The following is a 144,179-nucleotide window of genomic DNA, read 5'->3' on the forward strand; positions in this document are numbered from 1 at the left end:
AGATGTAGTCAACTTTAGATCCTTCATTGTTTGCATTTATCCCTTATTTTCACTTCTGTTATACATTATTATTCCTTATCTTCACTTTAAAGAGATGGCATCCTTGCCCAAGACCTTGAGAACCAGCAGCATCTCTTTAGTCTACTCTGCTGCTGAGAATTTTGCATTTGTTTGGATCAACAGCCACCACGCACACCTTAACCCCACTCAGTGGTTACCTGTTCTGAGCAGCTTAGTACTGCCCCAGATTAGATATCTGTCTGCTCAGAAGTCTCATCTTCAAAAGTATTCTAATACACCAGCACTGATTCTATCCAGCTTACCAATGCACATATGAAGGGCTTATTTTAATAATGGTACAAGTCCTTTACCTCCACTTTTCTGTCTATAATGCTTCTGACATTAATGGTCCAAAAAACAGAAAGAAAGGTTCATCTCTAGCAAGAAGCCATATGCTTGAATATTTCTGATATCTCAACTGCAGATTTTTCAGCACTCATTTAACTTTAGGACTCTATACCTCAAAATGAACAAAAGTGGACTTGTACCACTATTGAAATAAGCCCTTCACATGGAACTAAGACTGAAATTTAATAAAAACCGTGAGAAAAGCAACACAACTTCGGAACTTTACTACTGATGAGAACTGGCGATCACAATGGAGACAATAAGTCAGAAACTGTACCTCATGTAAGACCTGTCAATCAAAGTCGCCAGTTTCAGCCAGAGTGGAAGGGTATGGTGCTATCTCAACAGAATCCGCACTGGAGAGGGAATATGCAGTTGATCGCTATTCCTTTGGAGAATGGCCAAAAATCCTTCATGTGGAACATGTAAAGTAAAAGAACGAACAATCTTCCACATGGCCTTAAAAAGCCCAAATACCTGCTTTGAATGGTCGCTGCAAGAGATCAATGACCTTACACTTGCCACACTGGATTTGTGAAAGACTGTAACCCATCTCAGTGGATTTTTGTATCCCTCATTTAAATTTTAAACTCCTCTCTTCATTCACATTTTACCCTGGTTTTACAATATCTGTTGGTTTATAAGTCACTACAGAAAATCTATAACCTATGATTATGATACTTTTTGATACGTTTTTAAACTTCAAATTTCTCTTTCTGTCAATATTTTACCCTGTTTGTACAGTTACTGTTCGTCTGTATGCTATCTATCTGTTATTCATGAACCAATATGTGATGTTCATATGAAAAGAGAACATCTTTAGAGATGCACACACACACACACTCTCACACACACACACACACACACACACACACACACACACACACACCAATATCTGCCATAATTGGGAAGTCAATTCTGGGTCTCATGAGCAATTGTTTGGCAAGCAGCTGAACTGGATAATTTTCCAGACAATGACATAATGCTAAGGTGCAGAACAATATTTCACAAAACCATCAGCTACTATGAATTGTCTCCAACAAATAATTATAGAGGGAAAAGTTAAAGATATGAGAGGAAGAGTTAAGAAAGAGAACTGGACTGATGGATTGCGGTCAAGTATGAGACACATTATATAAATGTCATTTCAGTAGCAATGCTGGAATGGCTATTTGGACTTCTAATGTCATTACATGTAGTTCTAAAACATTCTGAATTTTGTAAATAATGAAAAAGTCATCATGCAGACTGGAATAATTACATGTTGTTACTTTACAATTACATTTTATGACATAGCAGCAAGCAAATTTTCCACATTAGCACCGAATCACCCATGTTTCACTATAAATGCCAGTAATATGATATCATCCAAATGCAATATGAATCAGGAGCTTCAATTTTTAAATAGCTCAGGGCATTTGTCATATGAAGGAAATCATTTACATTATAGTCTGAACTGTGCTCTCTCTACCACATCGTCTCCAGGTAGCAGTGTTTGCCCTGTTGTCTGCTAGCATGGGCACCAGATCCAGGTACATGTCTGTAAATCACCCCTGGTATAACAGGGGTGGGTGGGGGAAAGGAGGGTAGAAACGTTGCAACAGCTGGGGTGGGACTAGAGTATTCTGTTGGCGTGATGGGAGTGGATGGGGAAGGGGAGGTGGGTGACCTTGACCTTTGGAGAAATCTGGTAACAATGCAGCCTGTCCCAGAATGCACCCAACCTTCCTACTAACTGTCACTAATTAGTAGTATAAGACTTAAAACAGTTACATCATTCTACTTTTTTAATAAACAAATGAATTATCATGTTTGGTCTGATTTTTCACCACAGTCCAAATGTGGGAGTTTTTTCTGCTGTGTCCTATAATGTTGTAGAATGATTAAAGTGATACTGATATTTAATAAGAAGTTAATCATTAGGAAGGTACTTCAGTGTTGAATATAAATTCATAACAATTAAATTACAGTCAGATGCTGTGTTGAAGAGAGGGTCCTTGTGCAGATATAGAAATGGAGTGGTTTGATGTCCCACGTGATCAGAATTTAATCAGACCTAGTACTGGACATCAGTGTGAAATTCACATGCAGGATATGTGATGTCAGTGCAATGGATTGTAAGGCCCATATGTATGCGACACACTATCTGCTAGGTCATGCTGACAATACTGCTGTGGACAAAACTATGTTGATGACTATGGTCTCCATCAATAGTCACAGATTGTAACTATGATCACAAAACAGCACATGTCTCCACTTCAATGCAGGACAGTCTGGACTGGACGATTCATACCACACATGGATTAAGGGAGTCCCTAACTGATAAATGTATTACTGCTCACTGCATATCAATGTATACAGAAATCAGTACTGGTGCATGGACACCACCACTGGATGTTTGAAGCATGGAAAAAGTAACCTGAACTGATTGGTTGTAATACTTATTAGTACATATCTGTCAGAATATGGGTACATCGCAGCCACCTGAGGTACTGCATTCCATTTGCCAGCAGGGCAGCACTCAGTCTGATACTTAAAGTAATTTCGTCTGCAGTTCATAACATAGAATGAAATAGGGCTCCTGACACATCTACAATCATCTTACATTAGCAAACGATACAGGAATCTTTTGTTTGAGCATGTACAACCGTTTGTTCACCTACCATACCTTGCAGGTGACATGTACCTTCGCCAAGACAATGAATGCATCACACCATCACTCCTGAATTGTGCCAGAATGTTTTGAAATACATTCCATAGACTATAAGGTGTCTGTTTGATCATCCCTCCTAGCCGTCCTTCTATCACCTTACCTCAATCCTGTTGTGCGAAAAATTTGCGCAGTGGACCCAGCTCAAAACAATGTCTGTAGATTGAGGGAGTGGTGAGTGAGTGGCAATGGATCAGTGATTGCACAGCACTTTCAGTTTCTCATGTTACCCATTCCACAACATGTAATCACCTTCAGTTGGAGGAGGCTATGTCACATGCTACTAGGATCTTTAATGGGATTACTCCGAATTGCATGTCCTTTGAAACAAAAAGATGCTCTGTGATCCTCACTGAACAGCAAATTTAGTTCTCACAGAGGCTGTTATATCACCTCAACATACTGACTGTATTAATGAAGTGAAAGGAAAGAGAAATGCATTCATAGATACAGGTAGTCAAACAAATACGTTTCAATGCAGACACAGCCTGTAGACTGAAAAAGTGCAGTGTATCTGCTAAGGAAATTGCGTAAAAGACACTGCTGTGAACTATTCAAGAATACTGCTCCGTTTGTAATCCTTATCCAGTGGACCTTACAACAGGTTTCGTAGAAATTGAGAGATGCACTGCTAGTATCATAGGCGGTTAGTGTAATCCATACACACTATAAGTCAGGTGGCTAGGGAATTTAAAACAGGAATGTTTAATAGCAAGACAATGTTGATCTAACAAAATGCATTTGGACACATTTAAAGAACCAGTATTCACAGTAGAGAGTGTAATAATTCTGTTGCCCCCATGGTACATCTTGTTTAAATAGAAGAAAATGCGAGACATAAAAGTGCATACAAAGGCTTTGCAGTATTTTGTTTCCATTATTCCGTTTATAAGTGGGAAATGACAATGTTATTGTACTACTCATGCTGTGCACTGTAGGGTGCCTTGCAGAGTATGCAGGGTGGTTTCAAAAGTTGTGCAAAAATTGAAGGAGCTGACAGAGGAGCCGAAATACAGCTTTGGAATAGGAACTTATGGTCCTGGAAGTAATCCTGAGCCAGTTGAAGCTTCGGAATATCAGGAACAACAAGGATAATTAATGCACACATGCCATAAATTCACCAAATACAGTATACTGTTTTTGTGTACTTCTTTGTTGGGATATATCAAAAACCTTGTGCACATGTACACGACACCAGTTCCTGACGAACAATCATTTTTCGTCAGGATACTTGCAAAGCCTGATGAGGTCCATGCAATGTGTGGTACACTTGATAGAATGTCTGACAATTTTCTATGAAGACGTTACGCCTGTACTGAATGTGATTGTTAGCAATATGAACACCTTCTGTAACGTTTAACATTGTTGAGTAAACATTACATTATCTTTCATGAATCTGAGGCACATGTGCATATATTGTCTTTGTTGTTCCTGACATTCCAAAGCTGTCGCTGGCTCAGGATTACTTCCAACACCATAAATTCTTATTTTGACTCTTCTCTCACAAGGGGAAGGCCTCAGACACGGCCAACCGATTCGGCTCAGATTTGGCAGGTCGCTTGTGTACAACTTAAAACTAAGGAATCTAAGATATTTTGGGTCAACACCCCCGCATTTTTGAGTAAATCGCCCCTAAAGGTTATGAAGAGCAATCGACTCAAAATAGGAGGGATCGATAGATAATTGTAAATAGAGCATTTTTCGTCACCAGTAATGGGTGCGCAAACGCATACTTTTCCAGAAATCGAGGTAAGAAACTTTTACAACTGCCGTTCTGTAACCACATGGTTAACGCTTCTCATCGACAGCATCGATATCGCCGGCACGGTAGCTCAGCGTGTTCGTTCAGAGGGTTAGCTGCCCTCTGTAATAAAAAAACTGAGTTAATCGATCAACGACGAATTTAAACGGATGTCTTACGACGTCCGACCCGAGCAGATGCAACGAACGAAAGCGAACAAAATGAGATTTAAAAAAAGATATCGCAACGGCCAAGGTAAGTGGCTGGGAATCAGAGAACCCGGGCTCGAATCTCGCACAAACGTAGCGGATGTTCTTTTCGTTTGTATTTTTCTATATCTCAATTGATAGGGATAGTAGGGTCAGTAAGGTAAGTAAATCAATAAGGAATGATAATAATAAAGTAGGGAAATAAATTTCTCAAACCTCTTGGGATAGTCCACAACTAAAATGTTACTCCAGGTCACTTTACAATGGCTCTTCCAGTCACTATTACGTGTCCTCACTTTTCTTCGATCAACTGGATGGGTGGTACTTGTTGTATAAACATACGAAACAAATATACTCACAGCTCCAAGAACATCTAATGAATACAATCTTTCGACAGCTACACTGCTTCCGAAGTGTCGGCGAAAAGCGTTTACCATGTGGGTACAGAAGCGGCAGTTGTAGAAGTTTCTTTCCTCAATTTCTGGAAAAGTTTGGGTCCGCGGACCCCATACCTGATGATGAAAAAGGCTCTATTTACAATTATCTATCGATCCCTCCAATTTTGAGTCGATTGCTCGTCACAACCTTTAGGGGCGATTTTCTCAAAATTGCAGGGGTGTTGACCCAAAATATCTAAGAGTCCTTCGTTTTAGGTTGTACACAAGCGACCTGCCAAATTTGAGCTGAATCAGTTGGCCGTGTCTGAGGCCTTCCACTTGTCAGTTCCTTCAATCTGTATGCAGCTTTTTTAATCACCCTCCATTTGCAGATTTTGCCTTAGAACTGTTTTCATGGCCATTTTCCGGACCATTAACCTTCCCTATCTTACACGAATGTTTTAAATCCAATAGTGATGTGGTAGTCGAATTTCAAGAAGTGATGTCTGCTGAAAAATATGTTGAAGTACATTCAACTTCTGCATGAGTGGCATTGGTTTCTAAAAATCTACAAGTTAAATATATTAATTAGCAGGCGAGACAAGATAGAATTGTCAGAACTGGACCACAATAAATACTTATGCTTTATTAACACTTTTTTCTCAGAAAAAGAAAAAGTATTATGATGCTCCTTTATGACAAATATGTTGTCAATATCTTCAGCATATTCTTTATGCAAAGAATATTGCTTTTATCCAAGAAGGCAGTCTTTGAAAAGAAGGACAAAGTGAAGGAATGGAATCAGCAACGATTTTCTTGCTGGAATAATCTTGGCATTCATCTGAAGAAATTTAGGGAAACCATGGGAAATATGCATCAGGATGCCCACATGGGGACTTGAATGGGTTTAAAATATCACTCTTGAAAGTTCATTGCATTTTGTATCTCTTCTCTTTGTCTTACAAGAGGACCACACATACTCATCATGGATTTAGTCCAAATTCATGACATAAGAGGGGATTAGCCAGAAATGACATTGACAGAAAGTGGGAGCCCCAGATGGCGACGCGTTTAGAAAAAAATAGCATTCTTAGTGTGGGTCGGGCAAGGCATGAACAATTTCTGTCAGTGTATTTTCCAGAAAAGGTTGACACAGTGGAAAGAATAGAGAGCGGGAAGCCGAGGGGAATGGGATCAAGTTCCTATGTCGGAACTCATTTTCTGTTTTCAGGTTTTATATTTCTTACACCCAAACAATCTAAAATAATTCTCGTTATACTTTATTTGTCTCTACTTTCAAGAAAGGCATGAAAAGAAAAGGCAAAGCAAAACTTGCGATTGCAAATAAATCTCCAAGAAAGGTTTGTACTTATAGCATCCACAAGGACTCTGCATACAACTTTTCGAGAAAGTATTGTAATTAAAGAATACAGAATATCATATTCCATTAGTTTAGTTTTGACCTTTGAGCAGCCCTTGGCAGCTGCACATGAACAATAGGTTCCTGGTGCAGGTAAAATCAAACCATTGGCCATTGGGGACAACACTAGCATGTTTCAGCCATTAACTGTGCGGTAATAAAAGTATATAATTTTGTATATGAACCTCTCATCTAAGCTTTACGATCCTTACTTGGAATTTTATTTGCAATCCTATATTTTCCTTTTCGTGAATTTTATGAAAATATTAATAAATGCAATGTACTGAGCACTATAGAGGTTTATCTGCAGTGTAAGTAACGTAAAAATTGAAAATAAGGAAAAAGAAAACAGTTTCCACCTATGTATTCGACCTCACAATGCACAGATTACCATTATGTACTCTTTCTGCTGCGCCAACCACTATCTTGAAACTGCACTAACATCAATATTTCATCCCTCACCTGACCTGCGTCAAAAATGCCATTTTTTCTAAATGCTTGGCCATTTGCAGCTGTCACTTCTTTCGATTTGATTTCTGGTCAAATCTTGCCTATAACATAAATCTGGACAAAATCGGTGATATAGAATTGCTGCTTCCTTTTGTCAGCCTCCTGGCAGCCACACGTAAAAAAGCAGTAGTAGAACATAATAGAAAATATCTTATATTTTTCTCTGAAATGCGAGATTTAAGTGTGACGGAATCAGTACATTTCTGACTATTGAGTGAAATGAGTCAAATGTTTGAGGTTCTGTTCCACAATTTCTACCTAATTGTCAACACTGTTACTCACACACTTATCCTTTCTATTGCACTCAGTTGGAAATACGACATTGCTACAAGAGTGAGAGAACTCAGAACATCTGAATAAGACCATTCACTTTTTATTCTTTCGAAAATTCGATTTGTTATTTTCTGATATGTCTCAAGAATAAAAATCATAGCCCTTGTCAGTGTGCCACTGAAAAGAAGGGGCAGTGCTTTACTTACGAATTTCACAGATCACTGTTTCTCATAACTTTCATCTATTGTATGAGACTACCCTTTCTTTTATTCATCACTATTCGGATTTATCCACATTTTGACGTCAAGGTAAACTGCCAGAGCAGTGTGTCTGTTGACAAGTAATCTCTTTTAGTTCAATAAAACGGTGCTTAAGAAGGTCAAATCAAAGTTTCGGCCCAGAAATGAGTCAAAATGGAAAAAAAATCAAGAAAAAACTGGATTTCTTTGAGAGTTTTTCGCTTATAAATCGGAAACGACGCAGTTTCGTCAAATGTTATTAGTTTTGAAAATAAAGAAGATAAAATTTCACACAACATAGGCCTGTGTGATTTTTTTGTCAGACCAACCGTAAGGCGTGTGCTTCATTGCACATCCATTGCCGAATTCCATCCTTTGGAAGGGTCACGATGTTATTGGAATGGTTGATACTTCATATTTGCCAGGATGTAGGGGAAAGAAGTTTCTGAGATGTCAATGATCTTCCCCATACCCTGACAGGGGGAGGGCCAGTCCTTAGTATTGGTCTCCTACACCAGCAATTGTTTATGAGTTTGGCCTCTTATGGTTGCTTCGAATGTATAGTTCGCGTGAGAAATGTGTTCTATATGATGGTCTACTGGATGATGGGAGAGAAGTGTTGTACTAAGACTCAAAGTTAACTTGAAGAAAATTCTTGAAGAAAGTAGGAAGAGGAACGTTGGGAAGCTGCCTTTCTAAAGGACAAAACTGTGGTTAAGGTTCGTGTACCATGCAGAAAAAAGTTTACTAACGAGAAATTAATTGTTGCGAAGGCTAAGAGAGTTGCAGCCGATGGCAGCTGAAAAGTAACTCGATCTGCTCAATCGGATTTTGATTTCAAAACCAACTATTTTTGGTGTGGGTTGGCATTTGCGCCAATACTTCTGGCTCTGCAAAAAAAGCTCCCAGCTAATCGATGGAGCCTAGTGTATTGTGTGCATAACCTGGGGCTGCAAGAAACTGTTCTGAACCTTGCTGAGAGACACAACAATGAATTAGGACGCTAAATTGTATATCTAATTGGACCAGTTCCTGACTTGGTTACAGTTAATGCCCGGCTCCATATCAAATGCATGAAGGTCCTATATGGCAATCCAAACCATGTGGGGAAAAAAATGAGGCCCATATGCCACTGAAATTGGTGGAGCTATGCATAAAATTTTCAACAACCTCAGTGAAAATGATGAGGAGTGTCAGTTTTCTCTTCTGCAGTTAACAGACCAAATCCTGGTACCAAGTCTGTAAAAGCTCACCCATTGAAGATGTATGTAAGTGATTTAGTGATCGCCTTATCTGTGAAGAAAAACACTGATACAAAATTCTTTTCGATATTGGCATCAGCCAAAAACTCATCCCCAGAGGGAGACCGTCGACATGTGATTGAAACAACAGAAGATATACTTGTTGAAGATATTCGATTGCAGGCTTACTACACAACGGAATATCCTCTGAAAGACCAGTGTCTCACAGAGAACGACGTCCTCGTATCTGATACTGTCCAAAATTTCTTTAATGGTCTAGAGATGAAGAAGAAGAGAGGAAACTTGAATAAATGGAAGACTAAACGTATAGCCATAGCACACAACATGGTGGCAGTTGACAGAACCATCTCTTTCTTTACGCTATTTTGTCGAAAACTGACATGTTGAGAATTGTGGTTGTAATACAAGGTGTCCCACGTAAAACCATTATGCCCCACATACCAGTTAATCATCTGTAGTCGAACTGCATGTGAAGTGCCTGGATGCCGATGGCCACCACTTCCAGCGTTTCTTATAATCAGGTCTTAACGTTACTATTATTCATTCTTTTTTAGTTAGTTCATTGTTCATCTCGGCAGTGAGGTATAACGGTTTTATATGGGACACCTTGTGCTAAAAGGTTTGTAACTGGAAAAGCAACCAGCTACAACTATGGTTTAACAAGGTTTATTTGAATCAAACTATGAGCGGTTTTGGAATTTTCACAGGTCTATCTTCAGATGGTTGTTCACATTTCGTTTTGTTTTCTTGCTGGGTCCTCTTTCTGTATCCGTTATTGGTATGCTGCTCTAGGATAGACAGAAATTTTTTGTTCACTATTTAGTAACGTTTACGATGGATTTATTTCTTATAACTTCTATCAAAACATTTATGAAAAAGTTTTAAATTTATTAAAACGCGAAATGTGGTGAAAACTTACGTGCTATATGCTTTTGGATCACGAAATCACCAAGTGTCTTTGTTGTGAGTTATGAAATTAAGACGTTTGTGATCATGCATTACGCGAGTGCTATTCAGTTCCTTGAAAAACACCTTACGCCAAACCATTCTCTGTTTAGTAGCATTCTGCGTAATATACGGCTGGGAAAGATGACCCCTCGATCGTCTGGGTAACTGCCAGTGCTATTTTGTTTTTACTTTTGATTATAGTTTCCATATTTGTGGAAACTCACATCACAGTGAGATAAACTCTAATAAAACTATTTTTTGCAAAACATATGAGGCGAAACATCGACACAAACAGCGTCCTCCACCTTGTCAAATTTTCGGTCAATCAAAATTCCTGGCAAACACGTCAAACACACTCTGCAAAAACATTAAACACGGTCATGTATTTGGTAAACACAGTAAAGTTTGACACATTTTTTGCCGAGGTACAGTGGCCCTTAAGAAAGTGAGAGGTAGTGTAGCCTAGTCTTTCCTTTGTCCATTTGGATCTCATTACCGTTTCTGTTTTACTAATCATAGTGGGTGGCTATCGTTGTTGATTGTTTCCTGAGCGACAGTAAATGAAATCACAGAAATTATTTAAAGAACACCAGGTCACATCAGTGTACAATGTTAATATCGAAGTTGAACATTACTTCTTGCGTTTTAATAAAGTTGTCCAGAGAAGATTAGAAATTTCATGAAACTATTTTTTTTTTCCGATGAACCTGTCATCGACAGCCAAACCATAGTCACAGATTATAGGCATACGCGTGTTCGTAAATCTATGGATGCAAATGTCAGCTGTGCTGCATGACAACAGTAAGGGGGAGTGTCATGCATGTTTGTATAACTCCGTTTTTTTTCACAACGTTGTTGAATGTTACTCTTTCCTCCTACGCTTGTTAGAATTATCGCAAATCCGTTAATGATAACTGTGTCACAATGACATGATTTTGTACCTTTTATAAGAAGAGTGTTTGAGGTATGTGAGACGAGCGTTTGACAGAGTCAGAAGCGGCGAAGGATATTTTAGTGTGTCGCATGTCGTTGGTGGTGTTATTACGGGAGAGTAGTTGTAGAGAACGCTTCGTTAGCTCCAAAGTGATGGGCAGCAACAGAGGCTTCTCCAAACAGAAGTCATTCAACAATGGTTTTAGGCAGTTTTTTCTTAGTTTATTTTTGTTTGCTGTCATCTCGGTGGTGTTTCTGCTTACTGTCCATTTTCTACCATCAACACAAGAAGGCACCTCACAGGTTTATGATCGCATCTCCTTAGAAAATTTACATTCCCTTCCAGAAGTATCGCTGTCTTCAAATTCTCGAATTTCGGACGCGAGAAATCCCCGCTGCAGCTATTATGACTGTTTCAATGTGTATCGGTGTGGGCATAAGGGAATTAATCGAATTTTGGTGTACTTGTACCCTGTAAAGAAATACGTGGATTCAAAAGGGATACCGATTGGTAGTCAAATTTCGAGAGAATTTTACTTTATTTTGCAAGCGATTTTAGAAAGCAAATATTATACACCAAATCCAGCAGAAGCATGTATTTTTGTTCCAACCATCGACACACTAAACCAGAATCGCTTTAGAACTGTAGAAACATCACAAGCATTGGCGTCCTTGCCCTAGTAAGTAAAACGAAGTGGCGCACTGATTTATTTTATCTTAACGTCTGTAAAATACTAATTTTGTTTCCATGTGTTTATTTTCTTCAGCTGGTATGATGGAGATTACCCCGGAGAAAATCATCTTATATTTAATATGCTGCCAGGTGCAGTACCTGACTATAGCACAGTTGTAGAACTTGCTCTTGGACATGCCATGGTAGCTGGAGCTGGATTTTCATCATGGACATATCGGCCTGGTTTTGATGTATCACTTCCAGTCTACAGCCCACTTGTTGATAAGCTGCAAGCACCTGATGAGCAGAAACAACCAAGGTTGCACATCTTCTTTGTTTATTTATGTATTTATTTTGAGAGAGAGGGAGAGTATATTAGTGCTAGTTATAACTTGTTGAGAATATATTTTACAGAAGTATCCAATAATAGTTGCTTCTGCCTTTTAATATACAACTTGACTCATTCTGTATTGCTGAAGATGAAGATGATGAGATTTAAGGAGCACTTTGTGTGACTGAATGAATCAAATGTAAGAGGCTGTGAACGTTGGGTGATATTGACTAAGTCATAATAGCTGAATCTTATTGAGATTTACAGAGTGAATTAACATGTATTTCTAGCTGAGAAACATGGGCAAACATATTGAGAGTAGTATGGTTTAGAATAATTTGTTGTCTTGGTCAGAAATTCCTCATGGGTTTTTATTAGACACTGTTAATAAATAGGGGTATACTTCTGAATACAAGTTCACAGGCGGTTACTTTCAGTAGACCTAGTTTCCATTCATACTCTCAGGACCATTTTCTCAACATTGTGATTATGTACCATCAAATGTCAAAAAAAAAAAAAAAAAAAAAAAATCATTTCTGCTCGGCAAACCCTAGTCTGTAGAAGAATTTTTAATAAAAAAAACTGGAATGTCTGTAGTATAGAGAATAATAATGATCATTCATTTTTGCTAAGTGTATGAATTTGCTGCTTGTGGTATGAGTAGTGCTTGAGACTAATTTGTTTATCTTTTGTGGATTGAAATGTAACCGCGTGCATGAACAAGTCATATATATAATAGCCTGTAAACTAATTTGTTCTATATAATTTTTATAGAAACTGCCCAAACAGTCCATAGAAAATGGCTCTGAGCGCTATGGGACTCAACTGCTGAGGTCATTAGTCCCCTATAACTTAGAACTAGTTAAACCTAACTAACCTAAGAACATCACAAACATCCATGCCCGAGGCAGGATGCGAACCTGCGACCGTAGCGGTCTTGCGGTTCCAGACTGCAGCGCCTTTAACCGCACGGCCACTTCGGCCGGCAAACAGTCCATAGAAAATGGAATGAACCAGTTGACTCATTCTATCAGAAGTTGTAATAGAACTTAATGTCTCATTCACATATTTACTGAAAGTTTTATGTGGACAAAGAACATATATTGTCTTCTGGCATAATGCTCTTACTTTTATCATACCAATTATCAGTTAATCACCTGGTTTTCATTCGAGAAGCTGGTTAACTGAAGTGTAAAATTACTGTGGGAATTTTCCCTTTCATGTTATGCCAAATGTGTGCTTTTCATGAGTTAGTTCAGACACTGTTATACTACCTACAACACCAGAACGAAGAAATGATTTTGTAGACCAAAGAGGTTTTGCCCAATTTTGTTCATATCATTTCTATTGGATATTTGAAAAACTTTTATCCAATGCACATGATAACTGCATTTAATCTAGTACCAAGTCGGGTGCAGGTAGACAGGTTATATATACTTACCAAGGTTTGATTTATTGGCGGTGATTTCAAGTTTGTGTGGGTCACTGAGATCGGCTTTTACTGGTATTATATAATATGATGGAAAATTTACCAGATCATGAATACTACAGAATGCTACTGCAAAATGGAAGGATTTTTGTTGGATTGTAGGATAAGCAATCTACAGGAAAGAGATGTTCCACTACAAGGAGATGTCATAGTGTTAACTCTTTTCAAAATATTCACCACTGACAACTCCACTCTGCATGGCAGCAGATTTTGCTCTAGTAATCCAAGAAAAGCACATTCATTCTGCAGAAAATGAGATGATCTAATGGTATATTGACCAAAAGAATAACTTCTGCTGCCACTGATACAGAAGGATTAAAGCTTGCGGGAATACGAGTAGTGTGGTACCACATGTTGGATTTGACCCATCACATCATCAAGCAGGCAGGTAACCCTATTTAAAGCTTATACATTACACAGATAAACAGACAAAAACAACATCAAAAATGTTTAGTTATAGAAGTAACATGAAACTGATGGGATAAGAATGGGAAGTGGTGGGTTTTGGGCGGAACAAACTAATATGTGACAGTCCTAATAATGAAGACCTAGAAAAACAAATATGCAAGCAAAAATCAACCAAACAAACACCTCAGCAATAAAAAAAATCACAATTAAAAAAAGAAAAGGGGTATTGAAAATATCACATGACCTGTATAACTCTGAGACCCCAAGAGCATGAAACCCAACTCCAAAATTAGTACTGGAACTTTTATTTTGCGTATATTGTTCAAATGATACCACAACCAGCAGAACTATTATCAAAACCTAACCAGATCAAAATAACTAGAGCACAGTTGGTGACCCCCTGTGGGCCCGGGGGTTAGAATAGGCTCGAGGTATTCCTGCCTGTTGAAAGAGGCAACTAAAAGGAGTCTCACACCTTTTGGCGTTTATGTGATGGTCCCCTGTAGGGTTTGACCTCCATTTTTCAAAATTTTTCGGAAGAGCGAGTCAACTGGGAAAGGGTGCCTTACATGATGCATTGTGTCCATAGTGCATCGAGATCTTTAGCTCACTTTCTCATCGAGGCATTGCAGTCCCGCTCATCCTCCATCTCTTGGGCAAAGACACCTTACTGGGTGCATTTTCCTCCACCCACTATTCAGTGTCGTCTTCTGCACTGACAATGACCATGGAATTATTTGCACCTCATATCTAGCACAGTAGACAGTCCACTGTGGTGGGACTGCCATGCACCCTGTTGGTTGTAGTCCCCTGACTACACAGGGATCGCTCTGCTGATGCCTGTGCCGTCAACTCCCCATGTATGCCAAGGAGTAGATGCCCGTCACCCTGGGGGCATCGGGACTCCCGGCAATGGTCATCCTGCCAGGTGGCCTATGCTGCGGCTTGGTGGGGAGGGCCCCAGGTCAGAATGGGTGGCATCAGGGCAGATGACACGCCATGAAGCGTAGTACGTCATCTCTTGCTGGTGATCCGCTGCCAGCAGTCTGACTTCAGTGCTAAGAAATATGACCCCAAATTTTCCCCCTCCTTGACCACTCCATGGCAGGAATGCCAGGTTAAGGATGGCAGTGAAGCTTCTTCGCCCCAGTACCTCGTATGTGCAAGAGTTGATGGGGAGTCTTTCGTGTCCATGAAGCCTCAGTTTTTTGTGGAGCATGTGGAGGACAAGTTTGGGGAGGTGGAGGGCTTGTCCAAAATGCACTCTGGGTCAGTCTTAATAAAAACAGCATCCTCTGCCCAGTCACGGGCATTACTTGCTTGTGACAAGTTGGGGGATGAAACTTCCTGGCAGATTAAAACTGTGTACTGGACCGAGACTCGAACTCGGGACCTTTGCCTTTCGCCGGCAAGTGCTCTACCAACTGAGCTACCCAAGCACGACTCACGCCCCATCCTCACAGCTTTACTTCTGCCAGTACCTCACCTCCTACCTTCCAAACTTTACAGAAGCTCTCCTGCGAACCTTGCAGAAGTAAAGCTGTGAGGATGGGGCGCGAGTCGTGCTTGGGTAGCTCAATTGGTAGAGCACTTGCCTGCGAAAGGCAAAGGTCCCGAATTTGAGTATCGGTCCGGTACACAGTTTTAATCTGCCAGGAAGTTTCATATCAGCGCACACTCCGCTGCAGAGTGAAATTCTCATTCAAGTTGGGGGATGTTTCTGTTACATCACGCCCCATAGGAACTTAAATATGGTCCAGGGAATTATATTCCACAGGGACCTTCTCTTGCGGTCTGACGAAGAGCTACACACCAATTAAGAGTGGCAAAACATTCATTTTGTCCGGCACGTCCATCGGGGTCCGAGGGATAATTAGGTTGCCACTGGTGCCTTCATCTTGGCCTTCGAGGGTGACACATTGTCCGAGAAGGTCAAGATGATGATCTACCGCTGTGATGGCAAGCCATATACCCCTACCCTGATGTGGTGCTTTACGTGCTAGAAGTTCAGCCATATGTCTTCCCGCTGTACTTCCAGTGGCACATGTTGAGTTTGCGGAAGTTGATCACAACCCAATACTCTGTGCCCCATCTCCCATCTGTATCAACTGCAGAGAGCATCATTCACCTTGCTTGCCAGACTGCTGGATTTTACAGAAAGAGAGGAAAGTCATGGAATATAAGACCCAGGACCAACTGACCTACACTGAGGCTAAGAGGAAATATGAGCGCCTATATCCTGTGGCTGTGACCTCCTCTTATGCCGCCGCTACGACAACCATTATCACCCCATCAGTTCCTTTCTTTCCTGTCGCCTCTCTGAACCAGAAGACTACACCTGCCCCCTCGATGGTGGGGGGGGGGGGCACTTCCCTCCGTGTTGCTCCCTCACCACCTACTTCGGGAGCAACAACCCCCCAACCATCGGGAATATCAGTCCCCACTTCTGGAAGGGGTCCCTTGGGTCATTCCTTTCGCAGGTCTGCTTATGGGAAAGATGACATCCGCCAGTGGCTGAAGAGCCCAAAAGCAGCTGGTGGTAGGGCTTCACACTCATCTTCAGTCCTGGAGACTGAATCAGTGAATTCCTCCCAGCCAGGGAAACCCAAGGAGCAGCAAGAGAAATCCAAAAAGAAGGTCCCCAAGACGAAGGGAATTGTGGTGACACCCACACCTCTGCTACCTACAAGCTCTGCATCTGTGGATGAGGTGGTGATTCTGGTGTCTGCTGAGGACCTAGATCTCACCAGACCCTCAGACACAATGGATATAGACTGCTCAGCGAAAAGTTGGTGGCAGTATGAGACCCTGAGGCATAAACTGCCTCATTGAATGTTCCAAGCCTCCCCAGTCTCATGATGGCGTCATCCTCCAGTAGAACTGCTGTGGTTTTTTCCACCACCTGGCTGAGCTACAGCAGCTGATAAGCTTTACACCTGCTTTCTGCATTGCCCTCCTGGAAACTTGGTTCCCGGCGATGCGGGCCCCTGCCCTCAGCGGCTATAAGGGATACTACAGGAACTGTAGTGACTATAATTGAGTGTCAGATGGAGTTTGCATTTATGTCCTAAACTCTTTTAGTAGTGAACCTGTGCCCTTTCAAACCCCTCTTGAAGCTGTGGCTGTCAGAATAAGGATGACACAGGAAATAACTCTGCAATGTATATCTTCCTCCAGATTGTGCAGTATCCCTGGACGCATTGACTGCACTGATTGATCAACTCCCTAAACCTTTCCTACTTTTGGGAGATTTTAACACCCATAACCCCTTGTGGGGTGGCGCCATGCTTACTGCTCAGGCAGAGATGTCGTAACTTTACTGTCTCAGTTCGACCTCTGCCTCTTAAATACTAGGACCACCACACATTTCAGTGTGGCTCATGGCAGTTACTCGGCCATTTATCTATCAATTTTCAGCCCAGGGCTTCTCCCATCTATCCACTAGAGAGCACATGACGACCTGTGTGGTAGTGACCTGTTCCCCATCTTCCTGTCACTGCCGCGGCATCGGTCCCATGGACACCTGCCCAGATGGGCTTTAAACAAGGCAGACTGGGAAACTTTCACCTCTGCTGTCACTGTTGAATCTCCCCCACATGATATCATTGATGTGATGGTTGAGTAGGTGACTACAACAATCGTTTCTGTGGCAGAAAGCACGATCCCTCTTTCTGTAGGGTGCCCCCAGCAAAATGCAGTTCCTTGGTGGTCGCCGGAAGCTGCTGAAGCAATTAATGAGTGTCAGCGAGCTCTAAAGCGGCATAAGCAACACCCTTCCCTGGAGCACTTCATAGCCTTTAAACGGCTCTATGCATTTGTTCACCAACTTACCAAATGACAGAAGCAGGAGTGTTGGGAGAGAGATGTCTCAACCATTGGGTGCCATACATCACCTTCTCAAGTCTGGGCGAAGATCAAACTTGTTTTCGGGTACCAGACCCCAACAGATGTTAACATAAATGGCATATTATCTACCGACGCAAACGCGAATGCCGAGCACTTTGCTGAACACTATGCTCGAGCCTCTGCATCAGAGAATTACCCCCATACCTTTCACACTCTCAAACAGCGGCTGGAAGGGAAAGTCCTCTTGTTCACTACACACCACAGTGAGTCCTATAACACCCCATTGACAGTGTGGGAGCTCTTCAGTGCCCTCGCACATTGCCCTGACACAGCCCCTGGGCCAGATTGAATTCACAGTCAGATGATTAAACATCTCTCATCTGACTAAAAGTGTTATCTCCTTGTCATCTTCAACCGGATCTGGTGCGATGGCGTCTTTTCATTGCAATGGCGGAAGAGCATCATCATTCCGGTGCTCAAACCCTGTAAAATCCCGCATGATGTGGATAGCTATTGGCCCATAACCCTCACCAACGTTGTTTGTAAGCTGCTGTAACGTATGGTGTGTTGGCGGTTGGTTTGGGTTGGGTCCTGGAGTCACATGGCCTACTGGCTCCATGTCAGGGCAGGTTCCACCAGGGTCGCTCTACCACTGATAATCTTGTGTCCCTCGAGTCTGCCATCTGAACAGCCTTTTCCAGATGCCAACACCTGGTTGTCGTCTTTTTTTATTTACAAAAAGCATATGACACGACTTGGGGACATCATATCCTTGCCACATTGTATGAGTGGGGTCTCCGGGGACCACTCCCGATTTTAATCCAAAATTTCCTGTCGCTTCATACTTTCCATGTCCAAGTTGGTGCCTCCTATAGTTTCCCCCATATCCAGGAGAATGTGTCCTGCAGGACTCTGTATTGAGTGTCTCCCTATTTTTAGTTGCCATTAATGGTCTAGCAGCAGCTGTAGGCCGTTTGTCTCATCTTCTCTGTACTCAGACGACTTCTGCATTTCATACTTCTCCACCAGTACTGGTGTCGCCGAGCATTGCCTGCAGGGAGCTATCCACAAGGCGCAGTTGTGGGCTCTAGCACACAGTTTTCAGTTTTCGGCCACAAAGTTGTGTGTTATGCAGCTGTGTTGGTGTCATACCATTCGTCCAGAACCAGAACTTTACCTTAATGACAACCCATGCTCTGTAGTGGAGACATATCGATTCTTAGGACTGGTTTTCAACACCTGATTGACTTGGCTTCCTCGCCTTCATCAGCTTAAATGGAAGTGCTGGCAGCACTTCAATGCCGTCCACTACCTGAACAACACCAACTGGTGTGCAGATCGCTCTACGCTGCTGCAGCTCTATAGAGCCCTTGTTTAATCTCACTTTGACTATGGGAATCTGGTTTATGGTTCGGCCGTGCCCTGTGTTGCGTTTACTTGACCCAGTGCACCACTGTGGCGTTCGCCTAGTGACAGGTGCTTTTAGGACGAGTCTGGTGACCAGTGTCCTTGTGGAGGCCAGAGTCCCTTCATTGCAGGTTAGGCATGCACAACTGCTGGCCAGTTACGTTGCACACATTCATAGTTCTCCTGTGCATACAAATCACTGTTTCCTTTTCCCACCCACAGCGGTTCATCTCCTGCATCGATGGCCCAGGTCTGGGCTCCCAATTGCAGTTTGTATCCAATCCCTTCTTTCTGAAATGGAGTCCTTGCCTTTACCACCTATACTTGGAGGTCCATTCACGTACACTTCCATCATGTACACCTCAGCTACGGCTTCGCCTGGACCCTTCACATGGCCCTAAGGACTCGGTTAACCCCCGGCTCTCCACTGCCTCTTCCTCTTGATTCTTGACATGTACTGAGGCCACAAAGTGGTTTTCACCAATGTGTCGATGACTGATGCTCACGTTGGCTTTGTGTATGTGCATGGAGGACATATTGAACAGCATTCCTTGCTCGATGGCTGCAGTGTTTTCACTGCCAAGCTGGTGGCTATATCTTGTGCTCTTGATCACATCCGTTCATGCCCTGGGGAGTTGTTTCTTCTGTGTACTGACTCCTTGTGCAGCCTATAAGCTATTTACCAGTGCTACCCTCATTGTCCTTTGGTAGTGACCCTCCAGGAGTCCATCTGTGCCCTGGAAAGGTCCAGGCATTCAATGGTGTTTGTCCGGACCCCAGGTAATGTTGGAATTCCAGGCAATGAACTTGCCGACAGGCTGGCCAAACAGACTATGCGGAAACTGCTTATGGAGATCAGCTTCTCCGCAACTGACCTGTGTTCAGTCCTATGCCACAAGGTTTTGCAGATTTGGGAGATGAAATGGCATAACCTCAGCACACACAAGAAACTGCATCCCATTAAGGAGATTACAAATGTGTGGCAGTCCTCCATGCGGGCCTCTCGCAGGGACTCTGTGGTTTTCTGTTGGCTCCGCATTGGCCAGGCTTAGGTGACAAACGGCTACCTCCTGCACCGAGATGACCCACCTCAGCGTCGGTGCAGTGCCCAGTGAGCTGTCCTTTGGCTGCCCTGCAACGGACTCTTCAGTTACCGGACTTGTTGCCATTAATTTTAGCTGACAACCCCTCATCGGCTAACTTAGTTTTACATTTTATATGTGACGGTGGGTTTTATCATTCTGTATAAGTTTTAGTGCATGTCCTTTGTCCCCTTGTGTTCTCCACAGTAATGCTTTTAATGTGTCGCAGAGTGCCTGGCTTTTCCTTTTTATTCTTGTGGTTGGCCAACCACGGTCATCTGCTCTCTTGTTTTTACTCCTTCTACCTGTTTCTTGTTTCTCTTTGTGGTTTTCTTTTCCTGTTTTGTCCATAGTAGTGTTGGTTGTCCTTCAGTCGTTCTTCTGGTTCTTCCTTGCTCCTGTTATTGTGCTGTACATCTCCATTTTTTGTCTTTCCCTTGTGTAATTATTTTACTGGGAACAAGGGACCAATGACCTCACAGTTTGGTCTCTCCCCCACCCCTTTAAACCACCTCTATGAATATTAAATATGAACCTTCACTATCAACTCAAATTACAAAATCATAAAAAACTTCTCTAACATAAATTTTGTTACCCACATCTTAAAGAAAATTACATAAATAAACAAACACCTTACAGTTCTTAAAATAAAAAAAAAATCTTAATAACATAGTTACCGCCCAAAGTCAGCTGAGCCTCCCCGACACCCCCCCCCACCCCCCCTCCACACACACACATACACACACACTAAAAAACCAAAGCTAAAATTCTCAAACCATGAATCTCTCATAATTTTGTTACGATGACACATGTACTTGTCCCAAAGAAGCAGTGGCTATGGTGAATTCCGTAAATTCGCCATACATCGGGAATTTAATTGTAGCAGCCCTATCATTGGCCATAGCAGCAGCTAACGAATTACAAGTAAGTTTTGTCGGAAGATCCTTACATAGTACCAAACAGGTGGAAAAAAAATTTAATCCATTAACAACACAATGAACTAACAATTCAAAAACTGAAAATCTATCAGTAGCCAGTAACTCATAGCATTAGAACAAGTCACTGACAATCCAATGAAAACAAAAACACAGAGTAACACACAGCATTAAGTTCAATGCCGCAGCACCTTCACTTACAAATAATTTAGAAACAAAAAATATCCCACTCTAGAGCACACCTCTGCGTACTCTAACATGGCCTCTGTAAACACAATCAATTTCAAAGATGCTGTGTCACAATGACCTTACACAATAAAGCACAGGTACATCACAGGTCATTGTGGACAGGTGGTACTGTAAACTTAGCTTTACCCCTTGTTTACTTGGATTGTTTTTCACTCAATTATGTCATACGGCATCATATTTTGGGACATGTCTGTACATTCAGAAAAAATCTTTTAACTCATAAAAGGGTGATCAAAATTATCTGTGGTGTCAGTTGATAAATACCTTGTAGATAAATGTCCATATTTCTCAAGGCTGTCACTCTGCTGTCGCCTAATATATTCTCAATTATGAGATGTGCAGTTAATAAAATGGATACATGAAGGAACTACTGCATTACTGTAATGAATACTGTGAGAAAAATGGGGATTACACTTAAATATTTCTCAGAAATATGAACACTATTCTGTGTGTTACATTCAGTAAGCACCATCAGAAGTAAAAAAAAAAAAAAAAAATAATTTGTGAAAACCTTCAGCTTTTAGTTCTACATTTGGAAGCTTTTTTGCAGTACACTGCTTTTAGTTTCTCACAGTAGATTAGAGTCTCTTTCTTTATTGTGATATTGGACCATACCAGAAATCTTGGTTGTAGGGACATGCTGATTTGTAGTGCAACCATAGGCCTAGCTTAGGTTGAAAGGGGTAATTTATTTGAGAGTTGTGAAGCCAACAAATGTTAATACCACGTAAAGACTGGTAACATATTGACCAGTACAGCAGCCTGATGTTTATGTGCACCCCTCATTGAAAAGCACTGTGCCATATTTAATGCACTTTTCATAATATAAACTAAGACTTGAAGGTAAATTCAGAAAATTTATATGCATGATGCTGAACAAATCTCCAAGTATTTTGATATATATTATGTAGATATATCATAAATAAACTACAAAATACGCAAGAGGAGGATCCACTAAGTAAGTTTTCCCCATATGAATATTCTGTTTTCGTATAAATCATCAATACGAGTACCAACTGAATCATTACTTGACCACGTATCTTTGGATCAGAAATTCCCCCACATGAGTAAATACACTCAAAGACAAAAAGGGATGCACCATGAAGGAATTACCTGAATGGGATGGAAATCAGTAGATGTTATGTACATTTACAGACAAACAAATGATTGCAATTTTAGAAAAAATTGGATGATTTATTCAAGAGAGAGAGCTTTACAAATTGACAAAGTCAGTACTGTGTTGGACCACCTCTGGTTCTTATATGAACAGTAATTCCGCTTAATTTTGATTGATAGTTGTTTCCCTGAGGGGAGCTGTGCAAAGTTCTGTCCAACTGGCATGTTAGATTGTTAAAATCCTGAACTGGTCGGAGAGTACTGCCCATAATGCTCCAAATGTTCTCAATTGGCGGGAGATCCAGCGACCTTGCTGGCCATTGTAGGGTTTGGGAAGCATGAAGACAAGCTGTAGAAACTTTTGCCACGTGCGAGCGGGCATTATCGTGTTGAACTGCAAGCCAGGATGACTTGCCATTAAGAGCAACAAAATTGGGCATAGAATATCATTGACGTACTGCTGTGCTGTAAGGGTTTCGCGAATTACATGTAATAGAGTCCTGCTATGAAATAAAATGATGCCCCAGACCATCGCTCCTTTTTGTCACATTGTATGGCAGGTGATAGGTTGGTAACCCGCCACTATCAGAGGCATCTCCAGAAACTCCTCTGTCATTCATCGGGGCTCAGTTCAAAGTTGGACTCATCACCTAAGACAGTTCTACTCCAGTCAGTGAGATTCCAGGCCAAATGTGTCTGACATCTGTCATCAATCTAGGTCAACCAGTTCCTACTTGACGCTGTGTTTCATTCATTCATCCATTCCTGCTAACATGTCGGACAGTGACATGGCTCCTATTCAAACGTTAGGCAATTCACTGATTTCTCCAACTAGCTTCTCTGAGCCCAAATGCCGAACTCTGTGTATATTGCTCATGCATCTGTCTGCAAGGCATACTTACTGTCCAACTGAGTACACAGAATGAAATTCACAAAGACTTTATGCCCTGGTATCGAGATGCCCCTGTTTAGTATCCTTGGCATCTGCAGAGTAAAATTGCACTTCAGCATCACACATTCATCCATTGGCAGCCAAATTTTACTATTTTGCATTTGCTGTTGATACATGTATGAATCTCAATATGTGGCCAATTTGCATAACTCCTTTGCGGTGTGTGTGTGTGTGTGTGTGTGTGTGTGTGTGTGGGGGGGGGGGGGGGGGGAGGGATGAAAAAGGGTAAAAGGGTATGCGCAGAAGTACTCTTGTACCCTGATATTTGTCCAGATAATATTGCCAGTCAAGTCTATTATCATTATGACCAAGTAAAGTTAGATGTACCTATCTTTAAATGAAATGTCTCGTATCATCATCGAGTTTTTGACCTTTGTGCATTCTGTCCAGTACAGTTCCACCCTCAACATATTTACCTACAGGCTGGAGTAGTTAGCACAAACATTTATTTGTTCAAGTAGAGATTTTTGCATGATGAAGGTAGGGTGAGAACCCTTGCAACTTGTCAATAAGTGCAGTCTTATTCATTGAAGAACATGTGCTCAAGATACTGCCATGTGTTGTTGTTTTTAATATCAGATGATTATATTTCTCTTATTTATGTTTCCTATTGCAGTTGGGTTTTGTTAATTATTTCATCTGTTATAGTTTGTATTGTGAAGTTTGCGACTGATAACCTAAGTGAAAATTTGGAATGTCTGGATCAATTGGAAGCGCATTTATCCACTGTGTTCTTTGGTAGTTACACTATCATCATCAGGTGATGCCTGTGAAAAATAGGTGGATAAAAATCTAGTGATTCATTCAGAAGTTTGAAGATTTTCATGTTTCCATTGAGACATCTGACAAAAACTAGCAGATAGGTTATCTCTTGCACATTATGTCCTGCATGCAGTATGTATGTGATGTTGAAAGGGGGCTGGGGAGGAGGAGTCACACACTATTTCTAGAGTGGCAGTATGTTAGATTTGTTTAAGGTAAGGCAAAATATAATAATCTGCGCAAGGTTTGAAGAGTTGAGGTTTCATACTGAAACAAAGGTGCATAAGGAGGTATAGAGAACTTGCTTAACTGTGGAGGTACAAAGCACTTGTTTAAATATCAGTATGCAATTTCTTACACCATGTTCTTTTGACATCAGAAATAAAAAACCGAATTAAGGTTCATTTGCTACAGGTTGTGGTTAGCCATTTCATCTCAAGTCAATTTGCATCCAGAGTATATGAGAGAGTTATGGAACTTATCACAGGACTTACTTCTATTGGAATCTTGTACTGGAGCTCTTCAAGGCAACTACACTGTGAGGTGCCGAGGAGATGAAGTCTACAACTATCCAGATATTTTACAGGTGAGAGTTGAATTGTTTGTATGTACTTTAGAATTATAGACTGTGAATAATTCTGGAGCCTTCCATGTTGGCTTATATTACTAGGATACTAAAAAAAAGGATGACTGTGTGTGAGTAATAGTCATGTTCATAGAAATGATATGCAGATACGCAAAATTATATTAAAAAAAATAAATTGTTTTTTAAAGGCTGGTCAGAGGTAAGAGAAAAGAAGTCGGAAAATAAGTGTAACAAATTGCAATTTATCATAAGGTATGAGAATTGTTGAAAGTACAGAGCAATACATGAAGAGGGGATTGGCAAGAGTGTAATAGAAGCCTGCATTTGGTATAGATAACTTTAATTCACTTATATAGCTATATTACAACATAATATCTGCCAAACACATAACAATGCATTGATTCTTAAATATGAATAAAAACAATGTAAAACAAACATATTTTCTCTGTAATTCCATCATGTAAAAATGTTAAGACCCTCACAAAATAAATAATGAAGAAAACTGCCATTCTACATGCCATCCAAAAAGCATACATAACTGAATTAATTGCTGCCCCTCCTGACATCCATAACCATCTGTATCTATTTGCCCACTGCTCCCCCCAATGTCCCAAAACCAAAATGGCGCCACCCTCACACTCAAAGCAGTACCTCTTTTTCGACCACATCTGCCCTCCAAACTAAAATAAAGCTATGCTGAAAATAAACCACAACAAATAAACAAAAACAACTTGAATACCGTATTTACTCGAATCTAAGCCGCACTCGAATCTAAGCCGCACCTGAAAAATGAGACTCGAAATAAAGGAAAAAAGAATTCCCGAATCTAAGCCGCACCTGTAATTTTAGACTCGAAATTCAAGGGGAGAGAAAAGTTTTAGGCCGCACCTCCAAATCGAAACAAAGTTGGTCCATTGTAATATGAGACACAATTTAGGTCGAATGAATGACGATACAGCTACAGTAATTTGGTTCGAGTCGTAAGCATAGCAGTTAAGCTTTACCAGGTAGCCATTGCTATGCGTCAGGCGCTCCGTCCGTATTTATTTGGGTACCCTTCCTTTTTCACGTGCTTCATCTGGTTTGAATCGATTGCTTAGTTTGCTTCGATCTGATGATTGCTGTTTTCTTTGTTATAGATGTTTACGTCACTCTTAAGCTGAAAATGCATTACTGTACTGTGTCATGCATTGTTTGTCGCATTCTGATAGTGCGTGTTTACGACCTGTCGCGGCTCGCGGCATGGCTTGCTTTTGTGCGTGCTACCGCCGCTTACAAAAAAAAGGAGAGAGAGGAATCGTCTCATTAGCGAAACAATGGCAAGAGACTGCTATTTGTTGTTACTTACACTGCTGCTTTCTTTGTTAATGATCAACAAGAACCAAATAATAGACTGCGTATGACAGAACATGTTCTGAATGAGAGTTAGGTGAATATTTTTCTCCGTTTGAAAATCTTTGCGGCTGCTTCTTTAGTACATCAAATTCTGCACAGAAATTAGTCATCTTAGGTTTAAAAATCTAGTCAGTTGCCGTGCTTCGTTTCTGACTGTAACGCTATTAGGCATAAGAATAATACGAATATAAACATGGCACGATATGTATATTCTTCCCCCTGTTGTCTCACTCTAGTTTCGTATTTATTAGGCAGACAGGATTTAAATGAGATAGCAGCAAACATGAAAAATACGTGGCAAAATGTTTATATTCGTATTATTCTTATGGTGAAGAGAATACTGCATGTGATTTACATTTCATCAGGTTCCTATTAGGAACCATCTCCTCTCACAGGTAGGAAAAAATTGAGAATGTAGAGTTGGCCATATTGACAAACATCCCAAACAGTCTTGCCAGTCGGATTTTCGTAGTACACTGAAATTCTGCTACAGTCGAAGATGAACAATACGGAATTTGTATTTATTTCGTTGGATAATGTATGAAAATGCAGTGGTCGAAACTCGGGGCAGAGAAAAAAAGCTCGTCTTCCACCTTTTTCTTTAAATTTATTTACTGACGCAGAGGTTTTGGCGCCAGTATTTATCTTTTGTGCCTACAAAGCATGCCTGTGTGGCGCTACATATATTCGACGGCAGAAGTTAGTTGTGGCGGCACCTACCAACATTTTTCAGAACTTCCGGTTGCTTTGCACTCAATTCTAAGCCGCAGCCGGATTTTTGGATTACAAAAAGCGAAAAAAAAGTGCGGCTTAGATTCGAGTAAATACGGTACTTAAAACTCCCCACTCTGTGTGTTGCTGCATATGGACTGACAAATATTATCATCTCAGCACTGTCACATATATCTATTGCTGGCATGCAAAGGAGCTACTTACACCAATTTTATGGCTTTCCTGCATTTTTGACGCTTGCAAAAATCACTCAAAACACAATTATTTTGGAGGGAAGATAATACTCAGCATATCCTGCTTTTCTGCATGTGGGGCCATGGTGAGAAATAATGAATCTGAATTTATTGTTCAGTTTTCGATATTAGTTGAGGTATTACATGTCACATATTTTGCGTGGTCAACATTCCCAAGTTGCACCCTCTGCTGGTAGAGGGCTCCGAATTGTAGCGTGTAACATGGTGGTGTGTAATGTAACTGTGTCAGCCTGTGAGAAACAGTAAGCTGTAAACAAGTTTCTAAGCATAGAAATTATTCCTCCAGTTGAAATCCATAGCAGAATGAAAGCTGTGTATGGTGATGATTGTATCAGCATCAATAATGAAGGAAGCAGTGTTACTAACTTCAACACATTGATATACCTCAGAGTGGATGACCACATGTGGCAACCGATGAGACTTATCAGAATTGAGTTGATGAAATCATCAGAGAAAATTGTCAGATAACATAGACACAGCTCTCAGGTAAGTATGGCATATCACAAGTGTGTGTACAGACCATAATTGCAGAACTCTGGTACAGATAACTGTGTGGATGGTGGGTGTCTCAAATGCTCAGTCCTGACATGAAACAGAGGAGATTGGACATCTGTCAACAATTGTGTTTGTGTTTTGAGTGTGAAGAACAACATTGTGGCATGTGAGGAAAGCTGGGTTCACCATTTTGATCCTGATAATAAGAGAGCATCAATGGATTTCCACCACAGGGGATCACTGACACCAAAAGAGTTCAGGACCATGCCATCACCAGGCAGAGTCATGCTCACAGTGTTCTGGGATGTTCAAGGTATAGTGCATTTGAAATTCATGCCTAAAGGCACCACCATAAACTTTGTAAGGTACCGTTAGATCCTCTGGAAACTGAAAGCAAGAATTTGAAGAGTTAGTCCAAATGTGGTGCATCACAACTTAAAAAATAAAAATTCTGTGAGATGGGATGAAATCCTGCCAAAGTCATCAGAGCAGCTTCAAATATTATAGTACATCCACTGTCTGAAATAATTAATCAATCACTTGAAGAAGGCTACTTTCCATATGTTCTAATATATGCGGAAGTGAAACCGTCATTTGTAAAAGGCTCTAAAGAAGATATGGGAAATCTACATCTACATCTACATGATTACTCTGCAATTCACATTTAAGTGCTTGGCAGAGGGTTCATCGAACCACAATCATACTCACTCTCTACCATTCCACTCCCGAACAGCGCGCGGGAAAAACGAACACCTAAACCTTTCTGTTCGAGCTCTGATTTCTCTTATTTTATTTTGATGATCATCCCTACCTACGTAGGTTGGGCTCAACAAAATATTTTGGCATTCGGAAGAGAAAGTTGGTGACTGAAATTTCGTAAATAGATCTCGCCTCGACGAAAAACGTCTTTGCTTTAATGACTTCCATCCCAACTCGCGTATCATATCTGCCACACTCTCTCCCCTATTACGTGATAATACAAAACGAGCTGCCCTTTTTTGCACCGTTTCATCATTCAATTTTCCTTCTTCTTGTGTTTTCTAAAATGTTTGAAATGATTGTTGTAATCTAAGTTCAAAATTTGTCACGAATTTAATATAATCTCAAAAATATCAATTTGGCTTCCAAAAAGGAAAAAGTACAATTTATGCAATTAATGAATTCATAAATGAAGTTGGTTCCACTGCAGATGAATCACAAGAAGCTGCAGGAATCTTTACTGACTTATTCAAAGTGTTAGATTGTGTGAATCACTCACTATCAGCATATAAAATGCAAAAATACAGAATTATGGGTAGTGCCTTACAGTATATCGAGACAATGCATCAAAAAAGAATTACATGCAAGAAGCTTGAATGGCTTCCAAACGTTATATCGATGTCTGTGATGGAAGAAGCAACTGATTTCACAAGTGTTCTTCATCAGATAGTGAGAGAGTAAGTTCAGAAGGTACTTGGATTGCACGACAAGCAAAAAACCAAGACACTTCAAGAGGTCATAATGAAGGAAGTGGAACAGATTTTGAACCCAGTCTCTCCTCCTTCGTTTCCCTTTAAAACAGTGAAAAGTCAAGACCCAGGCAGAGTTACATTCCTACAATGCCGCATGAGGGACCTGTTTGGGCACCAAGACAGACTGACGTCTGGAGGACCCAGAATAACCAACCAGTATGTTTCCACTGCGGACGACCAGGACATGTGGTGTTCTCTTGTCGAGAAAGGCGGTGGATATTTGATGATGCCTGTGCCAGAAGTCAGCAGACTGATCTTAGCTGACGCCAACTCTGGGATGATGAAGATGAACAACAAGATGTGGGTGTATGACGACGTAGGTCACTATCGCTGCAAGCTAGCTGCTGGAGAGGACGCTCCCCAACACACCGATCAAGGTCTCCATCACCATTTAGAAGCTCCAGCTGATCACGTAGCCGCCGCAACCTGGAAAACTAAAGGGTGCGACCTTCGTTGGAGGTGAGGCCGCCAAAGAGAAAAATCCTCCTCCGTCTATCACTACAAAAATGATAGGAAACTACATCGATATCCTCATGGATGGCCGACCAGCCCAAGCTCTTGTGGGCTCTGGAGCATCATGTTCAGTCATTTCGGAGAAGTACCGTCATCAGTTGCAGAAAACTGTATTTGTCGACAACAAAACGTCTCTGCTGAAGGTGGCTAATGGGAAATATGTAAAACCTACAGGAAGATGTACCATTCGTGTGAGTATAAGTGGCCATACACAGCCCTTAGAATTCATCATCTTACAAGAGTGTAGTCATGACATTCTCTGATGGGACTTTTTGAAAGCTTCTCAGGCAAGTATAGATTGTGGTCGCTCGAAGATTATGCTAGACAAGATGAGATACTGTGGACAGGAAGATGCTCATCCAAGTGTGTGGAGACAATGTGTGCAGGACGAACTGATCATTCCTGCAGTCAGTGCTAGAAAGGTAACTGTCATGTGTCATGCCATGCATCAACCCATGGATCTTGTAGTGGAATGTAAGAGAAGCATACCACTGGAGAATAAATTGGTCATCCCAGCCTCTGTTGTCTTGTTTAAGAACGGATTCGGTGAATTGCGGATAGTTAACTGTTGCTGAGAATTGCAGATCCTTCCAAGACGCATGTGCATAGCAAACGCTGAGCCGTTAATTGCAGAACAGCTGAGCATCATAGAAACCTCCCGTGCCGAGCCTGTTGGCGAAATTAGCACCACCACTACAAGACAAGATCTTCTAGCTCGACTATTGCCAGATCTCACTCAGGAACAACATAAGAAGCTACTTGCCATTCTTAAAGAGTCCTCTGAATGCTTTAATCCACAGCCGAAGAGAAAATTAGACACATCAATGGTGAAGAACCGGATTAGCACTAGAGACCATCAACCAATAAGCCAGAGAGCATACCGTGTGTCAGCAACGGAATGTCGAATAATTCGCGACAAGGTAGAGAAAATGATGAAGAATGACATCATTCAGCCTTCGCAGAGCCCATGGTCATCACCAGTGGTTCTCGTCAGGAAGAAGGATGTGCTGCGAAAAGCTCGGACGACTGACCCTGTACTTGCTCTGCATGATGAGAGAGCACCTACAGAACTACACACAGATGCCAGTGGATATGGGATTGGTGCTGTTTTGGTGCAAATTTCAGATGGAAAAGAGAAGGTTATAGCCTATGCTTCTAGGACACTTACAAAAGGCGAGAGAAACTACTTAACTACAGAAAGAGATTGTCTTGCTGTGATCTGGGCCATGTGCAGATTTCGACGTATCTCTATGGAAGGATATTCACAGTTGTTACAGACCATCATTCACTTTGTCGGTTGACAGGTCTTAAGGATCCAACAGGACGACTCGCCAGGTGGGCACTACGTCTTCAAGCGTATGACATTATCATAGTGTACAAAAGTGGAAGAAAACATCAAGATGCTGACTGCCTCTCAAGAAACCCTGTGCAAGACCATCAAGACTTTGATGAAGATAGTGACTGTCTTGCTGCATTCCAGCATCTCTCTGCTGAGCAGGAAGACACCAAGATATCTCAAATTATGCTTGCCTTAAATCAGTCAGAGGATGAGAAAGGACAATTTAAGTTAGTTAATGGATTGCTTTGCAAGAAAATCTTTGATACATTTGGAAAGAGGTGGCTACCAGTGATCCCTAAACACATGTGCTTAGATGTTCTACAGAAATTCCATGACACACCTGAGGCCAGACATTTAGGATTTATCAAGACATACGATAGAATCCGCAAGAGATTCTTCTGGCCAGGTTTATTTAGTAGTGTCAGTCACTATGTATCCCATTGTTGAGAGTGCCAGAGGAGAAAGGGAGTTCCTCAGAAACCACCTGGCCAACTCATACCAATTCCACCAGCCGAAACGCCTTTCCAGTGTGTTTGGATTGACCACCTCAGACAATTTCCAAAGTCTGCTAATGGCAATATATAGATTACTGGTTGCACTGATTATCTGACACTCTATGCCATTACAAAAGCTGTGAAAACAGCCGAAGCATCCAAGGTAGCCAAATTCATAGTGGAAGACATTGCATTAAAACATGGTGCCCCCAAGGTCATAAATTATGGATCGAGGGAAAGTTTTTCAGTCGAATCTCATTACAGAGAGAAACCATTGATGCTACGTCTCTCATCCCATGACTGCCTACCATCCGCAAACTAACGGGCTTACTGAACACCTTAACAAGTCCTTGGCTGACATGCTGTCAGTTTTCGTCACTGTTGAGCAGAGCAACTGGGATGAGGTGGTACCTTTTGTGACGTTTGCCTACAACACTGCCAAACAAGACACCACAGTATTTACGCCACTTTTCTTGGTGCATGGGCATGAGGCAACTATGGCGATGGACACTATGTTTACATTACACCCTGATGACGTGGACGATGACTACATCGGCCAGGTGTTAACCAGAGCTGAGGAAGCTCGGCAGTTAGCTCAACTCTGCATGCTACAGGCTCAAGAAAACGATCACCGAAGGTACGACGCGAGCCCAGCCTGGTGACATCATCTGGATCTTCACTCCTGTTCGGAATGTTGGTCTCTGTGAGAAGCTCCTCAGGCGCTACTGTGGACCTTATAAGGTTGTAAAACAGTTGTCGGATGTTAATTATATAAAATGGACAAATTGTTACTTATGAAGTTGAAGATTTCGACCCCGGCACAAGACGAAGAAAGATCAGAGATACGGTCCACGTCCTTCTAATGAAGCCCTACAAGGATCCTGCAACCCAGGGTAAATTTGAAGCTCCAGTGACAGGCAACAAGGGGAAAGGTGATGGAGAGCGTAGCGGCAAAAGAAGTTGTAAGAAGATCACCGCCAGGGTGAGCATCAGTCATCGGGAGTCGGAGTATGCAGGACCGACGACTCATTCTCAGACTGGGTGGACGTAACACTGAGACGCTGTTCTCTTAAGGAGGGAGCAATGTCGCAGAAGAAGCTGAGTAGCACCGTGGTGTAGTGGTTATGATACTAAACTGTTGTATGGAGGGTTGTGAGTTCAAACCTCACCTGGACTGTACAATTTTAATTTCTATATTTGGTTTGAATACATTCTAGAAGTATCCACAAATGTCAAGAATCATTGTACTGGAATGTTCTGTAGCTGTATATATATTGTGTGTGTTCTGGCTGGAGGCAGTTCGCTCCACGCTCCTGTATGCGCAAGTGCTGAATAAACCTTTGTTAGGTGACATTAGTGTTTGGCATTCATCTAATTACACCGTCTTCTACGTCACAATATCAAGTGACCCAACAGGAAAATCCTCTGACATGTCTTGTGATTTTTTGGTTATATATTGTTGAGGTTCCTCTTTGTTACTCACTTCATTGATAAGTACTTCTCTCCTTGTCAATGATGGATTGTTTTGTTGTCATTTGTATTACTTGTTAAGTGATTGAGTGGTGTTCATTAAGTAAAGTGAATTGAGATGTCACTATTAATTTATTATAACCTTTCTCTCAAGATATTATTGAGTTATAACAACAAAATCATTCCAAGAGATTTGAATAAAACTTCAGCTTTCATTTATGTTTCAATCTTGAATGATATTCCCTACTTTCAAATTATTGCTCAATATTCATCTGTCATGACCATAAAATTCAGCACACTGCTTGGATTTCTTTTCAATACTTCCTCTGACTGAGTGTTGACAAACCGTATCTGTAGACTTCATTTTTAATTCTGCCTCACTGGCACATGCTGAAAGACAAGAAATCACAAAACCCTTTGTTGAGCTCAAAGACATTTAACTGCATGTTGTCACACATCAGAGTGGTTATGTTTGATCTTGTAATGATAAACATGCAGTAGTGGTAACTTCACATCCTTGGACCTCTTAAGTTTTTGTCCTTATATTTCTCACGCAAAAGACAAAAATCCAAGATAAGAAAGCTGCAACAAAACCCCAACCAAAAACATCCAAATTGTCCAAGAAATATAAAAAATTGTAATAAAGTTCAGCTAACTTTAACATTGTGGTATGTCTATAACTTAACATATTTTGTGCCTAACCCAACTAAATCCTCACCTGCGTCTGTCAATTTTATCAATGTCAGCTAATTTTAGGGTATGGGTGAATGTATCTAGTATTAACAGTAAGTGCCACAGAATGAACCTATCTTCCTAAATGCATTCTACAGTTGCGTAATGCTGAATGTGTTCAGTATTAACGGTGATTCATCACAGAATATCAGCTCAGCTCTACTCACAATCAAATATTGTGTAACAGCTTGGGAAAAAAATACAAATAATATCATCAAGCATAATGATAATTGAACAGTAAACTTATGAAGCTATGTACCATAAAATGAAGGTGAAAAGTGGTGTGAAAACGTTTCATTACATTTTCAGTAGTGCACATAAAATAATGGGCTTATTATCTGTTAAAGAAAATTTTAACTGTAAACTTGACAATTTCTCATGAAGAATGAGCTGTTTGAAGCTACTTAAAATAGGTACACCATGATCACAGACACACAAAAGACAGGAAACATTCCCTAATAGACTATCACAAAAGTTAATGTTGTTGTTGTGGTCTTCAGTCCTGAGACTGGTTTGATGCAGCTCTCCATGCTACTCTATCCTGTGCAAGCTGCTTCATCTCCCAGTACCTACTGAAACCTAAATCCTTTTGAATCTGCTTAGTGTATTCATATCTTGGTCTCCCTGTACGATTTTTACCCTCCACACGTCCTCCAATACTAAATTGGTGATCCCTTGATGCCTCAGAACATGTCCTACCAACCGATCCCTTCTTCTAGCCAAGTTCTGCCACAAACTTCTCTTCTCCCCAATCCTATTCAATACCTCCTCATTAGTTATGTGATCTACCCATCTAATCTTCACATTAATAATATGTGTAAATGTAAATAATTGAATCATAGAAACACACGCGTTTTCTTAACCAGATTAAAATGTATGGTAGGATTTGCAGGCTTTTCTAAACATATTAAAATAGTGTGTCTTTTGAAAATTACTAATATACATGTCCTAAAAATATCACACATTCAAAGAACTTGTCCACATGAAACACACAGAAATAACATAAACACATAGAATACTTTACAGGTTACATCTGTATCTGGAGCACTCGCTTTAAGCACTGTGAAAACACTAATCACACTAAGCTCTACTTTTAGTGAACCACGACTATTTTTGATATTTGATACCGAGATGTCACACACACACCACTAATGAAGTGTGAGGATTGTTTAGAGTAAGAGGGTCAGATTTGTGGGGGCTGGTGCAGGGCTATGACGTGCGTACCTGCTTGACATAGATAGAGGTGTGGCTGCGTCCTTGAATTGCACACTGGCAATGGTATGACGTAACTGGATGAACACTTCAGACAAGGCATAAGTTCAAGTGTGCTCTTGCTGGGTAAGTGGTGGGGATGGCCTCTCTGCAACCGGTAGTGATGCAGCAGTCCCAATGCATGTGCAACAGTGACACACAAGTTGCGCTAATTCAGCACAGGTGGTGTTTATGAGTCAACAACCACATCATGCCAGCACGCTGACAAAGCCAACCGAAACAGACAAATGTTGACGTTAGATACGTAGAAACAAAACACTCGTGCACTGTATGTAAGCAGAGGACACTGTATTCACGTCTCAAGGCAGTTACTAATCGTAACATATGACATGTACACCACACTTAAGAACAGACTGTGTGGTATAACACTTTCCATATTTGAACTCACTGGTAAAATCAGCACCAGTCTTTCCACATTGAAATGAATATAAATACACTACAGCAGTGTGGGAAGTTCTTGAATGTATGATTTTTATGTTTTTTACTCATTGACTCGCTTGTCGTGACGACAATAGGATTTTGCACTCCATATTGTTTGCAAATTCGAATATAATCTGCTCTCGAGAAATTCAGTTGCCCTATCTCTCTAATCCAAAATGGACCAAAGTAATAATGACAACGTTTTCAGGTTTCTTTCTTGCCCTTTGACAACTTGGTATGTGACTTTACCAGGATCTTTCTGACTGCATATACAGGCTGTTACAAAAAGGTACTGCCAAACTTTCAGGAAACATTCCTCACACACAAATAAAGAAAAGATGTTATGTGGACATGTGTCCGGAAACGCTTAATTTCCATGTTAGAGCTCATTTTAGTTTCGTCAGTATCTACTGCTCAATGGAGCACATGTTCTAGCAGCACAGGTAGAGTATCCCGTATGAAATCATGATGATTTCATACGGGATACTCTACCTGTGCTGCTAGAACATGTGCCTTTACAAGTACGACACAACATGTGGTTCATGCACGATGGAGCTCCTGCACATTTCAGTCGAAGTGTTTGTACGCTTCTCAATGACAGATTCGGTGACCGATGGATTGGTAGAGGCAGACCAATTCCATGGCCTCCACGCTCTCCTGGTCTCAACCCTCTTGACATTCATTTATGGGGGCATTTGAAAGCTCTTGTCTACGCAACCCCGGTACCAAATGTAGAGACTCTTCGTGCTCGTAGTGTGGTCGGCTGTGATACAATATGCCATTCTCCAGGGCTGCATCAGTGCATCAGGGATTCCATGCGACGGAGGGTGGATGCATGTATCCTCGCTAACAGAGGACATTTTGAACATTTCCTGTAACAAAGTGTTTGAAGTCACGCTGGTACATTCTGTTGCTGTGTGTTTCCATTCCATGATTAATGTGATTTGAAGAGAAGTAATAAAATGAGCTCTAACATGGAAAGTAAGTGTTTCCGGACACATGTCCACATAACATATTTTCTTTCTTTGTGTGTGAGGAATGTTTCCTGAAAGTTTGGCCGTACCTTTTTGTAACACCCTGTATAATAGGCCACACTAGTGTATCCTGGGCATGTTTGTGTTTAGCTGCTTTCTGTTTATAGTATCCAACACTTTTTTCTAAAGCTCTTCTTGTACAAGTTCTATTGTGTGTGGAAACTGAAGGTGTGTAAAAACTCTGCTTGGTTTTCTTCCAAATAACACAGTGCTTGGTGGCAAACCAGAATGGTATAGGTTATTGATTACATTTTCAAAATTGGATAATTTTCAGCCTAATTTTTATTTTTTAAAATTTTTCCGCAGTGTGTTGTACAAAGCCATACAAGTACACAAATTGCACACTCAGTTGCATTGGTGCCAAGATAGTAAGCAGAGATTAGAGTTTGTTTGACCATATTGCCTTCTAAAGTCATTTTCCATTCATGTGATTGGAACTGTGAGGCATTGTCTATCAAGATACTGTCTAGCGTAATAGTAGGCATGAACTAATCCTCTGTTACTTGTTTGATCATTAGCCAACTGATGGCTATTCGCAATGGATAGAACTGGACATATTTTAGAGAACCTCTAAGATTACTAGTACTTGTGTAAAGTTTCCTTTAGCATTTGATAGTGGGCTGAAAAGATGCAATGCTACTAATTGTCCTGATTTGTCAGGTCTCTATGATATGTTAATCCCTTGCGTCGCGTAGTTGTGAATTTTGTTTTCTGACAGAATTCATACATTTTCAGCACTGCATGTACCCTATGAGCCATGCTATTAAAGCTCACATGTTCTTCCCACTTCAGTGTACATTTTTTTTGGGTCCAAAGTGTGTGTAAATCATGTTTACGTATTTAATCATATCATCCACTGCAGTACTGGGTATATACAACCACCAGTGAATGGAATTCACATGTGCCTTCTAGGACATCGTGATGCTTACAGTAATAGGTTTGGATCATCACACTTATCTTTGATCATCTCAAAGACCTTGTCTGCTTCCTGTTTGACAATAATGTTGCTCAGTAACTTCTTAATGTCTTTCCCACATGTTACACCCTCCTTTTTTCTCCGTCGAGTGTGCTGTATGTTTTTCTCATATTTTTTGGATAATTGTGACAGTACATCAGGAATAATATTATCTCCCCCTGATATGTATTTAATTTGAAAGTCATATTTTTCAAGTGTGATTGCCCACCTTGTCAGACAATTGTTTGTCAGTTTACATTTCATTAAGAATGATAATGCTTTGAGATCTGTGCGCACAGTGACATGTCTTACAAGGAGGCAGAATTGAAACGTATCAATACCTCAAATGATGGTCAGCACTTCTGTCTCAGTATTGGTGCATTTTCTTTCCCACCAGGAAATGTTTGCCGGTGAAGGCAGTAATGAGATGCTCACTTAAACCATCAGCCTCATACAGGTAGGTGGGAACGAGTGGCGAACTTGCTACTAGATAAAACTATTGTATTAAATCTGAGTGGTGTAGAATAGGTGCTTATAACGAGTCAAAATTAAGATTTTCAAAAGATTTTGCTGTTGTTCTCCCTAGGTCAATACTGCTTCTTGCAATTAAATGCTGAAGATCATTGGCTCACTGTCTGTTAGCCTAGGGGCAGAATACTACTTCATAATGTTCAGTCACTTAAATCTAATACCTGCTAGGTTGAACATAGGTGCTGCTACAAAATTGTGTATTTAACTACTCACGATTAAGTTTTAATAAAATAATTTCTCTTTCCACGAATCTGTCACTAAACTGTTGAGTAATGACCGACACAAGGTGTTATGCTGGATCGATAAAATGCCTCGAGCTCCCAGTAGTGGATAGTAAATAAGTTAATAAATTAACTCAAAAACACCAGACTGTGTTCACAGCTATAAAATTACTGAATTATCCTCACCAATAAGCTGACTAATCGACACAATAATACGCCGTCCTAAATACCGATTAGTTAAGAAATTTAATTAAAGTCCCCACAACTCTATCTGAGAAAAAGTCCAACACTGTACAAAAGAATCACAGTCTGAAAAGTGCCGGAATACTTCTAAGACCGACGGAATGCCAAATATTTCAAAAACCTAATACCTGCCACTGTACCACTGCAAATACCCGTGCAGATGTCCCAAACTGTGTTTGCTGCCTTCCTGTAATAAGTGATCGTGTATCAGTTTTCATTCAAAAGTTATGCTGATTTTAATTAATTTTTCAGTTAAAACGTCTCCCACAGCTTAATTATTAAAATGATTGAACATGTGAGTAGGTCTGTCAATGCTTATTATTTTTGGTGTGATGAATACTTTTAAAAGTTATAAATTACTTAGTGAATTACTGTTATTCAGAGCTATTTGTCTCTTAACTGCTCTCATATAACATTTCCAGATTATACGTGTGTACCACTGGATTTGTAATCAAATTCTCTTTCGTCTGACACCGTGTACCCTCCCGTACTCGGCACGGTTTGCACTGCACACATGCAAAAAAAGTACAGTGCAATTTGAAAGTCTTAGTGGCTGCCAGAGTTTGATGTCACGTGCAGCTCGTGAAAAACCCACAAGGAGCCAGCCCACCTCTGCTGGAAGTGAATCACTTAGCTGGCACAGCTGCTGGCCAGCCAGTGACATGAACTCTGACTGAACTCTCTGTACGCATGTCACTCAAATACTACACTCGACCAAACAGGCCATCAGTACACAGATGTGACTTGGTGTGTAACGATACCTCTACTTAACTTAGCTCTTCACTCAGTGAATGAGGTAAGTTAAGTAGCACCAATATTGATTATATTCACCAGAGAAGAATTGTGAAATTTCAAAAACTGAAAAAATAAAATTGTAACGTTTTGTTTGTTGGCAAGATCAATGTGTGCAGTGTGTGCTCGGTGTCTCGAAAGTAACGTATGTAAATTTTGCACGTGTAGCACTTTGTAAACTAATGGAACGACAAGTTCTCGTACCAAAAATAAGGTGATAAATAAAAATTGAACCTGAGTGTATCTGTTTGCAAATGGTAATGTAACTTTTGTATGCAAAAATAACACATTTTAATAAATGAACACTGTATTAAATTTAGGACTTGATGCCTGTGCTCCACGTGAGCTGATAAGAAATTTGTTAAAGTAATTTTTTTATCACTGTGTGTTCTTTTCAAGTTTTTTAAAAAAATAGTCTTTAGTGTTACTCCTCAACTTGTTTGCAACTGACAATGTATATAATATCCAGAATGAAATTTTCACTCTGCAGCGGAGTGTGCACCGATCTGAAACTTCCTGGCAGATTAAAACTGTGTGCTAGACTGAGACTCAAACACGGGACCTTTGCCTTTCATGGGCAAGTGCTCTACCGTGTATATAATACGATTGGAGCACTTAATACATTTGAAGCATTTGATATCGTGAACAACTCACTGTGAAAAGTGTTCGTGTGATCTTTCTTGCAGTGACGACAGTCTCGGTGCGACCTATGCTGCTGTGATGTTGTCACACTCTGCCAGCCAGACCGTACTCCGTCAAACAGACAATTGTTGAAACCCGTTGAGCCATAGATAAAATAATCTAACCCTGACCCTCGTAGGTGAGGCTACGGAAACCCATTCTAAGCAGTCCGAACTCGTGCAGCAGAAAATTCGTTGTGAGAAAGTAACAGACACTAGTGCATCTGGATTGCTGAAAACGAGGCACACAATTTTGGTTTTTGTGCTTTCAATGTTGTGATCTGTGTTTTCACTATGAAAGAACACCAAAAACAACATTGGTCATGTAAGGAACTTCATTTCACTGTGAATGATGCCCTTGAAATGCAAACAGATGGTTGAAACAGACCATCAGTTGTCCTTTTAGATAAATCAAATAAAACAAACTTAACTAGCACATAATAAAACAGCAAATAAAGTTCAAACCCACCTCTGCAAACCAAAATCAATTAAGAAAATTTTAAAAGGTTTACAAACAGTAAATGAACATACAAAAAAATTAAATACAGTCTTCAAAATGTTAATCTCTATCTATACAGAAATAATATAAATGTCCAACAATGGAAAATCCAGGATCGAATGTAACAGTATTATGAGAAGGAAAGTTGCTACTCACCATATAGTGTGGAGATGCTGAGTTGCAGACAGGCACAACAAAAAGACATTTACAAGTAAAGATTTTGGCCATTGGCCTTCGTCAACAATAGACACATACACGCGTGCATGCACTCAGCGCCCCCCCCCCCCCCCCCCCCCCCCCACATAAATACACATACACACAACCGCCATCTCAGGCAACTAGAACCACACTACAAGCAGCAGCACTGGTGCATGATGGGAGTGGCAACTGGGTGGGGGTAAGGAGGGGTTTGGAGTGGGGAGGGGGAGGGATAGTATGGTGGGGGTAGTGGGCAGTGAAGTGCTGCAGGTTAGACGGAGGGCAGGACAAGGGGGGGGGGGGGCAAAGAAATGGAAAAGGAGAGAAATAAAGAGACTGGGTGTGGTGGTGGAATGACGACTGTGGAGTGACAAAATGGGAACAGAGAAGGGGCTGGATGGGTGAGTGTACAGTGACTAATGAAGGTTGAGACTAGGAGGGTTATGGGAATGTAGGATGTATAGCAGGGAAAGTTCCCACCTGCAAAATTCAGGAAAGCTGGTGTTGGTGGGAAAGATCCATATGGCACAGGCTGTGAAGCAGTCATTGAAATGAAGGATACCATGTTTGGCAGCATGTTCAGCAACAGTGTGGTCCACTTGTTTCTTGGCCACAGATTGTCAGTGGCCACTCATGCGGACATACAGCTTGTTGGTTGTCATGCTTACATAGAATGCAGCACAGTGGTTGCAGCTTAGCTTGGAGACCACATGACTGGTTTCACAGGTAGCCCTGCCTTTGATGGGATAGGTGATGTTAGTGACTGGACTGGAGTAGGTGGTGGTGGTGGTGGTGGTGGTGGTGGTGGTGGTGGGGGGGGGGGGGGATGTATGGAACAGGTCTTGCATCTAGGTCTATTGCAGGGGTATGAGCCATGAGGTAAGGGATTGGGAGCAGGGGTTGTGTAAGGATGGTTGAGTATATTGTGTAGGTTCGGTGGACACCAGAATATCACTGTGGGCAGTTTGGGAAGGATAGTGGGTGGGACATTTCTCATTTCAGGGCACGATGAGAGGAAATCAGAACCCTGGTAGAGAATGTAATTCTGTTGTTCCAGTCCTGGGTGGTACCGAGTTACGAGGGGAATGCTGCTCTATGGCTGGATGGTGGGACTTTGGGAGGTGATGGGAGACTGGAAAGATGAGACCCTGCCCACTATCCTTCCCACCCCTCCCACAGTGGTATTCCACTGTCCACCAACCAACACACTGTCCTCACCCATCCAGCCTCTTCTCTGTTCCCATTCCAGCACTACACAGCTGTCATTCCACCACCACACCCAGTCTTTTTATTTCTCTCCTTTCCCATTTCTTTGCCCCCCTCCCCACCCCTCCCCTGCCCTCCGTCTAACCTGCAGCACTTCACTGTCCACCACCCCCACCCCTATGCCTCCCCCTCCCAACCCCAGTTGTCTCGCTGCACCCACCCAGTTGCCACTCCCATCATGCACAAGTGCTGCTGCTTGCAGTGTGGTTTCAGTTGCCTGAGACTGCAGTCGTTTGTGTTTGTGTGTGTTTGTGTGTGTGTGTGTGTGTGTGTGTGTGTGTGTGTGTGTGTGTGTAGATGAAGGCCAATGGCTGAAAGCTTTAATTGTGGAAGTCTTTTTGTTGTGCCTATCTGAGACTCAGCATCTCTGCTATATGGTGAGTAGCAACTTTCCTTCTCATAATATTAATATAAATGTCCATCATGCAAACATATCATAGGCTATTGCTCCTTACTTGATATACAACCTCACTTCTGTTATATTCCTTAGTCAAACCTTTGATATTGTCCACATTTCCTTAATTCACATCTGTGAATCTAAGCACATCTGTGTCACTCACACTGTTATCTATACATAAACGTGCCGCCATTTTATCTCCAGCAAGTGAGTTTTTAACTTTCACATGCTTTCTGTTTGCTCCAGCATTCAGTTTAATGAAGCTTTGGTCAAAACAGGTGTTGCACACAATTTGGCTAGGAAACCTGTTCCCACCAAAATATTTGTACACAAGTGAGGCTCAATGAGAAATCCATGTACATAAATTATACCATGAATTTTAACTTCGAAGATGACTTTGTATTTGATTGGCCCACTGTAGTTCCCAGTAGCTGTTTTAATTTTCACACTGGACTCAGAATACATTAGTGTCCTAATCTTTAACATTATATAAAACAGATTCCGAGGCACAACATATATAGCTCTCAGAATTGACAAGGCAATGTGCAACTACATCATTAGTAATAACATTTTTGAGGGGCTGAACTTCCTCCACACATTGGCTGTTTCAGCCAATGAATCTCTTTCAATCCCCTCAAAACTATCTACAGAGTATTCACCTAAGATACCTTAGGAGGTTCAACATCTTACCATTACAAAATATTTCATCAGAAGCAGCCCAGAATGCAGTCTGACTCTTGCTCAAACTGTGCAGCTTCCTTGCAATGCTAAATTTCTCTGTTACCAGTGTTTGTGGTGACAACAAACTAATCATTCTGGCCTGTGTGACATAATCATTTGGTTCAAAATTGCACTCTTCCTTACTGTGCCAATCAAAATATAGATCCCTGACAGCAGTTTGTTGTTCATTGTCAACAGTGACGAACATTCTCACCTTGTCCCACCAATCTTACTATTTAAATCACCTCCAAGTTGATCAGACCCCAGTATGCCACTCATTGTGCCTGTATCAGAATTTACTACAGGCTCCTGCTTATCAGTGAATGGAGTGTTTGTACACACGAGGCTTACTGTGAGCCCGACTTTTAATTAAGCTGCGACAGGTTCAGTTTCTTGCATGCTAGGTGCATAAATTACTTCTGGAATTACCTCAGCTCATTCCTCACAAACATTAATATTGCTTTAGCCATCTTCTGCCAAACACAATACTACACTCTGATCATTCGGCAGTGGTGTTGCCAAACTGATACAGTCTTCCCCACAAGCTTCTTGATGAAACAAATAATTTAAATTAGGATCAATAGAAGCATCATTCGCTCTCCATTTCCTTCTCTGACTTTGTTAATGCTGCCATCAGCCTCCCCACAACTCAATGTTTCTGAGTGCAGCCTCCATGTGAAACACTCCAGCATCCCTTAAATCACTATTACTTAAACTATAATTTTCATAACCTCCTTCAATCCTGGATTCATCACCAAGTCACATTTCCCTCCCTTCACGAACCACAGTAGGGAGAACATTTACTTTTCTGGCTACTGTTGCTGCTGATTCCCTATTAGATGGTCTTTGCTGCCTCATCTATTGTCAGCCGGTCTATCCCAATTAAACTGATTTCCACGGTTGTTCAGATTATGCTGTAGGCTTTTAACATTACACTAGTGTGCTTCCTATCAGTGTTTTGTACTTCATGCCGAGTTCTGTCTCTTTTAGTGTTTGCAAAGCTTCTTTCACTACCTGTGCCCTTATTGCGATAACTCATGGCATCACCTATTCTTCCATGGGGCTGTCAATTACATCCAACTGAAGTGGTCAGATAGCTGTCTCTTAAGAGTAGAGATTTCCACAAGAGTGCCCGATGGTTTATCTAGATGCACTGACTTTTGCAGCTCTGCTTCACAAAATTCGTGCAAGCTACCCTTATTACTGTAGCTTGGACTATTGAGGAAAGCATTCTACAGTTGTATCTGCTTCCTAACATCCCAGTACTTGCTGACAGCACCTGCATTCTGGTTCGCTCATGTTTCTGCATTTTCGTCTTGCTGCCATTTAACGAACTTCACTTTCACCTCATCAGTCATTCCTTCTATGAAGCAATCTTTGCACGAGGCTAAGAAATCAACCACATGGTACTTATTTTCTCTGTTGAATGTTTAATTTTAGGGCTCACCTTAAGCTGCATAGCCACTGTCTCCCCTCTATTCATAGCTACATTACTCAGTGTGGCCCTGGCAGACTCGGTTTCTTTTGTCCTGACCTCAGCTCCCTTCTTTTGTCCCAGTCTCACCTTATCTACACTATCTTCAGTATGAATTCAGTTGCTTTAACCTGCTCTGTGAACTCCGTCTGCACAGCATCCATCCTCTCCTTCAAATCCTTCTCTACCACACTAATCTGGTGTGTCAGATTCTTACCCACCTCACCTACTTTCTCACTAATCCCCAATAAAAGCCTTTGAGTCATGTCATTTTCAGTTTTAATATGATTTCCGATTCCCTCATTTTGGCTCTCTACTTCCTCTAATCCTCCCAACTTCTCCATAATAAACTACATCTGTGTGAGAAAAGGCCCACCAGCTACAAATTCACAAATGTTCCCCCCAGATTTACAACTAATCCCCATATTGCTCCCTAACTGTTTAGGCCCACTTTGACTCGGGGACTTCTTTATTCCATCAAGCATTACTAACAAACTGTGATGACAAGGCAAACCTGAATGCTGCTTTATAAATTAAAGTATGATATTTTTGAACAGTGCTCATATATTAGTGATCTACGATTAAACATGACAATTGTTAAAAAAAATCTTATTTCCAGATGACACAGGTGTTATTTTGAAAAACATGGAATGGAATGAAAGTGCTATAACTAATAAGATAGCCGCCATCTTCTGCATAAGACTTTCAGAGAATGGATTAAGACTCAACTGCAAAAGAAAAATAAATTAAATAAATAAATAAATGCATACATCCAATTTGTGCTAATGGAACTTTTGTAAAACCAAAGTTTTGTTGTACCAAGATGGCCCAAAAGTCAGTGAAGCCAACTGTTTTAAGTTCTTAGGACTGATGGCAGATGAAAAGCTTTGTTGGAAATATAAGTTTCTGGCAGATGCTAGACAATGAGATTAGTGAGATCCCCAAACTACTGGTAGGTGACTTCAGTGTTCAACTGGGGAAAGAACGACAATACCAAGACATACTGGGGCCTTACACAACACATAGACGAAGAAATGCTGATGGCAAACGCTTACTTGAACTGTGTGGGTTGTATCAGTTGAAGACCATGTCCACAGTATTCCCTAGAAAGGCAAGATACCAGACCACTTGGCAGTCACCAAACGCTGCTGTTGGATCGTTTCAAATTGATAATGTTGCAATCAGTGTAAAGAGTAGGAAAGAGATCATGAATGTCAGAGTATGCAAATGGAATGATGACACTGGCCATTTCTTCACACAAATAAAGACCAGACTACTACCTAATCGAAAGGTACCTCCTACCAGCATTCCACCAAGGATTGATTCCCAGTTCTTTACAGAGAATAAAGAATGCTTTAAAACTGACATCATGCAAAATGAAATGAAAGACTGGAACCAACTGTGGTCCAGTGTAAGCGAGGCTACCAATAACTGTGGGCAAACTCGAAGGAAACAATGTCATAGATGGTGGAATTCTGAATGTGACCTTGCAGTTGATGACTGTGCCACAGCCTGGGGGAAGTAGAACTCGACTAAATGACAAGAAGACTGGGAGAATTTCACCATGGTGCAGAAACTGACAAGCAAGACCATCAGGCATGTGAAGAGATCTTACCATTGATCAAGACTGGTAAAGTTGGATGAAGAATTTAAAATGTACAACACCAGAAACTTTTATCAGGCTTTCAAAAAGGAACTCTCAGGGTATAAACCACAATGCCTTCACTTTAAGAATATGGCCAGGGGCTGGTCACTAACAACCGCGAAACGTGGGACTTTTGGTAAACCATTTTGAACAATTGCTTAATTGTGAACAGCCCACGGAAAGACTGCCTGTTGAAGATCCTCAAGATACACCTACCATCTAACCCACCAACTATACAGCAAGTTGCTAATGCCATCAACCATCTTAGGGACTGCAAGGCACCCGAGGAAGGTGACGACATTGCATAAGATGTGAAAGCAGGTGGAAATATGATCACAGAGGCCCTGGTCGACTGTTGGGAGACTGGCAGGACCCCTGATCACTGGAAATCAGCTGCTATACACCCTTTACATAAGAAAGGCGATCACAGTGATGCCAACAACTACTGGGGAATTTCCTGCTGCCAATAGGATACAAGGTGCTCTCCAAGATTGTACTGGACAATGTAGAAAGTCAATGTGATCAATCAGTTGGTGAATATCAAGGAGGATTTCAATGTGGAAGTTCCTGTACTGAGCAGATCTTCAATCTGAAAACTATTCACCAATTAAAACAAAAGAAGAGTATGAACATCATTGTGGTTTTTGTCGACTTTACAAAAGCTTATGATTCCATCGATCACCAAACATTCTTCTTAGTACTCCAAGAACAAGGAGTGGATTACAACACACGCACCCACGCACCCACCCACCCACACACACACACACACACACACACACACACACACCCTCATCTGTTCCTCATCAAACAGACTCTCACAGATACAACCTCTAAGGTGAAGCTCAAAGGAGAAGTATCTCAGAGTTTCAACATTAAAATGGGAGTACGACAGTGTGATGGACTATCACCCATTCTGTTTAGGTGCTTGATAAAGTCATCAAAACCTGGGAATGTACGTTGAGGAATCTAGGAATCAAACCAGTTACCATTGGAGCCGGAACCTGAAGAATCAAGATAAGGTGCCTTGCTTTCACAGATGACATTGCAATCCTAACCAACAACTCTAAGGATGCTGCCATTGCTGTCCAAACCCTACATGAGAGAGCTGTGAAGTCAGGGTTACAAATATCATATGACAATTACCTTGAGAACTGGCACTCCAGTAACACCCCTTTGACAACTATACATGGAACCATTGGGAGGGTCAATCGGCTTTTGTTATCTTGGTGAATGGGTACACCTCAATGGTAGAGACAGCACCTCTACCTTAAAAAGGCATAACAAACTCAGCGCAGCATACCATCTGTTCCACAATCTGTACAACATGAAGTGCATTTTGAAGAATGCTAAGGTCTGTCATTACAGAACTGCTGTCAGACCACAGTTTCTGTATGCCACAGAGACCCTCTTGATGAATAGAAAAGGCATGATGGATGATCTGGAGAAAGCTGAAAGACATATTCTCAGAAAAATTCATGGCTCGAGATTGCTCCCAGATGAAACCTACCAATTGAAGTCTAATTCTGAACTGTGACAACGGTTAGAATCGGCCCACACCAGTATGTGACGTAGGAGGCTCAAGTTCTATGGGCACCTACAATGAATGAACGACAATAGGCTTACCAAGATCTTCTCATTGGTTAAAAGCTACAAGACTGGAAGCCTGTGGCTTAATGAAGTACTGAAGGACTTGAATTCGGCTGGGATCTCTGAGGTAGGAGATTGTTCCAAATTTTGTGCTATGGTAGAGTTTTGGACCCCACCACCTAGAGTCCCTAAACATTGGAAGTCCCTTTCACAGGAGAGGAATGAGAAATTATCAGCAGGGCTCAAGAGATATTGGGAACAGAAGAGAGCATTGAAGAAGAACTAGTCATAAGCTCTCCTTAGTAGGCTTATATAATTGAAAAAATGTTCAAGGTGTTGTGAAGAAGCTGAATGCTTCACCATAAGAATAATCTTCACTGTCTCTGACACAGCAACATGAAGCAAACTGTTAGCCACCAATCTTCTGTGGCAGATGGACTGTAATTGATAGAAAGGACACAGTAGTTCGTTACAGGAATTATTATGACATAACTGTTTATACAAACTTACCACTTGAGCCAAAACTTCATTGTCATGCATGAGTTGGGCAGATAAATGACTTCACTGTTTCCCAGACCTGTATCTCATTGAAAACATGTTGCCTTTTCCTTATCAATGGTTGGGTCTTGTCCCATGGGTAATTGGGATAGGGTATTGGCATTTTTGTGGTTCCCTCTTGGCGTGTAGTGTTGGATGCTCAATAGAAAGCCTGTTTCCTTCAGCTTTAGAACTGTTTTTAAAAAACGTTTCCTGTTGGCCAAATAGCGCTAGGTGCAGCTTGTGATCTTTTATGATGTGGACCTTTGTGCCATATAGATTACAATGAAATTTTTGTGGTGTATGCTATAACTGTCACAACTTTTTTGATCTGATAATAATTCCTGCCACTGCTGTCTTTGAAGCAAAAGAATTGGCTTGTGCAGAAAAATCTTGATTTTTATGGACTGGGGCTGCAAATAAACAATACTGAGACATATCAGCTGTTACAAAATTGTTAAGTCTTTTGTGGCCACTTATTGATGAATTACCTGTTGGCTTTTGTCTTTGGTTTTTCATCAAACAAACATCAACAGAAGAACCCGAGAGGGAAGCCAGCAGGCAATATCAGCAGTTACTATCAGCATATACCAGGAGTGTATATACACCCAGAAAAGGTGCTAATGACAAATTCATAGTGTTATTGCCTGTGCATAACAGTGTGTGGTGTTTATTACACTGAAAGTACACTCTACGATTAATGCAGAATACGAAGTCTGAAAACCAGCCAGGCTGTCATAGTTTAACAATTTCTGTAGTCAGTAGATCCCATACCCACTCGTGAAGTTTATCAACAGCACCAAGAATCCATTACATAATCCTGTCATCATCCGTCATATGCAGTAATCTGAGGTCCAAAGTAGTTTTACATTAAAACTGTGATCAGACAGGTGCTGGCTGCATTGTGTGCTCTACCTCCTGGATCTCCTTTTACATTTGCTAATCAACAGGTCTTCCAACATCGCATATTCAGGCACTCTATAAATTGGTGACCACACAAACTTGTTGCTCAAGTGTTTTAGTACCTATGTTAGAGCTGCTGTTATGTTTGTGAGAAGCAGGACATCATATGCTGGTGATCTTGCAACCTGTTAGCCCTGACTTACCTTTATCAGAACTGTGCTGCCTTTGCATGATATGAGAACAAGCAAAACTTTGCTTCAGTTTATGGAACACTTTCTTATATGCATCTGAGCACAGTTATCTCTGGTACTACTGTAATATCCCTCAGTCAACCAGGTGGGTTAAAAAATTTAAAAAAAGGAAATGGATAGGTTGAAGTTGGATACAGTGAAATTCAGTTGCAGGAGGAACAGGTCCTATGGTCAAATGAGTGCAGGGTTATACATACAAAATCAAATAGGGGTAAAGCAGGAGTAGGTCTAATAATGAATAAGAAAGTAGGAATGCAGGTAAGTTGCTTCAAACGGCATAGTGAGTGCATTATCGTATCTCAGACAGACATGAAGCCAAAACCCACCACTGTAGTACAAGTTCATATTCCAACGAGCTCCACAGGTGCTGAAGTGATTGAAAACATGTATGATGAGATAAAGGAAATTATTGAATTATGATGGGGGACTGGAATTTGGTAGTAGGGAAAGGAAGAGAATGAAAAATAGTAGGTGAATATAGCCTGGAGGAAAGGAATGAAAGGGGAAGTGCCAGGAAGAATTTTGCTCAGAGCATAACTTAATCACTAACACTTTGTTTAAGAATCATGAAAGAAGGCAGTGTGTATGGAAGAGACCTGGAGACTCCGGAAGGTTTCAGATTGATTATATAATGGTAAGACAGAGATTTCAGAACTAGATGTTAACCTGTAAAATATTTCCAGGGGTAGCTGTGGACTCTGACCACAATTTATTGGATTTAAGTATAGATTAAAAATAAAAAAATTGCAAAAGGGTAGAAAATTAAGGAGATGGGACATGAATAAGTTGAAAGAGCCATAGATTGTTAAGAATTTCAGAGGAAGCATCAGACAAAGATTGACTGTAAAAGGGGAAAAGAATGCAGCAGATGATGAATGGGTTGTTTTGTGAGAGAAAATAGTGAAGACAACAGAGGATAAAATAGGTAAATAGATGAGGCCTAATAGAAATCCTTGGTATCACAGGAGATGGTGAGTTTAATTGATGAAGGGAGAAAATATAAAAATGCAGCAAATGAAGCAAGTGATAGGGAATGTAAACATGAGAGTATCAGAAAATGCAAAATGGCTAAGCAGAAATTGCTAGAGGACAAATGTAAGGACATAGGATATATTTCTAGGGGAAAGATAGATACTATCTCTAGGAAAGTAAGAGAGATGTTTGGAGAAAAGAAAAGCACCTGTATGAATATCAAGAGGTCAGATGGAAATTCAGTACCAAGCAAAGAAGGGAAAGGTGAAAGGAATATATAGGGGGGTTGCACAACAGAAATGATCTTGAAGGCAACAATATAGAAAGGGAAGAAGACATAGATAAAGATGAGATGTGAGACACGATACTGCGAGAACAACTTGACAGCACTGAAAGATCTAAGTCAAAACAAGGCCCCAGGAGTAGACGACATTAGGTTTAAGCTACTGATAGCCTTGGCAGACATGAAAAAACTCTTCCATCTGATGAGCAAGATGTACGAGACAGGCGAAATACCCTCAGACTTCAAGAAGAATATAATACTTCAAATTCCAAAGAAAGCAGGTGCTGGCAGGTGTGAAAATTACCGAACTACACTCCTGGAAATGGAAAAAAGAACACATTGACACCGGTGTGTCAGACCCACCATACTTGCTCCGGACACTGCGAGAGGGCTGTACAAGCAATGATCACACGCACGGCACAGCGGACACACCAGGAACCGCGGTGTTGGCTGTCGAATGGCACTAGCTGCGCAGCATTTGTGCACCGCCGCCGTCAGTGTCAGCCAGTTTGCCGTGGCATATGGAGCTCCATCGCAGTCTTTAACACTGGTAGCATGCCGTGACAGCATGGACGTGAACCGTATGTGCAGTTGACGGACTTTGAGCGAGGGCGTATAGTGGGCATGCGGGAGGCCGGGTGGACGTACCGCCGAATTGCTCAACACGTGGGGCGTGAGGTCTCCACAGTACATCGATGTTGTCGCCAGTGGTCGGCGGAAGGTGCACGTGCCCGTCGACCTGGGACCGGACCACAGCGACGCACGGATGCACGCCAAGACCGTAGGATCCTACGCAGTGCCGTAGGGGACCGCACCGCCACTTCCCAGCAAATTAGGGACACTGTTGCTCCTGGGGTATCGGCGAGGACCATTCGCAACCGTCTCCATGAAGCTGGGCTACGGTCCCGCACACCGTTAGGCCGTCTTCCGCTCACGCCCCAACATCGTGCAGCCCGCCTCCAGTGGTGTCGCGACAGGCGTGAATGGAGGCACGAATGGAGATGTGTCGTCTTCAGCGATGAGAGTCGCTTCTGCCTTGGTGCCAATGATGGTCGTATGCGTGTTTGGCGCCGTGCAGGTGAGCGCCACAATCAGGACTGCATACGACCGAGGCACACAGGGCCAACACCCGGCATCATGGTGTGGGGAGCGATCTCCTACACTGGCCGTACACCACTGGTGATCGTCGAGGGGACACTGAATAGTGCACGGTACATCCAAACTGTCATCGAACCCATCGTTCTACCATTCCTAGACTGGCAAGGGAACTTGCTGTTCCAACAGGATAATGCACGTCCGCATGTATCCCGTGCCACCCAACGTGCTCTAGAAGGTGTAAGTCAACTACCCTGGCCAGCAAGATCTCCGGATCTGTCCCCCATTGAGCATGTTTGGGACTGGATGAAGCGTCGTCTCACGCGGTCTGCACGTCCAGCACGAACGCTGGTCCAACTGAGGCGCCAGGTGGAAATGGCATGGCAAGCCGTTCCACAGGACTACATCCAGCATCTCTACGATCGTCTCCATGGGATAATAGCAGCCTGCATTGTTGCGAAAGGTGGATATACACTGTAATAGTGCCGACATTGTGCATGCTCTGTTGCCTGTGTCTATGTGCCTGTGGTTCTGTCAGTGTGATCATGTGTTGTATCTGACCCCAGGAATGTGTCAATAAAGTTTCCCCTTCCTGGGACAATGAATTCACGGTGTTCTTATTTCAATTTCCAGGAGTGTATCAGTTTAATAAGTCATGGTTGCAAAATAGTAACATGAAATATCTATAGAAGAATGGAAAAACTGGTTGAAGCTGACCTCAGGGAATATCAGTTTTGATGCTGAAGAAACATAGTAACGTGTGAAGCAGTACTGACCATGAGACTTCTCTTAGGAGACAGGTTAAGGAAGGGCAAACCTAAATTTATAGCTTTTGTGCATTTGGAGAAAACTTTTAACAGTGTCAACAGGAATACACTATTTGATATTCTGAAAGTAACAGGGAGAAAATACAGGAAATGAAAGATTATATACAACTTATACAGAAACCAGACAGCAGTTATAAGAGTTGACAGACTTGAAGGGAAGCAGTGATTGAGAAGGGAGTGAGGCAGGGTTGTAACCTATCCCTTATGTTGTCGAATCTATACATTGAGCAAGCAGTAAAGGAAACCAAAGAAAAATGTGGAGTAGAAATTAAAATTCAAGGAGAAGAAATCAAAACTTTGAGGTTTGCCAATGACATTTTAATTCTGTCAGAGACAGAAAAAGACTTGGAAGAATAGCTGAATGGAATGGACAGTGTCTTGAAAGGGTAATGGGATATAGTAGAATGAAACCAGGTGGTGCTGAAGGAATTAGATTAGGAAATGAGACACTGAGAGTAGTGGATGAGTTTCGCTATTTGGGCAGTGAAACAACTGATGATGGCTGAAGCAGAGGGGATATAAAATTTAGACTAGCAATGGCAAGAAAAGCATTTCTGAAGAAGAGAATTTTGTTAGCACTGAATATAGATTTAAATGTTAGGAAGTCTTTTCTGATGGTATTTGTCTGGGTGTAGCCTTATGTGGAAGTAAGATGTGGATCATAAACAGTTCAGATAAGAAATGAATAGAGGCTTTCAGGAAGGGGTGCTACTGAAGAATGCTGAAGATCAGATGGGTAGATCACGCAACCCATGAGGAAGTGCTGAACAGAATTGAGGAGAAAAGAAATTTGTGGCATAACTTGACTAAAAGAGGGGATAGATTGATAGGGCACATACTGAGACAGCAAGGGATCACAATTTTAATATTGGAGACTAGTGTTGGGGGTAAAAATTGCAGGAGGAGACAAAGAGAGAAATACAATAAGCAAGTTCGAAAGGATGTGGGTGTCAGCAGTTCTTCTAATGAGTAAATTTGAGCTTCTGACTATTGGTGCCCTTTGGTTATCTGCAGTGTTATCATAGGATGCCATAAGGAAATAGACAAGGTGATCATTTGGCAGGAGATGGAATTGCGACTGAGAGTTGTAATACACTTTATTTCATACAGAGAAGAAGGAAAATTGAAGTTTATACAGTTTCATATATTCTTCTTGCAAATGTATATGTGTTATCTCAGGATATTATTACATTTTTAATCAGGAAATAAATATTTTTTATGTGTGTTAAAACTGAGCTCAGATAGACAATCAAGAAGAAGCTAAAGGTAACTTGTGTGTGGAAGTCATGTGCCATTGGTGGAAGAATTCAGAAATATATTTTTCGGTATTTGGGAAGAAATTACATGGTAAAAATGTATTGAAAATTAGGTTTCCCTGATGTTTTTGTGGTGTAATGAATGTGCACCTCCCAAATTGTATCCTTTTCTCACAATCAAGGTGCTTCACGTAGAAATGAGATATAAGAATAATTTTGTATTGCCATTCTGGAGATGTGAGTGAAGTACAAGGGACTCATTGCTGCATATATCATTGTACTGAGACATATTAGGGTAATTTGACTGGTGCTTCTTATAAAACATAAAGTGTCATAGCGTTATTAATTTGTAAATGGGTTTTGGCTCTACAATGATTTTTAGTAATGTAGAAGTAGGTGCCAGTGTATTAATTTATGGTGGCTTCACAAAGAATGGCAGAACTCATATATAAGTACTACCCCAGAACCGAAAAACCACATAGTTCCATATGGAAACAAAGAAGAAATTGGTGCATGCATCTTATTGGTTAATATGATTATAACAACATACTGTTCTGTGTTTAATATTTTATGAGACTACTGTGACTATTCGTTAAACTTAAAATAGATCACCAGTATCTTTAGTATATAAAAAAGTATCTAAAGTGAAATAGATTCCTCATCCTATGTCACATTTGAGGAAGTGACACAACTCCAAGACTATGGAGGCCAGTTTGCAATTCCCTCATTCCCTATTCAGCTGGAGCAACTCAGAAGGCCCATTTGACATGACATGAATGTTCTGCTTCTTGAAAATCTTTTCTGTGGCTGGCACTAACACTGTGAGTTGCTCCAAGTATCTTTCAAAAATTGGTGATATGCATGCAATGCCAGTTGGTGGTGCAGGTACTTTTATAAGCCAAAAGTTATGTTCATAACCAACTGGGTTTTGTGACACACTGTCTAGCAGCAACTTTAAATGTGTATCAGTGCAGGATATCTTTGAAAAATGTTTTCCTGCTGTTAATTTTGACAGTTCTTCTAGTGTGGGAATTAGATATTAATTTACTATGAACTGAGCACCTTGTTTAGGCTTCAGGTCTGCACATAATGAAGAGATCCATTCATCTTCTTGATAACAGCTAATGGTGTAGCCCAATCACTTGCAGTTCTGGGGTAGATGACACCCAGAATCAAGACAGTCTAGCTCTTCTCTAATAGAGCACACTGGACTCGCATTCGGGAGGACGACGGTTCAATCCCGTCTCCAACCATCCTGATTTAGGTTTTCCGTGATTTCCCTAAATCGTTTCAGGCAAATGCCGGGATGGTTCCTTTGAAAGGGCACGGCCGATTTCCTTCCCGATCCTTCCGTAACCCGAGCTTGCGCTCCGTCTCTAATGACCTCGTTGTCGACGGGACGTTAAACACTAACCACCAACCACCTCTTCTCTAATAGATTGCTTAACTGTGACTGGTATCAGACATACCCTTCAGAACTTACGTGCTGGTGTAGGCTTCAAGGTGGGTGATACGTACCATGAAATAGTCAGCACACACCATCCAGGTGTAAATGACAATTCAAAGTTTTTTGCAATTCATAAAGTGTGTTTAAAAGAGTATCTTGTTCAATCAGATTGTCTGAAGCTTCAAAATTAAACTGAACATTGTAAAAGCATCAAGACATTTGTCACTTCAGTTTATGCCACCATTTATATGGAGATTTAATTAAATACTGCTTGTCTCTTGCTTTGACTTTTAACATGCCCATAATCCATGCTTTGCTTGCTATGAGATAGTAAATGATTGATTGTGGGTGGGTGAACAACTGATTCTGTAATTGGTTTCCATGTAAATCAAGAAACTGCAGCACTCGTATTGTCAACTTAAAAGGACCTCGGGTGTGTATTTATTGTGATCTTTACTGAAATTTTGTAATATTTGTTTGAGCCTGGATAGCACTGTTTTTGTAACATGTTAAGGTTAATTTTGAGAGCTCAGTCTTAGTAACATGCCTTCTGTTGTGCTATAGTGGTGTGCACATAAGAAGGTGGGTGGTGGGGTGATTCGCACCTGGGTGCAGGTACCAAACGTGCTCCAGCCAATAGCGTCATTCTACTACATCTGTCTGCAGCATACACTTCAGGTGCACATAGAACTTTTACTGTGTATTTTCATGATGGTTTAGGTATGATGAGGCTCACAGAGTGATAGGATAAGACACTGTTAGTGAAAGATCCATTGATCTGATGGGGTTTTCAAGCTTAGAGTTACCCTTAGCAATATTTTAGAGAAGTAGGCTCCAATCTCATTGGGGGTGGGGGGGGGGGGTTGGGGGGGGGAGGGGGAGGGAGTGAGGGGGAGGGGGATGAGGGGGGGGGAGGGAGAGAAAATGCTGAGAGTGTATATATAGCATTACAAAAGAAATGCTAGACTGATTTTTATGAAGAGTTCTAAAGCCTGACTGTGACTAAGACAGAACAAAAGATAAAAAAAATCATTTTGTGGAGTACTCTAAATATTCAGATGAAATGAAAGCAGTGTTAAGGTCAGTTCTGAATTGGTTGTGGGGAATTATCATAAAAAGATAGATTTGTGATACACTAAAGCCACAGATATAGAAGCATGTCTGGTGTTGTTTGAGGGGTCCTGCATCTATTCTGGTTATTCTTATGGTAGGTATTCTATATTGTCATCTGAATTGGTTGTTAGGTTGAAAAGTCTTTTAACTTGTTTCTTTGCAGCCCTTAAAATGACTAGCATAGTATTCTGACTGTCTTATAAGAAGACAAGGTGTTACATTTTTGGTTTGGGAAAGAGATGGCATTTAAGGCAAAGAAATTTTGTTTTTATATTGCTGCACAATAGTATGACTTGTGAATTTGATCTGATTTAATATTATTATTTATAAAGCTCTTTAAAGAGTTTCTCTCTCTCTCTCTCTCTCTCTCTCTCTCTCTCTCTCTCTCTCTCTCTCTCTCTCTCTCTCTCTGTGTGTGTGTGTGTGTGTGTGTGTGTGTGTGTGTGTGTGTGTGTGTGTGTGTGTGTGTGTGTGTAAGGTTACACTGACAAACTTCGAGGGGATGTAGAAATTGTGTGTGTGTGTGTGTGTGTGTGTGTGTGTGTGTGTGTGTGTGTGTGTAAGGTTACACTGACAAAGTTCGAGGGGATGTAGAAATGAGGATAAGAACCCGTGTCCAGAAACGTCATTGAACAATGCTATGGAACATTGAAGTTATAGGCGTTGGTGCGTGTAATCTATATGTATGAATATAATAGAGGGAAACATTCCACGTGGGAAAAATATATCTAAAAAGAAAGATGATGAGACTTACCAAACAAAAGCGCCGGCAGGTCGATAGACACACAAACAATGTGTTGTTTGTGTGTGTATGTTTGTGTTTGTTTGTGTGTCTATCGACCTGCCAGCGCTTTTGTTTGGTAAGTCTCATCATCTTTCTTTTTAGATATATAATCTATATGTATGTGTACACAGGGTGGTTCCATGATGGTGTTACAAACTTTCAGGAATAATGGAGAAGGATTAATGTGTCACTTTGACGTAAGAGACCCTGGTCTTGAAAGGAACTAGTTGAAAATTATAAGTGATACCTCTGACAGTAGAATACATGTACCAGCACTGTTGTTGCTAATATTGTAGGGTGGGAAACTTTCAGACCAAAACAAGAAAAAAATGTCCAGTAGCCTGTAAAATGCGTACCTTAAGTCCTGTAAGTACTTGTTCATCTTTGTTGCTGTGAAATATATCTCCTTTATTAAACAATTGCTCTTAGCTGTTAAGGTATGCATTTTAAAACCCTTGTATACTAGACTTTTTCCCTTCTTTTGGTGCATACTACCACTTCCGAAAGTTGGGTACCCTACAAAGCAAAAACAGTATCTGTACATGTATTCCACTGCCAGAGGTATCAGAACAATTTCTGTTAGAACCTTTGACTTGTTCTTTCCTTGACCAGGGTCTCTTATCTCAAAGTGATGCATTTATACTTCTCCATCATCCCTGAAAGTTCGTATCATCATCACAGAATCACTCATTATATACATACATATACAGTCACCGTCTCTATAGCTTCGACACTCCGAAGCGTCATTGGATAACATTTCTGGACACAGGTTCCTATCCTCATTTTGTTTGTCTAGACACCATCTGCATCCCCTTGAAGTTTGTGGTGTAATTTTGAAACACCCTGTATATATGTAATGTGTGTGTGCATTTTCTAAATGGATACACTTTAATACCATACTGTCATATTTTTATTCTGTTTTGGTCAGTTTACTGGCGATATAAACTCATTAGGAGTTACAGGTGATTTGTAATGAACATGCTCTTCAATTTTCAAAAGTTATGAAATAGATTGCTGAATTTGATGTACCTGTCCTGATCTGGAGTGTGATGCACGTAAAGGACATCCCAGAACTCCAGTCACAGATGAAAATGTAGAGTGCAAGTCCTGTTAGAATTAAATAATTGACGATTAAAGGATATAAAATAACCTGCACCATAGGTATATCAGAAGAAAGACTGTGGTACATTTTTCATGGATAATTAATTGTAAAATAGGTTATCGCAAGGAAGAATGCTAAATATGTTGAATATTGACCAAAGTCAGAAATTAAAACTTATTTATCAGCACTGTCTGGACAGTTTAGATAGGGATCAGACTGGGTTTGGAGCCAATTTGTTAATGTAGAGGAGGCATGACTCACCCATTCATACTAGAAATGAAGTAACAATTAAAGAAATGGATGAGAACTAGTGCACAAAAAAAGCAAAGCCCCTTTTGTCTGTCAGAATGACTGTGACCAGCATTTCTGGGATCCGAATGCGATTTCGTCTTACTGACTATGTTGCAAAGGATAAAACAGTAACTGTCAAATTTTACATAATATTCTGTGCAAACTAGATGAACAAATAGGTAAGAAGAGGCTGAGACTGCAAAAAGAGAAAATAAAATCTTTGTATATTAGGACAGTGCACTGACCTATGGTGGGAAAATTGAGGAGTATTTGAAGCATGACTTCTTGGAACATCTACACTGTTCATCAGATTTTGATACATCTGATATCCACTTATGTCCACATTAAAAACAATGAGACTGGAAAATATTTTGAGTCCAGTGAAGAGCTCATGGCAGCTGTAGGTGGATGTTTTGCAGACCTTTCAGAATCACACTTCAGAGGTGGCATGTACTTAATGTAGCATTGACCTAATAGGATAGTACACGGTAAAATAGTACATTTATGACCTAAAGAGTACAGTTCTTTTACTACCAAACAGAGAACTTTTCATCCTATCCCTTTAAGACTCTTCTGCTCAACCCCAAGTGATAGATTAGAAATAATCTAATTTACAGAATCACAGTGTCCATTTTAGTCTAAGTGACTGTCTGCTGTCATCCTCAAGACATCAAAACAATGCCATATAAGTGCAGAAAGACTTTTGCACCTCAGTTTCATGATTGTTTCATCTTTTGACCATGCTATGAATCAATGCTGATTTGACTTTTTGTTACTAGGTACGAATTAGTTGTATCTATACAAATATACTGTTACAGCAATCTAAATTCTGTTTGGTGATACGTGGTGCAAGACTAGGACAACCAACCCTCCTGGAGGCAATGGCAGCGGGTTGTGTTCCGGTGATTTGTGCAGATTCACTTATCATGCCCTTCGGTGATGTTCTGGACTGGAAGAGGTAAACTCAGAAACTTTTTTGTGTGTGTTCTTTGTTTGTGTTCTTTGTTATTTTGAAAATCTCTCAGTATCACTTTCTTTGGTGGTAGTTCACAGTACTGAATATAAATTGGCAAAAAGTGTTTTGATTAAACAAAAGTGTAATCAACAAAGCTGGCACCACATCTATGATAAACAAATTAATCATAGAACAGCTGTAAGCCACTAGTCAAAACACTTCTGCTGAATTATAGGTCCCCATATATTGTGGACAGATCACATGAATCCATCACATGTGGTATTACCAGCAATCGGTGGCTCACTTTAACATGCCAGACATGAGCAGTTTGTCAAGCAGTTTAAATCAGTATTACAAACACTACTGATATGAAAAATGAACTGCAGTGTTTACCAGCAGTTACACTTAATTTCTGTACCCTCACAAATACATGCAAAAAGCAATTTAAAATAAATGAGAATTATGATTTATTAGACTTGTTTTGAAATTTCTTTCTTGTGAACTGTAGGTTACTTTAAAGAATACATTAAATTTTTCAGTGATGCCAAGTAGATTGTGCAATCTTTTCAGTGTCCTAGTACAATTTTTTTCCATTTATTAGACTTAAATTCCTGTTTTACAGTGGTCTTACAGTTTAATTGCATGTATTTACACAATTTGGTTGAAGTCTCGATATGCCTATATAGATGTTGTTAATAACAACACTACTAATTATCATAACTCTTGTTATAAAGTTATGATGGGGAGTTGGATCGTATGAAAAAATAAGAGACTTGAGTATAGCTGTGAAGTAGACTTGTCCTGAACATTTAAACTAAAATGCCCTCTTAACATTACAGTACATATGTCATTCTATTTAGAAGTTAAAAACATTAATAATGAATGTAATTATTTCATAATTAACTCAAAATCGTCAGATGGAGCCTATTGTATTGTGACTATTACTGTAAATGTCCCATCAATTCTACTTCTATTGCACAAACTTCAAAATGGTAATCACTACATAACTGGAGGTTGTATTTTGTATTACTTCATAATATAAATGGCAATTCTAGCCTCCATTTCACTTCTCAGAGTCATTCAGGGTCCCTGAATAACTATAAATTCTAATGTAAAGTTCTTACTCAATGTGGGAAAAATGAAACAAAACTACAGACATGAGCCACAGCCATATTACCACACATAGCTGCCAACAAGCCAGGCAGCCATATTGCAAGCACAAATCACATGTGATCCTCCAGATTGCTTGGGATTTCAAAATGACCTGTGACCGATTGCTGTGATTTGCACACACATGTGCGATCAGTCACACACGTGACAGATTACTGTGAACTGTCACTCATGTGTAGGGACCTTAAGTGCATTTGAGAGATTTCAGAAGTTTTATGTAATGGAGTTCAGAATGCTATATAGTTTTCTCCTGTGAAGATAACCTCAGTGATTGAGTTTTACTGACCTGATTATCTGATTTTCACATATAATAGCATTGGATTATGGGAGGGAACTGAATATTGTTATATGAAATTGCTGACTAACTGCTATTTAGATTTAAGCTTTACCCAAATGACTGTTCATTTTCTGAAGAAAATAATACCAAACACAACAATTTCATAGTGATAGGTAGTAAGAAACATTTCGCTGTCAAGAATTGAATGGAGAAAATTCAGTGGTGTTCCATACACATACAGGATGTAATTCAGCCTAAAGGTAAAAAAATAATGACTTCTAGCATAATATTTTTGTCTCGGTATGTACCAGTGTCAAACCTTATGACAAATTAAAACTGGGTGTGCAATGTCAACTCAAACCTGGACCTTTTCCCTTCTCTGAGGATGAGCCTGTCACCCAGAAACTGCAGTCCAGCAAGGTATTCAGGAAAACTTCTGATGGCTTAGTAAAACAGAAGAGGGGTGCTGACAGATGGAAGCTGTGAGGCAGCTAACAAGTGGTGCTTGGATGGCTCAAACAAGAATGTTGCTTCTTAAGACCTCGTATTTGAATAAACATTCCAAAATCCACCAAACTGTTAAACAGATGAAAGGCGACCAGTCCTGGTGTGATACATTCACAGACTTCCACAAGGAGGGGAGAGGGGGTGTGTGTTTTTGACATTGATTCCTATCCCTAATTTTCATCCAGTTTTGCCTTCCTGACCAACCCTGTCAGTCAAACAAATTAGCAACAACGGGCACTGTATGTACTTGAGCGTTGTCCTGCAAAATGATGGTCAGGTCTTGCAGAAAGTGTCATCACTTCTGTTTCTAAGCTGGTTGTAGGTTGTGTTCCAAAAATGAACAGCTTAGAGACAGAAGTCTCCTACATTTCAGTCACTGTGGCTAGTGATTATACGAGGTGTTAAAAATTTTTCCACGTTTTTCACCAAAACAAGCCAAAAATAACCAGTACACATGAGCTCTAAAATGCCTACCTTAAGAGCTATGGGCACTTGTTCATCTTCACTACCGTGAAACACATCTCTTCTACCACAAGCTCTTTGGAATCATGAATGAGCTACAGAATGCAATAAACTAATGAGGACACATTCCTCTATTATTGTCCATAGATACAGCATGTAATAAACATCTTTTAATGTTGTTACTGTGAACCATATTCATAGTTCTGGATTAAGTGCAGTGCATACATGAATTCTAATGGAACCAGTTTCTGTTTTGATAAAATTGTGAGGTGCTTGTATATTGTAGTTTTGCCTTTGCTCTTACCAGTATAATGGGAGGCTATTAGTCCCCATGGGAACTTGCAGTCATGCGCTCTGTGGTTGTTTCTATTTGCCACACTGTAACAGAAGATTGAGTCTGCCATTTTCTGTGTGGAGTAATAGGCTCCCACTATGCTGGTAAGTGCAAAGACAAAACTACAATGTAAAAGCATCTCACCAACTTGTGGTTTCTTTTTTTTTAAAAAAAAAAGAAATATGTTCCGTTACAACTAATGTATATGCTACACTTACCCCAGAACCATGAATTCAATTTATGGGAACAACACTAAAAGGTGTTTACTGTATGATTTATTCATCAACAATAACAGAGGAATGTGTCCTCATTTGTTTACTGCAGTCTGTAGGTCATTCACAGTAGCAAAGAGCTTGCAGTAGAAGAGAGGTGTGTTTCACAGCAGTGAAGATGTAAAAATGCTCATAGCTCTTAAGGTATGGGATTTAGAACCCATGTTTACTGGACATTTTTTCTTGCATTGATCCATACAACCACCTCTCAAAACATGGAATACTTTTAACATGCTGTATGTTTTGCAAATGTAACTTCAAAAATTGCAGGCAGTGCAGAGTATCTGTGCAGTCAAAGTAGGTTGTTATCAAAGGTTATTCATTCATTCATTCATTATCTTAATTGATTGTCCAGTATGAAAAATAAGGAAAGATTTCACCTTAGTTAAGCTGTACATCTTCCTAGCATGTCTCCAGTTTGCTGTTAGTGACGTGATGTCTTCTGTGTACTGAAGTTTTATTTAAAGCAAATCAGCTTTTTCTCATGAGAAATTCCAGGGTAGTCCCAGGTTGAGGTTTTAGTAGGGGTAGTTATGTTTTTAAGTATTGCAAAACTTGACATCTTCATGGGCTGTGGACTTTCTGACATAATTTTATTTCAAAGTTAGTCATCTGTGATGCATTATAACACTTAAACTGATAATTTTGAAATTTAACTGCAGCACTTGATGAGTAACTTCGTGTTTATCCTGAACAATGTGGTCCATCAAATAGTCTTTTGGTAAAATATTGTACAGTGCTGCTTTTCATTGTGAGCTGCAAGAAGTTGCCAAGTATCTAAGAAATTACTTTAAATTCTTATGGCAGTTGGTTGACACTGTCTATTTAGGCACAGCCAGACAGGTATCTGACAGTCAGGTATCTGAAAATGAAATAAAAACATGCTGTTTCTTGTTATTTTACACTGCAATGACTGTTGTTTGATTTCAGTTATTTCTTGGACTTCCTGATTTTGTGACATGATTTGACTGAAATCTCTGGATCCCTTACCTCTGTTTTCTAATCCAGAATTTGTGTGTTCCAGAGCTGCTGTAATTATTACTGAAGCTGATCTTGGCAGGCTTACTGAAATACTGTCCAGTGTGTCAGATGAACGGTTGGAAGACCTGCGCGCTCAAGGCCATTGGCTTTACCATCGTTACTTTTCAACACTGAAAGCTATTACATTAACAGCACTGGACATAATAAATGATCGGGTATTCCCTCAGTATGCCCGAACGTATGATGATTGGAATATGGCACCAAATCCTGTAAGATATAAATAACTGAATGTTCAGGTTGTTGTAATTTCCACAGATAAATGCTATACACATCTACAAGAACATTCTTTTTCTTACAGCTTTCAACGAAATCTCCTTTGTTCCTGCAGTTGACTGCACCTCGCTCACAAGGTTTCACAGCAGTAGTACTAACATATGACAGGGTAGAGTCTCTCTTTACATTGATACAGAAACTTGTGAAGGCACCAAGCTTAAATAAAGTTCTAGTTGTATGGAACAATCAACGTAAATATCCACCACATCGTAAGTTACTGTGTAGCCTTGATACTACAATCTTGTACCTGCAACATATTTGTAAAAGTAATGATTTTGTGATATTATTATTATTATTATTATTATTATTATTATTATTATTATTATTGCTTTCAGCATCAATGTGGCCCAAAATAAATAAGCCTTTGAAGGTTATTCAGACTAAAGAAAACAAACTATCCAATCGGTTCTATCCATATGAAGAAATAGAAACTGAAGCCATACTGACAATAGATGATGATATTGTAATGCTTACTGCAGATGAACTGGAGTTTGGATATGAGGTATGCTATCAACATTCCAAAGGAACACAAACTTTTGTGTTTTAAGATATAAAATGTTATAGCATTTCACAATTTCAAAAACTGAAGTAGTTGATGAGAGACATGACTTCAATGCTTATTTTGTTTATAAAATACTTAGATGTACTGACAGTTATTCTTCCTGCATACCATTTGGAAATGGAACAGGAGGGAGGGAAATGTTAGTGATACACAGTTTACTGCATATGTCATAAAATGACTTACAAAGAATCCTACATGCAAAACATGAAAATGCCATAAGGATAGCAGTTAGTCAAAATATATATGTTACCTGCAGCTATAAAACAGCTAATTAGACACTAACATCCAAAAGATGATACTATTAATTTTCTTATCATGACAAAACTTGACCACTTTCACCTCAAAATCAACAATGTGTGCACAAACACAGACAAACTAAAGACCGTACTTGATCCCACATTCCAGAGGAGACAGAAGGCACTTGATATTGAGCATGTGCAAAGCTTGTGCAAGATAACTTGGTCCCTGTGCAGAAACACATTATCATTCTCAGCGCTGGACAAGTGCACTTCTCTGTTGTTGTTGTTGCTGTTGTTGTTGTTCTTCTTCTTCTCCTCCTCCTCCTCCTCCTCCTCCTCATGCCTTTACAACCCTACATGATTCTTACCCTCTTCAACAAGGTTCCTCCATTGTGCCCTCTCCTGTGCAGTTCTCTGCCATCCTTTAACTATGAGAGATTCATAGCCTCCTCTGTACCATATGTCCACTTCTTTTGTGACCTTCCTCTCTGTCTTCTTTTACCTGGCCTCCATTCAAAAACAGTTTTAGGTGTTTGTCCATTAACCATCCTACGGCCATGTACAAGCTGAGCTATTCTCCTACTTTTTATTGTTCTTACGATGTCAGCTCCTTGTATGAGATGATCCAGCTCAGCATTAATTCTAGATCTCCAGAAATCATTGTTATCCTGAACTACCCCATAGATCTTGTGCAGAACTGTGTGTTCATATACCCTGTGATGCTGGTCATCGGTACTTGTTGGTTTCCATGATTCACATCATGACCTTATAAACTTGAAGTTTCAGTTGCCTGTTTAATAACATAGAGGCTAAGAATTTCTTAAAAGTGTGGAAGCATCTATTACCACTTAGGATGTGCTATTTTGTTTCAGGTGACATGGATTTTGTCCTATTAATATTAGATCATTGATAGTCAAAGTTCTTGCTCAAAATCGAAACCAGCTGCTGATAGTTTATCCAAGTTATGATTTTCCTTCCTGATGAGATTTGTGTACTTAGTCTTCATTTCATTAATAGCAAGGCCTCTAGGTAGTGTGGCTTCTTTCGGCTCACATATTGTTGTCTCTAATGAAACTCCTCTTCTTCTACTAATAATTGCTTCATCATCAGTGTATGCACACATCTGGGTTGATGTAACCAGATATTTGAAGCTTCTAAATGGCTGCCTCAAGAGTCAGATTAAGAAGTATTGTTGAGAGGGTGTCCCCTTGTGCGACTCCTTTACTAATGCTAAACCATTTACTGAGTTCTCTATTCACTTGCACTGCAGCCTTGGGACCAGCCAATGTTGCTTGGATAAGTGAAACACTCTTAGATGGTATACCAAGCTGCAGCAAATCATTTGGCATTTCTGCCCTAGCCTCTTCATCTATTTGCCTCGGCACAAGTATATGATTTGTTGTTGACCTATTAGGCTGAAATCGACCCTGATATTCTCCCAGAATTTCATCTGCATATGGAACTAGCCTGTAGATAATACTACAGAGAATATTATAGGTTATATTCAGCAGGATACTTACTCGGTAATTTGAACAAGAAGTCTTGTCTCCTTTCATATGGATTGGTTGAAGTACCCCTACAGTCCACTCTTTTGGGATTATTTCCTGATTCCATATCAACTTGATAAGATTGTGGATTTGTTTACGGAGACTAATTCCCCCATTTTCAACAATTCTGCAATTGTTCAATCAGTTCCTGGTGCTTTGTAAGTTTTCAAGACAGTGCACTATCTTCTGTACCTCTTCTAATCTGGGTTCTTCTATCTCTGGATCTGCAGTGTATTAGAGTGGCTGTATATTCCTGGTAGGACTGCCCTCCAGAATCCCGTTGACGTATTCTTTCCATCTATCCAGAACATCTTGTTTATCTGTCAGCATACTTGGGTTTCTTCTGCAATTTTCTTAGAAAGCTTTCTGCTCTCGTTCTTTGATAGTGCTCTTTTGTCTCCTCTATCTTTCTCCTTATGGCTTCCCTTTTTTCCTCCTATGTACCCTTGCTGCCTCTATTCTCTTTTCATAAGATAGTGCCTTATTTGATCTTGTATTTTGCTGTAATACTTCAGTCGTGCTTTATTTTTCTGTTCCACAGCCTGTCTACATTCATCATCATACCAGTTTTCATTTCTAAGTCTTCTTGGCCCCCAATACTTCATGTGCTGTTGTAAGACTGGTATTTTTAATAGAGTGCCATTCTTTGACCATATAGTCCTCACCATCTTTTGTTTGTAACTCCTGTCTCAATTTATTCTGATACTTTTGAACAGTAAATGTATCATTCAGTATTCCATTTCTCTACTCTGGCACTATTTTCTTTGGTAGCCATAACAAGTTTCTGCCTCATTTTGGCTCTTACTACATAATAGTCAGAATCAGAATTAGCTTCTCAGAAAGTGCGCATACTTTCCATATCAGGTGCCACCTCTTTGATACCAGTATATGGTCTGTTTGATTTTCTTCATTTGTTTCTGGTATTTTCCAGATCCCTTTGTAGATATTTTCCTTGGGAAACAGGTAATTACTGCCCGTAACTTGTTTGCAAATGCTAACTGGGCAACCCTTGTACTGTTATTACTAGTTCCATCACGTAAACTTTCCCTACGAGACACACTTCTGAAAGCCTCTTCGTTGCTGTTTGCCATAATAGTCACCGAGGACTCTTTTGGAGTCTATTCTATCACAAACATCAGGCAGCTGATCATAGAAATCATCTACCACACCTTCATCTGAGTCTTCTGTTGGTGCATGTGCATTCATGAAGGTCACATTGTGGAATTTACATTTGATATGCAGAGTACATACTCTTTCATTATGTGGAATGAAAGCAATAACAGATCTGTATGTATCTTTGGAGACTATAAACCAAACTCCATGCTCTCCCTGTCTTTTGTCTTTTTGTGATTAATATAGGAAGAATTTATGCATATGAATCTCACCCCTTCTCTGCCACTTGATTTCCTGAAGTGCAACAACTTCCACTCCATACCTTAGTCTCTCTTCTCCAATACTATTCGTAGCCCCTATATACACCAGTGTATGCACATTCCATGTTCCAAATTTAAGCACTGGTGTATCCATATCTACATCTACATCTACATAAATACTCTGCAAGCAACCGTACGGTCCAAGGTGGAGGGTACCATGTACCAGTACTTGTCATTTCCCTTCCTGTTCCACTCTATTTGAGAGTGAGAGAACAACAACTGTGTATATGACTCTGTGTGAGTCCTAATTTCTTGTATCTTATCTTCGTTATCCTTATACACAATGTATGTTGGTGGCAGAACAATCATTTGGCAGTCAGCTTCAAATGCTGGTGTTCTAAATTTTCTCAATAGTGTTTCTTGAAAAGAATGTTGCCTTCCCTCCAGGGACTCCCATCTGAGTTCCTGTAGTACTTCTGTAGCACCTGTATGTTGTTCGAACCTACCGATAACAAGTCTAGCTACCCGCCTCTGAATTGCTTTGATGTCTTCCTTCAATGTGACCTGGTGTGGATCCCAAACACTTGCCCAGTACTCAAGACTAGGTCACACCACCGTCCTATATGTGGTCTCTTTTGCAGATGAACCACTCTTTCCTAAAATTCTCCCAATAAACCGAAGTCAACCATTCGCCTTCTGTACCACAGTTCTCACATACTCGTTCACCTCATATCATTTTGCAACTTTATGCCCAGGTATTTAAACGACTTGACTGTGTCAAGCAGGACACTAGTAATACTGTATCTGAACATTAAAGGTTTGATTTTCCTGCTCATCTGCATTAACTTAAATTTTTGTACATTTAGAGCTACCTGCCATTCATCACACCAACTGGAAATTTTGTCTAAGTCATCTTGTATCTTTATAATAGAAGGAAACATTCCACGTAGGAAAAATATACCTAAAAACAAAGATGATGTGACTTACCAAATGAAAGTGCTGGCAGGTCGACAGACACACAAACGAACACAAACATACACACAAAATTCAAGCTTTCGCAACAAACTGTTGCCTCATCAGGAAAGAGGGAAGGAGAGGGAAAGACGAAAGGATGTGGGTTTTAAGGGAGAGGGTAAGGTGTCATTCCAGTCCCGGGAGCGGAAAGACTTACCTTAGGGGGAAAAAAGGACGGGTATACACTCGCGCGCACACACACACACATACCCATCCACACATATACAGACACAAGCAGACATATCATATCTTGTATCTTCTTACAGTCACTCAACTTTGACACCTTACCATAAACCATGGCATCATCAGCAAACAACAGCAGATTGCTACCCACCCTATCTGCCAAATCATTTGTGTGTGTAGAAAACAGCTGCAATCCTATCACCCTTCCGTGGGGCATTCCTGGTGATACCCTTGTCTCTGATTAATACTCACCGTCAAGGACAGCATATTGGGTTCTATTATTTAAGAAGTCTTCGTGCCACTCACATACCTTTGAACTTACTCCATATTCTCGTATCTTCATTGGCAGTCTGCAAAGGGGCATTGTGTCAAATGCTTTCCGGAACTCTAGGGATATGGAGTCTACCTGTTGCCCTTCATCCATAGTTCTCTGTATATCATGTAAGAAAAGGTAAAGCTGAGTTTTGCAGGAGCGATGCTTTCTAAAACCATGTTGATTTGTAGACATAAGCTTCTCAGTGTAAGAAAGCTTGTTATATTCAAACTGAGAATATGTTCAAGAATTCTGCAACAAAGAGAAGCCAGGAATATTGGTCTGTAATTTTGCAGACCCGTTCTTTTACCCTTTTTATATACTGGAGTCGCCTGCACTTTTTTTCCAGACTCTTTGGACTCTGTGCTGGGGGAGAGATTCATGATAAATGCAAGCTAAATAAGGAGCCAATGCCATAGAGTACTCTTTGTAAAATCAAACTGGTATTCCATCCGGACGTGATGATTTATTTGCTTTCAAATCTTTCAGTTGTTTCTCTACACCAGGTATGCTTATTACTCCCATACAGGAGTCTGTATGGTATGTTTGTACGATTCTCCTGTGCGAATGATTTCTTGAATAAGAAATTTAAAACTTTGGCTTTCATTTTGCTGTCTTCAGCTGCCACACCAGACTGGTCAACAAGGGACTGAATGGAAGCCTTAGACCCACTTAGCTATTTTACATACAACCAGAATTTTCTTGGATTCTCTGTCAGATCTTTTGCTAAGATGTGACAGTGATAGTTATTATTATTCTTCTTCTTGCATACATATTTTCACACACATATGAATCTCTACTAACCTTTGCTTGTCGTTGAGAACAGATTCCCTTTTGAACCAAGAGTGGTACAGCCTCTGCTTCCTCAGCATTCACCGAATTTTGTTAGCAAACCATGGTGGGTCTTTTCCATCCTTTATCCACTTACTAAGGACATAGCTCTCCAGACCACGATTTACAATCTGCTTAGACTTTGCCCATAATTCCCGTACATCCATCTTACTGCAACTAAGTGATGCCAATTCACTGTCTAAGTGAGATGATAATAACTGCTTATCTGCTCTGTCTTGCAGTAACATTCTCCTACCCTTCTTCACTGACTTATTAACTTTCATAATCATATTTGCTGTAACTACATCATGATCGCTGATCCCCGATTCTATACTGACATTGTCAAAAAGGTCCGGCCTCTTTGTAGCTACAAGGTCTAAGATGTTTCCATTGCATGTGGGCTGTTGAGCTAGCTGCTCAAAACAATTTTCAGAAAATGTGTTCAAAACTATTGCGCATGACTGACTGTCTGTACCCATCACATTGAATCTACAGACATCTCAGTCTATATGCGGCAGGTTAAAGTCACCTCCAACTAGTATTGCATGATATGGGTATTTACGCACTGTTGACCATAGACTTTCCTTGAATGACTTTAGAACTGTCACAGCAGACTCGGGTGGCCGTTAGAAACATCCAACAATTCACTTTGTTTCACGTACACCTGTTCTACGTGACCAGATGACTTCAGTGTCACACTCAACATTTGACCTCAATAGAGACAATATTTTTGTCACTGCAATGAACACTCCCCCTCCTATGGCTTCTAATCTGTCTGTCCAATATATATTCCACAGCTTGCTAAATATCTCAGAGCTTTCCTCTTCTGGTTCAGCCAGCCCTGAGGCCCAAGAATAATTTGAGTGTGGGAACTTTCCTGGAGGGCAGTAAATTTGGGAACTTTATTATGAATACTTTGACAGTTTACTGATAAAATTTTGGTTGTTTAAGTGTCTTTATTCTGAATGCTGTTTGACTTCCCTTTCTACATATCAACTGGCGAATGTCCACTAGAGAACTTCAGACTACTGCCTATCTTAAAACACTCTCACGTGCAATCCACTAGCACTCTGCTACCTGAGTAGCTGCTTCCTTTGTATAGTGCACCCATGACGTATCAAGGGGAATCCTGCAAATCCCCACATGATGATACAAGTCTAGAAATCTGCAGCCAAGACCTCACAGAGTCGACAGAGCCTTTGATTGAGGCCCTCCTCTCTGCTCCAAACCAAAGGACCCCAACAAGCTCTGGGAATATGCTGCAAATTGCAAGGTCTGCTTGCACTCTGTGCGAGATTAGCAGTCATCGCCATCTCTGCCAGTCGCCTGTACAAACTTAGGATCACTTCAGAACACACACGAAAGGCGTTGTTGGTGCCGAGCCACAATGTGCAAACAACTGCACCCTGCATGCTCGACAGCCACAGGCAAGACCGTTTCCACATCTCAGATGAAGCCCCATGACAGACATACTGAGTGCATATTGGCTTTCTTTCCAGCCCTGAATGCTATCTGCCTAAGGGGCTCCATAACATACGTAACATGAGAGCTCCCAATAACTAGTAAACCCCTCCTCCCATGTGCTACTCGGACACAGCTGAAAGAGCAGCCACCTGTCCACTCACAGGGTGAATGGGCAAGACCAGGCAGCTGGTCTCCACATTGGCCCTCTGCCTCGAGTGATGCAAATGCACCACTCCCCCCCCCCCCCCCCCCCCACTCACCCTGCTGTAAAGGCAGATCCACAGCATCGGGTGCATTAGGAGGTGCCTTGGAAGCAGAGCCCATGGGTAAAACAAGCAACACTTGAGGTGCTCCATGCAATGTGCCAGATTCTCCACCATCGCTACACCACAAGGCAGCAGCCTCAAGGTGACTGACTGCAGCCAAAAGCACATTCGGCTGTTCGCAAACTGAGGCTACTGCACACGACACGCACACATCCTATCCATCCTAGCAAGATTAACTGAAGAAGTGAACTATAAAAGCAGACAATCCTAGATATGTAACTTGCTATGCTCCTGATTTGTCACCAATGGACTCTGACACATTAATGAGCTATGCAGCTGGCTTTTCAGTGAGCAACTATTGTGCTACAGACTGAATGAATTTATACATACAAAAATGCAAGATTAAACCTCTTAAACAGAAAAAAACATGCACAAAATTTAATAAGTATACCATGTGGAAACACAGGTAAAGATAAACATTTAACTTGCTGCTCTGTAGATGTATATCAGCCAAGAGCTGGAGCCTGTTCCTTGACACAGTTTGCCTTCGGAATCCAACACTCCTTGTTACATTATTCATGAAGATAGGCTTTTTACAAATCAGAGGTATCAACCCTGTGCTCATCCCCCAACCATCAGGACCAGGCTTTCATTTCGGGGTTAGCTCCCATAGATGGGTTTGATGACCTAACATATTTGAGCCCCCTCGCCCTATGGGGAGGGACACACTTCTTCTAGCTCCTCTGGTGGGGCCAGTTTGGTTTGGGAGATACTACCAGCAGCCACACTACCATCGGCCAAGCCCCCACTTCGTCAGAGCTCACAAGCCTCCCTGCCCAGAATATAAGGTGCCTTTAACAAGGTGGTATCCCCTGGGGAGGAGTACATGCCTGACGCTCATTGGAAAATAGTGGTGGAGCAGTGAGACGACATCAAGTTTTGTATTAAATTAGGCAAATTCGCCTGTGAAACATTTGATATAATGAAAAGTGTTTGTGGTAATGATTGTTTAAGCAGTCCAAATGTTTTTAGGTGGTTTGCTCTATTTTGTGATGGCAGGGAGGACATTAAGAACACACCACAAGCATTAAAGCCGTGGGCAAGTCACAGCAATGAAAATGTGCAAAAACCTGCTGAAATAATTGCACCAGATAGATGTGTTTCTGCATCACCCATTAAGGGGCTGTCAGGAGTATTGAAAACTTTTGTGCACAGAATTTTGTCTGAGGATTTGGGCAAAAAGAGAGATCACGTGTGGTTTGCACTGCATGCACTTTCAGGCAATTAAAAACTGAGACATGGTGTTTCTAATATGAGCCTCTTACAAAGTGGCAGAGTGCAGCATGGTTGAGTCCACAGAATCCGAAACCAAAGAAAGTGTGCTTGTGGGAGAGTCATGTGAAGACAATCGTAACAGTTTTCTACAATTCCAAAGGAATTATTCACAGAGAATTTGTACCAGAAGGGCAAACAGTTAAATGTGAGTTTTATTTCATCATTCTCCATCATTTGTGGACGAGAATTTGTCGAATTTGACCTGAATACTGAGAGGTGGGTTCCTGGTTGCTCCTCTACGACAGTGCCCCAGCCCACAAAGTGAATATCATACACTAGTATTTGTCCAGCAGATGGATTGTAGTCCTGCATCACTCACTGTATTTACTGGGTTTGGCATCAGCTGACTACTGGTTGTCCCCCAAATTGAATTTGACAGAGAAACGACTTTGTTACAACGCTGTTAAGAAAATCTAAGAAAATTGTGCTGCAGTACTAGATGCAATTCCATACAAGGACTGGAGTGATTCTTTCAAAATACTTTTTAAATAATTTCAGCTTTGTATTGATTTAGGAGGAGACTATTTTGGATAAGTACAGTGATTTTGTGAATTCTGTTGTATATCATAGTGTCATTTGTCAGCTTCATGATGAACTGTCTATCATTTCATTAATGCTCATAGTTACTGTGATATTTTGACATTTCTACATCTACATCTACATTTATACTCTGCAAGCCACCCAACGGTGTGTGGCGGAGGGCACTTTACGTGCCACTGTCATTACCTCCCTTTCCTGTTCCAGTCGCGTATGGTTCGCGGGAAGAACGACTGTCTGAAAGCCTCCGTGCGCGCTCTAATTTCTCTAATTTTACATTCGTGATCTGCTCGGGAGGTATAAGTAGGGGGAAGCAATATATTCGATACCTCATCCAGAAACGAACCCTCTCAAAACCTGGCGAGCAAGCTACACCGCGATGCAGAGCGCCTCTCTTGCAGAGTCTGCCACTTGAGTTTGTTAAACATCTCTGTAACGCTATCACGGTTACCAAATAACCCTGTGACGAAACGCGCCGCTCTTCTTTGGATCTTCTCTATCTCCTCCGTCAACCCGATCTGGTACGGATCCCACACTGATGAGCAATACTCAAGTATAGGTCGAACGAGTGTTTTGTAAGCCACCTCCTTTGTTGATGGACTACATTTTCTAAGGACTCTCCCAATGAATCTCAACCTGGTACCCGCCTTACCAACAATTAATTTTATGAAGGAAAAGAAGAGTAAAGGTGCTGTGACAGAACAATCTTTGTGATTCTTGAACTATTTGTCATTTTTTGTAGTGCCAAGAGCTAATGATCCTGAATTGTCAAACTTGTTTACAAGGTGGATGTTGCATGTAGGTGAGAGATCCTGGTTTTAACTTGACAAGCAGCTGTACACAAGAGAGACTGCTATTGTATGCAAGGATTGGTCAGTGAAAACCATATCTGGCAGTCAGTAATGTGTCTTGTTTCTCACTATGGTTTTCTGTTTTGTTTATAAGCAGTATACTATATGTTAATGAAATTCTGAATTCATTCCAAAATTGGAGTAGAACAGTGTTCCATCATCCATTTTTTCCTAATGAACTGTGATCATTTCTGCAGTCAAATTTTTGAGGTAGGAAGATGAGCTGGTGCTGGAAGTTTCATTTAGCACTCAGGCCCATGACTTGTGTAATTTCAATCCTCCTCCTTTTCTGTTAAAGTTGTTTTTGTGCTTTTAAATTTCTGTGGCATCTCTGTATATCCTTGCATACTAAAGAATGGACCTTGACAAACTTTTACTATTAGAGAAACAAATTTGGTGGTTCTGTGGTCTTGGTCCCAGTGCACAATCTGTTGCTTCTGATTATCGAACGTGGTGTTACTAATCTAGTTGCAGACTGAAATTTCTTGGTAGCACCATAATGTCTCTTGCTGAAACCTGTTTGGGGTTTTTAACTAACTAGGGGCCCGCACCTACTTGTCATCACTGATTTCACCGCAATATGTGATATATACAGGGCTTGGCCAGAAATGAAAGTGACAGATGTGGGAGCTCCAGATGGCCAAGTGTTAAAAAAAAAAAAATAGCATTTTTGGCACAGGTTGGGTGTGGCATCAGCCTTATACGTTAGTGTGGTTTTCATGCAGTGGCTGGTGCAGCAGGAAGAGTGTAGATTGCTAATCTGAGGGTTGTGGTGTCAAATCCCTATGTGGAAGCTCTCTCTTTTATTTTATTTCCCATTTTGACTTTTTACATTACTTGCACTGGGAAGAACCCTTCTGGAAAACTATTACCAATAGTCTAAATATGGGTACAAGAGCATACTGGTTCTTTTGGATCAAGTATTCAAAAGATGGTGGAGTAGTATGTGTAAAAATCTGGGGAACTTACAACCACCATATTCAAAAATTATTTGACTGATATGATGCAGCCATACATGCAGGAGAATAGATTTCTTCTATTAATTGACTTGTGGGGAAGACAAGCAAATTCACAATTATACAATGAGATTTTTCAAGATTAAGAAAGAGTGCCATCATGCAGTATTAAAGTGGCTCCCGCAAATGCACTGTGCTAGTGCAACCCTGCAATGTCTATTTTTATCATCAGGCAAAGAATTTGATGAAACAGCTTCAGAATTACTAGTATGTCACCAAGAGAGAAAATAAACTACATTCTGAGAAAACTGTATCAAAATACATTCCACTGTACATCACCAGCTATCCTCAACAATAGTTTGCAAAATGATGTATTATGTGTGGTTTGCTGCCAAACTGTGTGATGAGAGTCAACCTTTTATGAATGTAAACTAAGTTTGTTTTTGTGTAGAAACAATGAAACAACCCTGTAATTGTAAAAATACATCATTTATTATTTTTGCAAGATGCTGAGAAAATTGCTGGTTTTCCTGTTTTTACAATGAATATCACCCCAGCAAACGTAAATCATCAACAGTAAAATAACGAAGTATGTAATTTTATATACCAAGTTTGTTAGAACTTCAAGTTTAACACATATATTTGAGAATGACACAACAACACATGTAAGTCACTGAGTAAGTTGACAAGTAAGACATGTGTACACGTTAGCATTCGAATGAGCACTGAGTCCCAGTCTAGCGGCCGCTGCACGGCTGGCTGCTTAGGTGGCACAGCTGCTGCATGGCTGGCAGACAGCGCCGCACGTAGAGCGCGTAATTGCGCGGCGGCACTTTCAATGATCGGCGAGTCACAACACTTTTCCCCCCCTTTGAAATTGTTGCACTGATCTTGATGGAGGTGCCCTGGAGATGGCTAATGTCCATAGGCGCTGTTTGACTCACCATAAAGTCTCGAGGAGGAGGCTTCCCGTACGGACGGAAGTGTCCCTGATGATAACGGGTCGAGATGACAGGAGACGTAGGGGTCGAATCTGCTGGGGCCCCATGCACCAATCTGCCCGTTGCGGCAAGTCCAGTTGATATGACAGGAGACATGGGCGATGTGTCGGCGTCCGTTGGAGGAGGAGGCGAGTAGATTTGCTCTGACAGAGGATGGTCCTCCGGTTCCTGCAAGGGCACGTCTTCTGGTGGCGTCCGTTCTGGTGCTGGCATCGCGATGACGGTGAGAGGGCTGCGTTGTGAGTATTGAGAGATGCCAAGATCCCGAGCGTCAGGTAGAGCCAAAGGTGGTGTGGCAACATTCGGAACAGACGTTGCAGGCACCCGAGGCCGAAGCTGGTCCGAATGATGCACTGCAACACCCGTGTCCATCTGGATTTCATACAGGCGTCTGCCACGGTGTCTTAAGATGTGACTCGTGCTCCATTTTGGCCGCCTGCCATATCCTCGTACCCAGACGAGTTCGTCGGCGGTGAACCGGCCAAGTGAAGGCACCTGCGGCCGTGAGGTGGGAGGCCGCAGAAGGTGAAGTAGCGTGCGGGGCTGTCGGCCATGTAAGATCTCAGCCGGGCTGTGGTCGCCCATGGGGGTGAAATGGTAAGACGCCAGAAACTGGAGAAGCGCATCATCAGCAGCAGAAGAAGTCAGAAGTTTCCACATCTGAGCCTTAAATGTGCGGACCAGTCGTTCAGCCTCACCGTTGGATTGTGGATGGAACGGCGGGGCCGTGACATGCGTAACGCCGTGACGAGCACAAAAATCCGCAAATTCGGAAGAGGCAAATTGCGGACCATTATCAGTAACAAGAGTAGAGGGGAGGCCTTCCAAAAAAAAAATGCGGGCGAGAGCACTGGTGGTTGCTGCGGTGGTAGGTGATGTGCAACGAACAATGAAAGGAAAGTTAGAATACGTGTCAATTACGAGGAGCCAATAAGTACCTAAAAAGGGTCTCGCAAAGTCAGCATGAATGAGCTCCCAGGGCTTCTCAGGCGAAGGCCATGGTGACAAAGATGACTTCGGGGCAGCGGCCTGTGACGCACAAGGGCCGCAGGCAGCGACCATGTGTGCTATTTCATAGTCGTTGCCATGCCAGTACACATGACGGTGCACCAGGGATTTTGTGCGAGACACACCCCAGTGCCCTTGGTGAAGGAGGCGCAAGACCGAAGCACGCAAATACGCAGGTACCACAACACGCAGCGAAGCATTGTCAGTGGAGAGGAGGATAACACTATCCCTAGCCGTGAGGCGGTAGCGCAAAGTGTAGTAGTTCCGCAACGCATCAGAAGTCTTAGCGGACGGGCGATCTGGCCAACCCTTCTGAGTACAGCATAAAACCCGGGAGAGGGTAGGGTCAGAACCCGTAGCAGCCGCCAGCCTGTCCCCCGTCATGGGGAACCCGTCCACAACCCGCTGCTCGGCAACATCCAAGTGGAAACACAAAAGTTCGTCCTTATCGAATGCCTGATCAGGACCCATGGGAAGGCGAGACAGAGCATCAGCATTCGCATGTTGAGCTGTTGGCCGGAAATGAATCTCATAATTGAAACGGGACAAGTAAAGAACCCAACGCTGGAGGCGGTGTGCAGCCTTGTCGGAGCCATAGAGAAAAACACCAAACTTATGAAGAGCATAAATGATGGCCAAAGCTTCTTTCTTAATTTGAGAATACTTTTGTTGGGCATCCGTGAGCGTTTTGGAGGCATAAGCAATGGATTGTTCCGAACCGTCAGAAAAACGGTGCGCAAGGACTGCACTGACCCCGTATTGAGAGGCGTCTGTGGCAAGATGATGATGATGTTGGCCAGCTCGATAAGTAGCCAGGCACGGGGACTGTTTCAGCATAGTCTTCAACTTCTGGAAAGCCACTTCACATGATGGGGACCAGTGAAAAGGCACGTTTTTATGCAACAGGCGATGCAACGGCTGAGCCACCGAAGCCGCAGATGGTAAAAACTTGTGATAGTGTTCTATTTTCCCCAAGAAGGCCTGGAGTTCCTTAACAGATGTAGGGCGAGGAAGGGCATCGATCGCAGCGACAGTTTGTTGAAGCGGACGAATACCATCCCGAGAGAGTTGAAACCCCAAGTACGTGATAGATGCCTGAAAAAATTGTGATTTCTGAAGATTACACTTAAGATCAGCAGTCTGTAAGACATGAAAAAGTGTGCAGAGATTTTGAAGATGTTCTTCAGTGGTGGAGCCAGTGACAACAATGTCGTCCATGTAATTGATACACCAAGGGACAGGGAGCAATAATTGTTCCAAGAATCGCTGAAAGAGAGCAGGGGCGCTAGCAACCCCGAATGGCAAGTGTTGGTATTGATAGAGACCGAAAGGCGTGTTAAGGACCAGAAACTGCCGGGAAGCAGTGTCGAGAGGAAGTTGATGATAAGCTCCTGACAGGTCAATTTTAGAAAAATACTGGCCTCCAGCAAGTTTAGTGAACAGTTCTTCAGGACGGGGCATAGGGTAAGTGTCGATGAGGCATTGAGCATTTACAGTGGCTTTGAAATTGCCACAGAGACGAATATCACCATTTGGCTTAGCAACTACAATGACAGGAGAGGACCACTCACTGGAAGTGACAGGAAGCAAGACCCCTGAAGCAGTGAGACGATCCAACTCCCATTTTACCCGATCACGAGGGGCCACAGGAATGGGCCGAGCCCGAAAACACTTTGGCCGAGCAGTGGGTTTGAGCGTGATATGAGCTTCAAAGTCGTTTGCACGGCCTAACCCAGGAGAAAAAAGGGATGAAAATGTCGTCGACAAGGAATCCAGTTGAGCATAAGGAATAGCATCAGAGACAATATTGACAGAGTCATCTATGGAGAACCCAAACACGCGAAAGGCATCGAAACCAAAAAGATTTTCTGCGTTGCTCTGGTCGACCACAAATGTGGGAACAGTGCGAACGATGGATTTGTAAGATACCTCAGCATTAAACTGTCCCAAGAGAGAAATCTTCTGTTTATTGTACGTCCATAATTGCCGAGTGACAGGGGACAGGAGTGGAGAACCCAGCTGAAGATACGTCTGAGAATTAATTATAGTGGCAGCAGAACCGGTATCCACTTGCATGCGAACATCTCGACCAAGGATTTGGACAGTGAGGAATAACTTCCCTGAAAGGGAAGAAGTGCAATTGACAGACAACACAGAATCAGAATCAGCATCATGTTCATGAACATCATGTATGCAGTCGGATTTGCAAACGGAAGACACATGACCTTTCTTTTTGCAGTTGTGACACACAACCCAACGTTGGGGACAATCCTCGCGTGAATGTTTCGCAAAACACCGCGGACATGAAGGAAGTTGCTGGGGGTTTTGCTGCAGTTTCTTAGCGGGTTGTTTACGGCTAGGCCGAGACTGCGCGTGGGAGCGCACTGCGGCCACGTCGGCCGGCGGGGACGCGCCGCACGCGTCGTCAACAGCGCACAGAGGTTGTATTTCCCCGACATCACCCCACGCCTCTATTTGCGCCCCAGCGGCGCGAGAAATTTCAAAAGACTGCACAATGGAGAGAACTTCATCTAGAGTTGGATTCGCCAACTGAAGGGCACGTTGCCGAACTTCTTTGTCGGGCGCCGACCGGATAATAGCATCCCGTACCATGGAATCAGCATAGGATTCTTAGTGAACGTCAGTAACAAATTGACACTTTCGACTGAGGCCGTGATGTTCAGTAGCCCAAGTGCGATAGGATTGATTTGGTTGTTTTTGACAACGATAAAAGGCAACATGAGAGGCTACCACATGTGTTTGCTTTTGAAAATAGTTTAACAGAAGTGAGCACATTTCAGCAAAGGACAAAGACACAGGATCCTTCAAAGGAGCCAATTGCGACAACAACCGATACATTTGAGGTGAAATCCAGGAAAGGAACAGAGACTTACATGGTTGTTCGTCCGTGACATGAAATGCCAAGAAGTACTGTCGAAGACGTTTTTCATAATCAGACCAGTCTTCCACCGTCTCGTCGTAAGGAGGAAAAGGAGGTATAGCCAACGACGAGAAATGCCCTGAGTTTGACGCCGCGACGAAATCGCGAATCGCTGCTGTTAGAAGCGTTTGCTGTTCAAGGAGATTTTGCAATAGTTGCTCGACAGTAGCCATGGAACCCTGTGAGTCAACGGTGAAAAGGAAAAATCCCATCCTCGTCGCCAATTGTTAGAACTTCAAGTTTAACACATATATTTTGGAATGACACAACACATATAAGTCACAGAGTAAGTTGACAAGTAAGACAAGTGTACACGTTAGCATTCGAATGAGCACTGAGTCCCAGTCTAGCGGCCGCTGCTCAGCTGGCCGCTTAGGTGGCGCAGCTGCTGCATGGCTGGCAGACAGCGCCGCACGTAGAGGACGCGCGTATTTGCGCGGTGGCACTTTGAATGATCGGCGAGTCACAACAAAGTTCTTATGTATACCTGTCTGGAAATTTGTTTCCAATACCAAATTTTTCTTTGCCATTTCTTTTGATGCCTTTTATAAAAATATTAAACACTAGCCTTTTATAAAAATATTAAACACTATTTTGGCTTACTTGCAATGTAAATAATGTAAAAACTGAAAGTAAAAAAAGTTTCTGGACTGGAATCCAACCCAGTAACCCTCACATTACCATTCTATACTCTTTCTGCTGTGCCAGTCACTGCCTGGGGAACTGTGCAAACATAAATCGCTGATGCCTCACCAGTGCCATGCCATCTAAGCATTTGGCCATCAGGAGCTCTTACTTCTCTGCCACTTCCATTTCTGTTCAAGCCCTTCATATACTTTAAATTTGGATGAAATCAGTGATGACGAGTAGGTGCGGTCGCAAAGTTGAAAAATAAGACACACCACCATTGATTTGACATTGAGTTGTTAGCACATTTATTGTTGTCCACACATACACACACACATCTTGGCAGTGATCAGCTTCTTCTATCAATACATTTTATTATTTACAAATGAGAGGTTAGAACATCCTCACTTCACAATCATTGTCACTGGCGACTTATGTAGTAAACTGTTCCATAACTAATTCAGCACTAATGTTTGTATACACATTAGCCTTCCACAGACCATAGATCGTAAGTGTAAGAAATAACCAAAAGACTCTATAAAGTTGTTTACTAACATTTATTCTGATGCTCACTTTGATAAAGAAATGTTGATCTAGTGATTACCAGGCACGACTTCTACATTGAGGTGTTAATAAAGTGAATTGTATAATGAGTTTTGTTACCAAATACACATTCCATCATAAAGATGTTACTCAAATAATAGCTAAGTGCAGACTTCAGTATGTAGCTGTTATTGTGGTTAAAGCTAGCCGCAGATTCGATAGCTAATACCAGACTGATTGTGGCATTGTCAGCCGGTCCTATAGTCAGCCATATGGATAATTAAATAAATTGGTTATTACTGTTTACTTTATAATAGTGGAAGGTTCAAATTTGTTAATGTTATCACTCTATTGAATCCATACTTATTTTGTGTCACTATATGCTAGATATGTATGAAAGTATTAAAGTTCAAAGTACTATCTGAGTAACACACTGTATATTTATGCAGTGGTTTACCGAATTTCATGTAAAATTCTCAGGTTCTTAATTTTCCTGATTTATTTACATCCTTAATTAGTGGCTTATTTGAATAACAAAATGCACTGTCTGATTTAGAAAAATTAGGGCAACAAAAGTATAACTTGAAATTTGGGAACTACACCCTCTTAAAAGTTCAAATAATGAAAGTAATTTTACATGGGTCAAAACTTTTAGTGCAAATAATTTATTAGTTAACAAGTTTCTAGGAAAAATAAACTGGTTGCAGGAAAGAGTTAAATTAAGGCTATCCAATGAGCTAGACCTTTCTTTAATAAACATTTATTAGTTCACCACATTAATTGGTGTAAGAACAACTTTAATTACAAATTTATCTTAAAGGAAAACGTTTTATGGAAAATTAACTTTGTCATTGGGATTATCAGCACTCAAATAATCTAGTAAACTACAAATTCAGAATGTCAAAATTCCTATCTAAGCTGTAATTTTTATAAAATACAGCTTAGATAGGAATTTTGACATTTTAAATAAACTAGGTACATCTACTGTCAGTCTAGTAATCAAAAGAAAAAACTAGTTATCTGAAACAGTAGAACAGTAGTACATAGAGTAACTCCATCTTGCTACATTTCATAGTCTTGCGCAGATAACAATTGTGTTTGCATTTTTTGAACTGGGTGTTAATGCTTCCTTTTGTAGTTCCTGTGTACACCTGATCACATATGCAAGGGGTTTTGTATACTCCTGCTGTGGAAAATGGTGAGAGTAGGTACTTTCCAGTGTTCAAATATTCACAAACATTTTTTAAAGTTTAAACACTGTGCCTGTACTGTGGCTACTTAGCACTCTGCTGATGCAATCTGTGTGTTTTTATGAATGCGAGGAGACCTTTCCCTGTAGCTTGTTCTGTTTTGCGAGAAGATCCTGATATTTTAATATGTAGTGCCCTATAAATCTCCTCTTTCTCAGGGTAGCTATTTCTTCTAAATATAATTGTTAAATGATCTAACCCTTCTTCCATGTACTGTGACTCACCGATTCTTTTACCCTTGTTCACCTACACTTTAATCACCTTCAGCCAAGGCAATTTGCTGTATGTGTTTATGGAAAATAGTGGTGGATTCAAAATAACTGTGAGACTTCCGATGAGTGGAAGGATGTTTTAATAAGCTTTATGCACCCACATACCCCAGCAATCTGATTTTACTGTCCATCAATGAGTGAAGAGTCCTGGATTCTGTGACAACACATTATTACAGTTATAATTCAAGTAGCATGAAGGAAACATAAGCTTATGACCCCTAAAATATACCTCTTATAGCTTAGTTCTCTGACACTTAGAGAAATGTATCATTAGGCTTGGGATCTTGTGTAAAGAAACACTTATCAGGCTTGGAACTTGTGGTAAAGAAACCCACCAGTGACTGCTGTTACACAGCTATCGAATGTGGCACCTATGGTGATGGGGACGCTGGTTTCCTTACTTTAAGAGAGACCAGCAGTGGTTAAGCCACCTTGAACCATAGCAACACATTTACAGAATTTTTCATTAGTTCATATAAACCCCAAACGATGCAAACACAAAATGTCCTGTACTTTAAACTGGAATTAAACTAGCATGTCAATAGCATTGCATAATAAGAAGACATACTCCAAATTTTTTATAATGTGAATCCTTTCCAAAAAAAAAAAGGTCAGGTAGGTTGCTATGAATTTCCCCAGAACTTATGTAGTGTGACATTGATGTAACACTTAAGGCAGTTTGAACGATGTGTGTTGTGGCTGTTATGCAAAAATTTTGCTATCACAATGTGTAGTGCCTTGGTAATGCACAGTTAAATTTTGAAATTTATAACCATTTTTGTTCTGTAGTTACCATAGCAGTAAGACAGGCTGAAATATGTCATGATGAGTCGTGACAAAAGACATCCCTTATTTTGAAGTTTTTTTGAGTTTGTTCTGACTCACTCATTTCCTAGTCATCAGGACTTTTGGTATTACCTTCCCTAGAGAGTACTAAACAACTATAAGATGTAATAAAAGATGTCAGATGTGAGTACCTGCAGAATATGGGTGTATTTTAAATGAGCCTCCACCTCTTCATTTTTAGGGCCTTATATGCATGCATTGCAAAACCAAATTTTTTTTAGATGGTTTAGAATGGTCTTTCTGATAAAATGGTTTAAATGAGTTTGCAGAAGATTCTTTTATGTAAAAGTTGGCTAAAAATAGCCATTTTTGGCGTTTTTGCAAAAATTGTCAACATTGCTCTCTTTTTTGTAAACTATTGGAAACCAGTAGGAGAATGAAATTCTATATTCTGAAACATTGTACTGGTAAATTGTTATGTGCGTAATTTTGGGTTTATCCTGCTATCATTTCTGGAGATATAAACAAGTAAACTTCACATTTTTCAGCCAACTTTGTTTCAAATTATCCATATGAAAATTACTCAAGAAATCTTTTTTTATTATTTCACTTAAGAGAGAGTAAAATGTTACACAAGATGACTTAGTTATGTTTCTTTCAAGAAAATGTTTCCATAGATAGTGTTAACAAATTACTATACAGCTGGAAGTATGATATTGGTCGAAGTAAAATTTTGTTTATATTCATTTGGGACATGTGCAAATGTCCACACAGAATTTCAGAAAAAAATCTGTGATAGTCATGTGGGAACCTCTAGACCACTTGGCATGCAATGACCCTGGTTTAAAATAGTTAAAAAAGCCACTTAACTTAATAGGTTGTGATATATCTGGAGCACAATTAATATGATTCCTGCTGTACTGATGTACTGATATTTCATTGTATTATAAAGGTACCACATACTGATTTCAGTGTAAACTTAAATGTCATTGAATACAGTTACATATTAAAGACACACAAATGTTTTTTTTTATCTAGTACACTAGACACTCATTGCCTTTTCAAGTGCTTTATTACCTTCTGAAATTCTCCTTAATGGCTGTAAATTTATTTGCTAAAAATTTTTGCAAGTCCCTTGTCTATATATGAGTTTCCCAGAATTGAACCATGTGTTTACAGAAATCATGCCGAGATGTCTTGAGTTTATTGGATGAAATTGCTGGTGTTTAGAATTCCAGCATGTCAGAGTACTAGAGCTAGGAATAGGAATTTAATTTGTGAAAACTGTTTTTGTTTGTTTGTAGCATTTTAGATTGGTTACATGTTTAATTTGGCAAGGATGAGAGGTGTATTGCTTGTGACCTTGCTGAAGGAACCACCATGTCATTTTAAGAGAAATATGATTAGGGTGTTAGAAGCTGCTTCCATTTGAGAGTAAATTCAGTGATTTTTCACTGATCTACCTCATTCATCAGAAAAAAATATGTAAAATGTGACTTTATGGTGCAGTCCCAAGGCAATAATCACAAAGGTCAGTGTTTGTTTGCTGAATTTTTCTGTTGCTTAATATTACTTCCACTTTTACCTCTATTTCGGGTACATTAAAATCCCAAAGCACTCTGTTACTATTTCACATAAATTAGTAGGTCACTCCATCACTGGGGCAGAGTGTTGATTCACAGATCAGAGAAAGACGAGAGTGCTCGCTACAATAGCTCCATGGCTCACAAAGCTCTCTGGTGACGAAATTAACCTTTGATTTTATGACTTGATTTGTTAAATTCTCAAAGCCCTATACCAACAATTCCACATTGGGTAAGACAGTATCTGTCTGTGTTGTGTCACTTATTGGAAAAGTTTCTTGATGTCTTTTGGGGAAATGCACTGCCTCTGTTGGGTAAATGTGGCACCATGTTTGTTGATGACAGCTGGTAATCAGGTGAATAAGCCGAAGTGAAATAATGTTAGACAAACTGATAGTTTGGAATGTGTGCATGGTAAGCAAAACAGAGTCCGATATTCACATGTTCTCACAAATAAGTGCTGCAACAAGGAGCTGACAATAATTTTACTTTTGTGTCTGGGCAGTACTGAAAAAAGGTTGTTACTTGTCGAGTATCACAATCCTAAGTTCATGCTTCTAAATGTAACTAGCTGTGAACTAGATTAACATGTATGTAATCACTGATTTGACAAACAGAAGAGAGCCTTGTGTAAAAGAATGAATTACTATTGGTTGATGTGCTTGCCTTCCTTTTCACTTTCACTAGCTGACTGTGGTACACTTTTAGATCGTGCTCTGTATTAATGTTTGTGGTGTTGAGTCATCTAATGCAACAGCATACACATCTTGCCGTGACTGATCATTCTATACACACAAAACCCTGCCAGCAGGTGAATTTGATCTCATTGATCTTCAAAGTTTTGCTCAATTCAGACCTCTCGTCATCACTTGTTGTGAAGTGTCTGCAAACTATAATGTCACATAATCACAACTGTTTCCTGTTGCATGGCGCCTGGAATTTATATGGTCTCTAGTTCAATTCTTGCTATTTCTGCAAATGTTTCTATGCATTTTTTTATAGTCTTAGACACAAATGTCAGACTTATGTAGGCTTTTGTATGTATTTGCTGTAACAGTGATGTACATCAAATCTTTACATATACTGTGTAATTTTGTGGAAAAAAATGGGATTGATTTTACTCATCACAGGTGTGGCGAGAATTTCCAGACCGTATTGTTGGGTTTCCTTCACGAACCCATGTTTGGGACAATGTGACACAACACTGGAAATATGAATCAGAGTGGACCAATCATATATCTATGGTTCTGACTGGTGCTGCATTCCACCACAAGGTGAGAAAAAACATTTAAAAAGAACCAATATAGTGGCTATGCCAACCCTGTTTCTTATTTTTCTTGTGTGAAAAGAATTAATTATTGTTGGGGACTGTTTATACAAAAAATATATAATCTAATTATTGTTTCCTGTGATAATTAAAATTGTTGTGAAATATATTGTAAGTAAAAGTTATATTGGGGTAAATTAGTTATTGCTGAAATCTAGGTATTTTGTAGACAACATACAAATTTTAGATTATTTTTTAAATGTATACATTCTCTTTTATGAAGGTGAGATAAAAGCAAAGTAACATATTTAAGGAATAGAAACTGGAGGAATGGAAATTCAGATATTTGTCAAGTAAATTTTTTGATTTTGCAAGTTGTTCTGTAATTCTCGAAAAGAATAACTACACTAATATTAGTTTTAATTTCTACTCAACATTTTTTTTTCTTTTTCAAGGTTTTGCTGTTTTCTTGTGATCAATAATTACTTAATATTGCAAATCTTCATGATTCCAATTTACTTGGTATTTTTTGAGAGTTTGGGAGAAGGTAGTCTTATTTATCAGGCAAATGAACATTCACTATTTGTTAAGCTTCATGGTAGTGACCTACATATACATAGCAAGCTATTGTTCAGTGCATAGATGAAGGCTGGCCAATGACTTCTCTATGACTATAGCTCTGGACATTCTATTGAAATGCTGTGTGTTACAGGGAGTGGGAATCTTGCCTCGGCCACTTTGCTTGCAAGCATGGTAAAAGCCTGCTGCACTCAAATTCTAGTATGCTTGCCCAGATGATGCAAGACTCTCTCTCAATCTATATTTCCCTAGCTTCTTGTGGGAACAATTTGGGTGTCAGTAACACATCCCCTCTCCTCCTTCCCCCTCAAAAAAATTCCTGTTAATTTGGGTGAGCTATTGGATAGCAAAAATGCCCAGTCAACAAAGAGAACATGCCCAATCAACAAAGAGAACCTAAGATGATGGTCCTCTTGGTTAGGCATCATCAACATTAAAAATTACTTCCCATAATATAATGCACCCAAATGATTCAAGTGCACCATTAAAAAAGGATAAGTTGTATTTGAAAGTTATTACATACAGAAAGGGTTGCAACTAGTGCCAGCTTCAAAGTTAATTGGTTCTTATGAGTGATATGTCATTAGGAAAATAAAATAAAACAAGACATGGCAAATTATAAGAGTAATTTGACTGTATCTATGAACCATAGCATGAGTTAGAGATTGTCACAATGTAACTTCACGGCTATCATTTGTTCTGTAGTTTTTGGTGTATTTTTGTATAATAATATAAGGGATGCACAAATGAAAATGAGACAGATGGAAAAAAAAGGAAGTAAACTGTTTATTATTTTAAAAGTAACCTCCTTAACTGTTAATACACTTATCCCACAGTAAGACAAGACAGTCGATGCTTTCATTGAAAGATGTTTGTAGTTGCCTATGGAATCATCATTGTACCCAGGCATGCACCTCTTCGCCCAAAGCAAACTGATGGCCACAAATGTCGTTCTTCAGGGCTCCAAAAATACAGAAATCACATGGGGAGAGATTGCGAGCGTATGAAGGATATGTAAGGACCTCCCAGTGAGACTTCTGCATCATAGTCAAAATGGCATTATTCTGTTGCAGGGTAATGCTTGCCTACATGTTGCCAAGATTGTATTGAGTATGCTGCAGACGTTTCACTGGGAAGCCCTTACACAGTCTCCACACAGTCCTGATCTCTCCCCATGTGATTTCAAAATTTTTTGAGTCCTGAAGAAAGACGTTCATGGCCATTGATTTGCTTCAGATGAAGGGGTGCACATCTGAATGCAATCCTGGTTCTGTAGGCAACAGCAAGCATTTTTCCATGAAGGCACTAACAGTTATGGAAATTATGCCCCTTATACATAATATAAATGCGACATTGGTCCATGACACTAACACTGACTGTTCTTTCCAACAGTACTGGAGTTACCTGTATACTACTGCAATGCCAGGTCATATTAAGGAATGGGTGGACGAACACATGAACTGTGAAGATATAGCGATGAACTTCCTTGTTGCAAATATCACCAGCAAGGCTCCAATAAAGGTACAGTTAGCTGCTTTCTTCTTTTAAGATACACAGAACAACCACAGCAAAAGAATCAGCATGACTTGTGTTGTTATTTTAAAATTCAAACTTGTTCATGATTACTTGCAGTATATTCCCTTTGTACTACATCTACATTTACATGCCTACTCTGAAAATCACATTTAAGTGCCTGGCAGAGGATTCCTCAACCCACCTTCACAATAATTCTCTATTATTCCACTCTCGAACAGCATGTGAAAGAAAATGAACACCTATATCTTTCTCCATAAGATCTAATTTCCCTTATTTTATTGTGATGATCATACCTCCCTGTGTAAGCTGGCATCAACAAAATATTTTTGCATTTGCATTTAGAGGAGGAAGTTGGTGATTGAAATTTCGTAAGAAGATCCAGCTGCAACAAGAAATGCCATTGTTCTTATGATGTCCACCTCAAATCCTGTATCATGTCCATGACACTCTCTCCCCTATTTCTTGATAACAAAAAAGTCTGCCCTTGTTTTAACTTTCTCAGTGTAATCCTATCTTGTAAGGATCCCCCACTGTGCAGCTGTACTCCAAAAGAGGACACACAAGGGTAGTGTAAGCAGTCCCATAATATTTTTTGTGTGTTCTTTCCAACTTAAGTTGTTCGTAATTGTTATTCGTAGCTATTTATTTGAATTTATGGCTTTTCGATTTGACTGATTTAGGGTGTAATTGTAGCTTGACGGATTCCTTTGAGCACTTACGTGCGTGGCCTTACACTTCTCATTATTTAGGGTCAATTGCCAATTTTTGCACCATGCAGATACCTTATCTAAATTGTTTTGCAATTGGTTTTGATCTTCTGATGACTTTACTAGATGATAAACGATACCATCATCTGCAAAAGACCTAAGACAGCTGCTTGGATTGTCTCCTAAATCATCTGTATAGATAAGGAGCAGCAGAGGCCCTATAACACTACCTTGGGGAGTGCCAGAAATCACTTCCGTTTTACTCAGAGACTTTCCGTCAATTACTACAAACTGTGACCTCTCTGACAGGAAATCAAGCATCCAGACACATAACTGAGTTGATTACAAGCTACTTATGAGCTGCAGTGTCAAAAGACTTCTGGAAATACAGAATCAGTTTGAAATTCCGTGTCAATAGCCTTCAACACTTTCTGTAAGTAAAGAGTTTGTTGTTTTTCTCAAGAATGATGTTTTCTAAATACGTGTCGACTGTGTGTCAATAGACTGTTCTCATCGAGATAATTCATAATGTTTGAAGACAATATACACTCCTGGAAATTGAAATAAGAACACCGTGAATTCATTGTCCCAGGAAGGGGAAACTTTATTGACACATTCCTGGGGTCAGATACATCACATGATCACACTGACAGAACCACAGGCACATAGACACAGGCAACAGAGCATGCACAATGTCGGAACTAGTACAGTGTATATCCACCTTTCGCAGCAATGCAGGCTGCTATTCTCCCATGGAGACGATTGTAGAGATGCTGGATGTAGTCCTGTGGAACGGCTTGCCATGCCATTTCCACCTGGCGCCTCAGTTGGACCAGCGTTCGTGCTGGACGTGCAGACCGCGTGAGACGACGCTTCATCCAGTCCCAAACATGCTCAATGGGGGACAGATCCGGAGATCTTGCTGGCCAGGGTAGTTGACTTACACCTTCTAGAGCACGTTGGGTGGCACGGGATACATGCGGACGTGCATTGTCCTGTTGGAACAGCAAGTTCCCTTGCCGGTCTAGGAATGGTAGAACGATGGGTTCGATGATGGTTTGGATGTACCGTGCACTATTCAGTGTCCCCTCGACGATCACCAGTGGTGTACGGCCAGTGTAGGAGATCGCTCCACACCATGATGCCGGGTGTTGGCCCTGTGTGCCTCGGTCGTATGCAGTCCTGATTGTGGCACTCACCTGCATGGTGCCAAACACGCATACGACCATCATTGGCACCAAGGCAGAAGCGACTCTCATCGCTGAAGACGACACGTCTCCATTCGTCCCTCCATTCACGGCTGTCGCGACACCACTGGAGGCGGGCTGCACGATGTTGGGGCGTGAGCGGAAGATGGCCTAACGGTGTGCGGGACCGTAGCCCAGCTTCATGGAGACGGTTGCGAATGGGCCTCGCCGATACCCCAGGAGCAACAGTGTCCCTAATTTGCTGGGAAGTGGTGGTGCGGTCCCCTACGGCACTGCGTAGGCTCCTACGGTCTTGGCGTGCATCCGTGCGTCGCTGCGGTCCGGTCCCAGGTCGACGGGCACGTGCACCTTCCGCCGACCACTGGCGACAACATCGATGTACTGTGGAGACCTCACGCCCCACGTGTTGAGCAATTCGGCGGTACGTCCACCCGGCCTCCCGCATGCCCACTATACGCCCTCACTCAAAGTCCGTCAACTGCACATACGGTTCACGTCCACACTGTCACGGCATGCTACCAGTGTTAAAGACTGCGATGGAGCTCCGTATGTCACGGCAAACTGGCTGACACTGACGGCGGCGGTGCACAAATGCTGCGCAGCTAGTGCCATTCGACGGCCAACACCGCGGTTCCTGGTGTGTCCGCTGTGCCGTGCGTGTGATCATTGCTTGTACAGCCCTCTCGCAGTGTCCGGAGCAAGTATGGTGGGTCTGACACACCGGTGTCAATCTGTTCTTTTTTCCATTTCCAGGAGTGTATGTTCCACAATCCTGCTGCATATCGATGTTAATAATATGGGCTTGTAATTTAGTGGATTACTCCTGTTGCCTTTCATGAATGTTGGTGTGACCTGTGCAACTCTCCAGTCTTTGGGTACAGATCTTTTGTCGATCGAGCTGTTGTATATGATTGTTAATTACAGAGCTACTGCATCAGCATACTCCGAAAGGAACCTAATTTGTATACAGTCTGGACCAGGAGACTTGCTTTTATTAAGTGTTTTAAGTTGCTTAACTACTCCGAGGATATCTACTTCTAAGTTACTCATGTTGGCAGCTGTTCTTGATTTGAATTGTGAAATATGTACTTCATCTTCTTTGGTGAAGTAATTTCGGATGGCTGTGTTTAGTAACTTTGCTTTAGCAGCATCGTCATAGCATTCCATTGCTTGTGTCTTGCTGTTAGCATACTTTACATATGACCTGAATCTCTTTGGATTTTTTGCCAAGTTTTGAGACGAAGTTTTTCTGTAGAAACTACTATGAGCATGTCGCATTGAAATCCACACTAAATTTTGAGCTTCTGTTAAAGATAGCCAATCCTGGGAATTTTTCATTCATTTAAATTTGGCACGCTTTTTTCATTTTTTCTGCAGCACTGTTCTGACTTGTTTTGTTTACCACGGGGGATCAGATCAATTGTTTGTTAATTTATTTGGTACAAATCTTTAAGTTGCTGTCCATACTATTTTTTTTGAATTCAAGCCTCATCTGGTCTACACTTACATCGTTAATTTGGAAGATTGTCTCTCAGGAATGCATCAACTGAATTTTTATCTGTGTTTTTGAATAGATATATTTTTTGTGGATTTGGGAGTCATGGTACTCACTCTTGCTATGACAACCCTGTGTTGACTAATCCCTGTATCTGGTTTGACACTCATTACTAGCTCAGGATTATTTGTTGTTAAGAGGGCTAGTGTGTTGTCACAACCGTTTACTATTCAAATGGGCTCATGAACTAATTGCTCAAAATAATTTTCAGAGAATGTGTTTAGCACAATTACTGATGATCTTTTACGCATACCTCCTGGTTTAAACATGTATTTTTGCCAACATATTTAGGGTAAAATTGAAGTCACCGCCAACTACAAGTGTATGAGCCAGGTGCGTGTTTGAAATTGCTCTCAAGGTTTCTTTGAACCTTTCAGCAATTGTATCATCTGAGCTGGGAGGTCAGTAAAAGGATCCAGTTATTATTTTATTCTGGTTGTCAAGAATAACCTCTAACCATACTAAGTCACAGGAACTATCTACTTCAGTTTTTCTGCGAGATAAACTACTACTAACAGCAACAAACACGCCAACACTAAACTCATTGATGCTTCATTGTAGGATGCTTGCTGAGTACCAATAATGGAATCTTGGAAAAACTGATACTTGTGTTTCGGATTAATGTTATGCCTTGAAACAAGGTATCACAGAACTTTCATGAAGGAGGTGGATAATATTTTTTCGAGTTGTGTTTCTGTTTATACTCCTCAACAGTGTCCTGCGTGGGGTCTGGCTTTGGCAGCACATGTAGTGACTCGTGTCATGTTTCTGCTTTTGTTCTACAGACATGGCATGTCTCCAAGATTCACCAATGTAGCTGATACTAGTAAAGCAATGTCAAGGCAGATGCTAAGTACAGGACACTTCTAGTCATTTCCAGCTATCATAGTATGATAGATATGGTAATGCAAAGCCATTTGTTAGAGAAAAAGAATTATGACTGTGGACTTCCCCAAGTGTGGATGCAGTGCACGTTAGTGGGAGTGTATGCTTCAACAAATGATACTGATAGCAAAACCAAAGATGGGTTTGCTGATGAATTGACAATTGTCCTGGAAAAGATAATGCCTCAAAAGGGAATAATCAGTATGGGAGATTTTAATGCAAGAATAGGTACAGAGGTAGATGATGAGATAGTAGGAACATGTGGAGAAAATGTCATAAATGATTATGGCGAAAGATTGGTAAACACATGTGCTGCATTGAATTTGAAAATTTTAAATGGTTTCTTTCAGATAAGTGGATACATAAATACACATGACAGTCATTCAAGAGATTTGAGAACAGTTGTTGTTTGTATAACACAAAACAAAAATTCTACACTTAGTGTGATTGATGTAAGGGTACACAGAGGCCTAGAATATGGCTCTGACCACTTCCTGCTTAGAGCAAAGATTGTCATGCCGCCATGAAGGAAAAGGGTTCCTCAGGAAGGTAGTGCTCATATTAAAATCCTGGATGCTGTCAAATATAATATAATATAAATAGTCTCAGACTCGAGACTAAAATTTCTTAATAAACTGAGACTAGCTAGTAAGCTGCGAAGTTTTTATGAATGCAGAAATTCTGTAGAGAAATACCAAAATATAAAAAGATGCATTCACAACGTAGCGTATGAAGTGAAGTGCTTGGTCAACAAAGCAGATTAACAAAACAAAGCCCAGAGTGGTGTATGGAGAACATATTTGAAAAGACGAAAATGGAGAAGAAAATGTGTAACAATTGGCTGCGGATGATAGACCTGGAGGCTAGAATAAATAATGTGGATATAAGACAATGAAGAGGAAAAGAAAATATTGATGGGATAAATTAGGTGTGAGAAGAAAGACATGTGAAGATAGACAGATGTATGGGGGGTACACAGGTGCAGAAGCCTGGAAAACAGTGAGGAACTGACAGAGAGATGTGAAAGAAGGGACAGATATAACAAAATCAGAATTTTATTGTCTTGTGCTGTACATATGTGAATCATTGATTTAAAGTACAGGAGACTCATCAGAATAAATGATGTGACAGAGATACATACAATGTGTCAAAAAAATCAATCTTAATTTTAAAAAATAATTCAAAATTTATTACCGTGCAAGGAAATCTTCATCATCTAAAAGTTTCATTAGTGAATGACAACATTTTTGCACTAGGCTGGTGCGTAATTTTATCTTCATAAATCTAGTTCCATACTGTGAAAGTTTTTCATTTTTAATTTATTATAAATTTTCATTGCCATTTACTGAGGAGTCTGGGAGTATAGTTGTAGTCTACGAGACAGCAACATGAAATTATCTCGTTTCATGTGTCATACATGTGTTGAAAATGGTTTTCAATAAATAATTTTGGAATGGTACAGATAAAGACAAACAGTTCATAAATGTAAATATGTGGAATAGTGAAAATTTTTAGTTCCGTGAATAAAAGTTGGCATAACTGTCTAGGTTTAATATTACACATACGAGGTGCATTCAAGTTCTAAGGCCACTGATTTCTTTTCTCCGGACTGGAAAGAGATAGAAACATGCGCATTGTTTTAAAATGAGGCCGCATTCATTGTCAATATGTCCCAGAGGTGGCAGCACCGTACGGCAGATGGAATTTTACCGCCAGCGGCGAGAAAGAGAACTGTTTTAAATACTTACAATGGCGACGTTTTCCTTACTTGAACAGCGTACAATCATTCGTTTTCTGAATTTGCGTGGTGTGAAACCAATTGAAATTCATCGACAGTTGAAGGAGACATGTGGTGATGGAGTTATGGATGTGTCGAAAGTGCGTTCGTGGGTTTAATGAAGGCAGAACATCGTGTGACAACAAACTGAAACAACCTCGGGTTCACACAAGCCGGTCTGACGACACGATCGAGAAAGTGGAGAGAATTGTTTTGGGGGATCGCCAAATGACTGTTGAACAGATCGCCTCCAGAGTTGGCATTTCTGTGGGTTCTGTGCACACAATCCTGCATGACGACCTGAAAATGCGAAAAGTGTCATCCAGGTGGGTGCCACGAATGCTGACGGACGACCACATGGCTGCCCGTGTGGCATGTTGCCAAGCAATGTTGACGCGCAACGACAGCACGAATGGGACTTTCTTTTCGTCGGTTGTGACAATGGATGAGACGTGGATGCCATTTTTCAATCCAAAAACAAAGCGCCAGTCAGCTCAATGGAAGCACACTGATTCACCGCCACCAAAAAAATTTCGGGTAACCACCAGTGCTGAAAAAATGATGGTGTCCATGTTGTGGGACAGCGAGGGCGTAATCCTTACCCATTGCGTTCCAAAGGGCACTACGGTAACAGGTGCATCCTACGAAAATGTTTTGAAGAACAAATTCCTTCCTGCACTGCAACGAAAACGTCCGGGAAGGGCTGTGCGTGTGCTGTTTCACCAAGACAACACACCTGCACATCGAGCTAACGTTACGCAACAGTGTCTTCGTGATAACAACTTTGAAGTGACTCCTCATGCTCCCTACTCACCTGACCTGGCTCCTAGTGACTTTTGGCTTTTTCCAACAATGAAAGACACTCTCCGTGACCGCACATTCACCAGCTGTGCTGCTATTGCCTCAGCGATTTTCCAGTGGTCAAAACAGACTCCTAAAGAAGCCTTCGCCGCTGCCATGGAATCATGGCGTCAGCGTTGTGAAAAATGTGTACGTCTGCAGGGGTTTACGTCGAGAAGTAACGCGAGTTTCATCGATTTCGGGTGAGTAGTTAATTAGAAAAAAAAAATCGGAGGCCTTAGAACTTGAATGCACCTCGTATTTCTAATAATTATCAGGAGAAACAAAACTGTCATTCTATGGATCAGTGTGTGGAGTGTCAGATCCCCTAATCGGGCAGGTAGCTTAGAAAATTTAAAAGGGCAATAGATAGGTTAAAGTTGTAGTGGTAATTAGTAAAGTTTAGTGGCAGGAGGAGCAGGACTTCTGGTCAGGTGGATACAGGGTCATAAATACAAAATAAAATAGTTTTTTTTTTTATCGTATGGCTAGGGTCCTCCATCGGGCAAGCTGTTTGCTGGGTGCCGGTCTTTCAATTTGATGCCACTTTGGCGACCTGCAGTCGATGAGGATTATAGGATGATGAAGATGATGATGAGGACAGCACAACACCGAGTCCCTGGGCGGAGAAAATTCCCTTCCCAGCCGGGAATCGAACCTGGGCCCAGAGGATTGACAATCCGTCACGCTGACAATTCAGCTACTGGGGGCAGACAAAATAGGGGTAATGCATGAATATGTTTAATAATGAATAAGAAAATAGGAATGCTGATAAGCTACTGTGAACAGCATAGTGAACACATTATCGTAGCCAAGATCGACACAAAACCCACACCCTCCACAGTAATACAAGTTTCTGTACCAGCTAGCTCTGTAGATGATGAAGAGATTGAAGAAATGTATGGTGAGATAAATGAAATTATTCAGATAGTTAAGGGAGATGAAAATGTGACAGTCATGGGCGATTTGAATTCGGTAGTAGGAAAAGGAAGAGAAGGAAAAATAGTAGCTGAATATGATTTGTGGGAAAGGAATAAAAGAGGAAACCACCTGGTAGAACTTTGCACAGAGCATGTTGTAATCGTAGCTAACACTTGGTTCAAGAATGTTGTAAGAAGGTTGTATATGTGGAAGACCTGGAGACACCAGAAGGTTTCAGATTGATTATATAATGGTAAGAAAGAGATTTCGGATCCAGATATGAACCTGTAAGAAATTTCCAGGGGTGGATGTGGACTCTGAGTGCAATTTATTATTTGCGAACTATAGATTAAAATTGAAGAAATTGCAAAAATGTAGGAAATTAAGGAGATAGGACCTGGATAAACTGAAGTAACCAGTTTAAGAGGGAATATTGGACAACGATTGACAAGAACATGGGAAATGACTACTGTAGAAGGAAAATGGGTAGCTTTGAGAGATGATATAGTGAAGGCAGAGGAACAAATAGGTAAAAAGATGAGAGCTAGTGGAAATCCTCTGGTAAACAAGAGATATTGAATTTAACTGATGAAAGGAGAAAGTATAAAAATGCAGTAAATGAAGTAGGTGAAAGGGAATACAAATGTCTAAGAAATGAGATTGACAGGAAGTGAAAATTGGCTAAGCAGGAATGGTTAGAGGACAAATATAAGGATTTAGAAGCATATATCACTAAAGGAAATATAGATACTGCCTACAGGAAAAGTAAAGAGAACTTAGGAGAAAAGAGAACGACCTGTATGAATGTCAAGAAGTCAGATGGAAAACCAGTCCTAAGGAAAAAAGGGAAAGCTGAAAAGTGGAAGTAGTGTATAGGGGGTCTGTACAAGGAAGATGTACTTGAGGGCAATATTATAGAAATGGAAGAGGATGTAGATGAAGATGAAATGGGAGATGTGATTCTGCGTTAAGAATTTGACAGAGAACTGAAAGACCTAAGCCGAAACAAGGCTCTGGAAGCAGACGACATTCCATTAGAACTACTGATAGCCTTGGGAGAACAAGTCATGACAAAACTCTTCCATCTGGGAGCAAAATGTATGAGACAAGCAAAATTTCCTCAGATTTCAAGAATAATATTATAATTCCAATTCCAAACAAAGCAGGTGTTGACAGATGTGAATATTACTGAACTATCAGTTCAATAAGTCATGGTTGCAAAATACTAACATGAATTCTTTATAGAAGGATGGAAAAACTGGTACAAGCCAACCTTAGGAAGAGCAGTTTTAATTCCCAAGAAAAGTAGGAACATGCGAGGCAGTACTGACCCTACGACTTCTCATTAAAGATAGGTTAAGAAAAGGCAAACCTACATTTATAGTGTTTGAAGACTTGGAGAAAGCTTTTGAAATTGTTGACTGGGATACGTTCTTTGAAATTCTGGGGTAGGAGATGTAAAATACTAGGACCAAAAGGCTATTTACAACATGTACAGAAACCAGGTGGCAGTTATAATAATCAAGGAGGCATGAAAGGGAAGCAGTGGTTGGGAAGGGAGTGAGACAGGGCTGTAGCCTGTTGCAATGTTATTCAATATGTACATTGAGCAAGTAGTAAAGGAAACCAAAGAAAAATTTGTAGTAGTAATTAAAGTCCAGTGAGAAGAAATCAAAACTTTGAGGTTTGCCAATGACATTTTAATTTTGTCAGAGACAGCAAAGGACTTGGAAGAATAGTTGAATGGAATGGACAGTGTCTTTAAAGGAGGATATGAAATGAACAGCCAGCCGGTGTGGCCGAGCGGTTCTGGAACCACACGACCGCTGCGGTCGCAGGTTCAAATCCTGCCGCAGGCATGGATGTGTGTGATGTCCTTAGGTTAGTTAGGTTTAAGTAGTTCTATGTTCTAGGGGACTGATGACCTCAGATGTTAAGTCCCATAGTGCTCAGAGCCATTTGAACCATTTTTTGAAATGAACATCAACAAAAGCAAAATAAGGGTAATGGAATGTAGTGAATTAAATCAGGTGGTGATGAAGGAATTAGATAAGGAAATGAGACATTGAGAGTAGTGGAAGTAAAATTACTGATGATGGCTGAAGTAGAGAGGATATAAAATGTACTGACAATGACAAGAAAAGTGTTTGTGAAGAAGAGAAATTTGTTGACATAGAGTATAGATTTCAGTGTCAGAAAGTCTTTTCTGAAAGTATTAGTATAGAGTGTAGCCATGTTTGGATGTGAAATGTGGACAATAATCGATTTAGACAAGAAGAGAAGAGAAGCTTTTGAAGTGTGGTGCTACAGAAGAATGCTGAAGATTAAATGGGTAGAGCATGTAACTAAGGGGGAGGTATTGAATACAGTTTGGAAGCAAAGAAATATGTGGCACAACCTGATTAGAAGAAGGAATTGGTTGGTATGGCACATTCTGAGACCTCGAGGGATCACCAGTTTAATACTGGAAGGAAGTGTGGGAGGTAAAAATAGTAGAGGGAAACCAGGAGTGAATGCAGTAAGCAGATTCAGACAGATGTAGGTTACAAGTAGTTGCATGAAACCAGTCTTCGGACTGAAGACCCCAGCAACAAAAAGAATAACAACAACGCTTTTAAAATAATAATATTCTGTTTACACTACTTGCATTCCCCGAAAAGATTTATTCTGTATGTTTCAATAGATTCATAATAGCTATGGCAAAAAACTTTCCTAGTGTCCATGTGAATGCAAGACTGTTTAGCTTGTTTGGCCAAGTAGCTTATATGAGAAGACCAGGAATTTTTTTCTAGAAATATCCCCAGGAGTTTGACAGTTTCTGCTCCCCGAAGTTCCTAATTTTTATGGGTAGTTGGGAAGTCACTTGATTTTGTTTAGTTTTAAACTGTATAAAAGTTTTTTATATTTAATTTTAATAAATTTACATCAAACCAATGCTCTAAACCATTTAGGGTGTCAGTGACTCTTTAAGGAATGTGTTCTGTGGTCTCAATTTCACTAAGTGTGGATGTGTTGTCTGCAAATAAAACTGCATGGCATGTTATATTTTGAGGTAAATAATTTACATAAAATAAAAACTGCATTGATTCTGAGATGGAACATTATGGGACTCCCTGTACAGTGATTTTTCCATTATTGGCATTAGAGAATCATTTCAAGATACTGCTTATGGAAGAGAGAACCAGATGTAAGGCCATACGTATGGATTTCAAGAATAATTGTCTGTGTGAAATGTAGACCCATTAACTACAGCGGAAGTAGGAAGATTTGTTAAAGTAATGGAAAATCTCCTGGATCAGGTAGCATACCAATAGAATTACTGTAGCATGGGCTGAAGGTTTTTGAGAATGTTTGAGTAAATTGTTTAATGCATGCATGTTAGAGGGAGAAAAAGGGCCCAAAGAAAGAAATTTGCAATATCTAAGTCCAGTTTAAAAGAAAGGTAGTAAGAAGGTGTTCGGAAATTATCACCTACTCTGTTGGTAGTTTGTATGGTCAAGTTCTAAAGGGAGGGATAGATAGGATGTTGAGGGACATTGAGGAGGAAATGAATTCTAGAAGGGAAGATCTTGTAATGACAACATTTTTATTTTGAGACAACTAATGCCAAACAGACTGGAAAGGAAACTGAGTAGCCACTGAGTGTCCATAGACTCAGTGCCACTGAAAAAACTGTTTTAGGTCTTAAGGGGGAGTGGGCCTACAAGACAAATGCTAGAAGTATACAGGGTGTTACAAAAAGGTATGGCCAAACTTTCAGGAAACATTCCTCACACACAAATAAAGAAAAAATGTTATGTGGACATGTGTCCGGAAATGCTTAATTTCCGTGTTAGAGCTCATTTTAGTTTTGTCAGTATGTACTGTACTTTCTCGATTCACCGCCAGTTGGCCCAATTGAAGGAAGGTAATGTTGACTTCGGTGCTTGTATTGACATGCGACTCATTGCTCTACAGTACTAGCATCAACAGGTTAGTGTTCATCATGAACGTGGTTTTGCAGTCAGTGCAATGTTTACAAATGCGGAGTTGGCAGATGCCCATTTGATGTATGGATTAGCACGGGGCAATAGCCGTGGCGCGATACGTTTGTATTGAGACAGATTTCCAGAATGAAGGTGTCCCGACAGGAAGACGTTTGAAGCAATTGATCGGCATCTTAGGAAGCACAGAACATTCCAGCCTATGACTCGCGACTGGGGAAGACCTAGAACGACGAGGACACCTGCAATGGATGAGGCAATTCTTCGTGCAGTTGACGATAACCCTAATGTCAGCATCAGAGAAGTTGCTGCTGTACAAGCTAACGTTGACCACGTCACTGTATGGAGAGTGCTACGGGAGAACCAGTTGTTTCTGTACCATGTACAGAGTGCAGGCACTATCAGCAGCTGATTGGCCTCAACAGGTACACTTCTGCGAATGGTTCATCCAACAATATGTCAATCCTCATTTCAGTGCAAATGTTCTCTTTACGGATGAGGCTTCATTCCAACGTGATCAAATTGTAAATTTTCACAATCAACATGTGTGGGCTGACGAGAATCCGCACGCAATTGTGCAATCACGTCATCAACACAGATTTTCCGTGAATATTTGGGCAGGCATTGTTGGTGGTGTCTTGATTGGGCCCCATGTTCTTCCACCTACACTCAAGGGAGCATGTTATCATGATTTCATACGGGATACTCTACCTGTGCTGCTAGAGCACGTGCCTTTACAAGTACGACACTACATGTGGTTCATGCACGATGGAGCTCCTGCACATTTCAGTCGAAGTGTCTGTACGCTTCTCAACAACAGATTCGGTGACCGACGGATTGGTAGAGGCGGACCAATTCCGTGACTTCCACACTCTCCTGACCTCAACCCTCTTGACTTTCATTTATGGGGGCATTTGAAAGCTCTTGTCTACGCAACCCCGGTACCAAATGTAGAGACTCTTCGTGCACGTGTTGTGGATGGCTGTGATACAATAAGCCATTCTCCAGGGCTGCATCAGCGCATCCGTGTGACGGAGGGTGGATGCACGTATCCTCACTAATGGAGGACATTTTGAACATTTCCTGTAACAAAGTGTTTGAAGTCGTGCTGGTACATTCTGTTGCTGTGTGTTTCCATTCCACAATTAATGTGATTTGAAGAGAAGTAATAAAATGAGCTCTAACATGGAAAGTAAGCATTTCCAGACACATGTCCACATAACATATTTTCTTTCTTTGTGTGTGAGGAATGTTTCCTGAAAGTTTGGTCATACCTTTTTGTAACACCCTGTATTCGAGCTATATAAGTTTGCAGACCATTTGAGCAAATTGGGGAGTAAAATTTTGTCACAGCATTTCAAAATTACAAAAAGAAGTAATGGAGGGATGCTGCTTGCCTCCAACATTGTTTAAAATATACATCCAGAAGGCCTCAGACTTCTAGAGTAGGAAATGTGCAGTTTTTGGCATTCAGATAACAAAGGATCTATGTATGTACACTTTTGTTCTTCATAGATTATCAGGTAGTGGTGGCTAGTGAGGAGGCTGATTTATGCTAAGAAAATTATTAGAAGAATATGATACGTGGGGACTGAAAATAAATTTTGAAAATACTGAACAACTGTGCAGTGGAGAAAGTGTACAAAACATAATTGTGGATGGTCAGTACTTCAAGACACACAAAAAATTTAAATTTTATGAGTAGCCCATGAAAAAACAGCAATCCAGGATCTAAACCCTCTGTTACAGTCTTCTCAGATAAGTTGGAAAGTGAAGAGGATGACGTATAAAAGCATCACAGAGTCAATAAAAAAGAAATTAAGAATTGTAGAAAGATCACGTAGAATATCTCCACGAGACCACGTAATGAATACGAGAGTTGGGAAAAGGCGCAGACTTGAGACAGCTCACAGATAAAATATGAGAATGGCAGATCACCTGTTACGCTTGTACAATGTGATTGACCGGTGCCCAAAAATGATCTCCCCCTAGAGAAGAAGGAGAAGAGGAAGACTGAAGGTTGCCTCCTTACAAGAGGTAAGGGAGGTCGTGAGAAAAAGAGAAAGAGGAGAAGACTAGGAAGCACGGGGAGATTGAAACCGAGGGCAACAGATATGTGGGATGCACGACAGCTCTAGAAATCTCACAGGAGAGAGAGGGGAGCAGGCAAGGGCAGAAAGAAGTGTGGTGTTGCAGGTACGGTTGGGGAAGGATGGCTGATGGCACCGAAGGAGGCAGCAAGTGTACGAATATAAATGTGGAGAGGAAGAGGTGGCAGCTATATGGGGTAGGAATGTGGCACGCGGTATGGGCACGGGTACTGGCACCGGTGAGTTCGTGCAGCAGTGACGCGGAGAAGTGGATTGGGAGGGGGTGACGGAACAGAGGAATGGGAAACTGTAGCGAAGATGGTGTGGGGATGAGTGAAGTTAGGGTCCTGGTGCTGTGTGGAGGTGGGTGTATGGCAAGGGGCTAGCAAAAATTGTGACTTTTCACAATTAATACCAGATAAGGTGTGGAAGCCCATTTGAGAAATTAAGACAGGGACAGAACCCAGCCGTGATGGTGTTTCAGTAGTAATTGTTAAAACTGAGTCAAATAGAGATGGAACGTAAAAAACATTTGTAGGATGTGCACAGCTAAAGGAAATTGCCTGAAACTGAAACTATGAAGGAGACAAACAACACACACAGAACTACAGACCTATCTGCTTCCTCTTCATAATGTTAAGATTATTAACTAAAATCATCAAGAGATGCATTAAAAAATTGGATTTTGATCCTTTGAACATGCTACAAATTGTAAATAAAATTAAAGAACTGAGCAATGAATATGAATTACCTCTTTGAATTGGATTAATAGATTTTGAGAATGTTTTGACTCGATTTTGAGAAAACTTGGTAGTAACAGACCTTGAGGTATGAGATACTCATTTGACCTATGTTATTAAACCGAATGATATTTACACCAATGCTACATCTTCCATTAGACTTCATGTGGTGACTGAAAAATTCAGAACTGAAAGAATAGTCAAGCAAAGGTGATTCATATCATCAAGGTGATTCTCTGCACCCCTAGAGGAAGTCTTCAAATTCGTAGACTGGGAAATTGGAGGAAAAATGAGTGTTAATGGAACGTACCTGAACCTCTTTCATTTTGCTTTGACATTATACTGTTTGCCTCTAATACAGATAATCTTCAACATGTAAAGGACGAACTTAATAAGGTATGAAAAGTTTCCTGGCAGATTAAAACTGTGTGCCGGACCGAGACTCTAACTCGGGACCTTTGCCTTTCGTGGACAGGTGCTCTACCGACTGAGCTATCTGAGCACGACTCACGCCCTGTCCTCACAGCTTTACTTCCGCAAGTACCTCGTCTCCTACCTCCCAAACTTTACAGAAGCTCTCCTGCGAAGGAGAGTTTTAATCTGCCAGGAAAGTTTCATTTCGGCGCACACTCTGCTTCAGAGTGAAAATCTCATTCTTAATAGGGTATGTTTGAAAGTAAGCCTGAAAATGTCATAGTAAGACTAAATTAATCATTAATCAACTCATTGAAAAGAAAATTCTACGCAATACCAGTAAGATTGTAGAGAAAGTAAATGGATTTTTGTATGTAGGGGAGTTGAAGGGAACTGGATGTTCACAAAAAAAGTAAACAGTAGAGTAAAAGTGACCAGGAGTGCTTTTAAAACTAAACTTCCAGTATGTCTGAAATGTAAAGTTGGCAGTTGTGTGGATTCCCAGTTTTGATCTATCACAATGAAGTTGGGACTTCTAATATTAAAAACTATTAAAAATTGAAGATTGCTGAGTATGATTTATTGTATGCTGGAAGTAATTAGAAAAGACATGAAAACAAACAAATGGATCATTAAACAGGCTGAAGTGGAAGATTGAATAATGACTGAAATTCATCAGGTTACCTTCCATTAGGAACTTGGGTGCACTCAACAACTGTGATATGACTTTCAGATGATAGAGCACAGCAATCAATTGCCCATTTCTTGCAGGTTTTATTTGGCAAATCTAGATATCGCCTAGTGCCTAGCTTGAACATACTGTGACAGAAGCCCGAACAACAAGGGACTTGACATACTATAACATGCATTGATAATTGCTAGGCACTAGCTGAAATCTTGATTTGCCAAGTCAAACCTGCAAGAAAAGGATGACTGATTGCTGTGCTCTATCATCTACCTCTACATCTACATCATTCTTTGCAAGCCACCTAATGGTGTGTGGCGGAGGGTACTTTCGTTACCACTATCTGATCCCTCCAACCCTGTTCCATTCGCGAATAGTGTGAGGGAAGAAAGAGTGTCGGTAAGCCTCTGTATTGGCTCTAATTTCTCAAATTTTCTACTCGTGGTCAATACGCGAGATGTGTGGGAGGGGAAGTAATATGTTGTCAGACTTATCCTGAAAAGTGCTGTCCCAAAATTTCAATAGTAAATCTCTCCGTGATGCACTACACGTCTCTTGTAATGTCTGCCAATGGAGTTTGTTTACCATCTCTGTAACACTCTCTCACCAGCTAAACGATCCTGTGATGAAACGCTCCACTCTTTGTTGGATCTTCTCTATCTCCTGTATCAGTCCTACCTGATAGGGATCCCAGACAGATGAAAAATATTCAAGAATTGAGCGAACAAGCGCCTTATAAGCCACTTATTTTGTGGACGAGTTACATTTCCTTAAGATTCTTCCAATGAATCTGAGTCTGGTATCTGCTTTTCCTACTATCTGTTTTACGTGGTCATTCCACTTGAGGTCATTGTGGATAGTTATGCCTTGATACTTTATGGCAGATGCTGTCTCCAGCTACTTGTAATCAATAGTGTAGCTGTACAGTAGTGGATTTCTTTCCCTATGTATGTGCAATATATTACATTTATTTACATTCAGGGTCAACTGCCAGAGCCTGCACCATTCATAAATTCTCTGCAGATCGTTCTGCAAACTGCGTTGTCTGTGAATAGCCTTAAAGAGCATCCAATGCAAATCTAAAATCTGCTCTGATACTCCATAAGCTCGTATTTTTTTCATTAAACAGCAATGTGGGACAGTGTCAAATGCCTTACTGAAATTGAGGAACATTGCATCAACCTGAGTGCCGTTGTCTACTGCGCTGTGGATTTCATCGAGGAACAGAGCGAGCCGAGTTTCGCAGGATCTCTGTTTGTGAAATCTGTGGTGATTTTCATAGAGGAGATGTTCATTTTCCAAGCACATCATAATTCTTGAGCATAAAACATGTTCCATAATTCTACAACAGATTGACATCAACGATATGGGTCTGTAATTGTTTGGATCTGTCTTACAGCCTTACTTAAAAATGGGAATGAACTGTGCTTTTTTCCAATCATTAGGTACCTGTCATTGCTCAAGCGATCTACCGTAAATTACTGCTAGAAGGGAAGCAAGTTTTCCTCATAATCTTTATAGAATCTTATAGGTATCTCATATGGTCTGATGCTTTTCCTCTACTAAGCAATTGTAGCTGCTTTTCAGCTCCACGATCGGTTATCTCAATATCTGCCATTTCAATGTTTGTATGAAGATTGAAAGGAGGGACTGTGTTATGATCTTCTGCAGTGAAACAACTTCGGAAGACCAAATTCAGTATTTCAGCCTTCTCTCCGTTAGCTTCCATTTCGTTGTTGGTGTGGTCACTGAGAGATTGAATAGATGATTTTCACCCACTTACTGGTTTTACATACAACCAAAATCTCTTAGGGCTTTTACTCAATTCCGTTGACAACATCTTGCTTTCAAAATCATTGAACACTTCTCTCATTCCTCTCCTTACGTTCACTTTCACTTCGTTCAGCTTTTGTTTGTCAGCTAGGTTTTTACTTCTCAGGAATCTGAGATGAAGTGCTCTTTGTTTATGTGGCGCTTTTCGAACATGGCTATTAAACCGTGGTGGATCTTTCCCATCCCTTAAAACCTTACTCGGAACTACTTATCGAGGGCATATTGAATGGTGACTTTGAATTTTTTCCATTTGTTCTCCTCATCTTCATCCTCATCACTGAATATTTGATGCTGACTGCTGAGATATTCTGAAATTTATATCCTGTCGCCCTTGCTGAGCAAATATATCTTCCTACCTTTCTTAACTTTCCTTTTAGCACCCATTGTTATAGATGCTGTCACAGTCTTATGATCACTGATACGTTACTCTGCGTAACTGATTTGATAAGTTCAGGTCTGTTTGTTGCCAGGAGGTCTCAGGTGTTACCCTCGTGAGTTGGTTCTGTAACTATCTGCTCAAAGTCATTTTTGGACAAGACATTTAGAACAATGCCACATGAATCCCTGTCTCTGGTACCAATTTTGGTGGCATAACACTCATAATCTATACCTAGCAAGTTGAAGTCACCTCCTATTACAACAGCACGATCAGGAAAATTACTAATGCTATTCTGCAAGTTCTCTCTGAAGCACTCTACAGCTACAGGTCCTGACCCAGGTGGTGTATAAAAGCATCCGATCACCAATTTTGACCGTTCTTTGATGCTCAGTTTCACCCAAATTAATTCACATTCAGAATCCGTGATAATCTTGCTAGATTTTATTGAGTTTTTACTGCAATAAACACACTGCCACCTTTGGTGACTAACCTATCCTTACGACAAACATTCCGATCGTAACTTAGGATTTGGTTGTCATTGATGTCTGGTTTCGACCAGCTTTCTTTTCCCAATACTATCTGTGCATTATAACCTTCAGTAAGTGATACTAATTCTGGGACCTTTCCTTGGATGCTCCTGCAGTTAACTAAATTCATATTAATCTTTTCTATCTCTGATTTGCGAGTAACCGAGACTCTCTGAGGTCACTGTGGCTGATTTAACAGGCAAATTGTCTTTGATCCCAAGGAAGGGATTATCTAACCTAAAAAAGCCCCACGTACACTCCACTATCATAGTAGGTGCTTCATGTGAGTAGTGCTCACCTGGGAACCCTGAAATTTGGCACCCAATAGCAGAAGTCAAGAAATTCACATCCGATACCACTGCTGAGTTATCTGAGCCTCTGGTTTAGACCTTCCACTCTGCTCCAAACCAGAGGACTGTGGTATGATGCTACAAATTGACAGCTTAGCATACACCTCGCATCTGTTGCTAATTGCATTCACCAAATGAACCGGCTGCCGAAAGGAGCCAAGGATGGCCTCAGAACACGAGCAGCAGATGTCATTCACGCAGACGTGTGCCACTACATGCAGCCGAGTGCACCCATTGTGCTCGATTGCTGCTGGCAGGTCATCCTCCACGTGACAAATGAGACCGCCTTGCCTGCTATCTCCCTGAGGGGCTCCATCACCCACCTAACATTGGAGCACCCAATGACAAGCATACCCACCCTATATACTTGTCCAGACTGGGCAGGAAAATCGACCGCTGACCTAACGGGAGAAGCATCCCGTGCTGGCTTGGAGTTATCGTCAGCACTGGGTAGCACCTCGTATCTGTTGCTAAGACATAGGGAGCCAGCTGAACGGCCTGCTCCCTCTTTCACCTACCGTCTAGTGACACGCGAACCCACCACTGTCTGCCACCCGCTCTGGAGCGAAGACGGACCGGTCAGATGTTGGGTATCAGAAGCCGCTGCAACATCCGGGTCACCAGGGGATTCCAGTGGCACCGAAGGTGTTGCAGGTCTCGTCACTGGCGCCCCGATGTCACTGCAACTTTGAGCATTTGCTAGAAGCTTGTCAATGATAGCCGACACAGCTTCCAGCTGTTTACAGACATCAGTCAACTCTCCTTGTGTCTGCTCACAACAAGCACAGTCCCTAGCCATATCGTACTGTGTATAAAATAGATATAATGTATCAAATGGCACTACTGAGTTTGAAATGTATACAAAATATACCAAAGGAGAGTAAAGTAACAGTAAAAATTGCTGTGCAGATTTGTCACTGTACTCTGAGACTCCAAGCTATTAAACGGAAATAAATTGCTCTACTGGAGTTGATGTATTTACAGATACCTGTTATTAGAAACCCTGTTTATCAAGAAGTTACTGCACTAGATAAATATTCAAACCAGAATGCACTGATCTGTACTGTATGTTGTCTATTAACACAAAATTAAAACCTAGTTGCATGAAGGAGTTTCTGGCAATGGGAAAATTTACACTAGGGAGCCACCCTACACAAGGATATTCACAAGACTTACAAAAAACAAAAGCTTTGATTAATTTTCTAACCACTAGTCTACACAGTAAAATATACACATATAGTTCACTTCTTTCCAGAAGAAAGTGAAAAAAAACAAAGACTAAATTAAAATGTTTATCAGACAACTGCTGCTGCTACACTGAGTATGGAGCCTGTAGTCCATCAACAAAGGAGGTGGCTTACAAAACACTCGTTCGACCTATACTTGAGTATTGCTCATCAGTGTGGGATCCGTACCAGATCGGGTTGACGGAGGAGATAGAGAAGATTCAAAGAAGAGCGGCGCGTTTCGTCACAGGGTTATTTGGTAACCGTGATAGCGTTATGGAGATGTTTAACAAACTCAAGTGGCAGACTCTGCAAGAGAGGCGCTCTGCACCGCGGTGTAGCTTGCTCGCCAGGTTTCGAGAGGGTGCGTTTCTGGATGAGGTATTGAATATATTGCTTCCCCCTACTTATACCTCCCGAGGAGATCACGAATGTAAAATTAGAGAGATTAGAGCGCGCACAGAGGCCTTCAGACAGTCGTTCTTCCCGCGAACCATACGCGACTGGAACAGGAAAGGGAGGTAATGACAGTGGCACGTAAAGTGCCCTCCGCCACACACCGTTGGGTGGCTTGCGGAGTATAAATGTAGATGTAGATGTAGATGTAGTCAATGGTCACTTACTCAACTGAGTCACAGGACGGGTGACGTAGCGGGCTGGCGGTGGGAAAATGTACACCAGGAAGGTGCCCTACACAAGGATATTCAGAAGACTTACGCAGAAACAAAAACTATGATTAGTTTTCTAACCACTAGTCTACAAAGTAAAATATGCACATATAGTTCACTTTCTTGCAGAAGAAAGTGATAAAAACAAAGACTAAATTAATTTGCTGTTTATCAGACAACTGCTGCTGCTGGTGGCACTGCAGTGCATTCTCTTGTCTTGGTGGCTTCCGCTATATTGAAATCATTTGAAAGACTGAAATTCAGATGGGAGCAGCATGTAGGCAAATGGATGATACCTGATGGAAGTTCTTTGTTGTATTTTGAAAGAGAAATAAAGACTGAAATGACATCCTCATGAATGGAGATATATAACATTAGAAAATATGCAGTAATAACATGTGAATACTTATTGCTAAAGACTGTAAAAATATGCTTAAGTCTGGAGGTGGTATTATCTAGGAGTGGATTCCAAGCTGCTGTTGATAAATACTAATAAGCAATATGAGATGGGATGAACATTTTAGGTCAGTGATACGAAAGGTAAATGGAAGACTTCAGTTTGTTAGGGCGGCTCTGGAAAATTGCAGCGTATCACTAGAGGATGCCACAATTGCCAATTCTGGAGTACTCCTTCAGTCTTTGGAGTCATTATTAAGTAACAGGAGATGTCAAAGGAAATCAGACAAACACTGGTTGTTACTGACTTATAAGATGATCATTTGTGTGCCCTAATCGACCCACAGGATCACGTTGGAGTTCATGCCCTTTCGGAACTGTAACATTTCGTGCCACACTCTCATGATGTGAGGATTGTGACACTCTGCTAAGTTTCAGGCAATAAACTTCAGAGACCTAAGGCTTTGTAGTTTTGTATAATGTAATGCACTGTAAAAACTCTTGCTAGCATTTTCTACATGTCACATATTCATCACATAAACCCTTGTCTTTCCCACAAATACCGTCCATAACAGCTCACGTATAACTGTGGCAAAGTAGATTACAGATTTTTCATAACTAATAAGAAATGATTTGTGTCATTTTCAAAACAGAATTCCTTTTAGGAACAAATCCATGCTTCAGAATGAAGGAATGGCCACCAAAGCCAAAAAGTACATTGACTGAACTGCCTTACTCAACTGAGCTCTCTCTCTCTCTCTCTCTCTCTCTCTCTCTCTGTGTGTGTGTGTGTGTGTGTGTGTGTGTGTGTGTGTGTGTGTGTGTGTGTGTGTGTGTGCACAAGACTAAAGAAAGAAATAAAACATAGTCATAACTGTCTTGTCTTGATGTCCATTACTAACAGCACAACACTGAAATGTTAAAATTTCAGAAACTATGTGCTGCTTCAGTTTTTTTTAAGGATTATACAAAGAAAGGCATTGATGATGGACATGTTAAGCAGTAGTACAGCTTTGTACATGAAGTTGTAGTACTTAGTAGTAGTTGTTAGTAGTCGTAGAACTGAATCTAATGAGTATTTCATTATAGGTACTGCAAAAACTTTCAGCATCAAAATATTTCTTATTTGGTTTTAGAAACTTGAAGAGATGGCACTAGAATAATAAAAGACACATAGCAGGTTGTTCACCTGTAATGTTTAAGAAGAAATGCAGTTGTTACATCCAAATATATGTTTCTTAACATTAACTCACTGGTTAACAGTTCATCCTAATGTATTTCTGTGAGAGGAAAGTAACATGTTTAAAGCCAATAATTTTCAAATCAATATGCTGCATTTTAAAGCTCTTGGAGTGATAATTTATGACCATGGTGATATTTAAAGTGTGTTTCATTCTGTTTTCAAATCTAATTTTGATTTTTCTGTATCCTGTAATTTTTTTGTACAAATCATGTCTGAAGTTCTAGCTGGAATCCCATTTTTTCTAATGGGATTTTTTAAAATTACATTATAAATAAATTGTATTGTGTACCTTATGTAGAATCATTGTACACTACATTAGAGTACACAATGGTACATGTTCACTTAAAATGCTAATAATTATTATGAAAACACAACATATGTATGAGAATTTAATTGCCCTTCACTGATTTCAGTGCGAAAAGTTCTTTCTGACATGGAGGAAATTTCTGTTTCTTGATTGTCTTCTTGCACTAATGTCATATCTCTTGAGCATAAAACAATAGTTAACCATCATGTTTGCATTCCATCTTCACTGGCATCACTTCTCCATCACCTTGATGTCCTAGTGGAACCATTCTCCTTGTTTTTGACCAACATCGCCAAGGTTTGCAGGGAAAAAATCAAATTGGGGCTATAGAAAGTGCATCTTAATTTCATCAAACTCTGCAACATTATGTTAACCATGGTATTATAATTTGGATGTTTGTTGTTGCTCAGAAAGTTGGCCTCTACTTCTGTAAATGAAACCCTAGCCCTTTGTCCACTGGATCTGTTGTATTTTCAAACAAATTGTCTTTCATTAAATTTCTGATCTGTGACCCCACAAAGATCCCTTCTGTAAGTTTCTCATAAGACACAGTTGGAAATCTTGTTATCAAGTCAACACCTTTTGGAAGTGCTTTTGTGAACTGTTTCATTAGTCCAAGCTTAATGTGAAGAGGAGGTAGTAGTTTCTTGCTTGGTTGAACAGTTGATTCATTTATTATATTATGTGAACCGGGTTGTAGGGTTTATCTTTCAGGCCAGCTAGTTGCTTTCCAATGCTTGCCTTTGGCTTGGTTGTTCCACTCACAAATGAAACATGGCATATTTGTGTAGCTGGATTGTTGACAGGGCAACATGTCAGCTACTTTCAAATCCCCACATATTGTCCAAGGATGTTTTTCATAGTTCACTTATCCCAACTCAGCTTTGAGATTTACAAATGTCCTCTTATGGTATACTGAGCCCAACATATTTCTGTTATGTAAAAGTCCACATTTCAGACTGTTCTGATGAGTCTATAAACAACCTCCACTGACTTGGATCATAAGTAAATTCAATAAACTTAGAATATTACACAAAAAACCATATGATCTTCTTTAAAGAATTTTATTTATTTCTTTTCTGTGTTTCTGTACTGAGAGAATAGTAATCAAGAAGGTGGTTTTGCTCTGTCTTAACCCAAGTAGTTCAGTGACATATTTTGTCAGATTCAAGTCACAAGTTAAATCATTCAGTTTGTTTTGACTAAATAATTCTGGTGCAGAATCTTCTTTCAGCTTTTAATCATCGCTATCATTGCATTCATTGTCTAAGCTGCACCCCCACTGCAAATCTTAAAGAATGGAAGATAGAATTGAATAGGGAGATATTCACTATGCATAACTGATTGTAAGGTGAAAAGTTAAGATATTTTATATGATTCTTACTTTTTATGGTATGACCTTCAGTGTTAACCATAAAAAAATAAAAAAAATGCACAAGATTTTGCGGCTCCCTCCAAACCGTGGGAATTGCAAAAGGCATTAATTCTGCACAGTCTGTATCCCTCAACATATGTCTGCATACCTTGTGTGGTGCCCAACTTTTGTCTTGATCACCAAGCCTTATACCAAGTAGTAATAGACATTTATCACAAAACTGTTAATGTCCTATCTTTGCTTAGCAATTACATAGCTACTACAAATATGAGATAATACTTTTGGGTTATTCAAACATTTGAGGGAACTCATTTTTAAGAAACAGTAAAACTACATACAGCAGCACAAATATAACCTCACAACACTATAGCTCATAGTTGACATGCTAAAGATTACCACCTAACAGCCAGATGGGTTTGAGAAGTGTGGTCAACTACTCCATCTTACTAAAATAAATTTCGCGTACTTGCAATCAAATTTCTGTCTGTGGAACTTAGGTTTAAACAAAAGTGAGTTTACTTGATTTGTGAAAAATGTGATGGAAAAAAAACTAGTAGCAGATTTGAAATGAGTACAAAAAAGTATTTCAGGAACAGTGAAAATTACACAAACATAAAAAAAAAACATGTTGCATAGTGTAATTGTAGCTTTTTGTTTTGGTTAAGTGTTGATACTGCAAATGGTATAGTCAAGCTCATGATCTAATGCTTCTTAAAACTTTCATTTGTCCATAATTTCAAAGTACATGATAATTGGGAACCTTTGTTCTTTCAGGTTACGCCAAGAAAGAAGTTTAAATGTCCAGAATGCACGAATACAGAAATGCTGTCAGCTGATCTCAATCATATGATGGAAAGATCACAGTGCATTGATAGATTTGCTGCAGTGTATGGAACAATGCCTCTTCAGACAGTTGAATTTAGAGCTGATCCTGTTTTATACAAGGACAATTTCCCTGAGAAACTAAAAAGATTCAATGACATTGGTAGTTTATAAGTGATTTTGTACATGTAGCCACACCATTAATTTTGAGGACTAGTGTAGTGCCTGTAGAACCAGTGATTAGATTATGTAAAATCCGCATACACTAATAATGTACTGTTGTGTTTGGAAGGAACGTGGTACATTTCAGAAATATTTTTGTATAAAGAAAAAGGTCAAAAGTGTGTGAGTGAGTGAGCAACATTTTATACTCTTTTGTTTAAATTTTATTCATGTGTTGTGCCATAGAATTTTATTTATTAAAAGTTTCATTATAACAGTTTTATTATTATTGATAATTTCTCTATTGTTTTTGTGATTTTTACGTGTTTTCCTGCTCTACATTTTTTGTGCTTTAGATAAAAAAAAAAAAAAAACAGGGAAAGCAGTATGATGTATTGGTTAGTCCAATAAATTACCATCCAGACGAAAACTGTACGTTTGGATTCTGTTTATTGCAACAACAGTAATAGATTGTAAGTACAATGTGTGTCTGAAAATGCGGTGAATCATATCGAAACAAAAACAGAAGATACGAACTAAATCTTTATTCACTTTCAGACTTATCCTTATAGATTGCACACCTTTGACACTGTGTCTACACTAACAGAAAACTGCAGGTGCAAATTCTTTTGGAATCAATACAAAAGTTGTGGTCTAACATCTTCATGTGCGCATAAAAATAAGGAAAAAAAAATCTGGATAATGTGGCAGTGATTGTTATATATGGTACTGTGGATGGGAAATTGATAGCATCAGGTTTCATCCCTGGAGATGGTTTGGCAAAAAAATATATCTTGATCACATGGATCAGCAGCAGTTGCTCTCTGCTTGTCTGTGATTTTGTTTTACATATATAAAGAACAGACATTTGCTTACCCAAATCCTTGTGAGTAATGACCTTGACACTGTCGTTAATTAATCTCAATCCTTCCTATATCAATATTGGAGACAATTGCACCTACATGTGTCACACTTACATAATGTTGTTTCAGTTTGTTTTTTGTCAGTCGATTTGAATGCGACATGCATAAAAGTTCTTCCTTTCCATGTTTAAGATAAATAAACTGCTGATAAACACTTTTACTTGCAGCTTCTGTTCCATACACTTGTGGTGACAAGTGCCAATTTTTGCAATTTGAAACAAAACTTTATTCACCATTGTTCCACTTAATTACTTAACAAGTTTTCACACTCACTTATTGTTACTGACTGGAGCAGAAAATACCACTTTGTTTATATTCGGGGCTACACAGGGACATGAAATCACTTGGAGCCAGGTCTGGATTGCATGGCAGGTGTTCCAGGAATTTGAATCCCAACTCATTTATTGCTTTGACCATCCGATTGGGAGAATGTGACTGAGTGTTATCTTGCTGCAGGATGACACCTTTTCAGTTTTCTGTGACTTTTGGGTCTGATTTCAGGTTTTAGTTTAGTTCACAACACATCACAGTAGTTCTCACTGTTCACAGTTTCACCTCTTGGGGTGAACGAACAGCTACACCACCTTCCATGTCCCAGAATAGTATTAGCATCATCTTACCAGCTGATGGTTGATGTTTAAATTTCTTAACTTCTGGTGATGAAGGGTGTTTCCAAGCCATGCTTGCACTTTCCAGTTTGTGATGATGCACCTACATTTTGTTTACAGTAATGATTTGCTATAAAAATTCATCTGTCTCATGATGATAATGGGCCAAGTGTTTGCAAGAGATGTCATCCTTTCCAACTTATGCTGTGCTGACAATTCTTTTCATACCCACCTTGTGCACAGTTTCTGAAAATTTAGCCTGTTATGTAAGATGGAATATGCTGGACCATAACAGATATGTAAAGTATTGGTGATTTTGTCCAATGTGATTTATCTGTTTTCCATCACCGTACCCTCAACAACTTCCAAATTGTCCTCAGTTGTTGACGTTGGCTGCCTGACCAGTCTTTCCTCATCACACAGAGAAGTTCTTTCCTGTTTGAAGTGCTCTATCCATTTGTAAGATCTTGCTTTGTGATAAACAGCTGTCACCATACTGTGCTTGCATTTGATAAAAAATTTCCGCAGGTGTAACATCATCTGCAAACAAAAAGCAAGTCACTGCCCTCATTTCCTCCCTTGTGCAGATCAACAGTGTAGATGCCATGTTTCACGGACTGCTCCAATACTATGATTAATGTGGAAGAAGGTTGACACATTTTATAGAACTGTTGCAGACGACAATACTTCAGCCCTGGATATTGGCAGTGTTACCGAGCCCTATGGCAAGAAATTGCAAAAGTCCCTTTGTTTTTGATTTCCCCCATAGATAGCCTTTTCATTAGAGATGAAAGAAGGTTCACAGTAATAGCAAAGAACTAAAATAATTACTACTTGTCACAGCAAAAAGTTATATGTCATTGCTTGCTTGATACCCAAGTGTTGCTCATGCAGTCTTGCAACAGCAGACAGAGCTGTAGAATTTGTAGTTTTCCATCCATTCCAGTTTCTTTCACCCTTCACCTGACCTCTGCAGCATAATTATTGGCCAGTAAGGGCATAGTTAGTAAAATATACTAATGCCGGATTAACTGGAGCGTTTGATACAGCATCACCAACTTAACTGAGGTGTTACCTTTCAGCCTAATCTAAACCTCGAGCTACATGACTGATCAGTATGTCACCGCAACCTACATTCTAAAATCTAATGAACACACACAAGAAATATTGTTATTGTTTTGTTCTCTTTCTGTATGTGCACGTATGATGTCCATAATGCATAAAGGTGTGGAATTTGCACCGCTGATAGAAATGATACTGTGCCCACAGTGGTGATCACCCATGACTAGTCAGTCATGGCAGGTGGAAGCCTTCATTCGGTCTGTGTGGTATGCTTAAATTTGCATGGCTTGCAGAAGACAGGGATCTGGAGGTTTTAGTACCAGACTGCCATAAATGTTCAACAGGTTTTTTTTTTCTTCCCGGAAATAGCAGTTCCATAAATACACTTTATTTGTATTTTTTTATCGTATTTCATTCTGTGTGGCTGGTTTTGTCATTGCAGTGCCTTCCTCAAGCACACTTGTGTAAAAGTAATACATAAAGAGTCGGTCTCAGCATAAAGATACAAATCTGGGGGAATTGCATTGTAACAGCAGCATTATACTGCCATTAATTTATGTAGTACACAACAGGACGTTAATCACTAAGAGGTAACATAATATGCAAGCAAACAGAAGGAAGAGAACACATCAACTTTGTGTACGTGTAATTGATATCCAGGTCCACTTTCACTGACGCAAGTAAATGAGGCACAGCTGCTCTGCTTAAATAAAGTAAGTGATCATTTCTAATGATAGTGCTTGTGATAGTAAATAACCAATATATAAGGTGCATCTGAAAAGTTTGGTGAATGGTCTCATAAAATAAAGAAAACAAGAGTTACAAAGAAAATGCCCTTCTGGCCTTCAAAGTGATCACCATTAGGTACAAAACACCTCTGACATCAGTTGTACAGCTGTTGGAAGGTATCAGTAAACACTTCTTGTGGAATTGCTTAATACACCAATGCAACACATTCTTGGATATCGACATCATTAAAGGAGATGAGACCTGGTGCTACCGATATGATACAGAGTCTGCACTACAGTCCGTAGCATGGTATTTGTCATCTTCCCCGCTTCTCATAAAAAGTCAGCTGACAAAATCCAAGATTAAGATAATGTTGATCATATTTTCCAATATGGGGCATGATCTGGCTTTAGTTTCTACCCAAGGGAGGTGGGGAAGACGTTGAACACCATGCCATCAAATATTGCTTGGTCTCCGGATAATATTGGTAGCAACATGTCTTATCTGTGTGAACATCCAACAAAACGTGACAACTGTGCTTTGAGTGGTTCCACAAGAAACATTTGCTGGCAGTTTGTAACAGCTTTACAACTGATGTTGGAAATGTGTTGTAGCTAAGGATTATTACTTTAAAGGCCAGTAAAGGGATTTGGTTTGTAACTCTTGTTTCCTTTATTTTCTGAGACCATTCACCAAACTTTTCAAACACACCTCGTCTCTAGTGTGGATACTGAGTAACTGCAGTAAAAGATCTAAAATTGACAGACAATTAGAGTTCTTGGAAAAAAAGAGTGAGGGACACCCTTTAGTTTGAAGGGTTGCAGACAGATATGTAACTTAAGGAGCAAATGGGATTCTAGCTTGATTATGTCAGAGCAGTTATATAGGTGCAAGGCAAACAAGACAGTTAGCAAATACTTTAGCAGAATAGGGTGAGTAATAGTAAAACACATCAATGAAGCTATCTGGAAAAATTGCATGGAACAGAAAATCAGTTGCAGGTATGGTGAAATCTACCAAACTATCAACATGCTACTTGACATTGTTATTGAATAAAATTTAGACAAAGTTTGCATAGATAATGCCATATAGAGACAAAACAGCAAGCTGTCTCATGCTGAAACACTGTCACAGATGAAGTTAGTTTTAACATCCTACATGCTCAGATTCTCAAGCATAAAACATAAAATGATATGTAATAATATCATAACAGTATGGTACTGCAAACATATGAGAGCATTCGTGATAAAATTAAGTATAAGTAAAAAAAAAACAAAACAAAAAAAAAATAGACAAGTCATAATAACACATAGTAAGAGTCCTGATATGATGTAGACATATGCCACACAAACTGTCTCTCTTTGTGTGTGTGAGGCATTGGTTAAGCCATAGTTCCATCAATATTGAGGCATACATTCCAACGAGATGTTATGCTCTATATTGTGAGAGACAATATTATCTGTTAAAACAGATATATAAGTGATAATAATCACAACAGGCTACAGCAATCCACTCACCCCATCGCTGCCCCACACTGAACCAAGGGCTATTGTGCGGTCCAGCCCCCAGTGTTATACTGTCTGTACAGATCTTTTCCTATGGTGCTACATGAAGTCAGTGTGAAAAATCCCAGTAGAATTGAAAGAGAAGCTGGTTGTTAGGATCCTAGCTGCCTGTCTCATTGTGAAGCAAATAACAGGGATGTTTGAGTGTGTGCATCAAAATTTTATGAGCCATTTATTGGGGCTGCTATGAACAGCTGCTATGAAATTAAGTTGCTGTTAGGTATAAGTTGTTATGCCAGTAAAAGAAACTGAATATTCATTTCCAACCATTAGTTTCTTATCTGAAAATGATCAGTTTAGGATCCTCCACCAGCAGTAGATTTTTGGCCCTGGATGTTTGGGGCACGCTAGTATGTGATCTGTATGTCTTTTGCGCTGAATTTATTTACTTAAAATAGTACATGGAAAGAAATTAAATAATTGCTGGAAAATTATTTGTCTGTAGAAAAGCTGGGACATTAATTCTTTGTGTTACACAACTAGACACTATAGAATTAAGATTTACCTACATTGGTACGAGGGTGTGCTGAAAAGTAATGCCTCCAAATTTTTTACGTGAAAAGTCTTCAAGCTTGTAAAATAAAATTAACTTTATTAACATTATACATTGTGATATTGTGTATCGATACCACCCCACGAGTGTCATAGCAACAGAATTGCAAGTTTCCATCTGAAAGCGATAGCAGCTGTGCAGGATGTGGTAGACCCAATCATACCCACCCTCTGAACCAAGCAAGCCTCCAGCAGCTCGATATCTCGAGTGCCCCCTGCCACTGCAATATGGGACGGTTGGCAGCAGCAATTTGCCCCAATCGCATGCAGAATCACTTCTCTATGGCAGCTACACAGACACTGCCTGGTTGCTGCTCTGCCTTCGTTGTTTGTGCTTCAGTACAGAGAGACTCTTTCTTGTGGACATTGTGATAGATGACCTCTGTTTCTTGCTTCATTTTGTGTAATGAGTCTTCATTTGATTGGAGAAATATGACATAAGTAAATCTTCTGTTTGTTGTGTTAACTTGTTCACTAATTATTTCTACCCCTGTCCAGCTTTCCTATGGTGACAATTGCTGCACCATTCTGTAGCCCACCTCTCCTTACAGTTGTGTATGAAGCCATATACAACATCTTTATTCTTCACGTCTACATATTTATGTCTCAACATAGCCACTCTATCAACAAACACGTTTCTCCCAGCTAGAGACTAATGTGTTGATGCCATCACTATAGAATGTTTCACTTTGTTGACGGAGCCGTTAATCTCATCTCTGCTTGCAATATTTCATCACTATAAAAGCGAAGCCCTTGAAAGTTTTCCTTAAGTTTCGATAACAAAGGAAAATTGAATGGGGCTGTATGGGGAAATGGGAGGTGATCAATGACAGTGAGCACGAACAACTCAACGTTGCACATTACTGATGTTGATACAATCATCACTGTACACAACTTTCATTTTTCTATGGATTTCAATTAGAGGCATGTTTTTAGCTGTTAGAAACTCAATTATGGCATGCTGTTCCTCATGCACTGACATAATTACATTACTCACCACCATGTTACATGCTGCAATTGGGAGCCCTCTAGTGGCAGAGGGTTGCAACTTATGTCAGCAAAACGGGAAAGTTGACTGAGTAAGATGCATGACATGTAATATCTCAATTGATATTGAGAACAGAATAAACATTACGGAGGCATTACTTTTCAGCATGTCCCGATAATATTTTTAGGTATGAAAGAATAGGATAGTCTGGCATGGAAACAGATATTTGAAATCTTCTGGAATGGAAGGTTGAAATATACCTACAATGACAAATATGTTCTTGTTAGACATAATGCATCAATGATAGGACAATTACTGAGAAACAGTATGTCATCAGTATAGTTCATCTTCCATTTTGTGCAAAGAACAGGAAAAATTATGAAGGGAAAGTTCAGAAAGTGAGTGAAATAGCAAAAGGAGAGGCTGACAGTATCAAGCTTTATCTATGCTATTGGTGTTCTGATTGAAATATTATTATTAAGGCACATAACAAGTAATTTTATACAAGGTTGAAGAAGAAAGTAAAGCAGAATTAGAATAACAAGAATATGTGGATCTGCTACACTCCAAAATATGAATCGGCTGATATTCAGAGTGCAACAGTTGCTGTACGTAGGAAGTATCTACACCTAAATCTCTACTGTGCAAACCACAGTCTATGTGTAGGGCATGACAGAGGTTATGTCCCATTGTACCAGTTATTAGTCTTTCTTCCCATTTAATTTATGTACGGTGCACGGAAAGTGCCTTCGTGTGTGCTGCAATTAATTGAATCTTTTCCTCGTGATTCCCAAGGGACTGATATGTAGGGTGTTGTAGCATATTCCTAGAGTTGTCATTTAAAGCTATTTCTTGAAATTTTGTAAGTAGGCTTTCTTGGGATATTTTATGTCTATCTTCAAGAGTCTGCCAGTGTAGTTGCTTCAGCATCTCTGTAACACTCTCCCAGAAGTTAAACAAACCTGTGACCATACATGCCACCCACCTCTGTATATGTTCAATATCCCCTATTCCTGCTATTTGTTATGAGTCCCACACACTTGAGCAGTATTCTAGGATGGCGTGCACAAGTGATTTGTAAGCAATCTTCATTTTATACTAATTGCATCCTCCAGTATTCTACCAATAAACTGAAGACTACCACCTGCTTTACCCATGATGATGATGTTTGTTTTGTGGGGCGCTCAACTGCGTGGTTGTCAGCGCCCACTGCTTTACCCATGACTGAGTCTCTGTGATCACTCCATTTCATATCTTTATGTGGTGTTACATCCTGTTATTTGCATGAGTTTACAGATTCCATCTGTGACTCACTGATATTATAGTAATAGGACATTATGCCTTTTTGTTCTGTCAAGTGTGCAATTTTATATTTCTGAAAATTTAAAGCAAACTGCTAAGCTCTGCATTGCTTTGGAATTTTATAATGATCTGTCTGAATATTTATGCAGCTTGTTTCAGACAGTACTTCATTATAAATAACTGCACCGTATGTGAAAAGTCTGAGATTAAAACAACATAAGACAGACAAAGCAGGAAATACAGATTGCAATTGCTGACCCACTTTGTTAATAACATCGTTGACTTGTTTCACATCTCGGAATCTTCTCTTCGTGATGGGAACTTGTTGAATGTACAAGTGAATTTATGGATGAATTGAGAGAGCACTAAAAGATAATACAAAAAGTATTCTTGAAAATAATGGGTAAACATTTGTTGTATTTTGGATGATGGCTGTACTGAGTTGACCTATATAGAGGTGAGGAAACTGCCACATGACTGCAACAAATAACACATTACATCTGACTGTTGAGAGAATGATCTTATAAAAAAATAGTAGCACAAGTATGTGTTATTCATATGCTGTCATATACATCTAGTTCTCACAAGAGATATTACGTTATGGATGTACTGTTTTAAATTTGTTGCAATTTGAAAAAAACTGTTCATTGACTTATGACAATACTCTCTTTCAGAAATCAACTGTCACATTAGAACCATTTAATACTTTGTATCTGAAGAAGTGATACTGGTATGTTGACTTGTACAATAAATGAGAGAGACTAACAAGCTGCATTATCTTGTGCATTGTGCAGTTTATGACTGCATTGATGCATATGAATGTGGAAATGAGAGTGATGGTGAAATGCAGCATGTAGTGTAATTTGACTGAAAATACCAAATTCATCACACCTTCAAAATAATTCTCCATTGAAAATTATTGTATGTTGACTGCAAAATATTCCTTGAGAACTATTGTGAACTGTCATATTTAAACAAAAATGTCTGCATGTACATTGATAATTAAACATGTGTCCCCAGACACTGCCAAAACTTCCTACCCTCAAGCTGTGGAAAATGCAGTATGTATATTTTTTGGCAACTAGAACTGAGCAGCATTTTTGGTTGTGATGGTGGTGTTATAGGTCTACTGTGAGAACACTTTCATTACAACATATTATGTAATCAAGCAGTGAAAGAAAGTGGGGTGATGATTTTGTCTATTTGCTTTTGGCTCACAGAATTACAGCATTTTCTGAGCAGAAAACCTAAGACAATGGCAAAAGAAACCTCCATATGGACCATCTATAACCATACTCTATAAATCATCTACACACTGTGCTTCTTATACACGGTGGATTTTCTTATATTCTTCTCTGTGAGTTATCGTTGTCTAATGTTATGTTCACAGTTTCAGTGAGAATTGCACAGAGGGTGCTGAAGAATTCTAAAACTGTGCCTATGTGATCCTTCCAACTCATATCTTCATTCACTGGCACTTAATCAATCAAAGTTTGACAAGGATTACGACAGTTTTACGTTTTGTGAAGTGCACTATAGCTCTTCGTCTCACTTTCCACAGGCATTTAGTTTCCCCCACATGGATCCTCCACCATCTTATCAAATTCCTAAGAGAAAATTCAGAACATTGCTGAGGATCATGAGGTTTCAGTTGCTGTGCCATATGGATCTTGTGCGGATACCAGTGTAAAATTGACTGCAAAACTTTCTGTACTATTGACCGTGGGATAGACAATTCTCATAACACTTCACGAGCATCAGCACTACCTGGGACACGTTGCTGCATGACCAGTTACAACAACAGCAACCTTGTCAATAGCTTCCACCATTTAATGACATCGAGTCTCTCCTCGAACCTTTCAGTAGGTGATATTCTCTCAATGCAGCTCTGTAACTGCTAACATTAACATAAAACACTTTCAGTAACAGTGCACCATCTCTCTTCTTGAGCTGGCCGAAGTGGCCACGCAGTTCTGGCGCTGCAGTCTGGAACCGCGAGACCGCTACGGTCGCAGGTTCGAATCCTGCCTCGGGCATGGATGTGTGTGATGTCCTTAGGTTAGTTAGGTTTAACTAGTTCTAAGTTCTAGGGGACTAATGACCTCAGAAGTTGAGTTCCATAGTGCTCAGAGCCATTTGAACCATCTCTTCTTGATAGCTACAGAGTTCACTCATATTATGGCTTGTTAAACAGTGTAGAGGGTACAGTGCCAGATTTCCGTCTGGTGGTCAAAATGGGAACTAATTTTTTACCAGAGAAAATCGGTGCCACATTAACGCTTTAGCATACCTATGACGTTTTGCTGCCATATGATAATTACAGACTGCACTGGCCTATGTGAGCAACTGCACTCTAATTATAACCACCTGGTATACAGCGTGATCCGACAAGTTGTGATTTTGACTCTTTTCAAATTATGTAAGGCGTGGAGTGCACTGATGGCCCAATTAAGCATTTAATCTGTGCCAGGTGAAAAGTGTAGTTCAAGCCAGAGGTGATTCTGTGATTTTTTCAGACCTTGACTAGGTCCCACTGATTGTAGTTACAATGTACATTAACCAGAATGTTTATTTCAACATTCACAGTGACCAACTGTTGCCCTATTTTCTACAACTTCACGATGAGTGTGCTTTGGATACTCCCACCTCGAAATGTGACAACAGCCACGTTTACAGGTCGGTACTCGTATGCTCCTCGTTTGAAATATACTGACATCTTCCCATTGTACCCGCCTCAGGTTTAGTGGCCTTAAAAAATTGAACACAAATCGAGCACGAAAACAGGAAGAAGATGTACTGAACAGTGAAAAAGAGAAGCAGTGGGTAGCCCACCGGACTCACATTGGGGAGGATGACGGTCGAAACCCACGTGCGACCATCCAGATTTAGGGTTTCCACGATTTCCCTAAATCGCTCCAGGTAAATGCCAGGACGGTTCCTTTGAAAGGGCACGGCCAACTTCCTTCCCTAATCCGACGGTACGGATGACCTTGCTGTTTGGTCCCCTGCTCCCAAATCGGCTGGCCAGCCAGAAGCGACATCAAACCGGTGAACAATCCGAGCTCCTGACGTGCAACATCGAGAGAATTTGAATAGCCTCGTCGTCACTATTATGTGGTCACAGTGCCGTACTGTGAAAGCGGTGATACGCGTTCAAATCTTTCTCGTGCCACATTTTGTTTTTTTTTTTTTCTGTGGGAGGTCTATGTGGCATCTCACCTGCTCTCACTATTCATCACATTTACTTACAACAGTAATATGTTCTCACCACACGACTCATATTCTGTAACCAGTGTACCGTACGACAGTTGCCGAGACTACAGAAAGAGAACAGACACGTCAATGCCTGGACGGAAGTTTCATAATTTTGTGAAAAAGAAATAGGGCACGAGGGAGATTCTAACGCAGATCTCCCACTTTGCGTCCCGACACGGTGACCGCGCAGCCACGGCAGCATACCAGTTGCAGTTCACTTAATGTCGCACACCTTGAGCTTGGACCGTTCACCGTTTCCATTTCACTTGTTTTTTCACAGTTCAGTACACCTCCTTCCTGTTTTCGTGCTTGATCTGTGTTCAGTTTTTGATGGGCTATCCACTGGGCCATTTTATCACTACATCTAAGATGGAGTATTTCCATTGTGAGCCAACCTACTGCACCTCGACTAGCCCGCTAAGTCACTGGACCTTAATCGTATAGGATTATTTCCAACAGTGAGTGAAATGTCACCATCAACATCCCCCACAATTTAATAGCTCTAGGGTATGTAGTCATCAGCTGGGTGTGGCGTCCCTGTAGAAACTTTTAGACTGTCTTCCTGGCCGAACTGAGGTCGTTATCAAGCCTCAAGTCTGTGTTACATGGTATTAGCATGATGTTTCCTGGGGGTGACTAAATTATATCCGTTGTGATTACAATTTAATGATGAACAGCCTAATCGTACTTTCTTCACACAATTCCGAAATTGCATATGTATTCGTGGAAACCATCTCTGGTAATCTTGCTTCTCAAAGTGATATACGGGAAGCAACTTTACGAGAGACGGTAGAAGGCGGATAGAGATTCTGCGCAAAATACGGTGTGTCAATATCGCATTTCATTCGAGAAAGAACTTACGCACCGAGAAGAACATCAGTCTGGTAATAAAGAAGAGAGTCATGAAAGTACTTATTTGAAGCACGGTCCTATGTGAGTGTCAAAATTACGGTAAAAAGAATATTAAACTGAACTTGAGAGATGGAGTTACCAATGAAGACATGCTGAGAAGACTACAGAAAACCATATGTCTTTGGAAGTAAATCTACATCTACGAGATAACTCTGCAATTCACACTTAAGTGTTTGGCAGAGTGTTCGTGGAACTGCTTTCAGACTATTTCTCGACCGTTACACTCTCGAACAGCTCGGCGGAAAAATGAGCACCTCAACCTTCCCGCGAGTGCCGTCTTCCCACCAATATTTTCTACATAAAGAAATAAACATTTAAGACATAACAGTATCATAGGAAGAACAGCAGATGGCGCTATTGAGAAAAAAGAATCGCCGGTACGACCACGGATGTCTTACATGAGGCAAATTGCAAGTGATGTGGGGTTTGCTACACGTGTGGGAATGAAGAGGAAAACAGGCAGATCACTGAGATGGTGTACTGCTGCATGTGTCAGAGATGGAGAGAGAGAGAGAGAGAGAGAGAGAGAGAGAGAGACAGACAGAGACAGAGAAAGAGCGCTTTGTGTTGTTGACCAGTCGTCCATGATAACGTTCTACTTCTAGCCTGTTATGATGCTCTCGACCATCAAGCAAACCAGGAAAAATATCTCCCAAAAACTTTTTTAAAATATTAATGTGGAACTGAGATGAAACCTTTTCGGTAGTCTAGTAACATCAACCGTACCATGCTACTTTCATCCACAGCCCTTAGAATCTCAATTAGTTAGGTGTTTCGTGGGCCACTTTGTTCCATACATCGCAATGACGTGGAATGAATCGGGTGTGAAGTGGGCGAGTTTGCTTTAAGGCGCTGACCTGGTAGCCAGCGCGGGCGCCGCTACCCGAGAATTATTTAAAAGGGTCCGCGGAGGAGATATAATTAGGGAATTTACTGCTTTCGATGAAAGCAAATCAGGCCCGACAGGAACAAATACGGAAGAGTTTCCAGAAGCGTAACACGATATTGTTTTGAAGGCGACGGACCACGTGACGGGGGACAGTCCTGCCGCCTCCCTCCAGTTACAATGCCCCACCATGTGTCGAAACTCCATTTCCTGAAATAACAACGCCACTGGCTGCGATTCCCTGCGCGGTGTCACTGAACTGCTCGCCGCTGGAGCCGCCTGCCTCTCGTCTAGAGTTACGGTCAGAGTACCGAGGCAACTGGTAGTTGAAGCGCCGTACCGCGACTACCAACAGGGCCAGGGGATCAAACGGCAATCGTTTTGTGTGTACTCGGTGTTCACAAATCAAATATCAGTTCCACGAAATAGTTCGATGCAACTCTTCAAAATTTTTGGGCAAATCGACTTTGAAGTTTTCCGACCGTCTTTAAAACGTTAAATCGAGGTCGATTTTTCTCGACAGGCTGTGTGGAAGAACGCTCGACTGCCACGTATGGGTTTTAGGTTCGATTCCTGGCTGTCGCAAATATTTAAACAGATATGCATATTCTACTATAGCCCGAATAAAATTTCACGCGTAGGGGTTTGTTTCCTCCAGTCAGAGCGCTCAACGCCACACCCGAACCTTTCGCGGCTGCCAAACAAACACACCAACTGGTGAGTTCACTTACCAATCCCTTGTCCGGTATTCTTTCTCGATGTGTTTGGATCCTGTATTCGTGGGTCGGGCATTTTTATTTCGTATTTCATCACACTTTATAACCGTACCCAAAACAACACACGTGGGCGCTGATGATCTCGATGTTGAGCGCCCATAAACCCCAACACACACACACACACACACACACACACACACAACACACGTAAATACCGTAAAACGAGCTAACGAAATACAACCGTTCCATGTATAGCACTAATTAAACACTACTGGATACTTCCGCACAAGACGCGATTCGGCGTCACATATACGGTTATCATAATCGTAGAGATCGGCTTACATTAGATAAGCTTCGCAAAACATCGCGTGAAGCCGGATCTTTGAAGGCTGCAATTCCACAGCCATAAATCTAACAACTGAACTCTGTGTTGTAGCGTAGCGTCGTAGTAGCGTTATGACCTACCCTGTTGAAGCTCGTAGGTCCCAATACCTTCACATCGAGCGAATTTTTTTCTAAGTCTAATAAAAAGTTTTTAATATTTTAATTCAATTAATTGGTTTAAATGATTTTTTTTAATTTCTAGTCCTATGCCGCGTCATTTTCATCATCGCACTGACTTTTTTATTTGCTGTTATTTTTCTTCGTATCACTTTTTTTCGTCTGGAACCTGCCTGTGTCGTCGATAATCTGCAACCGAGTGTCAAACGGGACTGACTGTTCGTGGATTGGTAACGCGGCAGCTCGAGTAGCCAGAGTGAGGATAGGTACAGGTATCCACTAACGGCGAGAAATTAATGTTAGCTTTTAGGGCTGAAACTAAATTTCTCTGTCTTAAGTTTGCTCGTAGAGGTTAGCTTTAATAGCCGTGAACAAAGCGATCGCGATTTTAGGTCTGCCGCAGACTGTCGACCGCCGTTTCCTGGGGTACGTGGCACATCACGAGGTTGGGTTAGCTTAGAACATTAGTTTAAATTCAGGGCCGTAAAACGAGTCATTGGTCACTTAAAATGAACTGTCGCCTGTCGACATTTGCGACATACCTCGCGGCGGCCGCTTCCAACATTGCTCCGCGTTGCACGTTAACAGCATTCGTGAAGTGAGCCGCCTTGTTTGTGTGAGCGGTAGCCGGCAGCCGATGTGGCAGCACTGTAGCGGCAAGTGGCGCAAGTCAGCTATCGAGTAATTTTAGTCAGACGCTTAGCAGTTCCGTCAAGTTTAAAATACGGTACAAAAGACCGAAAACAATCAATAGCGCTCCAGACTGAAAGATGGCAGTTAAATTGCTATACGTTGAAAACAGTGGCCAAAAGGAAAAGTACAAACTTTCAGCCGGTTTGCCGACTGAGACAAAGCTGTTTGGCTTACAAATAATGAGTTAGACGTCGATCTGACAACCCCTGAAGATGCCCTGTAACTTAGGCGAAATGTGCCTGGACGCACAAGATAAACAAAAAAATTAAAAAAAACCCTTAATATGCAGCATGCAAGAGGCGTTTTCCTGTAGAACTACTGCAACTTAAAAATGTTAAAGATTAAATTATTTCTCATCCTTACGTATTTTGCTCGTCGAAATGTTGTTTAAATTTTGGCAGGGCTGGGAATCAAATCCACACGGTAAGCGAGCATTCTGCCACACAGCCTGTCGAGAACATTTGACTTTGCTGTAGCATATTAAAGACGGTTGAAAAACTACAAAGTAGATTTTATAGAGAATTTTCGAGGGTTGCATCGAACTATTTTACGGGATTAATATCTGAGTTCTGAATTTAGGTGCCATAAATATAAAAAAAATCGAAAATACGATTGCATTTGACCCCCTTGTAAGACATAGGATTCATATGTGGGAGGAGCGACGTTCGATGCCTGTCCAGTCATCGCGATTTATCATTTCTCTTGCTCTTCCGAGGTTGTCCCAAATGAACACCAGAGTGTTTGAAACTTCCTGGCAGATTAAAACTGTGTGCCAAACTTAGACTCGAACTCGGGACCTTTGCCTTTCGTGGGTAATGGCTCTACCAACTTTTTTTTTGTTTTTTTTTTTATTAATTCTCATTTTATTCGTTTTCGTTCGTTGTATGTGCTCGGGGCGGACGTCGTAAGACATCCGTTTAAGTTCGCCTTTGATCGGTTAACTCAGTTTTTTATTATTATAGAGGGCTGCTAACCCTCTGACCGAACACGCTGAGCTACCGTGCAGGCACCAACTGAGCTGTCCAAGCACGACTGAGGACCGCTCCTCACAGCTTCAGTTCTGCCAGTACCTCGGCTCCTACCTTCCAAACTTCACAGAAGCTCTTTTGCAAACCTTGCAGAACTAGCACACCTGGAAGAAAGGGTATTGCGGAGACATGGCTTAGCCACAGCCTGGGGGGTGTTTCCAGAAAGAGATTTTCAATTCTGTCAGTACCTCGTATCCTACCGGTAGGAGCTTCTGTGAAGTTTGGAAGGTAGGAGAAGAGGTACTGGCAGAACTGAAGCTCTGAAGACGCGTCTTTTTTATTTTCACATTTCGGCCATATCCCATCATCAGAATATTAGACAAAAGAACTCAATACGGAATATAGCGCCATATGATTTGTATCTTAACGTTGGTGCTTAACTGTACCAAAGAAGTGCTCAGTATTTATATTATGGCAGTAGCCTCCTGCAAGGCTTTATATCGTAAGTTAAACAGTTTTTTTTCCAAAATAAAACCAGCACAGTTGATATACATGGCGAAGAAAAATTTCCGCCTTCGGACTTCGCAGCGCGATTGTCACATACTAACAATACAAAAATGTGAGCCAAAAAATTTCGTCCTGCGCATATTTCCGACAGGAAATGGACTTTTAAGGTTCGGTATCTGGCAACACTGTAATCGCATGTACGGTAGCTACCTGTGTCAGGAATTGGGAGTAGTGCTATTTTGGGTTAGCATACAGGAGGTCGAGGGTTCGTTTATGGGTCGAGGCGTACGGTTTGACAAGTCAGAAATAGACAGTTGGAACAAATGACCTGTCATAGGACAGAATAACTACAAATGAATATCAATTTTGAGATGCTGAAGGTGACTGCACAATTAAATAACTCAACATCTACTAGTTACTTATACCACATGCAGTACGTCCGCTCAGATGTAACACATTAGCAACCAGTGACAGTAATAATTTCCATGCTAATGACCGCATGATGTTTACAAAAGAATACCTTGTCCTCATTGCAGATGCTCAAAGCCATCCATCTGCACGTCCAAACATTGCGTGACCTGCTGTATCGTATAGCTCTGGACTCTTCGCAACACGGCTGCATCCACAGATACCAGAGCGGCAAGAACGCATACTATCAGTTCTTCCACATGCGTCGGCGGAGTAGAATAAACGTGCTCTTTCAAGTGTTCCCACAGGAAGGGGATTTAGGTCAGATGAACGCAGAGGTCATGCAACTGAATCCCCACGTCCGAGCCATTTCCCTGAAAATGTTCTGTCTACATACCGTTAATTCCAAAGTGTGGAGGTTCATCATTATGTTGGAACCGTAACATCTACCGAACATGAAGTGGAACATCTTCCAGTGGGTCAGGCAAATAGTTTGAGAGGAATGTATGATCCCTTTGTGCAGTCAACCGGTCAAGCAACAAGTAGGGACCCAAACTCCTGTCTCCCAGTATTTCGGCCCAGACGTTGATGTCATAGCGAACTTTATATCGACGGTCGCAGATGACGTGCGAGTTAACGTCACACCAATGGTGGGCATTATACATACTGAAGACACACTTCCTAGTGAAAGCTGCTTCATCCGGCCATATTACAGTGTTTATGAAGTCGTCGTTGGCTTCCTGTTCTTGAAACCATTCACAGAATTGCATCCACAGACGGTGGTCTGTAGATTGCAGGTATTGCGTTAAAGAACAATGATAGAGACGCAGCCCATGCTCGTGCAACAAGCCAACAAGCGTGAGTTGCGAGACGCGCAGCTGCCTCGCTACGCTACGTGTACTTCGCTGGGGTTCTCGGTGTACGACCTCCAGAATAGCTTCCTCAGTAGCTGGAGTACGCGAGTCCGTGGACGACCTCTGCACCGCGATGGTGGAAGGAGAGAGCCTGTCTCCCGAAGGCGAACTTCCGGGCGATGAAGCACATTTTTATCTGGATGACGTCGACCGGGATATCTAGCAGCATATTCACGAGCGGCAGCACCAGCCCGGTTATCAGATGCACCGAGGACTAGAAGCATATCCACATGTTCATTGTTTGTGTATGCCATACGTCTGCCACACTGTTTTAGAATAACACAAGAAGAAAAAACGATATGTGTAGCAATGTGCACGGAATCTGTCACTGGCGCGTTACTCCGCTAGCAACTGGTCCCTGTCTGGTTAACAGCGCATACAGAATAAACACGTCTTAGTCGCAGCGTGCTATTCCGCCTGACGCACATCATCTCATCTTTTCTTCTGCATGTTTCGTCCCGACACCGCTAATTGTGAAATGTTCGTTTTCGAATTACGATGATTCCCTAACAGTAATGGACGTGATGTTTCCATATTTCCATCGATAATAATAATAATAATAATAATAGTAACGCATAGACATACTTACTAAACAGCAGCCGGCCGCAGTGGCCGTGCGGTTAAAGGCGCTGCAGTCTGGAACCGCAAGACCGCTACGGTCGCAGGTTCGAATCCTGCCTCGGGCATGGATGTTTGTGACGTCCTTAGGTTAGTTAGGTTTAACTAGTTCTAAGTTCTAGGGGACTAATGACCTCAGCAGTTGAGTCCCATAGTGCTCAGAGCCATTTGAACCATTTGAACTAAACAGCATGCGCTTATCAAATCAATACTGAAAGGCATAACTAGTGGTAAACAAATGGTAACCGAGTTTGGAAATTATCTTCAAAGCACTGGTGACGTAAGGCCGTAACGAAATCTAATGGACCTGATCGTGGCAGGAATAACTGTTGGTACGAGTCGATGGGGTCTTTGGGGGAGGGTAGACAGAAAACAAGTTTGGAATCTAGTAGAGGCAGTGGTGCGAAACAATTCGCGTCCACGGCGTGAAAAGGCTCCTTTACAAGACATATTTACTGTACATGTGATTACAGTGTTGCCAGACTGACAATCTTTATCGTCCATTTACTGCCGGAAAAATACTGGTGACGAAATTTTGTGAGAGACATTTTTGTATTGCTAGTATACGAGGAATCGCGCTGCCAAGTCCTAGTGCGCCAATTTTTCTTCACCCTGTGTTTTATTGTACTTAACTGGTTTTGAAAGATTAATCTGTCATCTTCGGAAGTTCAGCACTGGCTTATTATAACATTATTAAGATTAATCTGCCGAAACCGGTTAAATACAATAAAATATTTCAATTGCGTAGCTCACGACTGATTTTATTTTGAGAAAAAAATATATATACGGTATGTATCACAGTCGCTGGAAGAGTGATAGCTATGAACAAAATCTTAAAAACATGTAGTGGTGAATCTGGGGACCGAATTAGTGATGCCGCGGGCCTCGCGCGGTTCGAGGCGCCATGCACGGATTGCTCGGCTCCTCCCGCCGGAGGTTCGATCCTCCCTCGGGCATGTGTGTGTGTGTGTGTTGTTCTTAGCATAAGTTAGTTTAAGTATTGTGTAAGTCTAGGGACCGATGATCTCAGCAGTTTGGTCCCTTAGGAATTCACACACATTTGAACATTTGATGCCCGGCTTCAAATCTGGCCGTCCTAATTTAGGTATTTTGTGATTGTCCTAAATCGCTTCAGACCAATGCTGGGAGGAATCCTTCTAAAATAACACGGCTATTCTCTTTCCCATCCCTGCCCAAATATGAGCTTGTGCTTCGTTTCTAATGACCTCGTCCTCGACGGTACGTTAAACTCCGATCTTCCTTTAGTATTCGGAAAATGTTAAAATTATGCTCAGTCGTCTCGATTCTCAGTCCCGTACTTGTCAATGAGCAGTGGGAACGATGTGGGAATCTTGCCGAAGCTGTGGTGGAAGTGATCTGAGTCACTTTCCTCTGACCTGCTATGATATGTTAATCTTGTTCCTGTAGGAGAAGGACAGTATTCAGAAATCGCGCAGTGAAGTGTAGCCTTGCATTTACGTTGTGTTGGATGAGAACGGATTGAATGGAAAGGGTGCCGTCATTGAGCCTACCACTTTGAATAGCACGAATGGGAATGTCGAGGTTGACGCCTCCGTTTAATGGACGGATCGGCATCATCACTTAAGAACACAGTGCAAATGTTTGGGATTTAGCGCAAGATGGTGTAAATGTTTCAGTCTATTCTGTGCAAAATGGTCAAAGTGTGTCTGATACACAGCTTTGCACTTTTTCATACCGTAAAGAAACAGTATTTTCTTCAAATGAGAGACTACGCCAGAAATTCGCTGCCATGATAATGTATGCCTCTATCTGAAAATATGCTGACGCACGAAACCGAATAAGGCCAAAGAAATCTTCATATAGAAGAAAAAAATGGTCCAACTAAAACATTTATATTTCTTTACGTACTACATGAATATGTAATAAAGATGGGGGTTCCTATTTAAAAAAACGCAGTTGATATCCGTTTGACCTATGGCCAACCATAGCGTCATCTAGTTTCCCCTTTCAAGCTAGACAAGTTTCGTTCTTTGTAGTTTTTTCGTTTGACGCTTATTTCGTGAGATATATGGCCCGGTCGCGAACAATGGACCACCCTGTAGAATGTATCAAAAGTGTCAAAAACCCTTCTGAAATTGCAGTCAAAGTCTGTTTGGGGGTGCATATTGTTTGGTGGCGTCTAGCACAATCAAATTATACGACTACCTCCTCGATTTAAGTTGAATGGGATGCTGTATTGCATGATGTCAGCATACATTTGTTCTGATACAAATCAGTGATCCTTGAAAAATCCATTTTCAGCATGACACTGTCTATGAAGTGGCCTATATTTTTGTCCCTGATGGTTTACCCGTAATTAATTCCTGAAAAATTTCATGTAATGGCCATTCAGTACGTCCTTTTCCTTTATATGCAATTGTAACAGAAGCGTATGTAGTGGCTGTAAAAAGACATTTGGAAAAAAATGTAACAAATACTGGGCGGGGGGGAGGGGAAGGGGGGGGGGTTTGCATTTGATGCATGCAAAAGGAAAGAAATAGTCGTAGGCTACACACATTAGATAGTTCCACCTCTGACCTACACGCATTTAAAGCGGTTTGTAGATATCGACACTGTGGTTTACAGTAGTCATCAGCCGCCGGAAGCAGTCATTAAATCACCATGAGGCTACAATACCTAGTGCTCTCTGTATATGCGTCACGCTGTATCACATGTACATTGCTCCGTATGTATGGTACGCGCTCTTCCATGTACGATATCCATCTTCAAACGCGAGCAAGTGGAAATCATAGCTTGTTAAAACACAGCTGAGATGTGATGTGGATGTCGGGCAGTGTGTGGGGATCATGGAGTATTCTACAGCATCACAAATTGATTTCTCGCAGGTACAAATCGAATTGGCGAAATTTGTGTCAGGATGTGAAGAAATTGAGGTGATACAGCAGTTAGTGTAATCTAATTAGTGTATTACGGAGGACCATCCTTCAAATCTCTGTGCTGTCATCTAGGTATTTTGCGGTTTCCGTAAATCATGTGAAGGGAATTTCTAGACGGTCCCATAAGCTGCACGAATTTCCTAACAGATTTCGATAAGATTTCGTTGTGGTATAAAGACTGACAAATTGCTTTAAGCATTGAGTAATGAAAAACATTTCTTTACTTCCAATTTTTAGAAGTTCTCCCTGAAATACTTTGGGATAAACGTTGCTGTCGTTACTAACTAGTCCAGTCAACAAAGGAAAATTAGGGGAAAATCATGGAGTCGCAAATATTTCTACAGTCATCGGAGTGAGAGTAATCAGTAACGTACTAAAAATCCCGAGCGATCGGGTGTGAGCGTGGAATTGGGAGGGAGGGGAGGGGGGGGGGGGAGTTTAAAGTTAACTCTTTTGTGTTTTTCTGGAATATATCGAAAACTGCGGGATCTAGCGAAAATATTTTCCAGTACAAAACTGAACTACATCAAATTTTCTACAAAAAAAGCTCCTACTCATTTTTTTTCTAAGACCAATAATTTCATAGTTACATGGAATCGAAAAATCGCAAATTATTAAAAACAGTTTTTAATTATATTAAATTAATGTGCATTGTTAAATAACGTGGTTTGGGAACAAATATTAAATGTCTGTGCCATATACAGGGTGAGTCACCTAACGTTTCCGCTGGATATATTTCGTAAGCCACATCAAATACTGACGAACCGATTCCACAGACCGAACGTGAGGAGAGGGGCTAGTGTAATTGTTTAATACAAACCATACAAAAATGCACGGAAGTATGTTTTTTAACACAAACCTACGTTTTTTTAAATGACACCACGTTAGTTTTGTTAGCACATCCGAACATATAAACAAATACGTAATTAGTGCCATTTGTTGCATTGTAAAATGTTAATTACATCCGGAGATATTGTAACCTAAAGTTGACCCTTGAAACCTCCGACGTTCAGTTGCGTATTGTAACAAAGACGGGCCACAGTCGGCGAGCAGCATCTGCAGGGACATGTTTACGATGACGACCGTGTTTACGAGTGTGGCTGTAGTGCACTGTTGTGGTTTGGTCTAGCTGTCGCAATGTCCGCATGTAGCGCTTGCTGCTATTATTATTCTGCATTCGTTCAAAAACAAAAAAAATGGTTCAAATGGCTCTGAGCACTATGGGACTCAACATCTTAGGTCATAAGTCTCCTAGAACTTAGAACTACTTAAACCTAACTAACCTAAGGACATCACACACACCCATGCCCGAGGCAGGATTTGAACCTGCGACCGTAGCAGTCCCGCGGTTCCGGACATTCTGCATTCGTCTCCGCACGCAGACCAACTGTAGTACACCGTGTTACCAGACATCTGTGATAGTGTAGTGTTGTAGGAACTGTGACCATGGTGTATTCGAACTCTGAAAAGGCGGAGATGATACTCATCTATGGCGAGTGTCGACGAAAGGCAGCTGAAGCCTGCAGGGTGTACGCAGAACGGTACCCGGACAGAGAGCAACCAACGTGCCGCACATTGCAAAACATCTACCGCCAACTGTATGCAACAGGTATGGTCGTAGCACGCAAACGGGTCCGTAACAGGCCCGTCACAGGAGAAGCGGGTGCAGTTGGTGTGTTAGCTGCTGTTGCCATGAACCCACACATGAGTACACGGGACATTGCGAGAGCCGGTGGACTGCGTCAAAGTAGTGTCATGCGCATACTGCATCGTCACCGCTTTCACCCGTTTCATGTGTCGCTACATCAGCAATTACATGGTGATGACTTTAATCATCGAGTGAAATTCTGTCAATGGGCATTAACAGAGAATGCGTTGCAGTTCTACCTGTTTACCGATGAAGCGGGTTTCACAAACCACGGGGCAGTGAATCTACGGAACATGCATTACTGGTCCGTGGACAATCCTCGCTGGCTCAGACAGGTAGAGCGACAGCGAGCGTGGACTGTAAATGTATGGTGCGGAATCATTGGCGACCACCTCATTGGTCCTCACTTCATTGCAGGGGCCCAAACAGCTTCAACATACATCGCGTTTCTAATGAATGATCTGCCAACGTTGCTCGAAAATGTCCTACTGGAAACGCGTCGACGTATGATGGTGCACCTGCACATTCCGCAATTAACACTAGGCTGACCCTTGACAGGATGTTCGACGGGCGTTTCACAGGACGTGGAGGACGCATAAATTGGCCAGCCCGTTCTCCTGATCTTACACCTCTGGACTTCTTTCTGTGGGGTACGTTAAAGGAGAATGTGTACCGTGATGTGCCTACAACCCCAGAGATATGAAACAACGTATTGTGGCAGCCTGCTGCGACGTTACACCAGATGTACTGCGGCGTGTGCGACATTCATTACGCCAGAGATTGCAATTGTGTACAGCAAATGATGGCCACCATATTGAACATCTATTGGCCTGACATGTCGGGACACACTCTATTCCACTCCGTAATTGAAAACGGAAACCACGTGTGTACGTGGACCTCACCCCTCATGGTAATGTACATGTGCGTCAGTGAAAAAGACCAATAAAAAGGTGTTAGCATGTGGACGTAATGTGCTGTTCCAGTCTCTTCTGTACCTAAGGTCCATCACCGTTCTCTTTGGATCCCTACGTAATTCGGTGCTCTCCGATACACACGATCGAACAGCGGAGGAGTAGTACTCAAGCGTCAACTTTAGGTTACAATATCTCCGGATGTAATTAACATTTTACAATGCAACAAACGGCACTGATTACGTATTTGTTTATATGTTCGGATGTGCTAACAAAACTAACGGAGTTCCATTTAAAAAAACGTAGGTTTGTGTTAAAAAACATACTTCAGTGCATTTTTTAATGGTTTGTATTAACCAATTACACTAGCCCCTCTCCTCACGTTCGGTCTGTGGAATCGATTCGTCAGTATTTGATGTGGTTTACGAAATATATCCAGCGGTAATGTTAGGTGACTCACCCTGTATAAATGTAGTAGAACCGTATTAAGGTATGAATTGTGTTCTGGGGATGTAACAGGATGGGAAAGTGGGGTTTGAGGTCAGAAGCGTGAGGAAAAGTAGGGCACCTGATCGTGGTAATACACTTCTCTCCTTCATAGGTTTGCAGTTCCCCATTCTCTCTACCGCGCTACGTCACAAAAAGCAGCTACAGAGCGTTCCACAAAGTTATAACGACCCTTCTGGAGCTCGCCTTCTGAATCACTGGAGATGCAGTGTGCAGACATGCCCTGCGGTGTTTTATTTTACAATAAGGGCATTAAAACTATATGGAATACAGGTCTGAGTTAGTACTAATAGTACCGCAAGAAATGCAGGTAGACAGAATCCACACAATTTCTGCACACTGTTCTACAATGCTAGAGGGAAAATGGTTCTCAGTGGTCTCGTACGGCAGGTGTAGCATTGTTCTGGGAAAGGCAACTTCCCCTATCACGAGTGCTGCTCGCTTTTCAGTTCACAGATAGGCTACATCTCCTCAGCATTTCCTACTCTGTACACCAATGTCACTAGACAAAACAACTTCGCTGAACTCGTGTTTATATAGTGGAGCTATTTTCTGTTTGTTAAGTGAGTATTTGAAATTACAATGAAAATAATACCCCTAGATGCATACAGGCGTTGATAAAAGTCAACGGGGACAGTTGAAAATGTGTGCCCCGACCGGGACTCGAACCCGAGATCTCCTGCTTACATGGCAGACGCTCTATCAGTCTTGTTTTTAATCTCATTTTGTTCAATGTTGTTCGTTGAATTTGTTCGTGGCGGCCGTCCGATGACACTCGTTCAGGTTGTACGTTGATCCGTTCACTCAGACTTTTATTCAAAAAATGGTTCAAATGGCTTTGAGCACTTTGTCTCCTAGAACTTAGAACTACTTAAACCTAACATCCATGCCCGAGGCAGGATTCGAACCTGCAACCGTAGCAGTCGCGCGGTTCCGGACTGAAGCGCCTAGAACCGCTCGGCCACCGCGGCCGGCAGATTTTGTATTACAGAAGGTAGCTAAACCCTGTGACCGAACACGCTGAGTTACCGTGCCGGTAGCTGAGCCACCGAGGACACAGAGGATAGTGCGCCTGCGGGCCACGCCTCCCGTGAGACCCACTTATTGTCCCACACTATATTCATAGTGCCCCTGCCAATTATACTCATTATTCGCGGCTTGTTGCCGATTCCCGTAAGAGCACGGGCACTGTTTGTGCATCCGCACAGAAGATGGTCAACTGGCCGGTGAGCCTTAACTATACATCGTCGATGAAGAAACAATACCGCGTAACTGACAAATTGGCGATTTTTCGTTTTTCAGTCAGATGATGTCGTTGATCGTACACACATCTGCTCTTAACGTCATTATGACGAATTTTTAATTATTTACCATAAAAAATTATCTAAAACAATACGGCGTATATGATACAGCAAATAAATAGATGGCAATACCGCGGAACTGTAGAGAATTGTTGTTGTTGTTGTTGTGGTCTTCAGTCTTGAGACTGGTTTGATGCAGCTCTCCATGCTGCTCTATCCTGTGCAAGCTTCTTCATCTCCCAGTACATACTGCAGCCTACATCCTTCTGAATCTGCTTAGTGTATTCATCTCCTGGTCTTCCCCTTTGATTTTTACTTTTGTGGCGGCGTTCGTAGCGACAAACACTTCGCTGTAGAAACGGCTTACGAAGTCACCGCCACACTTTTAATAGCGGGCCGACCGGTCCGCTGGAACAGTGAACAGAAAGATGAAAACCCAAACACTCTGATTAAATAAAAGTCGGTACTTATCTTTATTAACGAAGATACAGAAACACAGTAGTGAACTCCGTGTCTACAGAAATCTGTCTAGTTCGAGTCGGAGCGGCTAGGTCAGCGTCGGCTGCCGACAAACAACAACTCTGCTGCGATGAACACACAACTGACTAGCAAGTACACAAATCGGTGGCGAGTATACAACTGAGCGGCGAATACAGAACTGTCCTAGCGCTCGCGACTCCAGCGCTTAAGAAGCCAGAAGCCAGCGGTGGCGCGCGCAGACTTGCGGCGATTTCCTGTATCGCTGGCGCTGCTTATGCGGACGGCGTCCGGACTTTGATGCTGCCAACCTTTTGGCAGCGGGCTCGGTTGGCATTACTGGCTAGGATATAACATTTACCCTCCACGCTGCCCTCCAATACTAATTTGGTGATCCCTTGATGCCTCAGAACATGTCCTACCAACCGATCCCTTCTTCTGGTCAAGTTGTGCCACAAACGTCTCTTCTCCCCAATCCTATTCAATACTTCCTCATTAGTTATGTGATCTACCCATCTAATCTTCAGCATTCTTCTGTAGCACCACATTTCGAAAGCTTCTATTCTCTTCTTGTCCAAACTATTTACAGTCCATGTTTCACTTCCATACATGGCTACACTCCATACAAATACTTTCAGAAATGACTTCCTGACTCTCAAATCTATACTCGATGTTAACAAATTTCTCTTCTTCAGAAACGCTTTCCTTGCCATTGGCAGTCTACATTTTATGTCCTCTCTACTTCGACCATCATCAGTTATTTTGCTCCCCAAATAGCGAAACTCCTTTACTACTTTAAGTGTCTCATTTGCTAATATAATACCCTCAACATCACCCGACTTAATTCGACTACATACCATTATCCTCGTTTTGCTTTCGTTGATGTTCACCTTATATCCTCCCTTCAAGACACCATCCATTCCGTTCAACTGCTCTTCCAAGTCCTTTGCTGTCTCTGACAGAATTGCAATCTCATCGGCGAACCTCAAAGTTTTTATTTCTTCTCCATGGATTTTAATACCTACTCCGAATTTTTCTTTTGTTTCCTTTACTGCTTGCTCAATATACAGATTGAATAACATCGGGGAGAGGCTACAACCCTGCCTTACTCCCTTCCCAACCACTGCTTCCCTTTCATGCCCGTCGACTCTTATAACCGCCATCTGGTTTCTGTACAAATTGTAAATAGCCTTTCGCTCCCTATATTTTACCCCTGCCATCTTTAGAATTTGAAAGAGAGTATTCCAGTCAACATTGTCAAAAGCTTTCTCTAAGTCTACAAATGCTAGAAACGTAGGTTTGCCTTTCCTTAATCTTTCGTCTAAGATAAGTCGTAAGGTCAGTATTGCCTCACATGTTCCAGTATTTCTACGGAATCCAAACTGATCTTCCCCGAGGTCGGCTTCTACTAGTTTTTCCATTCGTCTGTAAAGAATTCGTGTTAGTATTTTGCAGCTGTGGCTTATTAAACTGATTGTTCGGTAATTTTCACATCTGTCAACACTTGCTTTCTTTGGGATTGGAATTATTATATTCTTCTTGAAGTCTGAGGGTATTTCGCCTGTTTCATACATCTTGCTCACCAGATGGTAGAGTTTTGTCAGGACTGGCTCTCCCAAGGCCGTCAGTAGTTCCAATGGAATGTTGTCTACTCCAGGGGCCTTGTTTCGACTCAGGTCTTTCAGTGCTCTGTCAAACTCTTCACGCAGTATCGTATCTCCCATTTCATCTTCATCTACATCCTCTTCCATTTCCATAATATTGTCCTCAAGTACATCGCCCTTGTATAGACCATCTATATACTCCTTCCATATTTCTGCTTTCCCTTCTTTGCTTAGAACTGGGTTTCCATCTGAGCTCTTGATGTTCATACAAGTGGTTCTCTTATCTCCAAAGGTCTCTTTAATTTTCCTGTAGGCAGTATCTATCTTACCCCTAGTGAGATAAGCCTCTACATCCTTACATTTATCCTCTAGCCATCCCTGCTTAGCCATTTTGCACTTCCTGTCGATCTCATTTTTGAGACGTTTGTATTCCTTTTTGCCTGCTTCATTTACTGCATTTTTATATTTTCTCCTTTCATCAATTAAATTCAATATTTCTTCTGTTACCCAAGGATTTCTACTAGCCCTCGTCTTTCTACCTACTTGATCCTCTGCTGCCTTCACTAATTCATGCCTCAAAGCTACCCATTCTTCTTCTACTGTATTTATTTCCCCCATTCCTGTCAATTGTTCCCTTATGCTCTCCCTGAAACTCTGTACAACCTCTGGTTCTTTCAGTTTATCCAGGTCCCATCTCCTTAAATTCCCACCTTTTTGCAGTTTCTTCAGTTTTAATCTACAGGTCATAACCAATAGATTGTGGTCAGAGTCCACATCTGCCCCTGGAAATGTCTTACAATTTAAAACCTGGTTCCTAAATCTCTGTCTTACCATTATATAATGTATCTGACACCTTTTAGTATTTCCAGGGTTCTTCCATGTATACAACCTTCTATCATGATTCTTAAACCAAGTGTTAGCTATGATTAAGTTGTGCTCTGTGCAAAATTCTACCAGGCGGCTTCCTCTTTCATTTCTTAGCACCAATCCATATTCACCTACTACGTTTCCTTCTCTCCCTTTTCCTACACTCGAATTCAAGTCACCCATGACTATTAAATTTTCATCTCCCTTCACTATCGGAATAATTTCTTTTATTTCATCATACATTTCTTCAATTTCTTCGTCATCTGCAGAGCTAGTTGGCATATAAACTTGTACTACTGTAGTAGGTGTGGGCTTCGTATCTATCTTGGCCACAATAATGCGTTCACTATGCTGTTTGTAGTAGCTTACCCGCATTCCTATTTTCCTATTCATTATTAAACCTACTCCTGCATTACCCCTATTTGACTTTGTGTTTATAACCCTGTAGTCACCTGACCAGAAGTCTTGTTCCTCCTGCCACAGAACTTTACTAATTCCCACTATATCTAACTTTAACCTATTCGTTTCCCTTTTTAAATTTTCTAACCTACCTGCCCGATTAAGGGATCTGTCATTCCACGCTCCGATCCGTAGAACGCCAGTTTTCTTTCTCCTGATAACGACATCCTCTTGAGTAGTCCCCGCCCGGAGATCCGAATGGGGGACTATTTTACCTCCGGAATATTTTACCCAAGAGGACGCCATCATCATTTAATCATACAGTAAAGCTGCATGCCCTCGGGAAAAATTACGGCCGTAGTTTCCCCTTGCTTTCAGCCGTTCGCAGTACCAGCACAGCAAGGCCGTTTTGGTTAGTGTTACAAGGCCAGATCAGTCAATCATCCAGACTGTTGCCCCTGCAACTACTGAAAAGGCTGCTGCCCCTCTTCAGGAACCATAAGTTTGTCTGGCCTCTCAACAGAGACCACTCCGTTGTGGTTGTACCTACGGTACGGCTATCTGCATCGTTGAGGCATGCAAGCCTCCCCACCAACGGCAAGGTCCATGGTTCATGGGGAGAATTAAATACCACGTATCTACAATCTATGGATACTGTAAACAATACCGCGTAAATACAAAAGCGCGCGCAGCCACAGCACATTGTTACTGCCTTATTACTTATTTAACAGTGCTCGAAAGTGGTTCCATGCTTGTAGCTTCATTCGTGATAATGGACAGCGATATAGATGATCTTTTTACTGAAGAAGAAATTGTTTCTCAGCTGAAATCAGCTAATGAAAGCGGAGAATCGTTCCTGAGAGTGACTGATAGCAGTAAGTAAATTGTTTTATTATTCACCTTTGACTGTTAGTAGCACCGCAAGTGTCTTATTGTGATATAAATCAGAACGCCCCCACTGCACTCGTTCTGTGCTTTCTTCATTTCTGCCAAAGATTTCTAGACTGTCCACTTTCTTGTAGGATCTCCCGTAAATCCAGAACAAACAACAGGCGAGAAAAGTCGTAACACTGAAGTTACATTTACCGAAAAAAAATGGTTCAAATGGCTCTGAGCACTATGGGACTTAACATCTGAGGTTATCAGTCCCCTAGAACTTAGAACTACTTAAACCTAACTAACCTAAGGACATCACACACATCCATGCCCGAGGCAGGATTCGAACCTGCGACCGTAGCGGTCACGTGGTTCCAGACTGAAGCGCCTAGAACCGCACGGCCACACCGGCCGGCTACATTTACCGAAGAAGAATTAATTTCGTATATGGGGTTCTCGGTTACTGTTCGTGCAACATCTAATGACGCAGGTAAATTTTCTTGGGATTATTGTTAATAGTATTACTGATGCCGTCGTTCTCATAAATACATGAATTTGAGCTTTATCTTTGTCTGCTTAAATTAATGTATAAATATTTTTCCATCTAGAAACTTCAGTGGCTGTATCCAACAATGCTCAAAATGAAACCACAGTCACTGTTTCCACTAGAGACGACAGTACCTCACACTCATTGCTATGCGATGGTGCTTATTGTCTGCC

At 40.9% G+C, this 144,179-nt stretch overlaps 1 protein-coding gene across 1 annotated transcript; it reads left to right on the plus strand.

Moving 5' to 3' along the window:
- Positions 1-10,854: 10,854 nt before the first annotated feature.
- Positions 10,855-114,119, plus strand: LOC126184016 (exostosin-2). Its single transcript, XM_049926368.1, has 10 exons — positions 10,855-11,710; positions 11,798-12,022; positions 24,695-24,866; positions 59,415-59,554; positions 63,598-63,823; positions 63,913-64,096; positions 64,223-64,389; positions 86,500-86,643; positions 88,608-88,736; positions 113,635-114,119. The coding sequence occupies exons 1-10, from the start codon at positions 11,121-11,123 to the stop codon at positions 113,854-113,856; spliced, it is 2,199 nt and encodes a 732-aa protein (XP_049782325.1). The 5' UTR covers positions 10,855-11,120; the 3' UTR covers positions 113,857-114,119.
- Positions 114,120-144,179: the final 30,060 nt, after the last annotated feature.

This window comes from Schistocerca cancellata, chromosome 4 (assembly GCF_023864275.1).
Source record: "Schistocerca cancellata isolate TAMUIC-IGC-003103 chromosome 4, iqSchCanc2.1, whole genome shotgun sequence".
In the NCBI taxonomy this organism is placed as follows: domain Eukaryota; kingdom Metazoa; phylum Arthropoda; class Insecta; order Orthoptera; family Acrididae; genus Schistocerca; species Schistocerca cancellata.

Excerpts from the sequence above, each read along its gene's own strand:
- LOC126184016 (XM_049926368.1), top strand. The coding sequence starts at position 11,121 with ATGTCGTTGGTGGTGTTATTACGGGAGAGTAGTTGTAGAGAACGCTTC. Across the intron at positions 11,711-11,797 it reads GCATTGGCGTCCTTGCCCTA|CTGGTATGATGGAGATTACC; the intron begins GTAAGTAAAACG and ends TATTTTCTTCAG. Across the intron at positions 24,867-59,414 it reads ACTATCCAGATATTTTACAG|CAATCTAAATTCTGTTTGGT; the intron begins GTGAGAGTTGAA and ends ATACTGTTACAG.